General features: G+C 45.5%; 1 protein-coding gene across 1 annotated transcript; it reads left to right on the forward strand.

Moving 5' to 3' along the window:
• The first annotated feature begins 62,765 nt into the window (after positions 1 to 62,765).
• Positions 62,766 to 65,586, forward strand: LOC115313675. Its single transcript, XM_042291967.1, has 3 exons — positions 62,766 to 63,318; positions 63,558 to 65,472; positions 65,556 to 65,586. Exons 1-3 carry the CDS (start codon positions 62,766 to 62,768, stop codon positions 65,584 to 65,586), a joined length of 2,499 nt encoding a protein of 832 aa, XP_042147901.1.
• Positions 65,587 to 144,179: the final 78,593 nt, after the last annotated feature.

Raw genomic sequence — 144,179 nt, forward strand, 5'->3', positions numbered from 1 at the left:
TCAAGTAAGGCCTTTTTCTTTCCCCGATTTATTTCCTATCGAAGTGGCTAGGACAGTCACTCGCGGTTTGAGTGGCATGTCCCCCTCTTCCACCCTCTTAACTCGTTATTCTCCCGCAATATAAGATTTCATTACACTCGGAAACAACTCAGACCTGTAAGTTATGTATTGTGAATTAATTATAATTATCCTAAGCAACGGTCAATTTGTATTTTGGAATGTTTGACAGTTTCCCGCATGGGTGTGAGCTATTTAAAATATCCTGAATAGCTTGTTTCATATCAGCCCTTTTTTAATCATCTTCGTTTAGTTACAAATGAATTCCATAAAATAAATATTTAGAGATCTAATAAACTTAATTTCCAAAAACGATGCAACTTAGGTTTTATTCATTAAAAATGTTGTTTTGAATTATTTATTTAAGCATTTTATTTGAATACGCAACCGGCTTTAATAATTATTGCATTGCTAATGTATAGAAATATCGGATTTCACATTTTCACAAATAGCAGGATAAAAATAATATATGACAACTCGAACGTATGTACAGTGCCCCTCAAACTTAACGCCGCCACTAGATCGTCCGGTTTATTCGCTTGTTGAGCTATTCCTGAACCTAGTGGTCGAACTACTTGGTGAACATTCGCGTCCCCGATGAGAACCCAACCAGGGGAAGGTATTCGAGCAGCTGCAGCGACCAATTTATCTTTGGGTAGCATGCAATAGATCAATATTTCCGTAACCGGGGTGTAACCGAGTGGCGGCGTTAAGTTTGAGGGGCACTGTACTTAACGAGCGTTGCCAGGTGCGGTAAGAGGAGAATATTGTTTTTTTAATAAATATTATAATTACCCAATAAACGGTAATGCGTTCAGTGGAAAAAAAAAACAATTTCTGAAGCATTAAAAAAAAAAAGAGCGCCAAACGTTTTGTGTTTAATGTCGGAGATAAACGTCGGCTTCCGCGGTCTATATACTGACCGCTTCATTGGTTGAGGACATCCATTTTCTTGGGCTCACTCACCTGGAGTGCTGTTATTTTGGAAGGTGTCAGCAGACGAAGCATCATCCTGCTTGTATGTCGGAATTCTAAAATAGGTCTTCAGATCTTACGAAAACCCTGCAAGAACAGTCAGCCTATCACCGCACCCGCGAATGGTAGTGTGCTCCCAATATTGAGGTGATTATGTTAGGCCTATTCAGACAAGCACCTCCAGGGCTCTATAAAAGTTTGCACCACTAAGTTGTCGAAATGATTCAATGCAAACAAGGAATTCGGGCCTAGAGATAAAACGCATGTATTGCATTATTGCAAAATTGCATTATTGTCGTGCATAATTCTTCCGGGAATCATAACGATGTCTCCCGTTGTTGGACTGAAGTAATGTTTTCCGCAGTTTTGCTGAGAGCAACGGAGAGTTGGCCCAACGCGCAAACGTTCTGGAATCTTGGGGATACGGCTTTATATCTTGGAATTAAACTAGGTATTCTTATTTGCTCGGTAGAATACCTTCTTATTTACACATGAAAATAACACACAAAAAAGAAATCAACTTGCAACAGCATTACACGTTTTGCTTTAACCATACCTTCTTTGTGTCGGCATCTTTCTAGCACTATGCTAGAACGTTGCGCACTGCTGTACCTATAAAAGCACCACCCACAATTTTTTTATCGAATGCATTATCTGCTTTCGCAGTGAAATCGGATTTGGTCGAAACCAGCTGAACATACAAATATTAACAATTCATAGAAATGAAAGAAGAAATCAAATGCGCATTCAATCGCTGGAGAACTTTTCCTCTCATTTGTGTGGATGGTTGATGTTTGTATGCTCAGTCGGTTTCGCCCAAATATGTATCACACACAAGCTCAATGTTTTTTCCTGTCTGATGAAATCGGACACAAGAATGTATAAAACAAAGTGAGCGATCTGCATTTATCACCATGTAGGGCATGACACCCATCGCGTATTTTTCGTATTAACACCATCTTCTGATGCGAGCAGAGAAAGCCAACGCCTAATTTCACTTTTTTTTTTTACTTTTTACGCATAAAAAAAGAAGGGGCATACTGTTTGGTATTTCGGGGTCAATATTTTATATTTTGTAAGACGTTGTTAAGTAGCGTAGGTTCCGTAATTTTCCACTAAATTTAGAGCAGAAACTGAATTGGTGGATACGCCTTAGGAAGTCAGGTCATGTAGCGGGGAAAATTAATTTTGCAGGGGTTCCTGTAAAAAGCATTCCATGCTTTTTACGATTAAGAGAGAATTGGGTAGATTCTAACGTTTTGTCAAGAAACACCATTAGCTTCTTATTTCATTGGTTGTGTAATAAAAATGCACAAATAATGTAAAACGGATACGTGGTAGGGATGCCTTGAAACCCACAGATGAAGCAAATCGATTAGGGCCGTTGTCCCACTTGGCTACCCTGACCAGATAACAAAGATACCGTGAAGCAATATTTTGAAATCTTTCTCACCGTGGCATGGAGAAAAAGACGTCTATGCTCGTAAAACTCACCCTCTCTAACTGATAAGTTTTCAATTCGCTGAGGCGAGTTTAACACGCCGATCAAGTTGAGCAAGCTCATAAAGAGAACATCATTTCAAACACGTGTACAACGTTTTCTTTTTTTTTCTTTTTATATCACTTCTTTTCAAACCAATTATTCGATGACATTCAGAAATTATTCTGAAATTATTCTTCTGGTTACTGGGTTGTGAATGTTCTCCACGTGCCTGGCATTCAGACTTTAGACTGCCCCCCCCCCCCTCCCTTCCCCCCACCCCCGAATTGCAAAAACCTTACATATCAGAAGTTTTTCTTTTTTTCTGCTACCCCTTAGAAACTATTTTGCCGATCGAAGTTCTTATTCATTTATGTTTTAACAACGTCAAAATGACACTCCACATTCCACTCTCTGTCCTCAAAATGCTGACTGATTCAGTGATGCCACCGAATATCGGTCGGCAACGCAACACCGCATCAATTATGGAAATAAGATCTTTACGATGCAGCAGGGTCTAATACCGGGGCGATGTTGGAAACTCGCCGGCAGTTTTGGCTTTTTTGCCGGTGAAATCCGAAAGTTTGTGAAACCGGCAGGCTGTCTGGTCCTTCGGAGACAACCGTTAGTCGATCCCGGATTTCTTTGAGGCCGGGATAGATTGTCGCTACCCTGCAGAAATTGGTTTTTTTTATTGGGTAAAAGATGTCTTAATGTTAGTGCGAAGTCCAGGATTGTTATTATTATTGATCTGTGAAGTGCGTCCGTTTTGATTTTGCGCAGTGAGCAAACCAAAGAAGTGCGTGTCCCTGCAGCATCTGTCTGTATGTAGAAACACACCGGACCTCAAATGCCGTCTGAATGCAGCATTTGACCGAGCGCTGCCACAGTCAGAAAGACTCGACGCCCTGTCACTCCATGGAGCCTTAGGTTAAAGCCGAGGTCACACTACTTATAAATCATTCAAAACACAGTCTGCAATCATGACTCACCGCAATATCTGCGGTTCGAATGCCAAGTGCCAAGTTTGTTTTTTCGTGGAGTCATTGCCATGCGGCATTCGAAGCACGGACCACGCGATGACTCGCGTTAGAATCTGTACGATGACCGTCTTTTGTATGATGCATATTGTATAAACAATGTGACCCCGGCTTCAGGTTTTCGCTTTGAGCACAAGAGCGAACCAAATGTTTGGATCTTTGGAGGACTTTACTCGGTAGCTTGCTACGGTTAAGGGTACAGAACAGGTAGATCTCTGTGTCACTTTGAAACGAGCTTTAGTGAGGGCTTTGGAGCGTTACATGATGCTGTCTTTGTTCAGCACGTAAAGCAAAACGCAAACCGGCGTGCGCTCTTTTAGGTGGAGGAACAGCTATTGAAAAAAATAATATATATATACATATACTTAGAAAGACTTGTAGACTTCCAGGGAAAAAGGAATAGACGTTTATCTCGGTCAAATGAGGTGCACCTTCACCTGCAGAACACGAGGTAAGAAGGTCATTGTGATTTGCGGAGCGGATTCAGCGATTGTCGAGATACAAAAGGAATTTTGGTTGGGAAGCGAAATTCGCGCCGGTACAATAAGGGTCATTCCATCACAGACGTCCCAGACGTTCCACTCAACCATTTCAGTTTTCTTCTTTTTTTAAATGCAAGGCTTTTTATTTGAATGCCCCTCATCGTTTTTATTTCTAAAATGGGCGTAAAACTAGTCATCAATCAATAATTGAGTGAAAATAAGATTTTCTCCTAAACGCTTCACAATTTGTTTTATATTAATCCAACAGAATTTAGCTTGCTATGTTAGGATGATTATGCAATGTGTTTGCTTAAATATTTCTTTTCAACTAACGAAATTCACAAACAGGTAGCATTTCTATCTTTTTTTTAATTATCGCTTTTCTCCTAGAATCTATACCTGTTTTCGTTGGAAGCCCTGGGGATGTATTACAAATGAAAAATGTTCTAAATCGTAAAACCAAGTATTTCACACACACACAAAAAATTATAAAGTCGTGAAAAAGTGCGTTTTGCTGCCTAAACAGCCGTTTATTCTACCGTGTGCTGGTTCAAGTAAAAATACGAAACTGAACGACTTTAGAAGAAGAGTTTACTGCTTTTAATTTCTAAAAGATTGATGTTGAACCCTTGCGACGCAGCCAGGAATGGTTTTTTAGCCCCTTTTCACCGCGTAGCACGCCACTGTCGACATTTTAACCGGACGAAACGCATGAATGTTTGTCTTGAGCGTAGTGTCTACCGCAGGTAGACGCAGAAAAGTTGTTTAATCATATAGCTATTCATAGGAAAAGTCTTGCTTCTGCTTCTGTGGCTTTCCCATCGCTACAATTGCAACCGTCGTCTGCTGTGGAGTCCTCTTGTGATCCAGCACGGCTTGTCATATCTGCGGGTTTTTAGCGCTGCCGTTGCAGAAAATACACTACCAGGCCAGTTGTTTCACACCGCAATATGTCCGTCTGGTCAGTGTCGGGACAGACATAAGCAGCGGCATAGAAGCTCAGAAGCAGGCGATATGAAAACGACCTGAACTATTTGGCGCTGAACAGATCACAGCTGCACTATGTTCTTGGTCATGCAGCATTCAAAGGCTCTGGCGCCACTGGTGTGTTCCGTCAATGTAATTTTCACTAGTGAAATTTTTTTATTAGAAATACAGGCTTGAAATCAATATTAAAACTACAAATTCCTGAGTCTCTGAACCTGACGTCAATCCAGCACGTAGCATTGAAGGGGATGCTACCTTGAAGTGTTGAAAACTTCGTGTTCCTATGACGGGGACCATTGAGTTGAACTATCCACTTAGTCGGCTTTGTTTTTCTTTAACCATTTCTTTTAAAACCCAGAGAATTGCAATATCTCCAATGTCATTTTTAGCCCAGGTGAACAGCTGATAGGACGTCATAATTGGGTTCTTAAAGGGACTTAAAGAGAGGACTGGCCCTTGGTGCAAAACACTTCATTATTTGCTTGTGCTTCGCGTTTGGGAAACTGTCATCAAAAATGGACAGATCACACTTAGGTTGTACGATTCGTCTGGTGTTTATTGTTTTAGTTTTTTAGCCAATCCAAAGTTGTTTTTACTATTATTGGACACTAAGCATAAATACATGGCGGACAGAAGTTGGAGATGGCAGCCGGGCTATATAGCCCAGGTTGGTCCGCCTGGACCATAGAGCCCGGCTTCAAGGCTTTATAACTCGAGTTACAAACCTTGAAAAAAAAAATACTTATTCATGGAACGGACAAACTGCGTCTCGTTTGAATATTCTGTTACGTAGCTTTTGAGGCTTTTTAGTAACAGCAAACGCGATTCTGTTTTTATACTCTAAAACACGTTTGGGAGTTCACTTTTCTGTAGAACACAGGGGAAGCCAATCGCAAGAGAAAAAATATACAACAATTCCAACAAAATGCGAAGCTCGAAGTCTCTTTTTCCGTTCAGGTTGTTTTCCTTTATCCCCGTAATTTTAGCAGCAGGCTCTAATTGTTTCAGTCAGAATACGGTTATGCCTCAACAATTCAATAAGGGCAGGGACATATTGAACCTAAGGTTTCACAAACTCGTTTGTTTTTGCACAGATCGGATTTTTCATATCTAACCGTATTCAGGACTTCATCCTTTGCTAGGATCCTTCTTTTGTTTGCTGTAATTAGTTGCATATCAGGGTTATTCAGGAAAGGGAACTTGCATGTTATTTTGGCGTGATTCTTGAGCATGCCTGGGCAGTATCGAAGATACACGTATCTTCGATACTATCTTTGGATACATTTTGTGCATCGGTATTAGGCATCGCTTGCCAGAAATGAATGTGTCGGTGTCTCGGTGTCTAAAGTACATTTTCAGTGTATCGTGTATTTTCACGATACTCGATACTCAAAAAAAAAAAAAAGAATACAAAGAGTGGGCCGCAGGTCTCGAAGATGTTGTGACTTAGACTTCGGGCCAGCGGCTCTCGCTCAGGCGGTAGCATACCGATAACAAAAGAAAAGGATGGGATGGGGTTGTAGCGCTTGATGGAAGAAAGGCAAGCGTGTGCGTGTGTATGGGGGGGGGGGGGGGGGCGTAAGATTACGCAGTGAGTCCGCGTTAAGGGGGGGTCACATGAGGAGTAAAACTGGGCGCCGCGCGGCGCTCCGCATGACGCACCATCTGGCGATACGCGGCGATATTCGTAGATCCAAGACACATGCACGCACGCACGCGCGCAAATGCCCGTCGCGCGACGCATACAATTGCTGTGCCACCATTGGTACCGAACGTAGAGCGACTGGCTTCGTTTTAAAATGCACTATTTATGCTCAAAACATAAATTAAAGTATTCAGATAACAAATGAAACAAATAAAACCGGCGCATTCGTTCTTGTGCTACAATTATATTACTAATAAAGTAAAATGTGGAAGAAAAATTACCGCCAAAGGTATTTGCACAAGTCAAGCAACACCGTGTGTGCTTTTCTTTCCTACCCGATAAAACTGAAGAAACAACGGGAGGCGCACGGCGTGCCAGTCCTGAAGAAAACACATCGCAGAACGGGCCCCTGAACGCTGCTACGAAGTTCTAGACATACACGCCCAGATTGAACAGAAAAGTCTAGCGCAAATCGCTTGTATGAGAAGCGACAAGTTTTCATGGGACACTTGGGCGCTTTCGTCTGAAAGCACACGGGGATGTTTTATTGATTTTATGTAGAGGAAGTCCCAATGAATGCAATAATTATCTGGTGTTATGACCGTGATATTGAAATGAGCAGTAACAAGCATCATACAAACAGTATGCATAAATAACTATTAACACAGATCAAAATAAACCAAACGAGAAATGCGAAACACACAACACGTTTCTTCGTCTCTCGACGGCATCAAATTGCTGGCTCGACAAACCTGACGACGCCAAAAGACTCTCTGGTACAAAGCGCACCGTCTTGGCATTATCGCTATATCCCTCGCGTTAACTCCTTCATCGGCTCTGGCAGCAACATTCCGGCAATCCGGCAAACAGATTCCCCACCTTGAAATCAAACCACAAAACCATTCTCGGTCGGCGTCATACCACAGCTTTTGGGCACCGTCGGTGTTGTTCGTGTTTTCTTGTTGAGCAAGCGTCGTTGTTGCTACTTGAGAGGGTGATTTCACACCTTCCTTGCCACTCATGGGACTTGGAATAACTTCGCAGACGACCAGGGCCCATTTGCTCGAAACGCTAACCGCGGCTAAAGTTAGCCGCAGTACCTAGTAGAGGGATTTTTTAAAATCACGTGACTGGTTCGGTAAGGATGCGGGGAAACATGGCGGTGCCCCAGTGAGTGAGCGCCGCTTGCTTAGGAAATAATATGTCGTTGTAGCTGCAATATCGGGCGCGTTAGTCAGTAACGAATGGTGCAGGAGGCTTTCGCTTTGCTTTACCTCACTTAAACCGCAAAGCATGGGCTATGACATCGCCGCCTTTTTTAGGTAGTCTTTCGATTCTGGGCATTTCTAAGCCTAAATGAACGCGATAATTGTCGGCATGGCAACGTCTTTGGAAAGCGGATTGTTGATAACACACAAAAGCAGACAGCGTCCCAACAGACTTTTTTTTCTAAATTATCCAAGCACCGAGGTGCATGCTACGACTGTAGTTGCACGCGTCGCACGTGCTGGCGTCTGCAGTAGTAACCATTCTACAGCAAAAAGTATAAAACAAATTTTGCCTTGCACGCGCGTTCGTTAAAGAGTTATTATGATTTTTTACTTCGAATCTTTTATAAGAGGAAGGCCAGCGCGCGTGGACCGTAGAATTACACTTCCAGCGTTCTCCTCGCGATGCTTGGATAATTTAGAAGAAAGTCTGTTGGGACGCTGTCTGCCTTTGTGTGCTCTCAATACCCGGCCGATTGAGTCAAGGCAATCCGCTTTCCAAAGACGTTGCTATGCCGACAATTATCGCGTTCATTTAGGCTTAGGAATGCCAAGAATCGAAGCACTATCTAAAAAATGCGCCGATGTCATTGCCCATGCTTTGCGGTTTAATTGAGGTAAGGCAAAGCGAAAGCCTCCTCCACCATTCGTTGCTGACTAACGCGCTCCATATTGCAGCTACAACGACATATTATTTCCAAAGCGAGCGGCGCTCACTCGCTGGGGCGCCGCCATGTTTCCCCGCATCCCTACCGAGCAAGTCACGTGATTACAAAATCCCTCTGCTAGGTACTGCGGCTAACTTTAGCCGCGGTTAGTGCTTCGAGCAAACGGGCCCAGAACATTCTAACGAGAGCGTTCGAGCCGCACACAGCACCGAACCCAAAACCGAACAGACCAAACGAAAGGTCGCCATATTCACTTTTCCGCCGCTTGCCACTAGGCGCTCAGGGCCCACCGCGCGCCGATTTATGGATTTTGGACCGACCAGGGGCCCTAATCTGGACACTTAGCGACAAAGTCGGCGAGAAATCTAGCGCCCGTGATAGGCCAACGCCGCACTCGGCCTTGGCACCTGACAATCAAAGCCGCCGGATTTCTCGCCGACTTTTCGCCAAGTGTCCAGATTAGGGCCCCAGATCCGAGCGGCGCCGCGCCGCGAGGCGTGTACGTCACAGTGACGTAGGGACGCCAGTACCGGTTGCTATGGATACAGCCGTACGCTGCCGCGTGGCGCCCGTTTTCTTCGCTCATGCGTCCCCTGTTTTATGCCGCATGTACCGGCTAGCTCGCACTCTGCTGTGAAACACACACACTCACACACACACACAAGTAAACAATAGCAGTACGGCGATCGCAAACTCGAGGCGGAGCGGGGAAACGGAGAGGGCGGGGGCGACGATGTTTGACCCAACTCAAGATACCTTCACGACGAGACAGACAGGCATGCACGCACCTTACAGAGGGAAGTCGTTTTGTGTATAATTTTTTAGATAACATGTTTTCCTTTTTATCACAGTAGACACCCACTTTTGTTTCCTCGTTGAAGATCTGACATCATAGTGGGTCATAATGATCGTGCAATGGACATGGCCCTCATTTTAGAGGGGACAAGGCACAATCGAGCCTTGACCATATCTTATCAGGGACGTCAGAAATAAGCACAAGGAACAATTTGCAAACGACGATTTCTATAATGGTGGCATCCTGGTAATTGATTGGCAGACGCTTCGCTCATATGAATCGGTACGTCTCAAAATGTAGAGCACAACGAACGCAAACAATAGTTCCGTATCGTCCGTTTGATTTGTTGTCAACGTAATAGGTGGTATAGTACATCAGCTTGCATACGATATCAAATGCTTAATAAGAAAATTTAAAGAAAAAATCTTTAAGTATAGAAGGATATCGTATCACGTCGTCTGAATCTCCTATGACTCAATGCATGGAAGTTTTACCAAGCACCTTGTTAAAATTACATTACAGGTAGTCATTACCTTAAATTTGGGCGTAAGATTCGCGCTCGTCTTTACAGCAAACTTTTCTTGTAATCACGCTTCACACAATAAAAAAAAAATCACACAACGCATTCACCTTGGCCGGTAAACCTGACCAACGCAATTATCCAAAAACTTCAAAATTGTATGTGAATTTTTGTTTAACGTTGACAGGTAGACAGACGTTCGCGTTGCACAAATCTCACGAGAATCGACAACATTTAAAGTCTTTCTTTTGCTTTACATAAAAAAGACAGAAACAATATTCTATTTAATGTTAGGGATGTAGTAAAACAACGAGCATTTTATATTAAATTAAACACTCATGCTGGCGTGTGAGACAAAAACAAAGTACTAATACGTGAACCGGGCATTACCAAAGACAGCGTTATCAAAGAGAAAGGAAAATACCGAGCGAACTAGTTTGAGAATACGCACATGGTTGTCCTAAGAAACTAAAAAAAAAATAATCTCTAAAACTTCTTCCCAAATTGAATGTGGAACTTAAGCTAAAAAAAGATATTAATTAATTTCCCCGAGAAAATGCAGCCTTGCACGCTATTTTCGATAAACTAAAGCAAATGTGTAACATGATCTAAGAAACCTTCTTTTTACGTTTTCCTATGAAATCCGTACGTCACAATTAATTAATAGAACATGTCGACAACAATGAGAGCCTCGGTATTTAACAAAGTCTTCCATCGTAAGTCTATCTTCAAAGCAACCGTGGACCTCACTGAGATATTTCTCTTTACTTTCAGGAATGGCGTTTTATTTGTGGGCTTTGTTCTCTGTGGCCACAGGCGCCAAGAACTGGCAAACTTTAAATGGATGTGGAGTCTTATTTCTTTGCTTTGTGTATGGCTTAGCCTTTGCCGCAAACGAAGAGGAAAAGGCATTTTTCTTTATAAGCCGCTTAGCCCAACAAAATTTCATGAGTCTTTGTTTTTTTCTTTGCTTTTATACACACGTCACTGTTTCAAGCTTATATTTTTTATTGTTATAGCTGAACATTATTCCGGCAGGAGTTTGTGTTATTGATTATTTGTAGCATTAACTGCCTTGTAAGCTCGATGTTTCATTAAATATTAGTGAAGTGTTAGTTTTCTCTCTTGAAGTTAGGAACAACACTTTTATTTTTGACGTTTATATACGTTGATACCGAAGCACAATTCAAGCAACTGTAGTCTAAATTGGGCTTTGGGTAGAAAGGAGTAAATGGTGCAAAGAGGAACATTTTGTGTTTGTGCCAAGGGGAATGTTTTTTTGTTTGTCCCCTTCTTCTTCGGTTGCCTCCGTTTTTTTTTTTTTTTTTTTTTTTTTTTTTCTGAAATGTGTAACATTTTTTAGTTTGAATGTTTCTTTGCTCTTTCTTAAATAATATTTATAGTTCTTATCTTAACGTTAACTTATAAATAACCCCATTGAGCAAATACAGAAAGAAGCTTGATTCTTGCACACACGCATAAAGAGTTTTAAAAAAAACAAAAAAATACTGCCTTAAACAAAAAAAAAACGTGTTAACATGAAATTAATTTTACATAACCTATCAAATATATATAAAAGTTACCTTGAACGTTACGGTGCATTGTATTTAGTCAAAATGACTGCAATGAATATGGTGGAGACTGCAAGTATTTCTGGAGAGGAAGTCTTAAAATTGACATAACCGGCAGAGAAATAATATCTTAGTTCAATTAGAGGACGGCGAATATTCGATATTTCGAGTACCAATACAATATGCTACGAATATTATCAACTAACCAAATACTCGAAAACGCAATCGCGAGCACGGTTTTGCCTCACCGATTCGGCGAGCAGGGCTCATCAACAGGGACACCGCAGCGTAACCGTTTGGTGCCCAGATCGCCCAGTCGACTTTGAGGTAACTTGCGACTGTAGCTTGCGTTCCTTTGTGGCTAGTTATTTTTTGATTTAACTGATTTAAGTGCTACACAATTCTTCCCAGGAGCCCTCGCGCATTCCTATAATGGATGACGGAGACATGTGCGATGAGCCGCTTGCGAAGCCGAGGGTCGCGGTAGAAACGACACCGAAACCTAGTTATAAAAATAGAAAGAGAAAGAGGAAAGCCATTTGAAAATACTTCGCGAAATCGACGTGATCTTTGGCGCCAATGAACGACAGTAACCACGACCTATATTGTCAACCATCCGAAACTGTCTCCAGCATTGATGAAAGAGCATGATAGGATACTGCGGATACGGTCTGAAAAGCTTAACCAATGTTGACGGACTTAAAGCGCCTACAGCACCCCTCTCAGCAAAAAGGGCGCCAGCTCTTGGGTGCGGTATTTCAACGAAGCCGCGATATAAACTTTGCGGTATTTACATAAATCGTTCAAATCCGAATAGTCTTAAAAACTACTATGTATGGCAGCACCGGGCGCAAATTTCTGTAGCAATCTAAGCAAAATCGATAAGCAAAGATGATCAGTCTTGCGTGTTTTTTTTTTCTTCAGTGCGTTATATTTTTGGGGTTTCGAATAGAAGGGATGCCGCATAAATATTTATGACTGGTGTTGCTCTATTAACTGCAAGCTTAAGAAGAAAAAAAACACGCAAGGCGTGATTTTAACGTCTGGGCTTCTTGCATGGGAATTTGTTAAGGGCGTCCTTCTTCCCGGATTGGTGTCGACATCTCACACCCCCCTGAGTGCTAATAACATGCTCGCCCCCCCTTTCCCCCTCTTCCAGCTCTTCTTCAAGGTTGCCAGTGACTTCAGTTATGCCAAACAATTTGAGATCTATGTTAACAAGCCGTCCCTCGTCCTCCCCATTTAGCCTAGTTTGTCCAATCTCTCTATTTCCCCGACTCTCAGTGAGTAGAGCGCATATATTGCCGCGTCACACATTTCCCTTCCCTGTTCCTCTCCCCTTCCCCCTTCCCGCCCCTCTTCCCTTCCCCCTTCAGGCCTGGATGCACAAGTAAAATTTATGTTAGAATACGAACCCTTTATCACATCAAAAAGGGGTGCCACAATCGTGTTTGGCTTGGGATATATATATATATATATATATATCAGGGTGTCGAACCGGAACCGAACCGAACCGAAAACCGGAACCGAACCGGTATTTTTTCCGGAACTGAACCCAAACCCGAACCGTTATATTGTTATCGCGATGAACCCGAACCGGAACTGAACCGGAAAAAAAATAACGGTTACCGGCTCATGTCAAAACGGTTCGGCCACGCGCTGTTGACAATGAATGTGCTATCAATGTCATTGGTCTTTTAAGTGCCGTCAACTGACACACCTCGCTTACATATTTTTCTTCTCCACTCAGTTTTAGGAATATAAACGCGGCATCCATGAATCTTGACAAACGCTGCATCCATGAATCTTGACATAGGAACCAGTATTGCGCTGGTCGCGGCTTGCACGGAAAAGAAATAATTGGAAAACTGTGCAAAAAAAAAAAAAAATCGCGTCACGGCATTTCATTTTTCTACAATCTCGTAAATCCTAAATGCTGCTGTGTGCTCATTTCGTAACACGTTTCTAGAACGCGCGAGTTCCTGAACCTTGCTTCCATCGGATTTTTGAAAAGAAAAGGCTGTGGAGTTTGATAATAATGCATCCGGTTTCGTATAGGCACTTAGAAGCTAACATATTTGTGAGACAGCAAACTCTTCTATTTTAATATTTATCCTATTACGTCCTTCTGGCGTTGCGTTCGGTGAAGTGTTTTTCATATTCCCTATCTTGTTTAATGAAAACTTCTTTAAGGGTCTAATTTGAGTTACCGAAGGCTAGTTCAAATAAAGAAAGCTGTATTTTCTCCCCACTGTTCCTTCAATTGCTTACACGCCGAGGTGGCGGGATAGTTAGCGAGTTCTACTTGTAAGTGGGTTTGTAAGGAGGTCGCGGATTTTACAGCTACTGCGTCGGACCCAATTAGATGAAGTCCGAATGCGTAAACGTCGGTGAGGTAACCTTTGAGTGCACATAAAGAAACCATTCCTGGTAGAAATCCCTGAGCCTTACACTACGATGTATCGCGTTTCGTATGTGCTGATTTCAGATGTTTTATTTGTAATTTATTTTGATGTTGCAATTTGTCATTTATAATTTCCGAAGCGGTTCACGAACCGGTTCAGCGCCCCGAACCGGTTCGCGAACCGGTTCGCGGATTGAATTAATCGAATCGGAACTGAACCGGAACAAAATAAATTTACCTGAACCTGAACCGTAACCGAACCCGCATTTTTTTCGGTTCGACACACTGATATATATATATATATATATATATATATATATATATATATATATATATATATATATATATATATATATATATATTATTGTATTCAGTATTACCGTTCATGCAAGAAAATAGACAGTTGCGTCAGGCTAAATACTACGCTAATAGACAACCGTGCAGGTTGGGAGGCAAGCCTTGAAAAGTAAACCGTGTGGACACGGCAGGAAACATGTGTGCAGCATTATTATGCATTACGTGCGTCAAGAAAGGGCCGGAAAAGTAATGTATTACAGCGCACTTTATGGTTCTATGTATCGGTAGATTAAGTGCGCTGCATTCTTTCCGAGGCCATTAATCTCGTGTAATAAAACGTAACTTCCAAATAACTTTCTTTTTTCTGTCCCAAGGGAGATATTTACTTCTGCAAAAGCGTGGTGGCAAAAAGAAAAAGAAAAAATATATGTGAAACAAAAAGGCGGCTGTTTAGTAAACTTAAGTTTATGTGTGCCTACGCAGCAAACATGCTTTTTTTTTTAGTTTTCTTTTAAAGAAAATTGCCTAAATTGTTAGTTTAGCTCCTCTGATCTAGCATTACGTCTAGCGTGCTATAGCGTGGTAAATATTCCTCGAAACATTTAACACGTCCGTGCCTCCCTTCGGTTATTACTCCAGCCGTGTTTTCAGGCATTTACAACGAAAAATAAGAGAATAAATCCATGATATTTGTAGGGGCATTTGCTGTTCCCGGAAGCATAATGCAAACGTGTTTGTGCCTTTCGTTCTATTTTCGCTACGAACTACTTACCGCAAACTACAAAAATAACGTAGGGCGCGCGCTCTGGGCGCGTAGTGCACTTACATATTCGTAGAATACATTACGGCGTTTATTGCTGCACTCGGATGTTTACAGCTTAGGGAGAGTCGCTGCGGCTGCATGTTGCCTTAATTTAAACACATGCTCCAGTAAAATACGCTCGTTTTTATCGGATATCTGGTTTATTGCTTTTTGGACCACCCTGTGTATAGTCTTTTTATTGCCAAAATTTTTATCTGGCCTATTCTTGCTGCCCGGAGTACACTTTTGGAGATAACGGCAGTTTCCAAGTTCTTTCGCTGAGCCGAAAATTGTTTATCTTACTGAATGTACGAGTCTCCAGAGTGAAATTATTGCTTCTCGTGATCACCAAGAAAATATGAGGTTCTTAATACAAAGGTAGTTTATGCCACTGCTATTTTTAAACATTCATGCAACGAATACTTCTCATTTATCGAACGTACTAATACGTTCCTAATACTAACCTAATAGCCAAACCAAGTAGTCGCTTCTAGACAACTGCCGTGTGACGCACTTTTTCGATTGTGTTCTAGCCCTAGACACTTTGGACTGAGTGAGCGAAAGGCACGTGGAGGACTCTCAATAGCACTGCTTGAACTCATCCCTATAAATAGGCAGTCGGGTAACATTGGTGTTTGGTCTTACAACCACTGGCGGCTTAAAAACCGCAGCACGAGGTGACTGCTGAGCAGAAACCTATCACGAAGCAACAGTTACAGTATCAAAAATCCGAGGCATTTCTGACACTGTAACTGTTGCTTTCCTTACAGTGTCAGAAATGCCTCGCATTTTTGATACTGTAACTGTGCTCAGCTTGCGGCATAAAGCCGCGTAAACACTGCGCTAGACACATAAGCTTGCTTTCGCCACTCTTTTTGTTTTGTTTTTGTTTTTGTTTTTTCACTTTTGACTGAAACGACGAGGAAATAGCAGAGTCATAAATTACCTCTTTGTAAGAAAAGTTTCCGTCAAAAGAAACGGTAAAATTGTAAAAATGCTCCGCAAGTTTTTACGATTTTTTTTTTAAATTGTTTTATCGAGTTTGCACGATTAAATATGGTTTGTCTCTCTCGCGTGTTTCTAACGTGTCTAAGGATGTTGGAATTTCAATATAGCATTATAGTGCTTTTAAGCTCGACACCGTTATCTTTTGCTGTTTATGTCGTTGCCATTAAGTAATTTCTTCGTGGTTTCGCCGGTCACGAGAAAGTGGTTGAGTTGCGCGTCGAGTCTTTTAAGAAGTAACGGATGTTTAATGCTCAGATAAACGAACCTTCGCACACCCTAAGCTTTATCCGTAACTGCATTGTCAAATTAAAATAACATTTCCTTTGTTTTACAATCTTTCTTTTTACTTTTGTTTTAATTTAGAAAATGAATGGCCCACTTCCCCCTTTTTGAAAAGCACTATTGCGTTTCGTGGAGTGGAATGTATCCAGATGTTTCACAATGCCATAGATTTCATTGATATTATGCAACATTTGTGACTCATAAGCAAATGGAGGTAAGCCGAATATTACAATGATTAGGATCGTTAATTTTGGAGTAAAACTCCATCGTTTTCCGTATTTAGTCTTATATGTGTATATAAACACAACAGACATCATATCTTCGATGAAAATGCTTGTTACTCCGACATAAACTCCAATTATTTGACACCCCGTGAAAATAAAGCTAAGGATACCAATTATTTTCTATAAGGCACTAAGCAGTCGGTTCGAGGGGGGACCTTTTGATATTCAATCTCTATAGCATATTCACGTCAAAACACATTACCCTGTGACGTCACGTGACGTGACAATACGTTACAGGACTTGATTTCGTCAAGTGACGTCCCGTATCAAGCTGTGATTTCACGCAGTTCCATGACGTGACGTCACAGTGTCGAGGGCGTTACGTCACAGAGTGGCATGGGACCTGACGTCACACAATGCCAGACAATGCGGCCGCGTGCGTCACGTGCCACTAGGACTACGTCACACTGTGTCACGTGACCTGACGTCACGTCATGACAATTAGTGTATAGACGCCAATCCAGTTTTCCCTCTACATTCAGCGGCAAAACGCACAGACAAAACTGTTGTGGGAGTGCGCAGTACCGTTAAAAAGAATTCCATGCTTTAAAATTGATCGAGTTGGCAGTTCCCATGGCCAACCACGGCTTCGCGCCTTCTCATCATTTATTTTACTCAATACCACTATTTTACTTTTTGTTTCTAAAGCAAAGTCTGTTTATGCGCTGGATTTTATGCGAAAAGTGCAACGCTTGAGTGTGATGAAAAAGCGTTACACGGAGACCAACGCAACATAAAGAACGCACAGCTCATAGCAGGCAATGCCAAGCATTCAAAGAATATAGAATGCATGCTAAGTTATCATTAGCACCAGGCCGAATTTATTGCAACCAGCGGGGTTCACAAAGGGGCTCAGCGGGAATCGAACCCCGGACCATGCGATGCGCAGTCGGCCGTCTTTACTCGGCGTTCCAGAGGTGGTGAAAGAGAGCGCAAGCACTTGGATTCAGTATGATGTGATGCCAACGGTCGCCTGCGGTAGCACGCGACTGTCCTCGGCGAATGATACTTAGTTCAGCACACTTATTTGAGCATACTTAGTACGCGGGTGACCATCGGCGGCGAGTCATACTTGGTCAGAAAACTTTGTCCGCAGGCGACCGTTAGCAGCAAGTTATACTTTGTCCAGTGTACTTAGTTTACAGACGACAGTCGGCGGTTAGTGAACGTACCTTAGAACATTCGGACCTCACGTGACAGTGGAGGGCGAATTACATTTAGACCAGCGTACTTAGTCCGTAGGCGGTTCTCAGTGGTGAGTCGTACTTAGTCTAGCATACTTAGTTCGCAGGTGGTTGTCGGCGGCGAGCAAATCTGAGTCAAGCATACTTGGTTCGCAGGTGACCTTCGGGTGCGAATCATACTTAGTTTAGCATATTTAATCCGCAGGCGATCGTTGGTGGCGAGTCACTCTTAGTTCAGCATAGTTAGCCCTCAGATTAAAATCGGCGCGAAATCGTACTTAGTCCAGCATACTTAGACCGCAGGTGACCGGCGGGGCGCAACTAGTTGCGTAGAGAATGCGATAAACGCCCTCTCCTTGCAATGACTTCAGTTATCACAAGAGGGTCCAGGCAATCCAAGAGCACTAAGAATTCAAGGCCCTGTACGCAATCACGCAGAATCAGAACCCGCAAAATCTTCCGATTGAAGCAAGCTCGTGACACATTCCACTCCTGAATGCATTTAAACTTGTCTTCGTTATTCTAATAAACCAAGAATTTATCAGAATAAACTCTTGATTCGTGTGCGCAGCGCATCTGGGATCAACCAGAGCTTCCCGAATCAAAGATAGCCAATCATAATGCACGCATAATGCACGCACGACATATTATGTGCTCTCCCTGTTAATAGGAATGATCATGACAGTTTTACAAAAAATATTTTACCTTTCGTGTGTCACGCAGTTCTTGGCACTTTCGAGAGTATAATACTCCGGTGCTCTTAAGACGGCGCAGTGTTCGCGGAACAGATTTCACCCGCCGCTACTTTATTCTGGCGTGCTAATATGTGAAAGTATCTATGGGTATTATGTTAAATGCTTCTGAAAATTTCACGAGAAATAAACATCGTGCGTGCCAATATTGTTAATTCAACGAAGGAAGAACCGCTATAAGATTGCTACGCGTATCCCCAACGGACAATTCAGATTTAATTAATAATGATAAAATATTTAATCTGATTTGTATTTTTGGCAATCATGTTTGGCATTCAGACGGCGAACGCAACGGTTTCGCCAAATATGTTTAATAGAAAACCGAGTCGTTAATATCTGCCAGATTCTGTTAAAAAAAAGAAAACCATCTTATTTTTTTAGCGCCAAAGGTATAAAAAAAATAATCGTAGACCTTGTGGATAGTAAAATGGGGTTAACGTTCAATAAATTCACAGAACTACTGCAATGACATGCCTGTGAGTCATTTCTCTTCAATCAACCTCTGCGATATTTATCTCTATTTTAGCAGGGATGTAGGATGTTCTAGAGCGTAGCTTTTAAGGCACGACCACAATGGCGTCGCGGAAGCTTGCGGCGCGACGCTCGGTGCCACGGGCGGCCGACCAAAAACCAGTTTTCGCCTTCTGCGGCGCGCCGTACAGCGCCGCCAAGCCAACCGGTCCCTGCGCGGTTCAGAACTCGCCGCTCCTCGCCGCAGAAGAGAGGAGCCAATGGAAGGTGGCGTAGATAGTGACGTTGCGATACCCTGGAAACGAGCAAGCCGGTTCTCCGCGGGTTTTCACGTTCCAAAGGAACGTGGCGTCGTTTCGTTTCTTCTGGTATCCCTATTTCCCCCAATGCCTTTCCCAACGGAGCGGTTCCTCGAAACTGTGAGTCTGTTTCGCTTTTTATATGACAAGACGCAGTCAGACTACCTAAATAAGGCCGCTAAGAACAGCCGCTGGGAAGTTATGGGAGAGAAACTTGGAATTACAAGTGAGTTTCTCCGCGGCACCTATTGCATTTCGTCTGTGTTGTGACGGATCTTGCGTTGATTTGGTGACACTCTCGAAAGTAGCCCTCATCTCTGGCGCGCCGCCGGTGCAGCAAACCACTGACCTGTCCTTCGGTGTTTCGGTAGGCCCAACTCGACCGGACCCAAAACCTGCGCCTCCTTCCCAACTCAGAGCGCGATGACGTTGCAAGATCGACGAGCAGGCTAGCATAATCGCATTCTCGCTGATCACCAGGTCATCGTGGACACCTACCATGTAGACAGCGAGTCTGGTTTCGATGCTAATATATGCGAAATATGAGAGCCGAAACGGAGGAATTTAGCAAAGAGCAGACGACGAAAGAGCAAGAAATCCGACGGGAAGCGCGCGCGCGATCGCGAGAGCCAGTGCTGTCACGTCACGTGACGCCCGAAAAACTGAGGCCAATATGGACTTCTCGCTTTGGGGCGCTCGGCGGAACCGCGCCGACCGGCGGCGCCGTTCACGCTAATGTGGTCAGGCCTTGAGGTGACCGTTTGCGGCTTGAGCGGCGACGCCGTCGCCGTCGGCGTAACCGCGCGTTGCATTATAGGTTGTTTCCCATAGTAGCGTCACACGTGACGTCCCGTGTGACGTCATGAGAGTCTCGAGTGACGTCACGAGGGTCACGAGGGTAACGACTGACGTCACGAAGGTCACGACCTTCTCGAGGCTTTCACAAGTGACGTCACGATCGGGTACCTAGACTCACGATTGACGTAGGGAGTGATGTCATGAGGGAGGAGGAAGGGAAGGTACGGGAGGGAGGAGGAAGGGGGGAGGATGGAAGAGGGGGAAAGGAAGGAGGAAAGAGGAGGAGGAAAGAAGCAGAGGGAACGGAGGAGGAGAGGCATACCCTTCTCTCCTCCTCCTCAAGGGCTGGGCTCTAATTCGGAATTGCAGGGAATTGTAAACGTTTTTCACTTTTGTACATTGAAAGATTGCTGTCACAAGACAAATATATCCACTGGTAAGAGTGAACTTCCCTCAAATATGCACGTTACTGTTCACACGGCTACGATCAAAGCATGTAGAGCGTTCTTCGAAACTTCTCAACACCGTGTTTTTAAGCGACAGCTGCAGCCAATAAAACAGAAGTGTTTGTTCAAGATTACACCATGGACAAGGCTGCGCTTTCATGCTTTATAAGGAAAAAAAATAAATCACCCTCGAGGCAATTTAAGAATTTCGACATCTACCCCGCCGTTCGATTTACCTTTTTCCTGCGTGAGGGAAAAAAAAAACAACTTAAATATAACATTGTATACAATATATAATAACAATAAACCATCAGAGATGATTTTGAGGCTGCTCAAACGATGAACATAATAATATGTCCTGCACATTATTTTTTCCCATATCTGCAGAACACAAATAAAAACCTAGCGACGTTTTATGATAATTGTGGGAAAACATTTCTAGGTGATAAAGTTACACATCAAATCTGGTGCGCATATATACACGGTGTTTCATTCTAATTAGAACGAAACTTTTTATAAGGAGGTGAGATTTTGACAGGTGAGATTTTCACCCGGCATATATCAGGCTTGGCGGACTTTAGATGATGGAACATTCGTCATAGTAAGTCAGCTAGTTAACTAAAATCGTTTAATTGACTTACTAGTTATTTGTTTTAGGAGAATTAAATTGCAGTATTGACGGTAATTATTATTAAAAACCAGGCAATTTCTTTTTTTTTCTTTTTCTGCGAAACATAGATTATTTTTGAGATTTTAATTGATCATTTTTTTATTTTAACTCGATTTAGATTTTGCACTCAAAACAACGCCGCAAGCCCAGCTTACATTCACGTTTGGAAGAACGACGTTGTTCTTACTATCGGCAGCGTGTCCTTAATCTTTGCGCCGATGGTGACCACGCGACTAAAACAGCAACGTCAATCTTCGATACCCGTTTTCACCCTAAAAACCGCAATAAAAAAATAGAAACAGTTCCGGCGCTTTGAGGAGCATTACAAATTTCCATCTTTATGTGGATAGTTAATATATGTGTAGCTGCATTTTAGATTAGATATACCTGTTGCCTCATCAAGACGTACACATTTCAAACACCGAAAGCATCGCTTCTCCCTCCGTCAACCGAGTATTGTAAGAAGTACTTTGGGCGGCGTACGAATAATGCGGAAACCTTTTTTTTTTTCTTGAGGTGAAGACAAGTATACGTGAATGTCGACAGAGCTTGCGGCGCCCTTTGTGCGGGCAATTTTAAAATCGGTCGAAAGAAAGCGAGAGTGGATCCGGTGATATCTAAAAAGTCACGACCCTTTTTTGCAATATTTTTTCTTCAAAAATACCTCTGGTTTTTATTAGTTATTGACGTCAATACTGCATTAGAATAACACCTTTAAAACCAATCATCTAACTGGGGAGAAACAAATCTCAATTAATTACTCAACTTACTCCGACGACTACTTTTTCATCTAACTCCCGCCGAGCCTAAGAAATAGATATTGAAAAATGGCACACATCTATAGCTCTCAACACCTCTGAAATATAAAAAAAAGTCATTGAGAAATAAAATTAAACATTATATATATTTCAGCAATACAAAGCAACAATGAAACTTGGGATTGCATAAAACACCCCACTGAGAATGAAACAACTCAATGTTCGAGCGTATGCATGCTTATGGACCACCGAGCACAGTGTCCATACACGTCTTTTGATTCTCTTAAAAAGTTAAAAATGTTTATTTACCTTTAAAACATCATGAACCAAATAGCTGAAACCAAAGACTCAATCCCTTTGATTCGTATGCGGAAGTGTCGTGCGCCGGAGGCTCTTGCTCGAACAATAATTTTTGACCGACTCAACAGAAAGAAGAATACGCATCAATAAACTCGGATCGAGAAACCTTTTCCGCTAGCACAAACTTGCTGGGTGCGGCTCGAAATGAATATATTTTGCGTCTCCGCCTCTTCCTTTTGGAAGGGAGGGAAAGGAGAGGAGGGGGGAGGGGGAGCGGGCGGTGCGGCAAGCTTTCGCAAACAAAATGCGCGGGCCAAAAGTGAGGAACACTGGGAGCTCGAGTTGACTTTGTGCGCAGACTGGCAGGACGGACGCCGCCGTTTGTTTGAAGTCGGAACAAAATCGATGCAGCGGTCTTTGGGCTCCGTCTGCTTCGAGGCGTCCAATCGCTACGCACACACAAAGCACACGGCTTTCAGACGGACCGGGAAAAAGGTACGACCGAGAGAGCGTTGCCAAAGTCGCGTGCAGGGGGCGTTATACGGTGGGGAATTCCGTGCTTGTTCGGCGCAGGCGGCCCGGAAAGAGCTGCGCGATCGGTTTTGGTTCTTTTTTTCGGCATGCGTGTCTTCGAACGGGGAATGAAAAGAGGCAAATAAAAGTTCCGTGCGGTGCAAGAATGCGAGCGTTGCATTTAAAAGTCGTTCAAGATGTAACGTCTCCTCGCTCATTTTTCTTCGTGAGCAAAACGACCGACGTTTATTTTTTGTCGAATGTCCATCAGCCTGTTCATCCGTGTGGTGGTGACTTTCATCTATAGTTGTTTACTCTGTGTGTGTGTGTGTGTGTGTGCGTGTGCGTGTGCGTATGTGTGTGCGTGTGCGTGCGTGCGTGAGTATGTGTGTGTGTGTGTGTGTGTGCATGCGCGCGTGTGCGTGCGTGCGCTCGTGTGTGTGCGTGCGTGTGGGTGGGTGTGTGCGTGCGTGCGTGCGTGCGTGCGTGCGTGTGCGTGCGTGTGTCTGTGTCTGTGTTTTTTTTTTCTATAATTTACCGTACGGAGGGCAGCGAGCTGCGTACAGCAACCTCGCTGCCCTCGCTGGGATCTCGTGTACCAAAACCTGGCACACTGCTAGAGATCACCTTTGCCCAAAAAAGTTGCGGTAGCTGACCACACGCGTAAGCCGACTTAGCGAGCGAACTCTCCGTCGATTAGAAATGCCTTTTATAGACATCGAAGTAATGAAAGTGTGAAAGATTAATACCCCGCTTTTCCTCTCTGCATTAAGCAAATTGAACTGAGATTCCTGTTATCAATCTCCAGGTTTTTTTTTTTTTTTCGTTTTCTGTTCTAGAAATACACGCCCAAGATGATCGTTTTACAAACCCACAAAAGCCCCTTTTTCGTACAATATTTACTCGCTTATGTCACACGCATGTCGGGCGCATAATACGAACTTGAAAACATCGCCTTTTTTTTTTTTCGCCTTTTCACATATAATGAGTCCGTCCAAATGTGGGAACGCCCTACCATGCTCAAAGCCACGCATTAAACGCAAAAGCTGGATGTTTCAGGCATATAACTAAGTGTCCCATTGCCAATTAAGATAATGCACGCGCGTTGATCCACGCGATATACGTATGCATTAATGAAGACATTATTCAGAGAATGCACCTTTCGGGGTCGCATCAAAGCTAACAAACATCTTCTTCCTGCATCAGTATAGCTGGAACTACCGAGTGGAGCGTTTCTGTCCGAGACCGTGGCGCCGTGTATTCCGTGCGCGCTTATCCGTCTTCGTAGCATGTATATTCCATCACCGTCCGGCAGGACCACTCTTCCTTTCAATCGATGGCCTCTGCCGCGTGGGAAACCACAGGTGGGTGGCTATGCACAGACCTGGACGCGGTAGATTAAACGCGCACATTTTTCGTTGCATGCCACGAAAAAGGATTGTCAATCAGAAGGCGACCTCTGAATGATTAAGCGGTGCGTTGCGGACTTGTTTACCGAGTGTCGCCATTATAGTCGTCCCTACATACGTGTATTTACACCGCGTGCTACCTGCGGGTTGTTCGCGAGCCCTATTTAGTAAGACAACACAAAAGCGTATAAATAAGTCAACAAACAGAGTCCAAAGAAAGTTTTGCCAAGGGTGTTTTTAGGGTGGTGTATTTATCGCATTCTAATTTATTGTGTATAAAGAAAAAAGTTTTAGAAAAAATACGTGTGTTATTTCTATTCACAAGGAGAAAACAAAATAAGGAAACACCTGGTGGACACTACCATACACAGATGACATCGCGTGGAACAAAAACTTGAAAGATTCTTTAAAAGCCGACGTACCAAATAGTCAACTGCCGGGAAGAGGACAGGTTCCCAGTTTCCCCCTTCCTATTCTCTCGCGCACTCTTCTCTGGCCCTCTTTCCACAGGAGTGGGTCTCCGAGCTACTCCCCTCAGGAAGCAGTAGGATCTCCTTCTTTTTCGTACGAAAAGGAGAAATTCAAGGAGATTTTCTTTTTTGTGGCTGTTCGTCAGCCTTTTAGAATCGACACCAAAAACCAGATCCAGCAGATCCGTACGTCTCGGTCAGCCATTTGCTAAACGACCGATCCTATGAATAGGTGGTTTATTATACGTAAAAGAAATTGGAGAATCAAGTGTCTTTTAATCGTTTTTATTTTATATTGATTGTGTTTATTTAATTTTGTGCTCCCCAAGCCCCTGAATCTGTACATTTCCTGGAAGATCATATATTCGTAGCCGTTTGTTGTGATCGGCGAAGAAGGTCTGGTAGACGAAGGAAAGGACCATCTACAATTCCCCATATTTTTTCTATCTTTTTTACTGACTCGCGTGAAAAAGTGGGCGATGGGGAACAAAGTGGCTGGTTTTTCCGCGTATTTAATACATTTAAAATGTTCCGTGCGTGCTCTTGTGTTTCTCAGGAATACAGACAACGGATCTCGTTGCTAAGAAGTCATGGCCCAAGACATATTTAATTCTGCTTCTTTGTATCTTACCGAACAGTTCCCCGGTGAAGGAAACCGTTCGAAACGGCGCACTACGGCTTTCTCAGCGGCACCGAGAAAGCCGCCATTTCGCTGCGTGTCCATCGAAGCATCCGGGCGGTTCGTGGCTGGACTGATTGATCCATTCATTGGTTATTTCCACTACACTAAACTCTAGAGGATACAACTTTATTTCTGAGTGCGTTTCTTGTTTGTTAGTTTGTTTCTAGACACAGCCGGCACATCTTCGGCAGTTCATTACACACAGTGATTGTATCGCCTTCTACGACGGGTCCCGAAAAAAATAGCACACATGTTCTTGCATCAACCCCCAATGCTTTGTTTAGAAGAGGGAAACTAAGCGGAGAAGGGGCAGGAAACAGAATGGGTCACGCTTGAGGTTTTCATCTTGGATCCGTGCGTCTCTTTTTCGTCTCCGGCTTATTGCTGTTTAGCCATCACTGGGTCTAAGTATTATTGCATCACCAGTGAAGCGGATAAAGGAGGCATCGGGGATTCAGAAGATGTACTTTTACTGTAATACATTGAAACTTCGATATCGCACAGTGGGTGATTTATGAAGTCTTTAGCTTGGTTTTAAAATTCTAGATACAGACCGGATTATTAGTGATGACCTCTTACGTGACACTAGTATATCCTCTTAGAACTAAAGCTTTTCTCACCTTACGTGATAAACATAATCGATAAGAAATACGGATAGTGTTAAAAAGGTGTCATATAGACTCACGCTTGTCGTAAGGCCTAGACATAAATAAACCTGAATTATTCCCTTTCAGGAAGCAAACAGACGGGATAAGCTGCCTTGGGACTTGCCCCTTTTTGCATACAAGGAGGGCTTGTCAAAGTAAGCAACTGCCACTTGTTAACCGCACAATCGGATGTCGTTTGAGAGTGTCGTGGTTCATGTCAACCGTCTGAGTAAAATAGGAGTGTGCGCGGTCAACGGTATAAATCAATTTATATAAAACAGCGACATACGTAAATAGGAAAGATGACTAATGCCTAGGTACTTACACATGTACAGTTAGAAATGTTTTGAATTTTCACGCCCCTCTTCAGGTTGATGACATCAAGCGCTGGGGTCACCAGTGTCCATTGAAACTTGATTATGTTTTCTCGATGGAATCAGATGCTTTGTACCAGGGGTCGCCGCCGAGGTATCTTCGGGCTCTGTTGTAGGTGGTCCAGGTTCTGCGGAGAAATTATCCGCTGGGTACCAGGGTTCGTCGCCTTGATACTTTAGATACCTGCAGATAGCCGCGGGTCCGAGTTACGGTGGGGTCGGCTTGCATCTGCGGTTCACGGCTGAGGACTGCAGCTTTCGCGAGCCACCGTCGAATCCGTCCCCTCCTCGAGCCCCTCCTTTTCTCCCTCTTCCCTTTTTTCCGCATAACCTGGCACCCCTTCTCTTCCTCCTCTTGTCTTTTTCACCACGTAACGTGACAGAGAGCCACGTCTACGGGAATTCCTAGTCACTCCCACTGAAAATGGGTTTTTCAGGACCATAATATCAGTTTGTATTCTTGTAAAAACGCATGCTCATTGCGCAGTGCCATTCAGCAGTTAAAAAATTAGCACTTTCGCCATCGATTCCACCTCGGTGGAATCGATGGCGAAAGTGCTATCTTTCGCCATCGATTTTTTTTTCTTTTCTATTTCTTTTTTTCTTATTTTTCTTCTTTTTGGAGAATAAAATGTTATTACTGAAAATTTGGGACAGGCGTGGCTCAATTGAATTCTACTTATCTTATTTAAATGCATTATTAGATCCCCCCAAAATTAGGCGAAGACACTTAAGACTGCTTACGTGTACGAATGCGAAAGCATAAAGGCTTGTTCACAAATGCAACGGAGTGCTAGAAGCATAGCGCTGACAGTGCGCTAAGCGCGTGCTGACCGGAGCTTTCACCAGCTTTGCATCGCACCGTCAAAGCCAGAAGTGGCGCGCACGTCTTCCTTTTCCACGCGCCACTCGGGCGGTGACATCACGCTCCCCCAGTGCGCAGGCGCGGCGTCCCCGCCGGCTTCCGGGACGAAGCATCTGCGCAGCTGTGCTTTTTTTTGTGTTTTATTTCTGAGGCGAGTTCGCTTTGACCTTGAGCGGCACATGACGTGTCGCTGCCAATGGGAACTGATGGTTCGTTTCTCTGCCGCAGACAACGCCGGCTTAGCTCCATGTGACAGTTAATGTTTTTGCACTAATAGTTCAGGTTGGGGTTGGGGGGGGGGGGGGGGGGAGGGGGATTGCGGGGGTGGAAAGGAATGTAGTGTTAAATGAATGGGTGCGTAACACTATAAGAGGTCCTTCTTTATTTTATCCCTCTCTTCAAAAAAAATGTCCCCCAAATTCGCATGCAAATATTATTAAACGATTCAGCGTCGCCAAATATAGATATTTTTGGTAAATTGTCCCCATTCAAGCAACAACGAGACCAGTGTTGTATACTTTGTGTTGTACACTGTTTAAGAAAGCCTGGTTACGACACACAGTCTTTATTTTCAATGTACGTATGTGCTGTCACATCAAAACCGCAAGGTTGTTCTGGGGCTTAGAGCAAAAAAAGGATTATTATCTCTTATTTATTATTATTATTATAAAATTATTATTGTTATTATTTATTATTTTTTATTATTGAAGAATAAAAAGAATTGACTTCGGTCATTTCTGCAAACTGGAGGACAAGCAAACATCACATATGTATATATTTGCATATTTAGGAAAAGTATGTTAAAGGGTCAGTGTAGTACCGGTTATTGCAAAGATGCCCATTTAGGGAGGTGCGTAAAGGTTGGAACTTTTAGGTGCTCGTTACTTTTGAAATATTAATTTTAATATTCATAAATAGAAGGGATTGGGGGTTAATTAAAAACTTGCTGGGCATCATCGGAAATCACTGAGTAAATTATTGACGGAAATATTTATGTTCCAAGCAGCGCATTAACATTTAGCAAAGACAAAACAAAATTTAACACGCGGTCATGTTTTCGGTGCAGTGCATCGACTGTTGGCGGATATATGCAGCCACTCAAATATGCTCCGGATGTTTTGGTTTCGATTGACTGTTGGCCCCAAGATGCAGAGTGCTAATAGGAAAATAATTGAAACCTTGAAGGCGTGATTAACATCATAGTTTTTAGGGGTGCGGGGACACAAAAAGTCACATCGCGCATGAAAAAAGCAACGTTTTTTATACTTACTTAAATATTGCAGTTTTATAATTTAAAACAAATTTCTATTACTTCAGACTGCAGCGTGAGTAAAAGGGATCGTTGAGTGTTCGAAGGGACCAAATAAATTTGTTTATGAACATATCGAGCTAAGATTAAGTACAGAGGTGGCCGAAGAACGTGCATTAAGTGCATCACAATCTTACTTGACAAAGTTATTTGAGTAAAGGGCTAGAAATAAAAAAGAAATCGTTAAATCGTTACGTACGGCGTCTGACCGCTAACGAAAGGCGTCTGATTGATGCAACAGCCGACAGATGACGCCACGTATGGTTACAGCCAGCAACAGGCGGCCATAACGGGCACTTCCCTCGGTCTCGCCAATAGCAGACAACATTTCTAGCTAAACAAAAAGCGATGCGATTTTTTTTTTTACCAATGAGGCAAAAAATAAAAAACAATAAAAAACAGATGTGTTGTCTCGCTCCTTGGACGATTATCTTCGACTGAATGACATTGTCTGCTTCGCACTCCCTGGTTCTTGCCGCATTTTTTTTCTTGCCCGCACCTTTTCTCCGTGCTGTTTTGGGTTGTAATGCTTCGTCATGGTACCCTTAACTCCCGATGAGCGACTGAAGGTTGTTCGCTGAACAGGGAGTGCCAGAGGAGAAAAGAGACCCTCCGAATTTTCCGGCCGGATTTCGAGAGGTAACGTTCGAGCTCCCCGACAATTTTACGCTACGGAAGACATTCAATGAGGACGAAAACCTGCAAAAGATGCCACCGACAGCAACAGTGTCATTACCGTAGCTGACAATGAAATATGCGGTGCTCAGTGCTTTTGCTCCCGACTCCCTCCTGTCGACGCAGAGAGCACTACCGACACCTGTCGGCTCTCACGCCACTCAGACGCCTTTCGTTAGCGGAGGAACGCCGCAGATAGGAATATCAAATTTTTGGTCTCCAACTCTTCCTTCAGATAAGTTTGCTCGGTAAAAATTCGAAACATAAAGTTTACGTTTTTCGACCCCTTCTGTAGATAATCGCAGCTCGATACTTTATGAAACCTATATTTGCCACCCGTTCAAACAGCCAACAATCCTTTTGGCTCACCCTGTACATATTCATCTCGACTAAGTATAAAGCGTTTTTTTTTTAAATCAGTGAACACTTCATTAGAACAAATACTGCGCACCTCAGTAAATAGGTATTCTGGCAATAAACTATACGTCATTAACCTTTTTTTTGTTGTGGTTGTTTTTTGTACGAAAAGAATTGTTTACAAGACAATTTTCGCCAGCGTTCTGAGAAATGCCCTCCCGACATAGATGTCGAGAGGGCGTTCCCTCCTACACTTAAAGGAAGCATTTCCCTTTATTGTTTATTAATCGCGTCTTTCATTTCCCTGTTCAACTTTATTTGTAATCTCTCTGTACAGGTATGTCACTTTTTTTGTTTTTTGGTTTTTTTGACATATTACACAGCTAAGCCGGTCGCCCTGATATATTTTAAATATGTTTGTAGATGCAGCGCGGGCTCTTTCAGGTTCGATACGTTTATTATAGGATATGAAAACATGCCCAGAAAAATCTTTGAGCGCAATTTTTATTTTTCGGCGGTGAACTTATTATGGAGAAGCTTTTACGTATCAAATTGATGGGAGGAAGGTTCTACAAAGCCAGGTGTTCATATCAAAAGGCGAGAGGTGTAAGTTAAGGTTACCTGCCCGACAAGCCGCCAATCGCAGCACAGCTTCGGAAAACCATTTTACAAATGAGCTGTCGCTAGATACTTTATCACAGCTCGGACGTTTCGGTGATGCTGAAACAATGTAAAACTATATACCATAGCCTCAGTCCCCATGCTTAAAAAAATGCCAAAGGAACGAAGAAAAGACGTGAGTGTTGGCTTCATTTCTCCAGAGAACCAGTGAGCGGGTACAGGTTAAGAGCACGGCGAACCTTCTTAACAACATTTGAATACAGCAAGCTGAGCGTAATTAAAAAGGTCGAACTTCTGATCCCCCGTGAAAGGCTTGTAAAAGGGGCAGAAGGGTTGCTATCCGGACTGGTCGGTACCATTTCAACTTAATTAGCGCTCAAAATGTGTTTGAATATGTTAGTAGGAGGGCTTCACTTTTCTCCCCCAAGTATCAGAAGACGTCCTACTTCCCGTCTTCATGAGTCTGTCTGACATGTATTTGTTAAACCATGCCTGCCTTTTACAGTGCGATATATGAAATAATTATTCTGTTATATTTTCTAACTGTGTTTATATGAAATTTGGGTAGTGACTGCGAAGTGGAAAGAAGAGGTTAGAGGTCTTTAAAATGGAGGAAGACAAAGCCTGGGAAAAGGGGCACAAGGGGGGCGCAGAATGGTATGGCACCGGAGGATCGGCCTGCTGGGGCACGATTCCGGACCGGCGTAAAGGCCTGTGGGGACGACGCACAGGCACATCCGGAGATGTACACGTCACCGCAAAAAAAAAAGTAACTAAATGCCCTTACTCGTTACTCGCTCAAAAAGTAACTGCATACGTTACTTGTTACCAATTCTCAAAAGGACCGCTTTAATTTACTTTAAAAAAAAGCGAGTGACATTTCTCGTTACTCTGACGACCGAATACGCAACTTCTTTTGTTTCATTTTTTTTTTTTTCAGTAGTCGTTGCAGTTAAACGGTAGCTGCCTCTCGAAGTTTTCATTAGTTATGTTTCTCCGCTTCATTGATAATACATTTCCGGCGACGCTGAAAAGTCGTTCTACTCACGCGCTCGAAGGAACGGCAGTGTTGTGTTTCAGGAAGAGCTGATGAATCTAAGATTCTCCTTTCTTTTTGTTTTCTTTTTGCTTCTGAAGTTTAAAGTTGGCAATGTGTTTTGTAATTCCCGCGTTAGCAATTATCCTGTTTACATTCTATATGTACACGATTCTAGAGAGTTCAACCAACAAGCCTTATTCTGTTCTCTGAATGAATGACATTCCCAGCTGCAGAGTTCGACTGACGTGTTCAGCTGTAAAGGTTGCTATACTGCCATATTGTTTAGTTGTTTTTTCGGGTTGCCCATCTTCCTTTGTCGCAATAGACACATACTCAGGTTAGAATTAAAACGTGGCTGTTTAAATTTTGTTGGACTCTTTACTTCTGATAAGTAACGAAATACTGTTTCTCGTTGCTTGTCCTTAAAAGTAACTATGTTATAGTTCTTTTTCTAAAAAAAGTAGCCATATACGTTGCTCGTTACCCCCCAAAAAAAGTAACTAGGTAGAGGTAACTCATTACTGGTAACGCGTTAGGTACAGTGCCCCTCAAACTTAACGCCGCCACTCGGTTACACTTGATTACGCAAATATTGATCTATTGCATGCTACCCAAAGATAAATTGGTCGCTGCAGCTCCTCGAATACCTTCCCCTGGTTGGGTTCTCATCAGGGACGCGAATGTTCACCAAGTAGTTCGACCACTAGGTTCGGGAATAGCTCAACAAGTGAATAAACCGGACGATCTAGTGGCGGCGTTAAGTTTGAGGGTCACTGTACATGTCTGGGGAGATCCATATCGCTTTCGCTGTCTCCTGAGCACGACCAAACAGATGGGCATGATGTCTGCGCCAACGTAAATGAGGGTGCATTTTTTCTTATCTTTTTCACAAAACAAATGATTCCCTATAGCTGACCAGCTTGCTAAATTATTATTATTCAGTATACAATACTAAATTTTATAGTACATTTAGAGTAGGTTGCATTCATTTAGCCCAGAATAAGTATACTTTATTATCTGTTTAAATATAATACTACACAAAAGATAAACATATAGACATATACATCAATAAGGATGTTGCGAAAACAAATATAGTTCAGCATACAACCTGTCCCAATAGGTGAGCGCGCGTCTCTCTCATGTACTGTCGTGAGCAAAACTCTGGATAACACGGGAGCGCCGACCGAATTGCATCGCCGCGCTCCCTGACGGCGCGGCGCCTGGTGCCGAGACCCACGCAATGCGCACGCGCGTCCTTTCTTATCTGCTCGCCCACTCGTTCGCTCGCTTCAACGCGATGCGCTCCTGAGCGACTATATGGGCGCTAGGTGCCACCCCGGGAATCAAGATTCCGAGAGCCTCGCTCACCGCTCTGGACGAGCTCGCGTGCTCCGCGGCACGCGCCGTTCGCGCATATCTTTCCCGCGACTCGGCGACGCGTTAAAAACGGTCGCTCCCCTTCTTTCGTTATTCTAAGCTTCCCCCTAAATTAGCCCCGGCTACAATGCAAACTGCTGCTGCTCAATTTATTATGCACGCGTTGTAAAGGGTCAAGAAGTCAAGAAAACAACAAGAAAAAAAAAAAAAACATGGTACTGGCCACAAATTCTCAGCATGGTTGTTCGCGAAGTGACCTTAAAATGTTCAGTTTGACATCAGCTGTGATGACTTGTACCGGAAGCCATAAAATAAAGCTTCTATGCAACGATTTCCGGACAATGGCCAAATAATATAGGAGTTGTTCTCCGACACTTCTAAAGTTAAGAACAGAAAAGCGATTTAGTCTGTGTGCCCTAACTATAATTTTAAACAATAGCAAAGATTCAAGTTTCCGGCACTCCTCAACTCTCTAAATGACGTGCTCAGTGACGTCGACGTGAGGATGCACCGGTTTCGGTGCGCTCTCCCCAAGGATGTTTACTCTTTCTCTCTCTACTGCTCTTCGTGAGGCGCTGAGCTGCAGCGATCCCCGCGTCACCGTCACGGCGCGTTTCCCATGGCCGCCGCGCACGGCTGCAGAGGGGGACATATTTCCATTTCTGCTTTGCGATTACACAACAGAATTGCAACTTTTTGCAGGAAAGTGATGCTATCAACAATATAAAATTACAAGCCACCCAAACTGAACCAGCGCCTCCTTTTCTTTCCGTTTTGTTTCTTGTGTTTTCTTGGGAGGGGGGTTGAATAAATATTTCTTTCTTATTTGGCGTTTTCTTTTTGCTCGTCATTCACCACTTTACCGCGCGTGCATAATCACTCGGAAGGAAGTCCAAGGCTGCTTCGAGTACGCGAATACAAGTTCTGCAATTCATTGCGGCTGCATCAACATAAGCGACAGTTTTTAACGCGTCGCCGAGTCGCGAGAAAAATATGCGCGAACGGCGCGTGGCGCGGAGCACGCGAGCTCGTCCCGAGCGGTGAGCGAGGCTCTCGGAATCTCGGTTCCCGGGGCGGCACCTAGCGCCCATTTAATCGCTCAGGAGCGCATCGCGGTGAAGCGAGCGAACGACTGGGCCAGCAGATAAGAAAGGACGCGCGTGCGCATTGCGCGGGTCTCGGCACCAGGCGCCGCGCCGTCAGGGAGCGCGGCGATGTAGTTCGGTCTAGAGTGCCTTCATACACACACGCGCTTTTGCTTGAGTGGTGACATCTCAGCCATTTTGCCGCCCAATCATTTTTTTATGCATTTTGAAGTGCGCGCAATCCGGTGTCACTCAGCTCGAGCGCGTAGCTTTGGCTAAGGCATAGACGCCATTTTACCGCCCAAGTCACGCACCAAGTGCGCGAGAGTGTTACGCGCTGGCACATTCAGGGCAACAATGGATGTCTTCACCCTGAGACAGACAGACATGTAGGCACCCTAGTTCGGTCGGCGCTCCCGTGTTATCCAGACTTTTGCTCACGACAGTACTTTGCGTGCCTCGCTGTTTAGCATAATACAAATACATTCAGAAAGATTACTTTTTAGCTACCTACTTTTCATGCCATATAGCTTGCTCCTGCAAAGCACAAAATAATGACACTTCAATGACCATCAAGCTGTCTGTATAGAATGACGTGACGAAATCGCCGACGGTAATTCTTCTAACACATCCAAATTGCTATCGCCACAACAAATTATCTCCTTCCCGGCGCACGGCGCCCCTATAATCGTGAAAATTTGGGATGCAAATCTCTGGACGCCCTCCGCTCTGGCGGACCCCCTGGTGCTAATAAAGAGGTGACGCGGATGTAGCCTCAACGTTACTGAAATCTGAAACAAGAATTGCCATCTTGTTGCCCGTTAGGCGCGACAGCTAATAACAGGCCACGGCTAAGGTTGCGCCGTGCTTTACACCAGTTAAATTACCCTGCGCCCCATATCGCATCTTCTGCTCGCCTCATAACACGTGACGAAGATAACAATCATTACTCAGCATCGTGGCAAAGTAGGATCGTCGTAGCCTTTCCCCGTCTCGTGCTCAAGGGCACTGTCGTCACCCTGTTGCCATCAGAGCGCAGGGGACGGGACTGGGGAGCCGCGATAACGCCCGGCCCAAAGTCTTAAGTAATGACAGCAGGGAGTGTCCGCCACAGCGATCCCGTCAATTTGTAATGTGTTTATTGTCTGTGTGAAGACTCTATGAAGTCCTTCTCGAGCTGGAAGCAGGAATGGCTTTTGTCTGTGCTTGCTCTCCAAGCACTTTTCTTTATTTATCTCTCCCCGGGGATTTTGACGGCATTCCTCTTGATTATCGGAGGAGAGGTGCGATTTGTCTTCGGTGTAGAAACGAATGTTGGGGGACGATTCTTTCTTTGCTGAACCTGGTTCTCACGTGAGTTTCAACCCAAAAAGGAACAAAGGCTTCTAATCGCAAGTTTTGTATTTATACGATTTTTATTGTTAATGCTGCCTTGTTACTTACCCACCTGCATGGGACTGGAAGCTCGAAAATTGCTGTTACAGGTTTCAGTTATTGGCAGTATTTGTTTTTAAATCCTACGACTCCATTCAAGTATTCACCACTTTTTTGCACGAAATATTGTTAACTTCTTTTTCTAAACTAATCTGCACCTTACACATTTCTAGTAGCGTATAGAATGACTCAGGAAAATACGCCAGCACAGAAAGCTGTTTTACCGCAAAGAAATCAGGAGATGGCTTCCCTATAGTTCCAACTAGATTCAGTGTGATGGTTTTGGTAATGATTAAAAAAAACCAAGGTTTCCTAAGAGGTCATGAAAATGAAGGCTCTCGTTTCCCTGGTCATGTATAAAATCAGGATATTTCTTGGTGTTATTCCTCGCACACAACAAATACATTGTTGGTTTTCCGATATTAATGGCACATTCCATGTTTCCTTTGTGCTAACCTAAATGTTAACAAAAAATATTTTGTATAATCTTGAATTCTGTTAACGCTTACAAAAACACTCATCTTTTAAACTTTTACTAGAAACTACAACTTGCAAACTGTGCTGAACTCTAATATGTCCCCAAAGACTCTATACACACTTGATAAATTTGAAATCAAGAACACGATGTGCACTCCAACTCGGCCCAATTTGGAGCACTCTTACCCCTTCGTAATTTTGTATTCATTAAAATTCCAAATTTAAACCTCAAAACAAAAATGCCAGATTCATCGCTGCTGTCCCCAAAATGAGGTAAGATGTAAGACGGAAATTTTGACCGTCCCGCTAATGGGGCTTCTGCTTACCTTCCACTGGATTGCGCACTTCGTAATGACCGCCAGCGGAAGGAGGGGAATGAATTGGATTGCAAATAATCTGCCCTAATGACAGGGTTACTCCTAGAGAAACATTTGCCTGAGATATGTTAGCCTTCTTTCCTAATGAAACCTTTGCAGTATTCCGTAGGGCTAACATCCTCTTGCAAACACCGCCTTGCTAGAGTAGAAATAACGGCTAATTGAGAAAATGTGTTTTTTTTTTCTGTACTATGGTATGTTTAGATTGTCGTAGTTTTATATGCATTTATAGCAAAATATGGTAAGTCATAGGCAAAACGAGAGTCCCGAAATGGCAATATCATACTTCTATAAACCGGACTCCAAATGTTCCGGCTCTTTGTTTAACGAGAGTGCCATGATTATGTGGGAATGTTCTGCTCTGTTTCTGGATGTGTGATATTATAAGCAAGCTACCTGTAGCAGCCTCAGCAGTTAGGGCTATAAATCGGTAAGTTCAGGTCATCAAACATTATTGAGAAATATGTCCGAGATTAATTGGACCATCTTCGCATATTTCAAAATTACCGGGAAGTGTTTTCCCAAACTTGCTCTCCAAGTCCGACTTTGCACAAACAATCAATATATAGGGTGACCCAAGACATCATGCTTGATCTAAAATTGATCGTAAACATCGACGCCTGCACGAACAATCTAAACTTCTCGTCAAAGGTGTATTTCACAGGTCGGTTTTTCTTGTATAATTATAAAGCGTACCCGTCTCTCTGTAAAAAATAGGGCTAAGAAGCTTGCCAGGGTCCACGGCGGGCGGCGACGCAGACGACAAAGTCCTTGGTAGCGGGGTGTGTTTGGCGTTCGTAATAATAGATGGCGCTACCTTCTTATCGCGACAGCTCGCGACAGCTCATTATTAAAATGAACATAATATTTTTGACATGTAACTTTGGTTAAAAAATAAATGCGGACAATAAAAGCAAAACTTAAAGTAAAAAAAAAACAAAAAAACGCGTCTGCATAACGACGGCGCTTCTGCTGCCAATGGATTTCGCCTGCGTGTCGTCTGCTTTTTTTCGCGGGTCGACTGCACCTTCAGACGCTGCTCCCGGCGCCGTCTATCGATAGGAGCGCCAAACACACCATGCTACTGGACTTCGTCGTCTGCGTCGCCGCCCACCGTAGACCCTACCAAGTTTCTTGGCCCAACTTTTTACAGAGAGAGAGAGCTACGCTTTGTAATTTTACAAGAAAAACCGACTCGTGAAATACACCTTTGACGAAAAGTTTAGATTTCCATATGCAGGCGTCGATTTTTAAGGTGCATTTTAGATCGAGCCTGGTAACTCATCTAGAGTGGCCAAAAGAGCGCTATAGCGAAGCGGGTGTGGTTTGGGTTTTGAAAGTTCTTCCATTTTTCGTGCGCTTTAGCTTGCACCGGAAACAAGAGGATGACTAAATCAACATTTGCAATAAATAGTGACACAATGGGAAACAAAAGAGTTATAACGTGAAGATTGCATCGCTTCTCGGCGCCATCCTGCAACGGTAGTCTGGCCAGACATTGGAATCAATCAATGTCTGAATTTGGCCAGTTTTGCAGACACGGCGTGAAACGGACCGTGAAATTAAACTTCCTTTGGGCTTGCTGGACTGTATATATACTGCATCTTCAATTCATGAATGTTCATGGATTCTGAATGTACTGGTACTGGCCGATTTTTGGTCCGTTCAAGTAGCATATACTTTTTTACTGGATTGAAGCAACAAATGTATGCTACACCCCTCTCGATCCGCTATCTCGCGACATGCTCCCTTCACGAAACAAGCTCATCCGATTATAATTATGCACATCCACGGCACCCAAGACAATCGTATTTTTGTAACGACCTAACATATCTAGATTTTATTCTTAAAAATAAATCGTACAAATCAATTATGGAATAGTTTAGTAAAAATATCAGACAGCTCTTTCTGGAAGTAACACTGTAGGGGTTCGTGACAGGACTACTTACTTTATTTCATGATCATTACTTAAGAAAGTATTCATTGATCTAACTTACCGAAGGCAATTACGACTGTTCATATGATATATTTATTATTCTATGCCGACAGTACTTCTTACACAAATAAGCCTTATTTCAAAAAGGGTAAATTACTGTTTCAGCTAATAAAAGTGCGAAGAAAGTACGTTCTGACAGATCTAGAAATTTGAGTTTTTGACTTAAAATACGGGACTACAAAAGGAAAAAAAAAAGGAGCTAAGTACCGTGCTGAGATAAGTGTTTAGATGAAATAAAAATAACATTGAATTTGACTGCTCTATATAAAACAGCGTAACGATATTGTCACGGGTGGTGACCAAAAAACAATGAATAAACAGAAAGAAATAAACGTTTAATGTGGCGAACTTGTGCCAAAATAAAAGGGGTACAAAGGATAATAACAGAGCGTCGCGGGCGTCGAAGTCGGCGAAACCGCGGGATCGAGCGCTGGGGCGAGACTGACTGCAGGTCGCCACGCGGAGCCCCTTATGTACACGTGTAGGCTTCTGGAATAATCGGCGTAGAAGGTTCGGCGTGTAGAACATTCTGACCCAGAACAAGCGCCCCCAACATGGTTCTCGAATTTACCAGAACATTACACAGAGTCAACAAAAATGCGCCTCCGCGGCCAGGAATCGAACCCTGCCTTCCTGCGTGGAAAGCACGCGCGATAACCGTTAGGCCACGAGTGCGCTGCCTTCTTGGTCAGCTGCGCTCGCGGCATTATCCCCCCTTTAAAAAAGTGCATCGTCCCGATGCAGCACAAAACGAAAACACAGATCCACAGCAAAAGGATAGCAGACTCGCGAGTCACACTTAACAGTTCAATCTTTGACGAAAGTCTAGAGTTCTATCGTTCGTAATACGCCTTGAGCCGGACGACGTGCACCACCTCGGGTCGTGGCTGGCGTCTTGCAGATGGGCGCGTTCCGTCGGGTAGAACTTCGTAGTTCAGATGGCCGAGGCGTCGGATGATTTTGTAGGGTCCGAAGTAGCGTTTGAGCAGCTTTTCGCTGAGACCACGGCGACGAATGGGAGTCCAGACCCAAACACTGTCTCCGGGCTGGAAGTGGACGTCCCGACGACGAAGGTTGTAGCGGCCGGTGTCGACGCGTTTTTGGGCTTTAATCCGGAGTCTGGCGAGTTGACGGACTTCTTCTGCCCTTTGGGCAACCACCTGGGCATCGTCGCTTACGTCGACAGCCGGTTCGTGGGGCAACATAGCGTCCAGCATTGTCATTACCTTGCGCCCATGCACCAGTTGAAAGGGTGTCACTCCGGTGGACTCTTGTACGGCCGTGTTGTAGGCAAATGTGACGTACGGCAACACCTCGTCCCATGTCTTGTGCTCCACGTCGACGTACATGGAGATCATGTCGGCGATGGTTTTGTTGAGTCTCTTCGTTAGCCTGTTGGTCTGCGGGTGGTACGCCGTGGTGCGACGGTGGCTGGTGCGGCTGAGACGAAGGACTTCTTGCGTCGGTTGGGCCATGAATGATGATCCACGGTCTGAGATCAGGACTTCGGGAGCGCCGTGCCGGAGGACGATGGACTCGATGAAAAACTTGGCGACTTCCACAGCCGTTCCTGATGGAAGGGCTTTTGTCTCGGCGTACCGCGTGAGATAATCGGTTGCGACGATTATCCATCGGTTTCCTTGCGTCAACGGTGGGAAAGGTCCGAGTAAATCCATACCGATTTGCTGGAATGGGGCAGATGGCGGCGCAATAGGCTGAAGAAGTCCTGCCGGTCTCATCGGTGGCTTCTTCCGTCGTTGACACTCGTGGCAAGATCGGGTGTAGTGGTGTACTGTCTTCGCAAGCTTGGGCCAGTAGTACCTTTCGCGTATCCTGGCAAGAGTCGTGCTGTAACCCAGGTGTCCCGCCGTGGGGTTATCGTGGCAGGCTTGAAAAATTTCTTCTCGAAGACTGGAAGGGATCACCAACAGCCACGCCGTGTTGTTGTCGCTGAATTTCTGCTTGTACAGCACACCTTGTCGGATGGAGAAGGTTGGCAGTGTTCGTACAAAACCGCGGGGAACGGCGCTTCCTTGTCCCTCTAGGTGCCCGATGAGTGCCCGCAGCTCAGGGTCGTCTCGTTGGAGTGCTGCCATGTCGCTGACATTCAGAGCGCCGAGGAAACACTCATCGTCGTCCTCTTTGGTGCAGGCAGGACCGGCCTCGACTGGGGCCCTTGACAGGCAGTCGGCGTCACTGTGCTTCCGGCCGGACTTGTACACCACGGTCATGTCGAACTCCTGCAGTCGTAAGCTCCACCGGGCGAGGCGTCCGGAGGGGTCCTTCAGATTCGCCAGCCAGCAGAGCGAGTGGTGGTCTGTGACCACGCGAAAAGAACTTCCATACAAATATCGGCGAAACTTTGTTATTGCCCAGACGACAGCGAGGCACTCCTTTTCAGTCCTTGAATAGTTCCTCTCCGCGTTGGACAGCGTCCGACTTGCGTATGCGATAACTCGCTCTGCTCCGTCCTGCACTTGGACTAGTACCGCACCCAGTCCGGTGTTACTGGCGTCGGTGTGGATCTCGGTTTCAGCAAACTGGTCGAAATGGCCAATTGGGGGCGTCTGGAGTCTTTGTTTGAGCTCGTCGAATGACCTCTGGTGTTCTTCTGTCCACTCGAACTTTACGGCGTTCTTCGTGAGGTGTGTCAGCGGTGCGGATAGCTTGGCGAAGTCTCGAACAAAGCGCCTGTAGTAGGCACAGAGTCCGAGAAATCTTCTCACGGCCTTCTTGTTAGACGGCGGCGTAAATGCAGCTACGGCGCTGGTCTTCTCGGGGTCAGGTAGAACACCCTTGTTGTTCACGACGTGGCCAAGGAACTTTAGTTCCCCATAGGCGAACCGACACTTTGTTGGCTTGAGTGACAGGCCAGCGGTCTTGATGGCTTGAAGCACGGCTCGAAGTGGTCTGAGGTGTTCGTCGAAGTTTTGTGAGAATACCATGACGTCGTTCAGGTAGACGAGGCAGCTCTGCCATTTCAGACCTGCCAGTACGGTGTCCATGACGCGCTGGAAGGTGCCTGGTGCTGTACAAAGTCCGAACGGCATCACTTTGAATTCGTACAGTCCGTCGGGAGTGACGAAGACAGTTTTCTCCCGGTCACGTTCGTCGACTTCAATCTGCCAGTAACCACTCTTCAGGTCCATTGACGAAAAATATCGGGAGTGGCGCAGTCGGTCTAACGTATCGTCGATGCGGGGGAGTGGATAGACGACCTTCTTCGTCACAGCGTTCAGTCGACGATAGTCCACGCAAAACCGCAGGGTTCCGTCCTTCTTCTTTACAAGGACGACTGGGGATGCCCATGGACTTCTTGAGGGTTGAATGATGTCGTCGTCGAGCATCTCCTGAACTTGATCTTGAATCACTTTCCTTTCCTTTAAGGAGACTCGATACGGCGACTGGTGGACAGGGAGTGCGTCGTCGTCGGTAATAATGCGATGTTTCGCCATTGATGTTTGGCGAACTTTCGATGGCGTGGCAAAACAGTCACTGTATTCGGCGAGGAGATCAACAAGTTGCCGGCGCTTCGAAGCTGAAAGCTCGGGGACGATGTCAAGCGGCGGCGGCGTTGTGCTCTTCTGCTGTGGCGATGAGGTTTCCTCGGAGACTGCGGTGACCACGGCTGGCGCCTGAAGCTCCTCGACGTAGCCCATGGTGGTACCCCTCGTTAGGTGCTGCGGTTCCTCTCGAAAGTTTGTCACGAGAACAGTTGTTCGTCCTTCTTGGACATCCGTTACGCCTCTTGCGACACCAATTCCTTTTTCGAGGAGCAGTTGGACGCTGCCTTCCAGAAGAGCTTCACCGTGCATGGCTGCGTCGGTTATAACGGTGACGAAAACACTCGACCGCGGCGGTAAGTTCACATGGTCGGCGATAACTCGGATCGCGGTTGACGTCGTGTTGGTCTCCACCGGCGGTAAAACAGGTTTTCGCAGCGTCACATTTGGCGCGGGTGGTGACCAAAAAACAATGAATAAACAGAAAGAAATAAACGTTTAATGTGGCGAACTTGTGCCAAAAATAAAAGGGGTACAAAGGATAATAAAAGAGCGCCGCGGGCGTCGAAGTCGGCAAAACCGCAGGATCGAGCGCTGGGGCGAGACTGACTGCAGGTCGCTACGCGGAGCCCCTTATGTACACGTGTAGGCTTCTGGAATAATCGGCGTAGAAGGTTCGGCGTGTAAAACATTCTGACCTAAAACAATCAACATGTTTCTCGAATTTATCAGAACATTACTTTACAGAGTCAACGAAAATTCGCCTCCGCGGCCAGGAATCGAACCCTGGCTTTCTGCGTGGAAAGCACGCGCGATAACTGTTAGGCCACGAGCGCGCTGCCTTCTTGGTCAGCTGCGCTCGCGGCATTATCATAGACTGGCAACAAACAATACGAACTGCGATTCACATTTTTTTTCCTATGATACATTATTGTATTAACATAGTTTTATTGACATCACAGTTGGAATTGTTGACTGAGTTGATTTTTAAGCATTCGTGTGGCATTGGTATACCATTATCTGAAACACACGGGCTGGTAAGGACGTATAAACATTATTCTATAAATCATAAAACAAGAAAATAGATTTTAGTAACCAAAAAGCGTTATTTAAAAATACTTTTAAGTTTGTTTAATTTGTTTTGCCTGTGAATATTTCGAAGTTTCATAATGTAATTGCGTCAACAAGACTTGTTAACTCGCCCCACTACTTCATGAGAGTTATTTTCAGCACATATCATAAGTTAGCAATGGTCTTCCTTCTTGCTTTAGTTAGGTGGTTTTTAAAATATAGTTTTTTTTTACAAAATTTTAATACAACACTGCTTCCCTGTTTCAGATATTTTTCAGGTAACTTTTATTATTCCGTATAATTATTAGGCAACCAGGTGACATATTTATAACGTTATTTCCAAACTATCAGCGTGTTTACTCATATAGATTGTGATGAGAGCAAACAGATTGCTGTTCAATGCACTCACAATAGCTGGTACAGTTGGGCACTAATCAACTATGTTTTAGATAACAGTAAATTTGTATTGAGAGCTGTCCTGACTAATAGGCTTTCGATCTTTAGAAAGGCACGTTGAATTATATATTCTTTTATTGTCAGAAAATCACATAAAACTGGTCAGTTAATTGTGATTGCCCAGACTGCATTCAACATCGAAAAAAGAGGACAGATTAAAAGCTGCAAATACGCTACAGTCGATGACATATTCGTAAAGAAAGACCTTGCTCTTCCCTCTGTCTGCTTAGTAGTAAGACCTGTATGGGAAGTTCACTGGATTATACAGCTAACAAAATCAAATGAAAGCGGCAAGGGCGTCTTTTGCTTTCTATGTTGTCACCATTAAATCATCTAAAACCGACGTGCAACTGGCTTATTTTATCTGATGAAGATACACCAAAAAAAGTAATAAATATTGTCACGGGTGGTGACCAAAAAAAAAAAACAGGAAATAAACAGGAAGAAATAAACGTTTAATGTGGCGAACTTGTGCCAAAAATAAAAGGGTACAAAAGAAAATAACAGAGCGTCGCGGGCGTCGAAGTCGGCGTAGCAGCAGAGTCCGGATCGCCACGCGGCGTCCCTTATGTACAGTGGTAATCACACTTGTCTATAACGCGCGAGCGTGCGGCTTTCTCCGGGGAGCGCTAGATTGGTGGCATTCTTGGAAATTAAGCTAGTCACGTGGCACAACACGGAACGGCCCGCTCGAGGGGTGTCCTGGCCACTCTATCAGCTGGCGGCGAACGCGGAAGGCTGCTCGCACGCTTTTTACAAACATCATTGCTCGTACAATAAACAAACTAAAGCATGAAGGCGTATCAACGATGTCGTCATAAAAAAACAAAAATATATCATAAAGCACTTCAGTTTTATCGCTTATCAAGCTGATAGAGTGGGCAGGACACCCCTCGAGCAGGCCATTCCATGTTGCGCTACGTGACTAGCTTAGTTTCCGCGAATGCCACCAGTCTAGCGCTCCCCCGAAAAAGCCGCTCGCTCGCGCGTTATAGACAAGTGTGATTACCACTGTACATGCGAATAATTGGCGTAGAATGTTCGACGCGTAGAACATTCGGACCCCGAATACGCCCAACATTATTCTCGAATCTACCAGAAAACTAAATTGCAGGAATAACAGAAGATGCGGGGCTCCCAGGAATCGAACCCTGGCATTCAGCGTGGAAAGCACGCGCGATGACCGTTAGACCACGAGCGCGCTGCCTTCTTGGTCAGCTGCGCTCGCGGCATTATCCCCCCCCCCCCCCCCCCCCCTTTAAAAAAGTGCATCGTCCCGATGCAGCACTAAACGAAAACACAGATCCACAGCAAAAGGATAGCAGACTCGCGAGTCGCACTTAACAGTTCACTCTTTGATGAAAGTCCAGAGTTCTATCGTTCGTAATACAGCTTGAGCCGGACGACGTGCACCACCTCGGGTCGTGGCTGGCGTCTTGCAGATGGGCGCGTTCCGTCGGGTAGAACTTCGTAGTTCAGATCGCCGAGGCGTCGGATGATTTTGTAGGGTCCGAAGTATCGTTTGAGAAGCTTCTCGCTGAGACCACGGCGACGAATGGGAGTCCAGACCCAAACCCTGTCTCCGGGCTGGAAGTGGACGTCCCGACGACGAAGGCTGTAGCGGCCAGTGTCGACGCGTTGTTGGGCTTTAATCCGGAGTCTGGCGAGCTGACGGACTTCTTCTTCCCTTTGGGCAACCGGATAATGCCGCGAGCGCAGTTTCTTTCCCTTGGTGGCCTGAGGGTCGGCGCGGGAGCTCAGGCGGAGCACGTCTTCCACAAAGCTCGTGACGCTTTCATTGGGGCCTTGGGTCCTGGTTCGCAGTAGGTCCTCGGCTCTCTCTCGGCGGTGGTGGTTGACAACCGTAGCCTTCAGATCGGTCCTGAAAATGTCCCACGACGTCAAAGAGGACTCATGGTTCTCGTACCAGTGCTTGGCGGTCCCCTCAAGCGAAAAGTAGACATTGTACAGGCGCTGCTCGTCGGTCCAGCCATTGTGGCGGGCAACGCGTTCATACTGGTCAATCCAAGCTTCGACGTCTTTGTAGAGTTCACCGTGGAAGGGGGCAGCCGTCCGCGGTGCGACGGGCATGTAGATGAGGGGAGAAACGGCGGGGGCTTGCGACTGGTTGGCCATCGTCGTCTTCTTCGGCTTGGGCTTGTCCAGCAGCAAACCGTATTCAGGGTCCTCTCCCTTGGTGCGGCGGCTGGTCCGAGTTTCAGGTTCTGCGGTGAGTGGTCTTCTCACCGAGCCGGTAATCGGACTTACACTGCGGGCCTTTAAAGGGGAACGCTGCACGGGCATGCGGTACCCAGCACCTCCACCAAAATTTCACGGGTGGTGACCAAAAAAAAAAAAAAAACAGGAAATAAACAGGAAGAAATAAACGTTTAATGTGGCGAACTTGTGCCAAAATTAAAAGGGTACAAAAGAAAATAACAGAGCGTCGCGGGCGTCTAAGTCGGCGTAGCAGCAGAGTCGAACGCTGGGGCGAAACTGAGTCCGGATCGCCACGCGGCGTCCGTTCTGTACATGTGAATAATTGTCATAGAATGTTCGACGCGTAGAACATTCGGACCTCGAATACGCAACATTATTCTCGAATCTACCAGAAAACTAAATTGCAGGAATAGCAAAAGATGCGGCGCTCCCAGGAATCGAATCAAAGCACGCGCGATAACCGTTAGACCACGAGCGCGCTGCCTTCTTGGTCAGCTGCGCTCGCGGCAATATGACAAACATCCCAGACATCAGCAAAGGGTCTTTGGCTAAATCTAACGCCAGAACGATATCCGGCATTGTAATTTTGGACTTTCCACCTGCTACCTCAGTGTGAAACGCTGGTTTTCAGCGTCCTGCGTGTTTTCGTGTAATTTTATGTTATATGGGTAGAGAAACATGGAAGCCTGTCTTCCTTTATAAGCGTTCCTAATTGTTATGTAGCCTATCGTACGTTGAAATATTTTATATTCTAGAAAGTGCAGTTTAAACTGCTAAGCCTTTTCAAGAGTAGTGAAGCGAGATAAACGAGCAGCGCAAACAAGTACAGGAATGTTTTTCCCGGGCAGACATGTACACGTCACCCCCAAAAAGTAACTAAATACTGTTACTCCTTACTCGCTCAAAAAGGAACTAAATACGTTACTCGTTACTACCAATTCTCTAAAGGAACGCGTGAGTTACCTCAAAAGTAACGAGTTACTTTCACGTTACTTTGACGACCGAATACACAACTGTATTTGTTTCATGGTTTCTTGTTTTCTTTTTAGTCGTCGTTGCCGTTAAGCAGTAGCTGCCTCTCAAAGTTTTCATGAGTTATGTTTCCCCGCTTCCTTGAGAATACATCTCCGGCGGCGCTGAAGAGTCGTTCTACCGACACGCTCGAAGGAACGGCTGTGTTATGCTGCAGGAAGAGCTGGTGAATCTTCGAGAACTGCGCCTTCATTGAAGACAGCGGGTAATGGGTTATGTGCCTTCCGGTGTTCGCAACCTTCGGGTTTACATTCGGTCCGTACCCGGTTCTAGAAGGCTCAACCAAGGAACCTTATGGTGTTCACTGGGTGAAAGACATTTCCAGCTGTAGAGTTCAGTACAGCAATGTTTATCGCTGGACACGTAACTCGAACTGCTCGACTGACGTGTCCAGCGATATACGTTGTTGTAGTGTCATACTGTTTAGATGTTTTTCGGGTTGCCCACCTACGGTTCTTGCAAGAGACGCATACTCAGGTTATAATAAAATAAACAAGGCCGTTTAAGCGTTTAGGCGGTGTTGTACACTTCACTCCTCAAAAGTAGCGAGATACCGTTACCCGTTACTTGGCCTTAAAAGGAAGTAGGCTATTCGTTCCTTTTTTTCTTCTTCTTAAAGTAACTAAATACGTTACTCGTAACCGAATATAGTAGGTAGGTAGAAGTAACTCGTTACTTTTAACGCGTTGCGTATATGTCTGGTAAGCGGGACACCGTGTAATACCAGATTTGAACCGAGATTATACACTTCGGAACATGTGAATTGTCGTTTTTCTTTGCAGTTCGTTTCATTCACTTGATGCGTACACGTACTATTTTGGAGAAAACCATTGCAAGTCATTGAAAATTCCGTTTAGCTGATTATGTTATTTAAAGCTCCTACTATTATCTAGAGGCGCTCAACAACTTTTTTTTTTGTTTGCTTTCAGAAATATTAGAATTAGCAGTCTCGACCGCGAGAAGAAAAGAATAAAAACATCATCTGCATAGGCGCAATTTCGCCTCCAAAATATGTGACAAAGTGTCATATTTTCAAAAACGGTGAGTACCCAGCCCTATCAGTACCTCCGCTTAAAAAAAAAAAGAACAAGGAGCTCGAATATATATTGCAGAGGTGTTCCTTACGACCCCGAATTGCGCTCGAAAGGAACCGAAAAAGACCTTCAACAATAACATTCATGACTCACTCCGCCTTTTGAAAATACCAAAGGGGGCTATCAGAAAACTTCGAATTTGGTGTGGTGAATCGTCGGGTCAGGGGCGGATCCAGAACTCCGTTTTCGGGGGGGGGGGGGGGGGGGGGCAGGAAAAATTGTAAGAATACTACTCTCCCATTTTTTCTTCTGCACCGGCGGGTCCACCCATGTCAAATCGCGCTCCGAGAAGGGGGCGGGGGGGGGGGGGGGGGAGGGGGAGGCAGACGCCCCCTTCGCCCCCCCCCCCCCCTGTATCCGCCACTGCGTCGGGTACGCCGAAATCACCCGGACGCGGTCGTCGCGGAATGGACGGCAGAAGTAGAGAATCAATCACTGCACAGGAGTGCAGATTATGCGGAAGCAAATAGAATTGAGGGAACACGTGAAGACACACCGGATTATTCTTAGTCATTCTTGGATCAGGCAAGCTTGCTTAGACTTTTGCCATACTTTTCTATAAAAAGGACCAAAGAAGAGGACAATTATACATACTTGATTATGCTGACAAGGACTGGCAAGTACCGAATCTGTGATAGGCCTCCCAGGGATAAAGACCGGGACATCTGAACGGCAGCGCCTAACGAAGATTCGCCCTCATTTCCGACACACGCTGTGAGATGGCGCATCATCATCATCATCATCATCATTTATTAAACCTTGAAGGCCATTGCGGGCATCACACAAGGTGGGAGTAACTGCTGAAGAAACATTATATAAAAAAACAAAGAAAAAGTGGGTTGCATGCTGGAAAACATTGTTATATAAAGCAGCAAAAACAGAAAAAAACACTTAAAACATTTTTAGGGAAAAACAGCTGATGAAACAGGAAAATACCCAAATAAAACATTTCTATAAACACTAGTTGACTTTGCAATTAGTGCAAATGCAGATGGATGGTCAATTGGGATATGAAAATTCCAGTCCGTTATTGTGAATGGCAAGGTGGAGGTAAGAAACGAAACTGACGAGGCGAAAATTGGACGAACTTTACAGACGTTATCAATGCGAGGAAATATGCGAGTGGCTGGGGATAATAGTGAAGTTCTGATGTCAGGGTTATGATAGTAAATCTTGTGAGAAAGAGACAGGAGTGATAATTTCCTTCTGGATGAGAGCAGATCAAGGTTAGCTTTCATTCGTAAAAAAGTGATGCTGGTGTCTCGTGAGTAACCTGAAAAAATTAATCTGATTGGCGCGATTTTGAAGTGCCTTTATGTTTGTTATCAATGAATGTTTCCAAGGGGACCAGATGGATGACGCGTATTCAAGTTGCTATCTTACGAGTGTTGTGTTGGCTAGTTGTTTAACCGATGATGGTGCTAGTTTCAGATTCCGTCGAAGATAGCCAAGAGAGCGGTTAGCATTACACAGGACGTGTGTTATATGCGTGTTCCATGAGAGATCGTAAAATAAGTGAACACCCAGATATTTGTAAGATGGACACTTGGTAATTACCTGGCTGCACATGGTGTAAGAGAAAGAGAGAGGACTATGCGCACGCGTGAAGGAAACAAGATTTGTTTTAGAAAAGTAAATTGTCATTTTCCACTGTTTACTCCAGTCGGCTCTTAGGTTAGGTCAGCTTGTAGGGTTATGTTATTGTTCAGGTTAGATACAGACCGGTAAATTACGCAGTCATCAGCAAAAAGTCGAATACAGGATGTTATGCGATCTGGTAGGTCATTTACAAATGTTAAAGAAAACAGAGGTCCGAGAACACTGCCCTGGGGGACTCCGGATGATACAGGAGAATAAGCTGACGACTGGTTGTTAATCACAGTATGCTGAGTACGATTGGTTAAAAATTGTCCTATCCATGATGTCAAGAGTGGATGAATGCGAAGTTGATTTATCTTGAGCATGAGTAAACTGTGGGATACCTTATCGAATGCTTTAGAAAAATCAATGAATATGGCGTCTGTGTGTATGTTATTATTAACGTTACTGTGTATTTCATGAACAAGTTGTACAAGTTGCGTTCCGCCAGAATATGATTGTCTGAACCCGTGCTGGTTTGGAAAGAGGATGAGGTTATTTTCGAAATGCTTCATGACATTTGAATATATTATGTGCTCACGTAGCTTGCACGGCACACTGGTTAGAGATATAGGACGATAATTTGATGGTGAAGTTCGATCCCCCGATTTGTGTATGGGGACCTCTCTGCCAATTTTTCAATCTGTAGGAAGCTCGCCAGAAGACAAAGATTGTTGGAAGATAATGAACAGAAAACGAGCTGAGTGTAATTTAGTGTTTTTCAGTAACTTGGAATTAATTTTGTCGTCCCCAGAACTCGACGACAACTGTAACCTTTCTATAGAGCTTATGATACCTGCATACTTTATTTCAATGGAAGCCATGGGAGTGTGATACGCGTTGTTAAGATGAGGCATGCTACTGTGGTCATCTGTGGTGAAGACTGAGGTGAAATAGTCGTTAAGACAGTTGGCGCTTTCTTCATCCGATAATGCCAACCGATCATCGCTCATTACTTGTACAGGTCTAGACGTTTCTGGATTAATTACCTCCCAGAACGTTTTAGGTTTATTGCGAAGAATGTTTACTAAGCCATTGTTAAAGAATTTTGCCTTCACCTCTGTAATAGATTTCTTATAAATTTTAGCAATATCATTGTACTGTTTCCGAGCGAGATCGGTAGTCAGTTGTTTGGCACGGCTAAAGTCTTATTTTTTCCGTTAAGTTGTTTAAGCGTTTTTGTGAACCAGGGATTTGATTCCTCACAAGTTATGTTTATTGATGGGATGTAAGTGTCGGCAAGGTGTGCAAGTTTATTTCTGAAGAGAATCCAGTTTTCATCGACTTTCCTGCTCATACAGCCATGCTGAAAACTATCGAAAATATTTCAAGCTCATTGTTAATTTCGGAGTAATTAGCTTCATTATAGTCTTTAATGGTTTTAAAATATGGTGATTTCCGCTGAGTTTTAAATTCAATGTTGAAATGAATTACGTCATGGTCACTAATGGGTGGGTGGTATGACTGGAAACACTCAAGGTGGTGAGTTCAAATCCTACTGGGGGACCGGAGTCTTTTTACATGAATCCCTCTGGGCGTAACGCTTTTCGTTGTCGCTACATCCCGTTGTTAAAGATGGCCGCTACAGCCAAACATCACTGAATTTCATAGAAATCAGCTAATAAAAGACATTCTTGCTAAAAAAGAAATAATGACTAATGTGCAAAAAGGAAAAAACGAAGACGTTAGAGAGCGAAGCTCAGTATTGTCCTCTGTCGTTATTGGGGAGGAGATAAACCGTCGCGCCCCGGGCGGCTAACGCAAGAACTAACCCCGTGGGGACAAGAGTATTAATGGACCGCCAAGCGGCGGAAGTCGGCAAGAGAAAACGAGGAAATTCGGAAAGAGGCTGTTGATCAGCGAGTAGAACACGTAATTGCAGCATATAAGTGTGTTACAGAAAAAAGGAAAGTAGACGGAAAGAAGAACATGACGTTGGAATGGACGCAACGGATGCACCGCTTTAAAGTCGCGTTGGTCGCTCGGCCAGTCAACAACTCCGTAGAGAAAAAGTACCTATGATGGCGGCCGCACCTCTAATCGCCGTAGTCGTTAGCTGTGCAGCCTGTGCTTCACCGGAATCACCAGTTCTTCACGCCTTCACCGCCTCTTCCTATGGAGTACGGTCAATCCTCCCTCCAGCGACCGTACCCATGGTCGCCCAACTTTTGAGAATCCGTATGATTGAGCGAAAGTTTCCTATTTTGTGATTGGCTGTCCCTCAATGGGGCGGGGCGCCGCCGTCCCCCATCTCCTGTCGGTCCCGGGGACGTAGAAAACCGTAGTTCGGCTAATTTCGGCTCCGGCGACCCGATTTCCGTCCAAAACCGGTCCGAAAACCCTCTCCCCTGGCGGGAACGCCGCCCGCCTCTATCGCCGGGACGAGGTAAAAAACGGATCCGTGAATAAGGCCGTATGCTTCTGATTGCCTCCTGCCACACCCGTCTGCCGCCGTCGCCATCGTTGCTCGCTAGGTTACCTTGTTTTTCGCAAGTTTTCCCTGGTTCCCCCAACGAAGCTGATCATGAGATATGAAAGTTTCTAGGTGCGGACTTTGGAACTGCTCGCGTGGTTCGCGTACCGTCGCGCACGCGCCGCAGCTTAGAGCGCGAAGAAACTGGTAGCGTAGCTCCCATCATCGATTGGTAGCCCAGGTCACTTCCTCAATTTTTAGTTCGTGCAGCCACCGCCTAGTGCCGTAGGTGTGTGGAAAAGGTCCATTGTATTTATGCATCTCTGACACTACACACGGCTGACAGAGCCGAACGCCGCGTCAGCGTTTGACTGCGGTTCGTGTTCAATCAGTGAACTCGAGCACCAGCCAAACGATGACGCAGCACTCGTTTCTAATCCGTGCTCGATCCACGGAAATGGCGTAAAGAATCCAGCCCACGGGCCATGTGTGTTGGAAAATACGTATGAATGCTCCGAGACAACGAGACATTAATTGCTTTGCTGGAGTCCCGGCCTCCAGAAAAATTGGAGGACAAATCTGCCAGGCCAGAGACGAAATAAAAATCACGAAAAGTGTCTTAGAATATCGCCACGTGTTTTCGAATTAGTACAGCTGCCAAATCACGTTCACACTAACACTGAGTAGGGGAACACAACTTAATAAGTTCCTGGTTTTCATTTTTAATTATTCAATATTCCTTGTAATACTAGGTATCTAACAAATATAATAACAACAACTATTATTAATAATCGCTCCAAATGGGGGGTTCGCCAACAAAACCAACGCTTCCTTTAACTTTTAGTTATTCAAGGAGTTTCGCCATCAGATAAAATTCTTTCTATTTAAGCCGCAAACAAAACAAAAAAAAAAAAGTGTTTTTGTTGATCGAACAAGTTACGCCATTTGTCTCTGGACATTTTTTGACGGAACCTTTCATATAGTTATTGTGCTTCAACAGACTGTAACTGACATTAGAGAGAGCACGTTCTTAGATGTACCTGCGCCATTCAGCCTCCGTCTGGGTCTGCTCAATCAAAGGTGGCAGGGCGGCTTAAAACCGGTTAGAGCGTCTTTCCGGAAAGGTGGATGCTGCAGGCGAGTTTCCTGCCTCCTGGGCATCTTTTGTTCTTGATTAAAAAATTCTGTATTTTCCTTTCCAAATTCAGTTTCGATTACCAACACAGTACCGAACGAACCATATATTGCTGCAGCGTATCCTTGCATTGATTTTGGAACTCCTAAGGTCAAGTCGATTTTGTTTTTCCAAATAGAACAAAACGTTCCCGTAAGTTTGAAAGCTTAGATGATTTCTTTTGCTTTTTTGCGGTGTTTATGTTCCGGCAAAAATATATCTGAAACTTGCGTGTTTGTGGTTGATATTTATCTTTCTACATGTCACTATTCCTCAGATTCACTTTCCGCCATAAACAAGTCTCCCTGGAACTAGGATTAAGCCAGAAAATTTATTTGTTAATATATAAAAATAATATAACAGACTTCCGGGGTAAGAAAAGCATCACGAAGGCACTCCGAGCGCAAGCACCGGAACCTCAGCCTTTTCTTAATAAATAAAGCATGAGCCCCTTCTTATCATACGGATATACTCGTATCGCCGGGATCCCCCTGAATGACCGAGCGTCATCCGAGAACCGATCGCTCAGCAGTCTCTTTGTGTGCCGATTTTAAAGCAGCATTCTGAAGCACGACATGTTGCGTCGTCGAAGCCGGTAGCAGATCAGCCTCTCCTCTTTCAATAATCAATCATCTCTGCGCCGTGATCCAATATGCGAGCTTCCTCTACCCTTCAAGTTTTGTCGGAGAGGTAGTTGAGAACACAGCGCCAATTCACTTAGCATAGACAAACGCGATTTCATTTATCGTACACAGAATGACTCCGCGGGAAAAATAAATATTTTATTTTTTTGTAAATTCAGAAGCGCACACGCTTTCTTGCATACGCGCTTTTAAAATACTAAACTCAAGTTTTAATAATAATGCTAGACTCAGATATCTCAAACTTGACAAGCTGAGAAGAGAGAAGCTCCCAAAAAATCTTGGTTTAGCAAAAAAATCCATCACTGCACTATTTTTGCCACAGCTCCAGAAATATGCATTTATATTCTTTTTTACGCGCTGTCGCAAGTAATATAAATATAAATAAAACCGCAGCGCCGTCGCCTTTCTTGAGAAGGGGGACACAGGAAAACAAGGCAGCTTCCTCCCAAAATGCTCAACAAACTTTGAGAAAAGGAATACTCCAAGTTGTGCAAGTCCCAAGACTTTGACCCTATCAATTTGAGACGGGCACCGAAAATCCATGAAGCGTGTCGAAAGCCTGAAGTTTCTTTGCTTGCTGTGTGAAGTATCGGAGCAGGTGGTGTTGCTTACACCCCTGACTTTAGTTAGTGAAAATATCAATGAAACAGTAGAGCCGAACAATACCCCAAAATAATAAAAACTTTTTTATTTACTCTTTTTATTTTCGGTGATTTAGGTTTAGCTGAAAACTTAATATGTATTTGGTTTAAGGATATAGCCCATAATATTATATTTCTTTATTTCAACCTCTTTCTAGATAACACTTGATTATAGCTGTTTTTTTAGCTTTTAAACTGCCAGTCTAGTTTTGACATGTGAAGGTATGACATCTGTGATATAGCGCACACATTTCAAGAAATAAATAATTGTCTGAAATACATATGGCAATTAATCAGAAGGAATACACAACACAACTATGTATAAACTTTGAGAAACCACTCGAATTTGGAATGAAAGTCCTAATCACGTACAATCAGAACAACTTCTAACCCACTCAGCTTCGAATCAGCGCAAGTATTGGTAAACAGTATTGCGACATTCCGCGCTAATAAATTAATTGTGAAAACCTGATTATCGTCAAACGATTAAAATAACTCGAAGATATCGTGCGTTTAAAAGTATACCTTTTACTTCGATCACGACGCCAATCGTGCCCATTGTGTAACTTATCTTGGTGTGTTTAAATATTTTCTTAAGCTTGCTGGATGACGGGAAGGAAGAGGGGAAGGGTGGAGAAGAATTGTAGGCTTGTTAGGCATGTCATCGTCTTTTGTGACGACCCTACTGTACATTTTTTTTTGTTCTCCAAATAAAAGGCTTTGAATGCATTGCACCTTTTACTTGGGGAATATGCGCAAAGTCTACTGCAACGTTTTGTTAGGAAACAATAAAGTACATTTCACTGAAGCTAGGACTTCTAACATTTTCAGCTAGGAATACAATTGCATTGCTTCCGAAGAAGCCGTTGTCAGAACTTACGGCGAATTCCACAGGTCGTTTTGGAGCGCGCCGGGATCGACTTTCCTGGATCGAGATTATTTCACTTCGCGATCGGGATCGAGACGGACGTGTTTCACTGGTCGTTTTGGATTAGCCCCCGCTCCAAATCTCGATCTGGATCCGAGAAAAGTCGCTCCGACGATTTCGGCAGATTCAACCGGAAGCCAGCCGGGCCAGCCGTCGGCGCAGACACGTGACTTCCTTTCTCGCGGGCAAGGGCATCTCGCCTGATCTCGCCTCAGAAGAATTCGTAATGGCCGCTTGCTTACCCCTTGGCTCGACAGCCGGTTTCTTTTCCAGGAAGGAGAAGAGAAGGTTTTGCCGCGCTATGGGCATTCCGGCAATCTTTGCTAGAAGCTCCTGAGGCATTCCAGCCGCTCGTGCATCGAACACGTTAGCGCCGCGATTGCGAAAACGTCTTCGAAACGACCGCGGCGGCCGCGAGAAGGGGATTCCCGGGCAGGTGAATGACGGGAAGGAATCCGCCGATCCCGGAGCAGTCAGTGGTCATGTTCAAATGGGGATCCGTAGGCGGCGCGACCCCGTTCGGATCGTGTGCTCCATTCCGGATCTGGTCAACTGATCCCGGCGCGCTCCAAAACGCCCAGTGGAATTCGCCATAACATTTTACTGCGCGTCATATTATACTTCCCCCCCCCCCCCCCCAAAAAAAAAAAAAAAAAAAAAAAAACGGCAACAAACAAACAAAGAAAAAAAAACAAAAAACAGAGAAAGGAAAAAGAGCGCTTTTCGTTCTAAGAACAAATTACTGCGTTGTAGTAAGCAAATAGCAGGAAAAACAAAGATGTCCGTTCTTCCTACACGGAACCTAGCTTGTACACATTCACGTATTCCGTAAGCGTCACTACAAACAAACAATATAGTTTGACAGCCGGGCGGAAGCTTAGAGCCCAGGATTATTTGCTCGCTATACGTAACTCCGACGGCGCGCATTTAATCCTCTTTACCCTGTTTCACATTGAGGCCGCCCGGCTGTGCCCACTTTCGTTGCCCACTTGGAATGGCGGTAACTCCCCACTTTCCTCCTTCGCGTTTTTTCCGCTGGGTGGCGTCGCCTGCTCTCGAGTTACGAATACTTTTATCACCCACTCAGCCCGCTCTACTTCAAAAACATCTCAGACAGAAATCGAGTCCCATTGCCCGCTCGTCACAACCCTGGAAAACAATGCTGATAATTTGGAAACCCACTCCCGCCTCATTAGCTCGAAGAGCACGCAAAAGTCCTTGCTGTCGAGTGAGTTGCGAAGTCCCACCGCAACGCATTATCCTTCACCTATGTCTATACACTCTGTATTTTCATATTGTATTTTTCCAGAGAGAAAGGAACGGAGAGGAGGAAAGGGGGAGAACCTTTGCCGAGTGCAAACAGCGGTTATCGACGATCGATTCCGATTTTGCACAACACTAAGTGCAGCCCCGCATTGCAGGCTGTTGCGAAGACGACGGCTTCGTCGTCGTCGCAGCGTTTGCGCTTGGCGCCCGCGCGGAGAACGACTTCCGTTGCCAGCAGGCTGCCACCCCCCCTCCGCCCATCCCCCCGCGATGCCCTGCGCTTTCTCTCGCCCTCTCTTAATCTACTGGGACTCGTAACACTCATTTCCCCGCGGAGGCCTCCCCCGGCGTCGTGCCCTCCTCTCCCGCTACGTGACTCTCTTCCCGATAAGGAAATCGCGGGATGAGCCTCCCTAGACATGCATATTTATGCCCCCGGTGCGGGCCAGACAACGCGGTTCGGCGCAATGCAGTCTCCGAGTTCGGACTCCGAGCGAGACAGTGCCCGCTTCGTTCCCGGTTTGATATCGACGGCTTTCTATTGCGGAGGACGATTTAAATGTGTCGTGGTACTTCAATCAAAAGCGAGCGCCGTTTCGCGCGCCGGCCAGTTTCTGACGCAGATAGGAGGGAGGAAGGAGTGCTTGCCGGTGGTCGACAACTGTACGAGTGGGCCGCGAGGGCGGCATCTCAAGCGACCGGTGCTCGTTTTTTGACAGTGTCCGGTTCCATGAGGTGTCTCGCTTGGATTATTTTTTTTTTCCTTAGTCGAGATGCTGTAAGCAAGGCAAAATATAAAACCTGAGACGAGAAAAAAAAAAAAAACTCATATTACAATACACATTTGTTTTTATTTTTATCTTTTTTATTTTAGGTCGTATTGTGCGTTTATTTATTATTTCTGTACCGGGGTTAGATGTCTATTTTACCGGTGGAAGAATTCGTTTTAGTTAAGTTGTGAGTCCAGCTTATAGTAATTACATTTATTACTTCGCACATTGTTCAACGTGAAATTAGAGAGAGGAAAAAAGATAAGAAAAAGAGAACACTCGGTGGTGGTAAGGGAGCCCACGGACAACTCCGCAATGGGCTTTTATTATACAACAATGCCAGAGATTTCGTTCCTCAAGCATGGATTGGAGCATCAACTTTCATGAACCTTGAACAGAACGACCCGTGTCAAAAGGCTGCTCTTACCTTAAATGTGAACGTGAACGCCTTTTTAGATGTGATATTTCTCTAGTTCTCATTATCATAGGAAACCCGATATTTCTACCGAGTGGTGAGGGTAGGAGCCCCTGCTTCAGTTCAAGCCCCTGTATATATAAACGTAACGCGAGACGTTATTCGAAATCGCCCTCCTCGTAGGCGCCTTCGCTTAAAAATGGCATCGTGCGTTCAGGGAGAGAAATACTAAGAGAAGGAGAGCGTGGTGCATCGGCCAATCGCAGCGTAGGTGACGTCGTGATTGACCGGTGCCTTCGCTCACAAAAGTCGTCGTGCAGCGAAAGAGAGAGAGAGGCTAGAAGAGGGGGAATCGAGTGACTTTTTTGTTTAGTGGGGCTTTAGCCTCAGCAAGTTTAGTTGTTGAAAACGGCCAGCAAAAAGGAGGCTCCTATACATTTCCGTGTTGTCGCGCAAAAGAGAAACGGAGGTCGAAGTTCTGAGCAGACTTGTACACGGTACTAAAATAGAGTAAGGAATTGCATCTACAATTACACAAGAGAAAATTGTGACTCATTACAGTTACAATTATTCTTCCATATAAGTACGTGACCGCAACCACAAAAAAGTAATCCGTTACTTTCGCGGTGTTACTTTCTACCTTACTGTCGTTGGGTAAGACACAAAACACAAGAGTGTATGAAAGTGTTTATTGTTGGCACCAGTAACAGTTTTGTGACCTTGAAGAACAGCTGGCTCTCGAAAGCCTCGTCGGATGTCTTGCTTCGTTTCTAAGTGAAGATGTCGTCCGCAGCGCTGAACACCCTTTCATTTGAGGCGCTCACTAATAGTCGACGCACTGCATTGCGTGCTTCTTGAGAAAAATTTAAAATCTGTCTGCACTGTTGAAAGCGCAAAACTTCGTTGTTGCAGCCGAAGTTTAGTAATGTTAAAATCACAAAGCTCTAAAAATTATAATACATGTAATGAAACCTCGAAAATTCAATATGTGTGAACATATTATTTAAACATATTTTAACCAGCAAATGTCACCAAGCGGTGGTACAGGAAAATAGCAAGGCACGGTAATTACACATAATAGTTAAATTAAAGATTATGTTTTATATCAATCTTCTATTAGCCCTGAACACTTGTCGTGCCTTAGTTGTGACGTCGGTAAACAAGAGGATAAACCTTTTTGGATATGTAGCCAGCAAAAAAACATCAGGGGATCCCTTAAAAAACAAAACTATATAACGTCGATTAAAACAGAGATGCAGACGCACGTATTCACTGGCCTAGTGTTTCTTGATGCCGTCCAAAATACATGTAGTACGGGTCGGCCGTACCTGTTCTTGAGCAAAATGCCGGGGGGGGGGGGGGGGGGGGGGGGGGCGCAGCGTCTCTAAAGAGCGGAAGCAGTAATTCTAATTTTGTGAAATACCTCCTACTTTCACTTCTGGAAGGTGTAAGCAAGCACCTTGATTCTGGTGCCGGTGACCCAAAACCTAAACAACGCAAAAAAAAGAAAAGAAACACAGGACGCACGAAAAGGACGTGACATGGATGTAGTCACGCCGATGCTTTTAGAAGATTAGGTAAAAAGCAGCACAAAATCAAATAAAAATTCATATCTTCCAAAGATGACAAGTGTTCTAATAACTTTTGAGCAGCATGCAAGTTAATGCGGCATCCTTTCAGTCGATTTCTACGTAAAACTTTTTACGGCGGAAAACAAAGCGTCCCCATATGTTGTGACATATGCAAACTCTCGCTATAGCGATTGCTATAACCGAGAAGGGAATTTTTAATTGCCTAGACTCTAGAGCTTTAAGAAGGTCGCAGTCGACGATCCTTTTGTGTCCTCTCCACGTCATCGAAAGCAAAGGAGTGAAGGGACAAAAGAAAAAGCGCGCACAGATCTGCTACACCCACTCGCGTGCCCTTTGATAGTTCTTTTTTCTTTCTTTTTTTTCGCTGGAAGGAAGCATTGTGATTTTGGAAGGTTGCCTAATATTGTTAGCACCGAGAGTTGGGTTCTATGTATCAGTGTGCTTCCCCCTTCGCCGCGGGGGAGCAAGCTGACCAGTTACCATCTGGAGACAACCAGATTGTAACTGTGAGAAAAAAAGAGAGAAACAAATAAAGATTTGAATTTAGATTTTAGGTGACGCGAAGAAAGGTTTTCAGCGTCTGAAGTATGTCAGGCTTTGCGTTTCGTATGTGCTAGTGAAAGTAATTCCGGCTAAACTTACCCCCCCCCCCCCAAAAAAAAAAAAAAAGAGGAAAAAAAAAAGTTGTTTTTATTGTTTCTGCTTTATATTCCCGCTTCTTTTTCCCGTGACTGAAAATAAAAATGTAACGGATTACAATCACTCCCTTACGCAAATAAGTAAAAAAATTACGTTACAAATACTTCGTAAAGTATGTAATCATTCCCTAAAAAAACATACTGATAAACGTAAGGGATTACAAACAATCGCGTCACTTGTTACGGATTACGTACATGTCTGGTTCTGAGAGCTCTGAGCAGTGCGAGAAATTCCCGCCTTTTCTTTTTTTTTTTGCTCCGCGCTCGTAACGGTGACCGGACACAACTGATTGCCGGATACACTTGTGTCCGGGAAAAACACGATGAGCTCACACAAATCGGCTTTGTACACGGCTCATTTTGACGTCATCAAAGTGAGGTCAAGCGCAAAGAGGTTCCGAGTACTGCGCCAGCGTTCGGGTGGGCCACGTGTCCAGTCAATACGTCGAAGAACGCTCGGCATATTGTCACGAATGACAATCGATGAGGCGATGATAACTGAATAAACTAAACGTTTAATTGGGCGAACTTGTGTCCAAAACAAAAAGGAAACAGAAGATAACTGTAAAGCGTCGTGGGCGTCGATGGTGGCGTAACCGCAGGATCGTAACGCTGGGGTGAGACTGACTCCGGCTTGGCACGCGGAGCCTTTCTTCTACACGCGTGGGCTTCTGAAACATACGGCGTAGAAGGTTCGGTCGGTAGAACATTCTAACCTTAAATCGGCAAGACGGTTCTCGAATTTCCCCCAGACGGTTCTCGAATTTACCAGAACATCACATTACAGGGTCAAGGAAAATGTGTAGCCGCGGCCAGAAATCAAACCCTGGCCTTCTGCGTGGAAGGCAAGCGCGATAACCGTTGGGCCACAGGCGCGCTGCCTACTTGGTCAGCTGCGCACGCGGCGTTACTCCCCTCTTTAAGACGTGCATCGCCCCGATGCAATGCAAAACAAAACAAAGCAAATAAAAAGACCGGCACACTAAAGAGTCATTTAGAACTAATAATGTCCACAGTTCTATCGAGCGTAGTACGGCTTCAAGCGCACGACGTGGATGACCTCCGGTCGTGGAGGGCGGCGTGATGAAGTCCGTGTTTCGTCGGGCATCCCCTCGTTGTTCAGATCCCCGAGTCGATGAAGCACTTTGTAGGCTCCGATGTAGCGCTTAGGAGTTTCTCGCTTAGACCGCGTCGTCGTATGGGGGTCCAAACCCACACGCTGTCTCCGGGCTTGAAGCGAACGTCGATCCGGCGAAGGTTTGTGGGCAACCTGGCGATTCCAAGCGGTTGGCCCAGGCTGTCCCTCCGACAATCATAAGTGGTCATCTTGACCACGAGGGGGCCAAGGGCAACTGGCCACGCGAGCGACGCTCCGCCGCTGATAACAGGCCGTCGCAGCGGATGCGCGGGGCTGTTGGGATCGCGGCGCAGGCGATAGCGGCCATTAAATGTTTACGTGTTGTTGAACCGGTGTGCAGTGTCATTCTCCGAGACGGGTAGCAGCAAGGGAAATCCCACAGGTTGTACATGGTAGCGTCGACACGTTGTTACTGAATTCGGAGTCGGGCGAGCTGGCGAACTTCCTCGGCTCGTTGAGCAACCACCTGGGCGTCGGGGATCCCATAGAGAGCTGGTTCGTGGGGCAGCATCGCGTCGAGCACGGTCGTTACTTTTCTGCCATGGACCAGCTGAAACGGTGTTACTCCTGTGGTCTCTTGCACCGCCGTTGTAAGGAAGCTGTGGCGGCCCCCTTTTTTCTTTGCGGGCAGGCGCTTGCGGTCACGCCACCGCCGTGGCCGCCGGGGGAGGGCGTCGGGGTCTTTCTTTGCCCTAAAACCGTTTTGTTTACGGGGTTTTGGTTAGGGTCGCAGGCCCGCCCGTGTTAGCGTCTTGGGGGACAGTAGGTTGTTCCCCCTGCGGGGGTCTGTTGCTTTCGGTGCCGGGGGGTGTCTGTGTTTTTGTGTCGTAGGCGTCCGCCGCATGTCGGCCTCGCCGGGCCGGGTCGGGTTCCACCCCGAGGGACCCGCTGACGGCGCCGTCCTGGCGGCAACCCAAAGCACTGGGGAAACTGCGAGACGTTCGGAACCGGCGCCGGTCTGTCTGCGACCGCTTGCGTGGGCGACTCTACGGAGCTGTCAGCCAAGGGCCGTTGCGAACTTGACGAATGCCTGTGACGACCCCGGCTGATCATTGGGCAATGGACCCCACGTGCCTTTCACGGGTTTTAAAACTATTGGTTGACCGATGCCCGAGAGAGAGGAGGTGAGGGTCCTCAAAGGCCGTTGCCCGAGCGAGAGGAGCTGATTTTGACGGAACTTCGGGAGTTGTTTGAGGCATCCTGCCCCAAAATGTCAATCCCCTACTTTGTACATAGCCACTGTACATAGTTTGTAACTGTAAATAAACAGTTGAAACTCTAACTCGCCGAGCTTTCATCGCCTGCGGAGTACCTCATCGACCGCCGGGCCATGCTCAACCATCGCAGGCCCAACTCCAAACTATCAGCGAACAGTTTCTGGCGCAGTCGACAGGGCGGTCTTTAGAGAACTTCGTCGGCGATTGAAGATCAAGGAAAGGGCTCAAAGTGAGTCAAGACAACGCAGCCAAGTGCTGAACTTCTGGCAACCCTGGGAGCCAGAGCAACCACGACCAGCAGCCGGGACCAGCGGAGCCCCGACTCTGTCCCGAGGGAAGCCACGGCAGGGGAACCTCCAGGCGGCAGCCTGAGTGTCTGCCGAGAACCAACGACGGCGTACGATCAACGGAGCGGCAAGCCGGGTAACCGAGCCAGAAGCCGGTGGCCAGGACCAGAGGAGTCCTGCCCGCGACCCAAGGCAAGCCGTTCGTCGGGTGAACAGCTGGACCAGCGCAGTCAAGTTCGTTCCCGACCGGGCGATCAAAGCCAGCGACAAGGACGACTGGTGGAAGAGCTGCAGCAGCACGGACCCCACGCGGACCTGCAGAAGTTGTGAGCTCTTTCTTGTTTCCCTTTTGGGGAGGGAGCGGTCGAGTCGCAGGCCAGGCCAGTCGTATGATAACGAGGTTTCGGCACCTTAACCCGAACAAACGCACCGGAGGGGCGATGAGCGTCGACGGGGCGGCGGGGGGAAGTGGAACGAGCGCGTCGTCGCGGACGCCGACGAGCGAGCGCGAAAGCGAGCTCAGGTTGGAAGAGGCAAAAGAGCGCACAAGGGCTCTCGAGATAGAGCTAGAGCTCGCTAGATTGGGCGTTCACCGCGCAGCAGAGGGCAGACCAGCGATGACGGGCGAACGAGAAACACAAAACGATCTGAAACATTTCAGCAAAATTTTGTCCGGAGTCATACGGAGATTCCCATCTGAGGCCGAGGTACCTGTGTGGTTCGAGGCTGTGGAGACTACCTTCGAGACGTATGGCGTGCCAAGGGCTATATGGGGCCAGCTAGTGTTCCCGCATGTGGTGGAGCGAGTAAGGTACCTAGCTACCCGGCTCTCCGCGGCCGAGCTCAACGATTATGATCGGGTAAAAGATACCGTTCTCGAGGAGTTGCAGCTCGCGCCCGGGGAGTATCTAAAGCGTTTTCTTAGCGCCGCCAAAGGAAAAGAGGAGGCGTGGATGCCGTTTGCTACACGGCTGCGAAGCTATCTCCACTTCTATGTGGAAGCGAGGGAAATTAAGACCAAGGACGACCTGATCGACCTTTTAGTAGCCGACCAGGTAAAGGCCAGAATGACGCCTGAAGCGCTGAGCTACGTCACTCTAAAAGAGGACACGAACTGGCACAGGGCGCATGAGCTGGCCAAATTGATGAGGGTATTTGAGCAGGCCGAAGGTAGGGGAGCCGCCTCGAAAAGGTCGACGCAAAGGTCCAACAATCGAGCCCTCGAGACGAGGGCAAAACGAAGTCCGGGAGCACATTCGGGTCGACGAAATTCACGCGAGGGCCGGCCGGGGGGCCAAACTCAGATCGGCGAAGGGGTTGCTTCGGCTGCGGCTCTTTGGGCCACCAGAGGGCGAATTGTCCGCACGCTGGGAGCGGGCGCGCAAACGGCAAGGGCGATGTTCCATCAGAAGGCGACAGACTCACCGCCCGGGTCGTCAGGGAGCCGCACTCGTTGCCGCCCAGCGGTCTCGTGAACACCAGACTAGCTTGTGGAGGACGCATGCTCAACGCTATTGTCGACACAGGGGCAGATATAACCGTGGTAAGGGAGTCTCTGGTCCCTGAGGAGTTGAGGAGCCCTTCCGGGAAGATTCAGCTCAAATCTGCTTTCGGAGAGTCGGTGGAGGCGCGTCTGGTAGTGTTGCCGTTGACTATGCACAGCTTGAATTCGGTCCTCGCCGACGTAAACGAGGCGGTGCCGACTCTTTGTGCGCTGACCGACCGACTTATTTCGCGGACCGATTGCCTACTTTCCGGAGAAGCGTGGGAGCTGCTGCAAAAATCGGAAAGCTCGAACGCACCGATCGGAGCAATCGCGGCCGTCGCGGCGGGGGAAACAGAACAGCTCGCGACGTCCACTCCTCCGCCGGAGTCCGTAGAGGGGTTGGAGACCAGTGTCCAGACTTGCGAGGAAGAGGGCGCCAGCAACGCCCGTAGGGAATCGAGTCCTTCGGACGCAGCGGAGATCGAAACAGATGACGGGCTCTCGGAGCGATCAAAGTTCCGAGAGCAGCAGCTAAAAGACCCTACTCTGAAAGAGGCCTGGGAAAACGGGCGCAGGAAACGGAGCGGCATGCTGATTAAAGACGGGTTGCTCTTTCATCGGGACAGGTTGTTGGGGCAAAACGTCCACCAGTTGGTACTGCCGGCTCAGCGGAGACCCGAGGTGATGGGATTGGCACATGAGTCATGCTGGGGCGGACATCTGGGTTTCAGAAAGACGAAAGCGCGGGTCAAGTACGCTTTCTACTGGCCGGGGATAGAGAGGGACATTAGGGAGCACTGCTCGAGCTGCCATGGTTGCCAGGTTAGATCCGACCTGAGGCAGACAGACCGCGTTCCTATCACCCCACTGACGAGACCCGAGTTTCCTTTCCAAACGGTAAACATCGACGTAATCGGACCACTTGACACGCCGTCAGCTAGAGGCCACAGGTACGCGCTTTGCGTTATTGACTTGTGCACACGCTGGCCAGAAGTGGTGTGCTTGCGGTCGCTGTCGGCGAAGGCAACCTGCGAGGCGCTGTTGACCATCTTCAGCAGGACAGGAATACCAAGCGTCATATGTTCCGACTGTGGCACTAACTTTACGGCCCAGCTCACGAGAGAGTTTCTCGCTCGCCTCGGCTGCAGCCCTCGGTTTTCGACACCTGACCACCCCGAGAGCAACGGCGCCGTCGAGCGCTGGAACAGGGTGTTTAAAAACATGCTGTTCCATGTCATCGAAAAGGAGGGCCGTGGCTGGGACAGGTTCGTACCTTTCCTGCTGTGGGCATACCGTGAGGTGCCGCACGACACAACTGGTGTGTCGCCCTTCCAGATGCTGTACGGCCGAAGCCCCACTGGCCCGTTGACAGTGTTGCAGCAGTCTTGGACGGGCGACATTCCGATCCCGGTAACACTAAGGGAGTCACCTGCAGAGTACCTGCGGAACCTAAAGGGTCAAATCGAGCGCGCCGCAGAGGAGGCCGAGCTGACGGCGCCGGCCCGGCAGAACGCGTATGCGACGCAGCATAACAAACGGGCCTCCCCGAAGGCGTTTGGGGTGGGCGAAAAGGTGTTAGTGTTCGACTTGGACCGACCGGGTAAGATGTATCCGAAATGGATAGGGCCGTGCGACGTCCGAGCGAAATTTCGAGACCAGTCGTACTACGTGGACATGCCGGACGGTAAGCACAGACTGGTGCATGCCAACAAGCTGCGGCCCTACACCTGTCGCGTTCAGAGCATTGGTGTTGTATTCCAGGAAGATGGCGACTTCGGAGATATAGAGTGCACCCCGCGAAGCATGAGCATCTGTCCTGCGATGCGACTGCCGGAGTCGTACGTGGCTCATCTGGGGGATGACAGGCGGCTCGTTCGGGCGGTGTTCGACAGGCATCACGCGCTCTTCTCGCCCAACACAGGGATCGCAGAAGTGGGAGAACACCACATTAGGCTGGACCCGGGGTACGTGCCGAAGCGGGCCCACCCTTACCGCATTCCCGAAATGTTACGGGGGGAGGTCGGGCGCCAAATTGACGAGCTGCTCCAGACGGGCCTGATCTACGAATGCGAGAGCCCCTTCGCTCATCCCGTCGTGTGCGTGGCGAAAAAGGATGGCTCGGTGCGTCTCTGTGTAGACTATCGGCAGCTTAACTCGGCGACGGAGACAGACGCTTTTCCGATGCAGTTCCCGCACGATCTCATCATGCGCGTCGGTAGAGCAAACTTTGTCACACTTATCGACCTTCGGAGGGGCTACTGGCAGGTGCCGTTGGCGGAGGAGTCTCAGCTCGCCACGGCGTTTGTGTCCCATCGGGGGCAGTTCGCCTGGCGCGTCATGCCTTTCGGCCTGAAGAACGCAGCTGCGACCTTCCAGCGTATCATGAACTCGGTTCTTTGCGAGCACCAGCGCTATTCCTGCGCGTACCTTGACGATATCGCGGTGTTTAGTGGGACACTCCCCGAGCACGCGAGGCACCTGGAAGCTGTCTTCACAGCACTGGAGAAAGTAGGACTTTCGGCCAATATCGAAAAGTGCCAAGTGGCGCTGCCCGAGATCAGGTACCTTGGACACGTGGTGGGGTCTGGAAAACACGCGCCAGACCCGACGAAGCTGGCAGCGATCGAGGGTTTGCGGGTTCCTACCACTAAGCGGGAGCTGCGTAGCGCGCTGGGCCTATGCGGATATTATAGGGACTACATCGCAAACTATGCCGAGACTGCGAGACCACTCACCGAACTAACTAGTAAAAAGGTGCCGTCCAAGCTGCCGTGGAACGATGATGCCGACAGGGCATTTGCGGCTTTGAAAAAGGCGCTGTGCGACGCGGTGGCGCTCTACACGCCCGATCCGGAAAAGCCTTACTGGCTGTACACCGATGCCTCGGCCATCGCGGTGGGGGCCTGTTTGGCCCAAATGGGAGAGGGTGGGCAGGAGAAGCCGATTGCGTTCGCCAGTCACCGCTTTACACCCACTCAGACGCGGTGGTCCACAATCGAGCGAGAAGCATTCGGGGTGATATGGGGCCTAAAGAAGTTCGACGTATGGCTATTCGGCGCTTCCGTGACGGTGGTCTCCGATCACAACCCTCTGTCGTTCCTCACCCTGAGCGTCCCTCACGGTGCCAAACTAACCAGGTGGGCTCTAGCCCTCCAGAGGTACGACGTCAAGGTCGTACACAGGAAGGGTGTTAGACACGGGAACGCGGACGCTCTGTCCAGAATATCAAACCGATGCTGGGGGCCCTGCGACGCGGCCAGCCGCCCTTCCGGACTGGGTGACGAGAGGAGCCGGGCCTCCCAATGCTAAGCGACCGCGGTAGCGTTCGCGGGTGTGTGTTTGTGCTTTCATTGATGTGACCGTTTACCACGTTTCTATTCAAGCGCACTTAGAAGTAGGAAGTGAAAACTATATTCTGTGTATCCGTTTTGTTAGCTTTCCCACCACTGAGAGTGTGGTTGTTGTATGAAGGGCATTGCTCCACGTCATCCGCATTCGTAGTTTTTGTCGCGGTTGAAAATGGTAGCGATTTTTGTTTGTTTTACATGTTTATCGAACACCGTGACCGCAAGGTTAGTCCGGTGTGCTGTCTGCACGTTATGAACACACTTGTGTCGGGCTCCTTTAGGTTTCCCATGTTTTTTTTTTAAATAACTGTTAGCAGGTCCAAGAAGGACCAGGAACAGTCTTGGGGGGAAGGTGTAAGGAAGCTGTGGCGGCCCCCTTTTTTCTTTGCGGGCAGGCGCTTGCGGTCACGCCACCGCCGTGGCCGCCGGGGGAGGGCGTCGGGGTCTTTCTTTGCCCTAAAACCGTTTTGTTTACGGGGTTTTGGTTAGGGTCGCAGGCCCGCCCGTGTTAGCGTCTTGGGGGACAGTAGGTTGTTCCCCCTGCGGGGGTCTGTTGCTTTCGGTGCCGGGGGGTGTCTGTGTTTTTGTGTCGTAGGCGTCCGCCGCATGTCGGCCTCGCCGGGCCGGGTCGGGTTCCACCCCGAGGGACCCGCTGACGGCGCCGTCCTGGCGGCAACCCAAAGCACTGGGGAAACTGCGAGACGTTCGGAACCGGCGCCGGTCTGTCTGCGACCGCTTGCGTGGGCGACTCTACGGAGCTGTCAGCCAAGGGCCGTTGCGAACTTGACGAATGCCTGTGACGACCCCGGCTGATCATTGGGCAATGGACCCCACGTGCCTTTCACGGGTTTTAAAACTATTGGTTGACCGATGCCCGAGAGAGAGGAGGTGAGGGTCCTCAAAGGCCGTTGCCCGAGCGAGAGGAGCTGATTTTGACGGAACTTCGGGAGTTGTTTGAGGCATCCTGCCCCAAAATGTCAATCCCCTACTTTGTACATAGCCACTGTACATAGTTTGTAACTGTAAATAAACAGTTGAAACTCTAACTCGCCGAGCTTTCATCGCCTGCGGAGTACCTCATCGACCGCCGGGCCATGCTCAACCATCGCAGGCCCAACTCCAAACTATCAGCGAACAGTTTCTGCCGTGTTGTAAGCGAACGTGACGTAGGGTAGCACCTCGTCCCCCGTCTTGTGCTCTACGTCGTCGACATGAAAATCATGTCGACGATAGTTTTGCTTAGTCTTTCCGTTAGTCCATTTCTCTGTGGATGGTACGCGGTGGTTCGAGGCTGACTGGTGCTACTGAGACGAAGAATGTCTTGCGGCAGCTGAGCCATGAACGATGATCCACGGTCTGTAATGAGGATTTCGGGGACGCCGTGCCGGAGGACAACAGACTGGATGAAAAATTTGGCGACTTCAACAGCAGTCCCTGAATGAATGCTTTCGCTTCGGCGTATCGCGTGAGATAATCTGTGGCGACGATTATCCAGCGGTTTCCCGATGTTGAGGGTAGAAAAAGGCCAAGTAAATCCATTCCAATCTGTTGGAACGGCGTGGACGGGGGAGCAATCGGACGCAGAAGCCTTGACGGCTTCGTCGGTGGCTTCTTGCGTCGCTGACACTCGTGGCGTGATCGAGTGTAGAGGTGAACGGTCTTCGGTACCCTTGACCAGCAGTGTTTTTCCCGAATCCTGGAGAGCGTCCTGCTGTAGCCAAGGTGCCCAGCCGTTGGATCGTTGTGGCAGGCTTGGAAGATCTCCCCTCTAAGGTCATCAAGGATTACCAGCAGCCATGGCGAGCTGTTGTCTCGGAAGTTATCCTTGTAGAGTACACCTTGTCGAATGACTGAGGTCGGCAGGGCTCTCAAGAAGACACGGGGAGTAGTACCCCCTCGTGTCGAGGTGCCCGATTAGCGCGCGCAACTCAGGATCGTCTCTTTGACGTCGCGCCATGTTGTCCGTGTTCACTGGCCCTAGAAAGCACTCGTCGTCATCGTCGTCGCTGCTGCCGGGAGATGTCTCGACAGGGGCTCTGGACACGCAATCGGCGTCGCTGTGCTTGCGACCTGACTTGTAGACCACAGTCATGTTGAACTCCTGCAGTTGGAGACTCCATCGAGCGAGACGTCCTGACAGGTCCTTTAGGTTCGCAAGCCAGCAGAGCAAGTGGTGGTCCGTGACAACGCGAAAAGGGCGCCCGTACAAGTACGGGCGAAACTTCGTGATTGCCCAGACGACCGCAAAAAATTTGTTTTCAATCGGGGTGTAATTTCTCTCCACTTTGGAAAGTGTTCGACTTGCGTAGGCGATGAATCGCTCGGTGCTTTCTTGCACTAGAACTAGTACCGCGTCAAGTCGTTCTTTACTTGCGTCCGTACGAATCTCGGTTTCCGCGTCTTGCTCGAAGTTTCCAAGAACAGGAGGAGTCTGGAGTCGTTGCTTCAGCTAGTCGAATGCGTGCTGCTGCTCATCGGCAAATTCGAACTCATCGGCGTCCGTGAGTTTAGTGAGTGGTGCGGAAATCCTTGCGAAATCCCGAACGAAGCGTCGATAGTAGGCACAAAGACCAAGGAATCTTCGCACAGCCTTCTTGTCTGTTGGCGCTGGCAATGCCGCGACGGCTCGAGTCTCCTCGGGGTCTGGACGGACGCCTTCGTTACTAAACACGTGACCTAGGAATTTCAGTTCGTCATTGGCGAACCGGCACTTTGACGGCTTGAGGGTGAGTCCGACGGTCTTTATGGCTTGGATAACATTACAGAGTCAACAAAAATGTGTAGCCGCGGCCGGGAATTGAACCCTGGCCTTCTGCGCGGAACGCAAGCGCTATAACCGTTGGGCCACAGGCGCGCTGCCTCCTTGGTCAGCTGCGCGCGCGGCAATATGACGTTACATGGAGGCAGAAGAGGATGTTCACAAGCTTTAATTATATCAGGTAATGTTGTCTCAGCAGGAAAAACAAAATCAAGCTTCGTAGTAGAACTGTTTATACGAAACGTTTAACCGCAAATAGACCTCGACTCTTTTTGGTCTCTCTTTCTCGGGCAAAAGTCAACGCTTGCGCGCCCTCCGGTCGCTTGGCTAAATTCGACGCCAATTTTCTGCCTTTTACATATACTGTGCGTGTATGCGTCGTTTTACGGCTGTGACTGCGACTTCGAGCCTCGCTTCCTTGAAGCTTTATGATGTTTGGGAGCTTTGCACAGGAGGAAGCCCTTGGGCATACAATATTTTCTGACGTGCTGTTTTGTCCAAGCACGATCCAAAAGAGCCAGGAAAGAGGACCTCGATTCTTGGTAAGCCATGGAGGTGAGGCCTCGGGCAGCAATGACGCAGGCAGGTCGGAGGTGCACGTTGATTTCTCTGCATGCCTGGCAATTGTTTTGCTATCTTTATAGCCTCACTTGCTACGTGCGTCATGAAAGAGCCCGGCGGTGCTAGCTCCTTGCGTTTCTGTCCGAGGTCGAGGTAAGTAAAGTCGCTGTCATTAACCCTGCGTAAGCACTTAAAGAGCGTTATATAGATGCTAGATTTCTGAACCGCCAAGGTTATTACTTTTGTCGACCGTAAAACAGAAGTTAATTCTAACTTTAATATCTGAGTGCACACCGATGTTCGTGCCCAAGTTCTCGTTCGGGCCCTGACTGGGCAGTCCATGCTTCGACGAGCGGTCTTGCTACTACTAGGTAAGAGGAAAAAAACATTTAGCTTCAACTGACTTCTGTTCTATAGCATCCGTAGTTGTTTTCCTGTGGTTCGCTAGGTAAGTACATTACCTGTGCTGTCTGCGAAAAGTTTTACAGCGAAGCTGCATTTAACTCGTCAAATTTTTTTGTGTCGGCGTCCTAACGGGGCAAAAAGAAAAAAAAACTTTAAGCGATTGAAGCGAGAAGTGCATACATCACGCATACAACGTACAGCACAGCATTTCTTTCAATAAAGAACAATCATAAGACAAGCATCCGAACCACATAATTGATGATAAGGCGCTCCTGATGAAAATGCGAAGCACGTAGCGCTCCCCATATACGTTTCTTGGTAAAGATTACTGTTGAGCAAGCTGCCGCGGCGACGGCAGCTTGCGACGTGGGCTCTGACGTCATTAGCCTTTCATATGTATATAAGAACCCGCAACCGATGCCACTGTTGTTGCAGCACAGCTATGGGTAGGCTACGCTAGTTAGGACTCCAGGGGAGGAGCCTGAATACGCGTGGAGCGGCAAAACGGAAAAGAAACGGCAATACGACCAGCAGCGGCATTTAGTATAATGCAATGGGCAATCGTTGCATGTGATACCACAACTTCGCTGGCCAACCAACTTCACAGCGTGGATTAGAGCCTCAAATTTTTTTGTTTTATTATTGTAGTTTTAAAAGCTACCCAGTAACTACCATTTTCACCGTGGGAGATCATACTTTTCACGCGGAGGTTGTAGTAATGGTAGCTAACTTGGCAACAAAATACTGAAACCACCACAGAAACGGGGGACATGAAACGAGGAAACAGAACACAGCAAACCTAGCCATGTATCTCGTGCACCATATCACCTCTCTGCGTACCTCGTTTCTGGAGTACCGTTTCTAGGCGCTGCCACATTTTTATAACTGCCAGAAACCAACGAACCCAGCTTTCCAGCTTACTAGCCAAATTTATGGTGAAGAAAATTTAGTAATTTAGTTACGTCATTGCTATATTTCAGATCACCACTACGAATTGCATTTATTAAGCTAGGTAGTCACGGGACGACCGAGCGAGAAGGGGCATCCCTGATCACTGACAGAGCGAGTACGGCAGATCGTGTCCTTGGAAAGCCTGACCTCCAGCACGCTCTTGATGCCTTCCGCCGTGCTTAGCTGCGCGCGCGCGCTCGAGGTACACGAGGCGCCGTAGCATTGTCGAAGGTGGGCAGCTCGCGCTGGAGGCGGGACAACTGAAGCTCCTCTCTTCCGTTGAGGCCATGTAATTTTCTATAGGAAACAATTTCCCTTTTCATATAAAGTCCATATTCACTACGTTACGAGCTACAACAAAAACTGGGGGCGTAATGGAAAAAAAATCGTACCACGGAAAAGGCCGATGTTTTGTATCAGATTCAAAAGTGAGGAGCATTCGCTTTGAAGGAATGGCCGTTAAGCTAAAGCTTAATTAAGCCCTGAATCCCTTTCTGTTTCTGCACAATAAAAGCGTGTAGCGTCCCGGCACCTCGGCACTCACGGAGTGAACAAATTCTCGTTCGACTTTCTGCGAGGCTGTTCTGCAGCGAAAGGGGAAAACTTTCAGGAGTGCAAAATTATATTAGTTAATTTCATTATTTTGTTGATGGCAGAATGGTTTTACCCGATATCAAATTACGTCATTAGAACGTAACTGCATTAGCTCTTCCTTCTTCGGAAAGTGCAGCTGCTCCAACTTGCCTAGTGCTTTCGGAACACTACTCAAAGTGGGAAAAGAAAAGGTGATTGAGGCGAGTAACGTGCTTCCAAAGTCTTCAAATATTAAAAAGGGATAAGCGAATCTACCTGGAAGCGCCAGTGGGTACGTGACATTGTTTCTACTTTTCCCAGATCGATCACAAAAGAGGAGGGGGGGGGGGGAATGAAAGGGGCAAGGGCTGAAGCCATTGTTCTTAGCATCTGATGTGTACATGCTTAAGCATGTGGCGTGTCTCTGCTTGCGCTGCTCATTGTCTTTGTTTAATTCCTTCCCCCCCCCCCCCCCTCGGCTTACTCCGGCTCGTCTTTCCGTGGACCCGTAAATACGTAATACGTAAATTCCTGTAAATTAACATGCATGCATGCGCTAAAATGCAAAACATTGATTGAAATTTACTTATATGTTCAACTTGGAATACATTTTAGCGCTCAAAAAACAAGGACGAAGAGACGAGAAACCGACAGCACAGTGCGCTACTAACAACTGATTTTATTACATGAAACGACACTTTTATACCATGCGAGTTTCTGATTTCGCTCCACTAGCCAACCCGATGCCAGGCCGCGTCATTGAGGAACGCACGCTCCTTGTCCAGTAGATCAATTGAGGCCACGCTGACACATGCTGCACCACCCTTCTCAATCTCATCTGCCTCGACTATCTCCTTCACAGTTTTTCCTTGTGCCGTGCCAGAATCTTGCTCTCGGAAAACAACGGCACACACTTGCAGCTCTGACAATGATCAGACAGATGACCGTCCCTATAATTTCCTACTTTAAGTTTGTCTTCCCTCAGCCTATCATTAACGCACCTACCGGTCTGACCTATATACTTGTTTCCGCATGATAAGGGGATCTGATATACGAGGGTGGTCCGATAAGTACTTAGCCTACAAAAAAAAAAACGAAAATTTTGGAAAAGTGGCGATTTGTTTTTCAATATAGTCTCCTTTTAGTTCGACACACCTGACCCAGCGATGCCCCAACTTCTTTAACCCATCTGAAAAGTACGTCTTCTCGAGGTCTGCAAAGTAGGCTTCTGTGGCGGCGATGACCTCCTCATTCGACTAAAATTTCTGCCCAGCGAGTGACTTTTTCAAGTTTGGAAACAAGAAGTCGCACGGGGCCAAATCTGGAGAATACGGTGGATGGGGCAGCAGTTCGTAACCCAATTCGACCAATTTGACCGTGGCGAGGACGGAGGTGTGAACCGGTGCGTTGTCATGGTGGAAGAGCACTTTCTTCTTCGCCAAATGGGGCCGTTTTTTCTGCAATTCGGTGTCGAATCGGCCCAATAATTCGGCATAGTACAGCCCTGTGACCGTTTTGCCCTTCTCCAGGTAGTCGATGTAGATCACACCTTGTGAATCCCAGAAAACGGTGGCCATCACCTTTCCGGCCGATAGGACAGCCTTCGCCTTCTTCAGAGCACGTTCGCCGGGTGAAGTCCACTGTTTCGACTGTTCCTTGGTCTCTGGTGTGTAGCAGTGGATCCATGTTTCGTCGACGGTCACGAAACGATGCAGAAACTCCTTCGAATTGCGCTTAAACAGCGTCAAACACTGCTCTGAAGTGGTCTCACGGTTGCGCTTGTTGTCCGGAGTGAGCAAACGCGGCACCCATCGCGCCGACAGCTTTCTCATGCCCAAAATTTCATTCAGGATATGACCTGCGCGGTCTTTTGAGATACTGTCTCAGCTATCTCGTGCACGTTCAATCGGCCGTCTGCCAATACGAGATCGTGGATTTTTGTAATATTATCCTCCGTGGTAGCCGTTTTCGGGGCACCTGGGCGTGGCACATCAAAAACCGACGTGCGACCACGTTGAAACTTGTTAAACCAATTCTTGACGGTCGCCTTTGAAAGAGAAGAGTCACCGTACACAGCATCCAAGCGCTCTTTGATTTCACTACGCGATTTCCCTTCCAGAAACAAGAATCGAATCACCGACCGATATTGCTCTTTTTTCGTTTTCCTAAAATTTGCGGACACGCCCGCTTCCACATGCGGTCAAAACAAAACTACGAGTCCGATTCGATTGAAATTTCGATAGTAGCCGTCTACGAGACTGTACTACAAGATAGTAAATTTCCTTTGGGATAGTGGTGCCATCGGTCGGTGAGTCTAAGTACTTATCGGACCGGCCTCGTACTACTCTCTCCGCACATTCAACGAAGATATCCCTGTGTTTCACCGCGCAGCCAGAAGGGGCCTTACGAAAAGGATCTGTCATCCTACATAATCTACTAAGTTTGTTTGGTGCGGAAAACACTACTTTCACGTTTGATCTCTTGGCCACCTTTTTCAAGCCATGCGCCCTTTTGTGAATGTACGGTATCACTGCGACCTTTTGTTTATCTGTGAAAACCATTGGGCGAGGGCAATCTTCACTACGCAATCTTTTTGATACGATCTCTGCAACTGACACCACTACATTCTTCGGGAAGCCAGCTGCCGACAACCGCCTATACTGTGTGCCCAGGCCTTCTGACACCACATGGTGGCATGATTTTTTGAGGGCGTTGAATACGCACATATTGGCAATACTCCTTTTTTTACCAGTTTCGAATGAGCTGGGTTGTACGGCAACAGGGGTTTCTGGGCTCTAGGGTGGTACATCCAACACACATGTCTTTCAGAAAAGATTAGTCTGATATCAAGGGACTGCAACACACCATCTACCGGTAGTTCCTGGGTTAGTATGAGGGGGTGTAAGACGTTTTTAAAAACAGTAAAGAGGTCATCCACTCTCGACTGGAATTCTGCAGGCCCATGGTTGAACAGAACTAAAAAATCATCCACAAATCTAAAAACTTTGATTTCATTAAAATCGTTGCCTTCATTAAAGTGCTCAAAAAGAACTTTGTCCTGATGGGCTAAAAATATGTTACTGAGGATGGGTGCCAAACATGAGCCAATGCATACCCTTGTTTATGTATATAGACCCCGTCATTCCATTCCACAAACGTCGATATAAAAGAAAACGACAGCGCTTCAATGAAACTCTCTTCCGTCATGCCGATTTGATTCTGGAAGGTGACTGTACCAAAGCGATGGATAAAATGTTCCACGGATGTTATTAACTTGTCGTGCGGCAAAGAGTAGTATAAATCTTTAATGTCAAATGAACAGGCTGAAAATCCTTTGTCGAAATTATCTTTTAAACAATCAAAAATATCGTCAGAATTTCTTACCAAAAATGGATTGTTAAAGCCTAAAACTTCCAATTCGTCGTGGAGAAAAAGCGCGGCCTGCTTCTGCCATGTGCCCCTCGCTGATACTATGACCCTCAGGGGACATTGTTCTTTGTGGGTCTTGGCGCTAAACATGGTTTGCAAGCTTCCATCTTTGTTCTTATTGATGCCTTGAGCTAGCTGATGAATGGTTCTCAGAGATAAACAAAAGGTCGCGGTGATACCGTACATTCACAAAACGGCGCATGGCTTGAAAAAAGGTGGCCAATAGATCAAACGTGAAAGTAGTGTTTTCCGCACCAAACAAACTTGGTAGATTATGTAGGATGACAGATCCTTTTCTTAAGGCCCCTTCTGGCTGCGCGGTGAAACACAGGGATCCCTTCGTTGAATGTGCGGAGGGAGTAGTATATCAGATCCCCTTATCATGCGGAAACAAGTATATAGGTCTGACCGGTAGGTGTGTTAATGATAGGCTGAGGGAACACAAACTTAAAGTAGGAAACTATCGGGACGGTCATCTGTCTGATCATTGTCAGAGCTGCGAGTGTGTGCCGTTCTTTTCCGAGAGCAAGATTCTGCCACGGCACAAGGAAAAACCTGTGAGGGAGATAGTCGAGGCAGATGAGACTAAGAAGGGTGGTGCAGCATGTGTCAGCGTGGCCTCAATTGATCGACTGGACAAGAAGCGTGCGTTCCTCAATGAAGCGGCCTGGCATCGGGTTGGCTAGTGGTGGAGCGAAATCAGAGACTCGGATGGTGTAAAAGTGTCGTTTCATGTAATAAAATCAGTTGTTAATAGTACACTGTGCTGTCTGTTTCTCGTCTCTTTGTCCTTGTTTTTTAAGCGCTAAAATGTATTCCAAGTTCCAAAACCAACTAGCCCAAGAATATACTCTCCTGAAATTTATATGTTCAAGTGCCATAATTGTTTTTTGTTTAATAAAGAAGAATATTTTTTTTAGAAACTCGTTGCCGGTTAAAATACACAAGAAAATTACACCATACAATGATAGAAATGAAAATATCCTCTTCTGCAGTTCCTTTGTTATCTACATTTTGTTTTCTATAGTTCCATAATCTCTCGTATTTAGTATACCAGCTCGCCAGCCTCTTGTTCACCGCTTCCTTTTTTCGAATTTAAGTCGGGCCACACCCGAATGCCCACTTTTTTGCATTACCAGTGAGCCGCAGCTATATCCTGGGCTGTCCTGAAGGCAGAACTACGACTTATCTTCGATGCCGACATATACAGATTTTGTACTCATATGCACAATATACAGAAAACAATGCTCGCTATCAGAGCTCCTAGAGGATTTATAGATATATCGAGCGGTTCCCGTTCGCAACATCAAATAATTGTATAGGGCGTCAGACAGCGCACATCTCTGCGCTAATGACACGTCATGGACCGTTGTTTTTGCTTTACTTCAGTTGAATCAAATATAAAAAAATAAAACATAAAAGAACGCGTAAAAAAAATTTGAGCAATGCAGAGTGACCGACGGACAGTGAAAGAGAGAGTTCAAATTTGTTGAGCTACAAATGCGGCGTACAATCTAAAAATGCTACCGCGCGTGTAATTTCGTGCGGACCACTCATTGGAACAATGAGTGGTGCACTGCTGGGTTCAAGGGAGCTCGCTGAATAATTAGCCCGAAACAAGGTTTCGACATAGAGTTCGATAATTGCATTTTAAGTGGTGCAAAAGCACAGGCTATAATTATTCGGTTACAGAAGCGTTTGCAGATGTTTTGAGCTACATATGAAATATGCGTAATGACACTGCAGAAGCCGCGAACATTTGAACCATCATACTCGGTGACGCATCGCAGACTTAATTTTTTTCTGGCAACGGTCTTTCCGGCATCGACGTTGGATGGTCTCCGTCTGTAGATCCGTCTTTCAGTCTTGAAAAAGGCACGTCGGTATGTTCTCAATGTAAAGAGGAATGATCGGGATGATCACATCACGCGTGCCATCTTTAGTAATAATGTTCCCGAGTGGGGGTTGCAGTATAAAAATTGAATAAAGCAGTGAAAGAAGAGGCAAAGACGTAGTATGTTACTAACACGGCTTATAAAACGGCCACCTTTGCATGAGCCCGACAAAAGATGGTCTCTCTGATTATTCTAAACAATAGAAACTTTTAGTACACCGTATTCTAGAGCTACGCGCTTTGCTAGCAGAAGTTTGTGCTGTCACTTCGAAGCAAGGATTCAGCACGCGCCCAGTGGGCCCGCTTTCTGCAGCATACAGCTTCCTAAAACCCATTATGACAATCAGTGAGTCTGAACACAACTTTTTTTTCTTTTTTTCATAACGTTTCTTAGCTTTGAAGAAAGTAGCGTTCCGGTAAGTGGTCTGTTTACGTGTACGCGACTTAAAATATCCAGTTTGGAGAACCTATATTTGATAGCATCTTCAAGATAAGCAAAATGTTGAAAACATTCCACCGGAAGCCTAACTATTTGCTGAGAATAAGTATGAACCAATGTACTTTTAGGTCGTGTGAAGCAACCTCACAGAAACATATTTCTCTATTCCTCAGCACATCATTCATTTATTCGTATTCAGACCAGAAACTACTTAAATACTTAGGAAGAAATGTTTTACTTCCAAATTTTTCAAGTCACTATAAAAGCATACTAAAATATTTATTGAGGGTTACATCTGCCCGCCTTGTCAGGGCTATAATTTGTCGCAGCAAGGACAATAAAGCACTCGCCCTTCGCATATGTGTTGGGGGTTTTCTGATAAGTTTTTAAGTTTTTGATACTCAAATATTTTAGGTGCCGCTTATTAAAAACATAATCTCCTTTGCTACAGAGCCGGTAATGTGTTCACGACGAACCAAAACCGATGCCCTACAAAAGATCTGATTGGATCGGCTTTTCACCAATTTTCAGACGCCGAAATTGTACGACATCTACAAAGCTCGAGCACGCTATTTAGAAAGTTGTGCACATATAGGTGCCACCCAGGCAACCAAAAAACCAAATACTGCAATTAACGGCATGAAACTAGTGAGTAATCAACCCGACAATTATAAAAATAAAAAAAAAATCAATCTGTACTGGACCTTTTTTTCTGTCTCAACGATCGTCACCTAATATGTTTTGCGCGGAAGTAAATATAGGTCCTTTGAAAACGTTTAGACGTGGTGCGAAATAAAAACCGGATACATTTATTAGATAATAAATCGAGTTACTTTTTATTATTACCTATCACACCTAAAGCATTTTTCGTTTCTGCTGCTTCATCTGAGTATTGTCCAATTTTGTTGCCTTGGGCGTCCTTGAACGAAAACGTTTAACCATATCCCCTTAAAAGCAATTACACAGACAATTCAGCAAAAGTCGGAAGTGAGAGGAACATACTACACCAACGTAAAACGCTGTGTCTGATTTTCTTCTTTTGGGTTACTATATCTCAGAGCAAGAAATGCAAGCAACAAGAATACGCAGACTCTGTGCCCGAACACCTTTTCATGAAAAAAACGGTTAAAGTGCAGGCGAGCTGGAGTAAGTTATACATGATGATTTAAAACCTGAGACTGTGGTTTGAAAAACGGAAACTCGTGAAGTAGAAAGAAAAAGGGACAGACAACGTCTCATATAAGCGACAATCCACGTACTTTTCCGGAATACAATACTATAGCTTTATATAAAAATAATTATGCTGGCTAATGCACGTCATATTCTGTATTGGCACTATACTTTTAAGGCGTGGCAGTATTTTCTATTTCATTTGAGCCTTGAGGAAATTACAAAGCGAGACCAAGATTTTACTCCCAGCACGATTCTGCAGAGCATTGTCGCCTTCATACCAGTTCCGTTTTTTCCCGGAAGAGACTATTCCAAAGAGTGAGTTCAGTATTATTGAGTACAGTAGCGCTTGGGGCCAACACATCCATTGTGCCATTAAACCCGCTGAGCAAACACATCAAATTTCGAGCTATCACATTCATCACGCCAACACATTTATAATGACACCACGTGCAACGAGAAACTATATTTATTATCGGAAACCTAAAATTATTGAGCAACTGTGTTCAAACGCATATCAACACATCCCCCGAGCTATAGAATCCACCGAGCCGTGACATCCATGGATGAATGTCTGGATTTTCAAAACAATGGGGTCTTGCGTGCGGTTACGATATGGAGATTGTCGTTTTGCCCCTTAATACCATGTAATGCATGGTGTCGCTGCGCTGGCATAAAGGCCGTTCTACGGGGAAGCCGAGAAAGTACGCTGAGTTAGCATTTAGCCTGATCTCGAAGCCGGACTTGGAGCGTTCTGACTAATCAGGAGTTGTAAACATTGTTGCAACTGCTTGCCATAGTGGGGTGCCCAGATCGTTTTTGCTTCTCTCCAATTGGCCTGCGCGGCGCGTTGCTTCATTTGTGCGTCGACTAAGCGAACGTGGTGGTTCGTACTTTTACGTAGTTTACAATGACGCTCACTATGGACATAATGGCACGATGAACTTGATAGCACGTTGAACGTGATAGCACAAGGAACGAGCAGCTACATCCACCGAGCAACTGTTCGTCATGTTTCCGTGTTTCTTCTGCTCCGACCATGTTTTTGGCGCTGTTTCAACAGCATTATCAACAAACACCAACTAGCCCAACTCTCGACGTTACTTAGAGCAAATACGTTCACTGAGCAAATACATCCGTGGAGCAATTGCAATGTTAACACATTAAACAAGTCCGTATATCCACCGACTCATCACATCCATCGATGAATGCGCTGGCTTGGTGGATGTACAGGCCGGCTTTAGGGTTGTGGTGCGCTGAATCGTATAGTACTGGTGGTTTCTTGTTTTCTTTCGCGTTACAGGCAAGGTCAAAGGGTGGGGTACTGTTGGCGCGTAAAAATGGACTCAAAACTAAAAGCGTGAGAGATAAGACGGGAAAAAGAAGAGGAAAAGAAACAAGCGACGTTTCGGGCGCACGCCCTTCGTCCGACGAAGGCCGCGAAACATCGCTTGTTCCCTTTCCCCTTCTTTTTGCACGTCTTATCTTTCACGCTTTTATGTAGGTTACGTACATCGAGCGTCAGACGCGAGGTATACTTCTCAGTGTTTTCAGTTCTGTCCGGAAGGAACTTTTCTTGAATTCAAAAGAATCCTGGCTTGAGTGTGGTAAGCTCACATAGCACGCTAGGCATTGTTTTGCGTCTATTTATTTATTTAATTATTTATTTATTACATTACACTCAGGGCCTAGAAGGCATTAAAGAGGGGATGGGTAACTAATCTAATTAGAACGGACAAACTATTAGTAAAACAACAGTTTTAGACACGCAAAAATAATTATTAACAGCAGTTTTAGACCCGCAAAAATAATTATTAACAGCAGTTTTCGGCACTTGCACAAAAATAATTCTTTACGGGAGTTTCAAACAATCTTATTCAGGGTATTGACTAATGATGCGGGCCGGTGGTTCCGCTCTGGCGATGTTCTATAGCAGGGGCGGTCAAGCTGCGGCTCGCGAGCCGCATGCGGCTCTTCGCGTGTGAAAGTGCGGCTCGCGGCTTCTTCCCCCCCCCCCCCCCCCCCCCCTTATTCCACCGCTTCCCTCCCTGTCACACGAGCACTTCCCCAAAAACAGAAATGAAACAAGTTTTAAATCGAAAGATAGGTGGCGGTTCGGTAGTTTTGTGCTACTGCTAGCTTACGTGCAGTTGAACAGCTTTTGACTCGGATAGATTGAAGGTAGTGCGAGACTCGTTTATTGCTCTGGACAAACATTTGCCCCTCGCGGCTCTTGGAAGTTTCGTGGTTTCGTTTGCGGCTTTCAGGCCGGGTCAGCCTGGCAACGCCTATTCTACAGCATGTTAACTAACGCTTCTAAGGCATTTTAGTCACCCCGGAAAAATCGGTTTTTCAACATTTCCGGCTCCAATTTACTACGGAGGTGCAAGCATGTGATAAAAGTTTAAAATAAACATTCTCTTAAAAAAAGAAAAAGAAAAAAAGAAACTTGTTCTGGGGAGTCCACGCCGCCACTTTGGAGACTATGCACGCGTAAAGAAAAGTGCTGCCGACGTCGTTTCGATTGAGCACCTGCCATTTCGGGTTATTAGCAGACGGTTAGAGCCCTGCATACTCGCGGATTACCCAAAGATCATCCGCGTGTATCCGCAGTAAACTGGCGGATGCGAATAAAAATTAATAAGATTTTGCGGATTGTGGATCGGAGGCGAATGCCAGGGGCTGTGGACGCGGATGCGGATATACTCAAGTCCGGATCTAAAGTTTTGCCGAGGCGGCCCATAAACGTGTGCCACATGAGTGACACATGAAGTAGATAATCGAATGTGTTGCGGGGGAAAACTACATTCTTAGATAAAAGGGGCCAATCGGGGAGAAAAGTTTTCTTTACGTCAAGAAAGATTTGGTTCTCTCTCACCAAAGACCGTCTTAGAACGTTCTATCTCGCCAAAAATGCTGTTACAAGTTTACAAGTCTCCGTATTGCGGCATTAGAGCGCAGCTCTAGAGGAGGAGGAGGGGAAGGTATGCCCCTCCTCCTCTTCCGTATCATATCCTCATTCCCTCTCTTCCTTTTCTCCTCCTTCCTCCTCCTCATTCTCCTCCTCTCCCCTCCTCCTCCGATCCCTTCTCCTGCATACCCTCTCCACCTCCCAGAGTTTCCCCGCTAAATTTAGCTGAAAATCTAATGAAAACCAGCGCGAAACACAAGGACACAGAGTAGAGAATTACACACAAGAGAAGGCACTGACTATCAACTTTCTTATTTTGAAAGCACGCGGGTATAAAGTATTCTTTTTCTTTATTGGGGGGGCACTTCTTTTTCGTTTTCTTCTAAGGTGAACTTATCCAATCTCCAAAACAGCCATCTCACCATTCCTGAGCTTCACTGATGATTATAATGCAATTAAAAATGGTTGGCTCACGCACGTCGATTTTTTATTTTTTTTTTTATTTTGTGGGCCTCAACTATCTCCCTAGACAACTGTGTTTGGTGTTTGTCCAATATATTTGCGTCTCTGAACCGTGTTTCACAGCCGCAGCCACTGTCATGCATTTCTAAATGGGAGTAGGCTCCATATTTCAACGATCTGTGAAGCTCGCGATGTCTGATGTTGAAGCATCTCACCGTCTGACCGATGTATGAGTGTCCTCAGGAGTATGGGATTTGATAGGGTGTCCCCTTTTTGCAAGGCACGAATTTCATGCTGTGCTTAATGTAGAATTCGTTGTAGCCTGTTTGACTGCTTATGTTTTAACCTTTTTTTTTTTTTTCACCGGTTAGAGTTTTGTTTAGTTTGTTGCGGGCTGACAATACGCCATTGACCCCGTATCTCGAGGCGACTCCCTTTATCCCATGAGAGAGGCGGTGTATCTATGTTATGACCGCTACGTTCTTTTTGTCACTTTTAGCATTTTCTTTGTGTTCTGTATTTGGGATCCTCCTGTTATGCTATGCTGTGAGATAGCTGTATTTGGAAAGCTCAAGTCCCTGAGCCTGGCGGTTTGGGCGGAGATGCTTACTTTCATCTTGTGGATGAAGGATTTAGTTAGCGCTGACCGGAAGCATAAAAAAGCGATACCGTTCTTAACTAGTTTTAAACGTGCCTACATGTAGCCAAGTAAGCTTTAGGTGGGTCTAGGGTGGTGCATCCAGCATACATGTTCTTCTTTGAGGTCCACTAGGAGATCCGAAAATTGAATTTCCTACTCCTTGGCGGTCTCAAAGGTGAAAATAAGGCCTAAACCTTCTTCCGCGAACGACCTTAGCACGTCGTGTATTGTTCTACTGAATTCTGCCTTCGCTATGAACACCAAGTACTCGTCTACATACTGGCATATTTTTTTTGTATTACCTAGCAATCTACATATGTTCATGTGCCCTGTCGACTTTTCCCAGAAAAACATTGCCAACCATAAGTGCCACACTTGAACCTGTGCAAAAGCCTGACTTCTGTACATAAACATTGTCCTGACAGCCTATAAATGTGGATTTTAGTTAAAAGGACAAAAGTTCAAGAAAACCTTCTGTTGGGATTCTGCTATTTGTCCTGAACCTTGTTTCATTATTGTGGTCTAAAATACATCCCTTTACATTCTTCACGAGTTCATCATGGGGCATAGAATAATATACCTCTTCAACGTCCATACTAAACGCTTTGCATCTTACTGGAGTATAATTTTAGAGCGCAGCCCTTAGGCGTCCGTTTCCAGGTTGAGCGGCGTTGGCGTCGGCGGCAGCAGTGGCGGCGTAATCGCGCGCGTTGCATTATGGAACGTCACCATTTCTCCGCTAAATTTAGCAGGAAAACTGAATTGGTTTTGATTTCACGCCACGTCATTTCCCCGCTAAATTCAGCGGGGAAACGTAACCCGATAAATGGAGGGGGAAAGGTTCTGCTAAGTTTCCCGCTAAATAGGAGTGAGGAGGAGAGGAGGGGGGGAGCGTACCAAGGGTGAGGAGAGGCCATACCCTGCCCTCTGTACCCTCCCCTCCTTCACCTCAAGAGCTGCTCTCTAATTTCGCATTACAGAGGATTGAAAATGTCTTTCATTTTTCAGGTTTTCAAATACCAACGTTGAGTTAGGAATGCGAAATTGGTCATCTATCTGTAGTGAATAAAGGTGTTTTTGTAGATATGCCGAAACCGCCTGAGGACAGGTTTTGATGTCACGCCACGTCAATTTCGCCGCTAGGCCAGGTTTTGATGTCACGCCACGTCAATTTCACCGCTAGGCCAGGTTTTGATGTCACGCCACGTCCATTTTCCCGCTAAATTGAGCGGGGAAACGTAACCCGGCCTTTGATACTTTTGTGCGAAAACGTATTCCTGGTTTGTGTGTTTTTGCTGCGAAAATTACCTCTAGTGTAAGGTTCATTCCCTTATCAGTCTCTGTTGCGACCTTGCTCAAGTTTAACCTGCTGAGTAGCTCTTAGGCTTATTTTTATCTTCGCTGTTTGCTTTGTGACATGCTAAAAATTCTTCTGAACATGTGCATTAGCTTTCTCAGCCAATTTACCCTCCGGCAATACGACAAAAAAATCCTTTCTTGTCGGACCAACAAAATACGCAACCCCTTTCATATCAGAAAGTCAATAACTGGTTTTAGACTCCTATTTCGTGAGGGCTTACCACCGTTTTTTGACAAAATGTCCACACGCTCAGCGGCGCATCTTGGTTTTTCTTCCACCGGTGTTGATCGAGCCACAAATTTGTCATTACCAGTTATTGACTTTGAGACATCAAATGGGTTGCGTATTCTGTTGTCCGAGAAGAGAGAATTTTTCTTTGTCTTGCCGGAGGGTACATTTGCTGAGAAAGCTAACACAGCCGTGCAGAAGAACTGTAGGCAAGTCCCAGAGAAATTAGAAAAAATAAAAGATCGTGGCTTAGAGCTACTCAGCAGGCTAATGTTGAGAAAGGTCGCAACAGAGACAAAACAGGGGAAGAACTTTTCTCTTGAGGTACTTTCCGCAGCAAAAACAGATGAGCCAGGAATACCTTTTCGCTCAATAGTATCAGAGCAAGACATCTGGCTTCCGGCGCTTCGACATATCTACAAAAACACCTTAACTCACTATAGATAGACCATAAAAATAATTGGGATTGTGTGTACATTTATACAACGTGTAGTTGGTCAACCATTTCAAAGTTGCGACAAGTCACTCGCTGTAGATGAGCACTTTAGCCAGTGCAGTACTACCGCCAGTCTGGGGTCTTTAACGTGCACCACGCAGTAGTGATACACCATCGCACGCCGGTACGATGCTCATCCAGATAGAAACGGGAAGGGGTGGGGATTGAACGCAGGATCCCTGGGTTCTGCATCGCGAGCTTTCGCTCTGCGTGCTTCGACCTGGTGTGAGCTAGTTCACTCGGCCACCGATTGCCCGACAGATAGATGACCCATTTTGTATTGCTAACTAAAGGTCAGTAATTGACTAGCTAAAAAATTAGATGTTTACAGTTCTCCGCAATGCCGAATTAGAGCGCAGCTCTTGAGTAGGAGGAGGGGAGGGTACTGAGTGGAGGGTATGCTCCTCCTCAGCTCCCCTCCTCCTCTGCTCCCCTCCCATTAAGTGGAAAATGTTCTCCGAATTTCCCGCTAAATTTAGCGGGGAAATTTCCCGTTAAATTTAGTGAGGAATTTTCTCCGCTAAATTTAGCGGGGAAATATCCCCGCGAAATTAACGCGCCGTCTGACATCACGAGGGTGACGTCACACAGGAAGTCATGTGTGGAGCGCGAGTCACATGCGCGTCAAAGCTGTCCGATCCGAGGTGCGAACTGTCGCAGCGACGTTCGGGGTCTAGGGTTTTCGTCGCAGCGGAACGTCGGACCGGGGGGGGGGGGGGGGGGGGGGTGGAGGAGGAGGAGGACGAGAGGGTATCGTCCGGCACTGGCGTGCGACCAACTTGCCAGATATTCGCCGCATCGCTGTCCAATTTTCAGAGGCCGCACGGATGGCGCGAACGTCATGTTATCACGTGACTAGGACCGATCAAAAGTGGAGATGCTACGTGGGCCGGGGAAGCGAACGTGGCGGTGCGCGGTGCGTCAAGCGCAGTAGTTGTGAAGGAAAAGGACGCCAGCGAGTTTTCCCGCGCGCAGGAAACGAGCTGCTGATTTCTCGCGCCATAACAAGCCGGTCTTCTGGGACCGATCGGGACCGTCGAAGCCGGAATTTACTCCGTTTCACCTTACGATGGACAGCAGCAGACGCTACGAGCTGCAGTACTTCGTGAGTGTCACATAAACTTCGGAAGTCACATGATTTGTACGCAGTGCTCGCTTCGCTGGGATGGCTCCTAGGGTTCGCTGTGGTCCATCGTAATTAAGTGATGTTGGGCAAAAAAGTAACCTCACGTAAAATCTTCAGACATGCACACGTTAATGGAATATAATAAAAGCGAAAGCCGTTTACAACTCCCTGTAACGCCGAATTAGAGCTCAGCTCTTGAGGAGGAGGAGGGAAGTGTACTGAGGGTGGGGGGTCACGTGACCTCGGGAGGGGGAGGGGGCACGTGATCTTGGGATGGAGGCCACGTGCCCTCGGGGGTGGGTCACGTGACCTCGGGAGGGGGAGGGGGCACGTGACCTCGGAGGGGTTTCACGTGACCCCCCCTCCGCGGGGTCACCGAAGGTACCCGAGGTCCTCCCGAGGTACTCCCGAAGGAACCCGAGATCCTTCGGGAGGACCTCGGGTTCCTTCGGGAAATTTTACCCATAATGCACCGCGCGGTGACGCCGACGACGACGGCGACAGCGACGTCGACGCCGCTCAAGCCGGAAACGTGCGCCTAAGAGCTGCGCTCTAAATAAAAGAAATGAAAGCCGCTTACAACTCCCTGTAATGCCGAATTAGAGCGCAGCTCTTGAGGAGGAGGAGAGAAGGGTACTGAGGGTCACGTGTTCTCGGGGAGAGGGGGAGGGGTCACGTGACCACGGGGGGAGTCATGTGACCTTGGGGGTCACGTGACCTCGGGGGGGATAGTGACTGGGGGGGGTTCCAGTGACCTGGGAGAGGTGTCACGTGACCTTAGGTGTCACGTGACGTCGGGGGTCACGTGACCTTGGGGGGTCGCGTGACCTCGGGGGGTCACGTGCCCTGGGGGTCACATGACCTCGGGAGGCACGTGACGTGGGGGAGGGGTCGCGTGACCTCGGAGGTCACGTGACCCCCCCTCCCCGAGGTCACGAAGGCACCCGAGGTCCTCCCGAGGTCCTCCCGAAGGAACCCGAGGTTCTTCCCAGGTCCTCCCGAAGGAACCCGAGGTTTTTCGGGAGGACCTCGGGTTCCTTCGGGAAATTTTACTCATAATGCACTGCGCGGTTATGCCGACGGCGACGGCGACGGCGACGCCGACGGCCGCTCAAGGTGTAAACGGACGCCTAAGAGCTGCGCTCTAAGAATATTTTGTTTGCTTTAAAGTAAAAAAGAACCTCGAAAGGCGAGGGGAGAAATAGTTCTTTTGGTGTCTAGGCTAGGTGGCGCAAGCTACCGCCCGTTATAAATACAGCTGTCAGCATGCATCCATCCATCCGGTAGAGGGATACCCGGAACTGGGCGGAGTTGAACGGAACGACGCAACGGAAGCATGTGTCTCGAACTGTCGTGTGCGGCGAGTCGGAGCAGCCATCTTTCCGATAGTTCGCACGACAAATCGGACAGTTTTGAAGCACATGTGTTTCGCGCTTTACGTTATTATGGGAACGTCCCATAATGGAGTGCGCGGTTACGCCGACGGCGACGGCGACGGGGACCTTGCTGAAGCCGGAAACGAGCGCCTAAAAGCTGCGCTCTAAGATGATAACCCAGTAGGATGCAGCGCGTTCAGTATACGAACTCAACTGTGCTACGTCACGCCATTGTGGTGGCGCGTTTGGAGCACTTCCGGTCTGGGGCTGTAAGCGGAAGTCACCCTACGAGACATGTAATCCTGTGTTTTTGTGGCAGAAACCAGACAAAGAACTGCCTTCTCGTCAAAACGCTGTGACGGGGGCGCTACCAAGAGAGTCTGGAAAGGTTTGGAGATCCGTTTTCTTTTGTTTTTTGCTTCCTCCGTTCGTCCGAGGACGTGGATAGTAGCCGTGAAGAGGGCAAACCAGACGCTGTCGAACTACGATTGCTTGTGCGGAAAACATTTTAGGTAATTCGCAGATACTCGTGGTCGCCATATTTATTTGGTTCTTTCCAACATGAACGAGGGAAAACCGCCAAGTTGTCCGGACCATCCGCGAGTTCAGTGCGTCTTCAAATTCAAACGGCCGCCTGATCGCTCGAAATGTCGTCTGCTCTTTCAAACCAGTCTGCTTTTTGTCGTCTGCTCGTTCACACAAAAGCGGCCCGTAGATCAAACGTTGACCCGGTGATTGCGATAAGAAGTAATTGCCGGCCTCAAAATACTTTTAAGTAGGTTCTCTGCAAACAGTAGATACAAGATGTTGATCACAAAAGCGGATCCAAAGGAAGGGGGGGGGGGGCGACGGGGGCGGCCGCCCCCCCCCCCCCCCTCCCAAACAAAGTCCACCCCCCTCCTTCCCCCTTCTCAGTGGGCAATTTGACATGGGTGGACCCTCCGGTGCACACGAAAGAATTGCTCACATTAATATAATTTTCTATAATTTTGGAGGTGACCGGTTTTGAGTGGGATGTTGTTGTGGGCTGTTGTCCTGTTTATTGTGAGGACACAAAAGAGTTGCTTGAAGTCTTTGTGAGGCATATCTTCTGCTAGAACCTTTTCACTTGGAAACGTTGGGAGTGTCCGCTTCTTTTGTGATAGAGTGAAACCTGAAAAGTCACGGTGCAGAGGACAAGTCGTATGTGATTGGTTGATGACGACGAGAACGAACTATATAAGAGGAGGTAGTTGAAATAAACTTGTAGCTGAGTTTGAGACCTGACTGTTTTTTCTGTTACTTCTGCTCTTCAGAAAAAAAAACAGTCTCAGGGTAAACGACGAAATGGAGGCTTTAAGTTTGAAGAAGAAGTGTTTTTTTTTTTTTTTTATCTTGAAATTACTTTCCCGCAGGCTTGGCACTTCGCCTTAAAGGTAGGGGTTCCGGACGAAGAGGAGTCTTCAATGGGTTCAAAAAACGTTCCATCAAGGATTGACCGCAGTCCCTTTCCTATACTCCGTTTCAAACATAGCGTGCAACGCTGGGAAAGGTACTGAAGTAATGCGCATGAAAAAACGCAAAAAAAATGTGTCACTCCGCGCGTTTCGTGGACGAGCGGTACAAGGCGCTGCTCTGGCGATACCGACGTCTCGGTGGCGGTGGTTCAAATCCACTTCGGGCGCAAAAGCTTTTTTTTTTTTTTTTCGACGTATTTTTTTGTTTAAAACTGTGCGCATTGCGATAGCGTATATTTCAATTCCTATTTTCTTGTTGCTTTTTATTTATAAGGGGGTAGACTAGGGGCTGGTGTTCCGTTTGAACCCCGCGCCGGCCTCGTCAAAACGGAAGAACGGTCGAGATCCAGGGCGTCTCTATTTAAAGCCGTTTATTTACATGGCAGCGTGAAAATCGGAGAGTACCTTGAGAGTGCGGTGGACGGTCCTTTATACAACAAATACTGAGATTAGGGGACCGCACTGCCATTGGTCAGACGGCTTGGCATTCCCTCGCGTAATGTGACTTCATGGAAGTTTCCTTCAGAGTCCAAATACTCGCCGGTGTATGGAAGTCACCCAGACGGCATTATCTCGCTGCTCTGGTGCCGGCGCCCCCATGAACCGGGAGTGATTCACAATAGACGCGTACACAACACACGGCACTCGAGATCAGGATCGAGTGTTGTTTCCTTTTCCGAGGAAAGCAGGGGCCTCGGAATACAGGCACGGGCATGTGCGTCGTCCACTTAGCCGACCAAGGTTAAGGTGCCTCAGGCAGACGGAGCCGACCGAGGTTATGGTCCCGCAGGCCAACGAACCCAGACGCTTCGGAATGCAACCACAGGCATCGTCCGCTTAGCCGATCAAGACGAAGCCGTAGGCACGATTCATCACCGACACGGTTCCTTCTTGAGGCTTGTTTCACTTTGAAGCCACAAGGCCGATTTTAACACCAGAAATAACAGAAGGCAGTTCACAACACGGTCCGCGTGCTCGAAACTTTCACGTTGCGAGGTCCTCGCTTCGGGGACGCCGCCTTGCCAGACACTCCGGTGTCGTTACAGACCGTCTCCAGGACTTCACGAACCGACGTCTCCGGGAAACGCGTTCTCGAACTCGCGTACACGTTGGCGATCACCTGCTTGCACTTTTTCGAGATCTTCACACAACGAATCTCCGAAAATATCCGAGCAGGAGAGGGAAGGTTCCCTGCGTAAGACGCCATCTTCTCAAAACCGGCGCAGTGGCCGGACACTGCCATAGACCCAATGGAGTCGATTTCTAGGAAAACTGGGCGCGTAGCAGCGCTTCCGTGGTCGGAGGCGCTCATTACTGCAACGAATCGAAGCCTCATTGCTCTATTAATAGATTGCGAAACTAAAATAAGCCGCGATAATTATGTCCATAAAATGAAGCGCTAACGTATTAATAATTACGTTTGACGCCGTCGAGCTAGCTGGAGCGGCTTCCTAGCCGTTTGCGAAGACAAAGCCGCTCAAAATCCAACATGGCGCAGCCCTTCCGCCGTGCCCTGCCGCTGCTCCCTACCGTGGTACCGCCGGTACCGCGGTAGGTTTTGTTTGGAAATTTACGGTCCGCGCGTGCCGTACCACGTGTTATGGCAAAGAATTGTAAGTTCTGCTTGCCTACCTTGTGTCCAGCAGTTGACAGTCCGTTACTTGTCGGCGTCTTCCAGGGAATCGAAAACAGATGCAGCATTTTTCGCACTCGTTGACGCATTTATTCAGTCATTTGCATGACAAGGAAAAACAATTTACACTGTTACTTTATACAAGCGTTGCTATGCGGAAAAAAATTAATAATGAGCGCAGTATCTACGTTAGCAAGAGGTGCTACAGTGAAGATACAATGTGCGACACTGTTAGCTCGAACATGACATAGCTTTTTCACTTTGAAAGGCTATCGGCGCAAGTTCGCCAAGTGACTACTTATAGTTTCGTAAACCTCAGACGCAACCATGGCGCGAGAATATCGGTCTTCGCGATTGAAAAACACAATAGTCATGTCTCGCTAACATGGTCGATCGTTTCGGTCACGCCGCTATAAATGTCATTTTCGGGGACTGATATGTGTCCTCATACAATTCTAACTCGTCACGTTAAATAAAGAAACCCGAAGTACGTACTATGGACAGCTAGCTTGGGAGCGAAATGGATAAATACATGTTTTTTTATCATTTTATTGTGGTCTCTGTAAAGACAAACGCAAAAAATGGGGGGGGGGGGGGGGGAATAGTGAGGCAAAAAAGAACGACGAGGGTAGAAAGTTGGGCGAGTTGGTGATTCATAATGATTAAAAAGCCCGACAGGACAACGGACACAGAAGGAGACACAGCACTGTGTCTGTGTCTCCTTCTGTGTCCGTTGTCCTGTCGCGCTTTTTTAATCATCATAATCATTTTCAAAAAAGAATAGTAAAGCTCTTCAGCTACGGAATTTACCCAGAGCTGCACAATTGTCAGATATGACAATAAGACTCAATGGTTACAATTTTCAGGGGTTTCCAGCCTGAATCACTTGCAGTTCTTTCCCTTTCCAAATTGCAGATGACAAAAATAAACAACATACCACCTTCATTGTTTATTCTTTGTGATCTTGGCAGGGATCCAAGATTATGGATGACCAACATTATGGAGAATGGTTTTGGAAACTGGAGATGTCCATATTAAAGAGAAAATACTGTAACAGCAAACAGAAATGTCTGTTTCCGTGACATGAAAACACAATAGTCATAATTTATGATATGTGTTACATAGAAGCAAACCCAGTGTGAAGTAAATATGCAGCCTTGCCGGAGAATTGTATGCAAACAGCCCTATTGGTGAGGCAGGCACAAAGCCAGGGGGGAGGCCCGTAGGGCCTGGCCCCCCCCCCCCCTCCCCCGAAATCTTCCATTTTGCTAGGACCTCCTCTCCCCCTCCCCCCCCCCCCCCCCCCCCATACAGCATTTTGTCATGAGCGGGCCCCCTCCCCCCCGAAACAAAATCCTGGCTACGTGCCTGCAGTGAGGTATGTCTAAGAAGATATTTAAATGGTTATAGGTTGTGGATTCTCAAATACCAACTTGAACGTATATTATGATAACACATCAATTCTTCAACCTGTGTAATAAGACAATAATGCAAAATTTTAGTGGGTCAGATATTGTCCACCAAAACTTGAGATCTTAAAGAGTGAAACTCTCCAAATACGTTGTTTGAATTCTAGCTGCCAAAGGTCCTGGAGTCACTGGTTTGAAGCAACAGATATTTCCCATGAATAAACTGTGAGTGCGCAGGCGAGCTGGTGGATGTCGATCATAATGTAGAAAACCCGAGACTGTGGTAAAAGCAAGGAAACGGAGTCGAAGAAGAAAGACAGGGGAAAAGAACGTCTCAATGTTCTTTTCCCCTGTCTTTCTTCTTCGACTCCGTTTCCTTGCTTTTACCACAGTCTCGGGTTTTCTACATTAAGATATTTCCCCCCTTGCCCTCCCACCCTAAAAAGAAAACTGCCTAGAGGATGTTGGCCACCAGCAGGCTAACAACGTGTCTAAATAAAGTGGATGCTCAGAGGCTTCTGTTAGTCTATGATCTTGCTCCATAAAAATCGTGCGAGGAGCAACCTGCTGACGCAGTGGACAACATTGTCTCTCGAGGGTGTCAAGAAGCACAGCCAAAAGATTTCATGCCTAGTTGAAAGATCGTGTCATTCTGACTGGTCCATGCAAATAAACAGTTAACACAATGAATTGTAACTCGGGCAAACTTATTCGTTGCTTACTTACAGACTTGAATCAAAATGTTTAGAGACCTAATAATGTGTAGATCTAGCTCTCTGTAGACCACTTTGGTATTTCTCATTTCTCTTGGCCTCTTGATGAGCTTCCGATACCTGTCGCTTGCACCGTCAAGTTGAACCACGAGTTGAACCAGGTTTTCTTGGTGTGGCCACCAAGATCCTGTGATGCCCATGGGATGGACCAGCCACTTCATTGCTCTTTCTCATTTTTGCTGTATGTGTGTTCTCTATCCCCTCAGGATCTGCACAGGACAATGTAAGAACACATTAGTTTGTCTCGTCACAACACATGAACTTGCAGAAGAGAAACAGGGCTATGAAATATTGCGGAGGGCTTCTCCTACTATCCTTTTGTTTTTGTTGTAATTCTGTTTGCCCCAGCCACTCTCGTTTTACATCACAGTTGATCGTAGATTAGACTGCATAAATCACTACGACAGAACCTAGCATGCTGATGGTTACATATTCAGGAAGCTTGATAGGTTGGCCAACAATCAAGTGCACTTTACAAAAGAGTTACCACGGACCTACCTTTTGTTTATTGGGGTTCCCTGTCCCTGAGGCTTGTTGGAGTGATTTTCATGCCTTGAGAATCTGTATGAATACACACAAAAAAAAATGCAAATGATGCTCTTTTATGTGCAACAAACTAAAAAAAAAAAAAGCCTAACGCGAGTTTTAATTGTTTTGAGGGGAGTGCGTTGGGAGGTGTACAAAATTTCGAAAGAATTATACATGAAAGGACGGATAGCACATCTCGCGATCAAGCTCTGCTGTCTGCATTCCACCTTTCTATGTTTTACTATCCAGCTTTCTATTTATTTCTGAAAGAAATAAAACGTGGCAAAACTAGTCGCAGGGCTGTAAAAGAATCTACCCGAGATACATTAATAAAAACGAACAGATATTATAAGATGTGAACTCCGAAATATTATAACTGAGAGAAGAATATTTATATAGAGACTACAATTTATTCGACGGGGATCGACACTGCTGTGAGCGAGATCGACGAGAGGTAGAGGAGGTGATATTTCGCCAACAGTCTACAGATCATAGAATATTTGCAGGACGGTCTTCATCCACAAAACCGTGCTAAGAACGCTCGCCGAAATGGGTACATCGTAATGAAATCACGGTGACATTTTGTAAATTTCAAAAATGAAACGATATATTCAATTACCTAAAAGAGTACAAAACCCTCAAATGGTGCAATTTGTGGCTGGAAGATCAGCTTAGGAAAAGTTTCAATTGGGGTGAAAACTTTCGAACTCACCGTCGTCAGTTGGGATCCGAACGAACGGGTGCTTCTTGTCCCCGACGCTGCTTGACCACGACTTTGCGTAACCGCAGAAATGAGGTGGTTCAAAGACACGAAAAGCTTTCCACTTGCCCGAAAGTGCGAGGCTCGCGCAATGCGATGATCGGGGCGCCGAAGCTTGGCGCTCCGAAGGCGAGCGAAAGAGCAAGCACCGAGCCAACCGAGCCAACCGAGCAGACCCACGGACGCCTCCACAACGGTCCACCGGTTTCAGAACGCGAAGAGCGCAAGCGCGCATGCGCAGAGGCAGCGGTTTCGTTTTAGAAACGCAAAAACCAGAAAAAAGCAAAATTTCGAGAGTGTGATGTTGAATTGAACTTTTAAAAAAAATATATTATATTTTTAGGAATACGTAATTTGTATTTAGTAAATTAATATGCAGCAATAACTAAAGTTGAATGCGGTTTAATTCATTATTGTTTTGTTGCGTTTTTAGTAATGAGCGCCTCCGACCACGCAAGCGCTGCTGTACACCTCTATGGTGGCGCCATCCGTGTTCGAGCCGCGCAACTCGCTCTGTGTCCGGAGCAGACATGTACAAATTACTCAAAAAAGGTAGTTAAGTTAAGTTACTGAGTATCGACGCCAAAAGTAGTTGAAGAAGAGTAGAAATTACGCATTTGTAATAGTAATTGAGTAAACTACAAACTACTGTAAAAAAGTAGCGAATTACTTTGAAGTTACTTTCGAAGTTACTTTTTATGTTTTTGTGGCAGCAAAATGAACAGAAGTTTTGATCAGTGAAAAGCCTTGCGAGCCGGAAATAAATGCAGTCATTTTATGACTTCCAAAATAGTTTATTTGCTCGCCGAAGCAATTGTCTTTCAAAGTTGTTATCGGAGAGTTTTCCTCTTTTCCTTCTAATGACGTCCTCGGTCAAGCTAAAAAGACGTTCCACCGTGGCGCTGGATGCAAAGACAGCGTTCAATTTAAGAAGCAGGCTGTGCAGGGTCGGGTAAGCGAGTGTCAGCATCTTTGGTGTCCATAACGAAACATGTGAGGCTTGCCTCGGCTAGAGGGTCTCTTATAACGAACTCTTGTTTGTTTTTCTTTTTTTCTTCGGAAAGTTGAGATTGTTATGGCTGGCCCCTCTTTATTCTCACGACGTTCGGAGATTTCAACGAGCGAGTGCACCTGACCGTCAAGGGATCAAGTCTCGCGCCACGACGATGAGATCATCCGGACGACTGCGCGTCTCGTTGCAATGTTATAGCTACGCCACCTAAAAAAAAAAAAAATTAAAAAATTGTTTTTTTGCCGTTGACGTTGGGTCCAACAAAAGGATCTCCCAAGGGTGACTCGAAATCCTCGCCGGCGACTACGGTATCCTGACGCGCCTGACAAGTAAAATGTTTTCAACAAAGAGGAGGTCTCCCTGGCGTGGAAGGTCGGAAGGACGCGAAGGATTACGTGAGCAAGCATCGGCGCTCGTACAGTTGCAGCTGGAAGTGTAAACGTGCTCCCATGAACGGATTATCCGTGTCTGCGTTTGTGCGCGGGGGAGTCCGGCTTTGCAAGGGATTATGCGCTGACAACGAGGCGACCATGAGAACAGGCGCCCAGCTGCGAGGTCATCCCAGTGGCACCAACCGTGGAACCTACCACTTGCGTCAGAACTCACTAAAGGCACACCATGAAAGCAACAACCCTCGGAGTGTCCCTGTCTTTCACGTTTGCAGCTGGAAACGCGGCGCTTGCGTGCATTACCGGATTAGGTGAACACCCGACCAAGGCTTGTCAAGCATCTCTTACTGCGTTCGTGCGCGCCGGTGTTATGTTTTGGCTGCTCGTCGTCGCCACCTTGGCCCAAGGACGCCTGGGATGCAGTTTCTAAGGCTGCCGAGTGTAAGTGCGTGGGAACGGAATGTGAGGGGGCCCTTTGTTCGTGAATACCACTTAATCTGCCAGCATCTTATTTATTTCTGCACTCAAACTTTTGTGATGAAAAAAAATAGGATTACATTTCGAAAGTAGTTAGTAATTTGAGTAGAAGTTACCTGAAAAACGTAGTTAAATTAAACTACTAATTACCTAAATAGAGTTGGAATTGAAAGTTACCAAGTTACTCAGAAAAGTAGTTAAACTACAGTAGTTTGAGTAGAGTAGTTGAACTACGTCCAAGTCTGGTCCGGAGGTTGACCGGCGAGGCAGGGCGGCAGGGGAAGCCGCTCAACCCGAAAACCCGAAGCGAATGCCGCACGGACGAAAACGGAAAACAATTTAAACTATAGAGTAGTTTACATTATCTTTTCCTTTTTATTGAAAAATATCGGTGTTGCGTCGAAATCCTAACGCCACTATCAGTTACTAGCTCCAAAAGTGCACATTTTACGACTTTTTTTTTTTTTTGCTGGGGCAGCACTATTTTATGGGGCGAACGTAGGCGGTCGGCAGTGCAAACCGGTGCGCTAGCTTTGACTGCGTTGCACGCTATGTATCAAACGGAGTATAGCATTGTGTCTGTCTGACCAGTGATGCGAAAAGACTTCGACCTCTATATAAATTCCATCAAAACATCATCACTTCCCTGTCCAATAAGGGCGCCCCTGCCAACACTGATCAGATGACGTCACGGCGGAGTGAACTAGTACTCTTGTATCTGTAGGTGTGGCCTTGAGCATGAAACTTTACCCATGCTGCTGTATGAAAGGACGATGCGTACTTTCGTTGTAGGTTACCTCGTTGAAGACCAGGCAGGCAGTTGCAATTGGAATTTTTGAGAATAGGGTGGACCAGCTGAAGCATCCTGGAGCATATGTCTTATCTGCTGTTATGGTTGAAAAAACGATACGGTGGCATCCCTGTTGTGACGGCCTTACCTGCCAAACCTTCCGCCTCCAGTGCATGAATGGCAGTCCTCAACTTTCGGTTTGCATCATCCAAATAGAGACCTCGTGGATTGCGACCTGAGATGGCCGGCACAGGTGTGAGCTCTCCGAAAAACAGCGCGCTCGAGACGAGTCGCAGGAGTACGAAGTCTGGGTCGGCACAGCGAGGCCACGTCTGGCCTCCTTCCTGGGTATCGGATTACCAGAACAGCGGGTCACATTCGCGCCGACTGATGACGTACCCTTGAGCCGTGCAACAGGCGCAGACGCATTCGGGTTTGTGTTGAACTTCACTGGTGAAAGGCGCCACCGCCGCCCCCTTCCCTCTTCCCTTTGTTCTTTGCTTTGACGTTTGTTTTTTGTGTTGCAATTTTTTTTTTTTGCGTATAAGTCTGTTAGGGCTCCACGCGGGTTTGCAGTTTCCCGCTCATTTTATTTCTGAACAACTGACTCGCTGACTAACTGAGTATAGCTAAACGTTAAAAAAAAAGAAATGAATAAGAAATATAAAGAACCGGGCCCATTCAATTCCCATTCTATTCCGGGCAAAAGGCATCTAATTCCATTCCCATTCCATTCCGTCAGCGTTGCCGCCATTCCATTCCCATTCCATTCCGGGGTCGCGAAAATGTGGAACAAATCCGGAATCATTCCAACTCCGGAGTGGCAATTCCGCAACACTGCTTCCTTGTCCCCATGGAGCTGGTCACGTAAGAGAAAAATCCCTCTTGGCCTCAGCCGCAGCCGCGGCCTCAAGATCAGCAAACCGGCCCTGGAGTTGGGGAACTAGAGCCAGCACCCAGTTTCCGCGCCCCGTTCTTGTTGCGCAGTTCGTGCACGCTACCCCAGCATCAAGTGCATCAACGGAGAGAGACTTCTCATTATCGGGTGTTCATTCAAGAGAGACGAACTAGTCTGAATCCGTCCATGTTGCCGATATTATTCTTCTACACAGCAACCTCGATAAGTGAAACTTTGGATGTGTGCGCGTTTTCTTTTTCTCGACAGTTGGCCTTGTTCTTAATTATATGATTCCGAAGGTGCAGTTGAAGGTTAGGGGTTAAGGCTGAAACCGATAAGAGGTGATGTAAATGTGATTAGTGCAAACGTGCGGGCGAACTGCACAGAATATACGATAATAATCCCTGGAAAAGGCTAAGAAGGGGGACAAAGAGAAAAAAAAACTGCAACCAGAGCTAGGTGAGTAACGCGCGCTGAAAAAATCCACCTGGGTCCTGGTATTGATTTTTTCAGCGCACACCAGTTACCTAGTTGTGTTTGGAGTTTTTTCTTTTTGTCCCCCTCGTTCCTCTTCTCCAGGGATTGGTATCGTTTATTCTGTAGAGCTCGCCTGCATTTTGCATTTATTGGATTTACATAATAACCTTAAAGTACACGCAGTTCACCCTTGTTGGTGTTAGACTGGTGGCAGCTGACAAAGCTCGTTTGCTCTACTGACGTCTATCTCCTGGTTGGATCAACTGGTAGAGCGCTCCACTGGAATATGATAGGTCCCTGGCTTGGTACCAGAACCACGCGGATTTTTTTAGCGCGCACTTGTCACCTGGCTGAGTTTGGAGATTTGTGTTTTTCCTTCGTACTTCCTGTTCCCCTTCTGTAGGGATTATTGCCGTCGATAGAAGGTGCTTCCATTATTAAATATTGTGATATTTTATCAATGGTCTTCTCGCGTTTTACCATATATACACGAATACTTTGCTGCGGTGAGTGAGCGCCTTTTCTCGCCCACTTTTCACTGTTTGGACTAAATAAAATGGCACAATGTTAGCAGTCTGTCCTTTGTTAAGTTTCATGGTTTGAAAATGTGCGTCTGCTTGAAGTGGGTTTTACAGAGCAAAAAAAAAAAGAAATATTAAAATTTTCTTTTCGTTCGAGCGCATCTTCTGGAGAAAATGTCAGTGTCACGGACTCCCAAGACGATCTCATAACTGCGATCATATTTCCCGCGATGCGAAGGGTATCTGGAAGGATGATCGCTTAATTTATAAATACGATAGAACAGAATAAGATAAAATGACTTCCGTCGTATTTTGACACAAAGAGTTCTTTGTACAAACATATGATGTAAATGAATGCGCGGATTGGGGATCGGATGCGGTTCCGAATTTCGAGGATGCGTTTCGGGCGGGTGCGCGAAGTTTGTGGATGCGAATCGGATACGGATGATCAGGCGATCATCCGTATCCGATTCGCATCATTATCCACGCAGGGCTCTACAGACGATCTCGCAAAAGAACGCAGAGCAGGCTCGTTTTACAGCGAAGCTGTATAAGACTCGTTGTTCGGGATCTTTCGTGTACGTCGACAGAAGAGTAGTCGACAGAAAAACATTGCGCCCGCCTTATCATCTATCATATCGTTCTGACACTTTTTTCAATAAGAAAACAACAAAACAGGTATCAAAACCGCCTGGTAGATAATAAGGCTCGCGGGAACAATGCGAAGCACGTAGCCTTCCCCTCATGCGTTTCACGGTAAAGATTGCGGTTGCTTAAGCTGCCCCGGCAACGGCAACGTACGAAGTCTTTCATGTATAAGCAATGTTTTGGTACAGTGATTTTATTTTTTTTTCGTCAATCATTTGGTATAGACCCTTTTTTGCTGTTTATAAACATGAACTGCCGCTTGCGTCCCAAGCCACTTCAGGTCGCACTGTCTTTGCAAGCATGTTGAGCTTGCTTATGTTACTAGTGCTAGAAAGCATAAATGCTACGCGGACAACAAAGTTGGAGATTTAAGGAGAACCTTCGGCTGTACATTATTACATCTTGGAAAAAACAAGTTTGTTTACAAGAATCTTCGAAACATTTTAACAGCTCTCGCAAACATCCGTTTTTTTGGGCGTTCACCTGGATAATTTGTGGTTAAACGTTTCATATACATTCAAGCCGCGATGTAAAGCTGGTTTTTGTTTATTCATTTTATACACCGGTAATTCTCTGGCATCTCAAAGACGGGAGCACAACCTGGTGGTGTTTACCATAAAAGGTTTTTAAGTACGTACAGTGGGCAATCGTTGCATGTGATACCATAGCTTCGCTGTCCTTCACAACGTAATTTGGATCCCCAACTTTTTTTTCTTCTTTCTTTAAACGAGTAAGTGTATTCTATGACTCTTTTTCGTTGTAAACTTCCACCACCCGCTTCCAGCTCTCTAGTACATTGCAGCCTTATACGTTAAAAAAAAAAAAAAAAAAAAACAAGTTTTGCGGGAAGTCTAAAGTGCCCTAGAAGCGTTAGTTTACATGGTCTAGGTATATATCAATCGTTATAGAGTGAAGTTTGACAATGAAGGATGCCACTTTTACCTTATAATCGATCCGTGAATAACTGTAACATGGGTTGAGGAGGAGTTTTTCTTTTAGTATAATATTAGTATGGTATGTTATGCAGAAAAGACAATGAAGGGAGCCCTTAAAGCCAGGGTCACACTGCCCATACATCATACAGAAGACAGCCTGCAAACACAGGTCACCGCAATATTCGTGGTTCAAATGCCGCGTGCCAAGTTTTCTCCTTGAACTCATTGTCATGCGTCATTCGGAGCACAGATCTCGCGGTGACTCGCGATAGAATTTGTATGCCAGCTTTCTATTTATGATGTGTAGATCTCTCTCAAAAATGACTCCTGAGCGGTTACATGTTCAGTGTTCGTGTGTATGGCGCGTGATTTGTTGGCTTTTTTCCGAGGCGACGAACATGCGCGTGCTGGGCTGGGGAGATCGCTCGTTGGGCTGATTGAGGAGTTGTAAATATTGGGATAGTGTAAAGCAATGTCACACCGGCTTAAAGGGAAACTCCGATCCGGTGATTTTTTATAGTCTTCGAGAAATGGGCACACAGCATCAATAATCTCTTTCACAACTGATAAGCAAATGTTTCACGAAACTACAAGTTTTCCCTAAAGTTATTGAATTTTCAAGTTACGCCGGCCCGCGAGGGTTCTGAGAGGCGACTCTTTACGTGCAAAAGTGAAAATTCCCTACTTTTCCCTACCTGTTTGCGTCACCCACAGGCAGACGGACGAGGGACCCGAGCAGCGGCAAAGCGGCTTTCCCGGTGCCGGTGATCGAAATTATTTTTTTAGAGATTAACAGTGTTTTACAATGGGTAGCAATCTGTGCTCCGCGGTAGATTGTATAAACAATGCCGGGAATAGCTTGTTTTTAGCTTGTTTTTTATTTTGTCTGTGTTTTTGGAGAAAGGGACGGGGGGGGGGGGGGGGGGGGGGGGGGGGGGGGAGGAGCGCTCTCAGGCAGCAATGCAGGCCATCCACGTCAAAGCTGTTTGTTTGTTTTTTGGGCAAGCTGTGTGCCGAGAGAGTTTGGTGCCGCATGAAACATTATCGCCTATGCTTGAATAGTTTATAAAGTTACGGGCTTGAGTACGGGGCAACATATGTTATAATCGTAATCGTAAGCGTAATCTTTATTGGCTCAGGAGAGCCGTGGCACCGCGGAAAGGCGACAGCCTGTACCATGGAGGCCCGCGGTGCCACGTCTAGTGATGATGATTAGGAGATGATATATACAAGGGGGGGACGACGCGGTCTTCTCAACATCGCAAACACCGTTGCTTGAAGGTTCGGGGTTTGCCAAGAAACTTCTGCCAGCTGTAAGAAGTGCCTGGGCAAAGGGTGCTGTCCGGAGGCTTCACCGTGCGGCTGGGAAAGCCTTGGCGGTTTGGTGGTGTTCAGGACGACGTGCTTTTCTGATCCGCCGCACGAGTCTTGGAGGTACGGCGGCGGTTCAGGCCAGCAGGCAAGCGAGCCAAGGTGACTTATGGTAGGCTGTTCAACGGACGCTTTGGATGGTAAAGCCCTGGCGGTTGATGGTGCGCTCGCTCGCTTCGTTGAAGGCAGCGGCTCCAGGTGGTGGCGTAGTCAAAGTAGACGGCTGCCACCCCCGATGCATCGACGTCCAGGGCTAAAACGTAGCGCCCCGGTCACCCGGTGTAGCTTCCTGGCATCGTCGTCGTCGTCGTCTATCCGCGTGCCGCGTGCTGCGAGTTAAGTATCTTTCTGAAGATGGAACAGATTCAACAGCGGCAAGCGCTGACTCAAGAGGGATGTGACCACTACAACATCCGTTAAAAGAGGAGCCCTAATCATATCGAGAAAAATAGTGCACATACTAGAACTATAGTCGACATTTGACGCAATCAAATTTGTTGTTTACAATCGCTTCAGTGATTTCCTTTTTTTTTTGTTTTGATATACACTATATTTGTTTCGGACCTCGAATCTAGCTCGGGCTACACTCGGAGATTGATTCACGCGGCCGATCTGTTGAAGACAAGTGAAACGCCTAAACAAAGTTCAAGTCTGAGTTTCGCCATGACTTTCGACACACTCTCTGGTGTTACAGAGGTTTAGGAAGCAGGTGTTGAGCTCGATTAATATAAGATAGAGCCATTCCTTGGTTTGTCAAATGGTTGGAACGCCATTTTCTCTCGCCGAAGAGGTCTGGAGATGGTTTTATTTCATTCTATTGCGGGAGAAGTGTTATATAAGGCTAACATTTTTTTTTAAGCTATGAAGATATTACTGTCCTTGAGGAGACGCATGTAAATTTACAGCTGATGGAGACTGTACAAAATCAAAATTTACTTTCAAATAAAACATCTTATATAGGATTACACATTTTCCCATACGCACTCGCGGTTGAGTGTTTGAGAGTGTTGCATTCTGCTCTAGCAGTCAACAAAAGTATGGGTACGTTTACAACGTTCATGGGGGTTAACCTTTGTTAACTTATTTTGAACTAAATATTTTATGATGGATTTTTGTACTTTGAGCACCATTTCAGGGAAGTATTTTTTATTTGAAGATGAGTAATATGTTTGTGTATTTTCTACGCCTTTATTTGCACCTTGATGTTTGGCTTGATGGTTGCGGAGCTCTTTTAATTTACATATTTGCCCGATCTTCATGAACAGAAACTTGCCGTCTACCCATGTAGCACAGAAACCGGTGCTACATGAATGCAGGTCATTCCTTTCTATACGTTTCAATGTTTACGAGAATCGCGGCCTACATATGTTAAGTCACAGCCCAGCACGCGCATATTCATCGCTTTGGAAGGCGGGCAAAGTGCGTACCCAGGGCCTCCTCTATACTAACAAAGCCTCGCAGATCGCCACGAGACGCGGCCACCGAAAGTGAAAAGGTAGAGCGGCAAATAACAGATGAGAGGACAGCCATGTAACAGGCGCCCCGCTGCGGCGAGACGCCGAAACACACTTCTCACGAGCGATGAAATGTCCGCTCGTGCTCCTCGCGTTCCTCGGGCTACCGTTCCTTTTCTCGTCGGGGTTGAAAACCATGTTACGGGTCCTCGCCGCTGCAAAAGCTGTGCGGTAAATTCCAGGTTACCCCAGAAACGCTCTCTGCTACCAGATCCTTGCGCTCCAAACTACCAGGCTTTGTGAGTATAGAGCAGGCTATGACGCACCACACGCACGAACGCGGAAAATGACATTAAGCATCAAGGAACATATGCATGCTACGAGGGTAGTTACACGTGCTGGCGTCTGCAACAGTAACATTTTTAAAGAAATTATAAATCAAATGGCACGTCCTTTCACATAAGACGAGAGTGTGGGGCAGCTGTATCCACCTTTCGAGCATTCTCCGAGGTGCTTGGGTAGTTTGTCAAAACATCTATTTCTTGTCTAGTCGGCATGACTTCCTCAGCGTAACTTCCAGCTTCTGATAGAAGAAAAACGGATTTTCTATCGATTTCACGGAGCAAGCGTGCCGCGGTTTCAGCGTACCGAGTCGAAAAAACGGAGTTTTAAAAATCCCAATTGCTTGCGTTTTTTTTTTTGCCGTCTTATAGTTTAGTATTAGGCCAAGTCATACTTTGTGCGAATGGGGATTAGTATCAACTTCAGATAGTACGAACGCCCATGTTTTCTCGCTGGTAGAGGAGAGGAATGTTGGCGCGAGCGTACCCGATTGCCGGCGCGCAACCCGCTACCCGCCGGTGACCTCACGTTCGGGTGGCAGGGAAAACTGGGGAAAAACTAGGGAGAACAATGTGTCAGTTTCGGCAGCGAACAAAATATAACCTTTAAATTGACTAGAGCAAATCTGGGGGAACGCGATTGCATTTGCAAATCAGGAAGCCATCAGCATTCAGATGATGCTTTCTGAACAGCTAAAAAAATCGGCGGAAATCCACTTTAAGGCGCCACGAAAGAAGGGGAAAGGAGGTTTTATATGAGCACATTTTTTATCAGGACGTACTTAAGGTTTTCTGGTTCTGTATGCAACTTACATTTGGAGTATGTGATAGTCGTAGCAATATTCCATACCTAAACAATCACACTTTTGCTTAAAGACTGTAGGCGTGTCATTTATATAAAAACAATGCTCCTGGCCAAGAAAAATACTAGCATGATGATTGATATCTATTAGGAACATTTTTAAATAAATTCAAATATCCCCCAAACATAACTTGTCACACCAATTTTACTATGAACTTGCGTTTTTTCGGCCAATGGCAGACCTTGTACAGTTGAGCCTTAAATAACTATCTTCAGCATCCTTGCGGCATCCTTCAGAAGCTCACAGGTCCCTATTAAAGCATGCAGGAGCCAAACTGCATAGCTCCCGATAAGGTCCGCCGAACGCTGCGCGTAAACCATCAATTTGCTTTCACCAAGTTTATAAAACGATCATCCCGAGCGCCACCAACGTTCCCTTACATATTTTGTTTTTTTTTTATAACACGAATTAAAGTTTTTGGTCAGCTTGCTCTGTTACTAAAAAAATAGATAAGCATGGCTCCGTTCGTCCCTTCTAACACCGTTTTTTTTTTGTGTTTTTTTTTTCGTCGTCTTTCATTCGGCCGACACCGATGTAAAAGGACCGAACAACAGGGCAGCGCCTTTCTTCGCTGTCAAAACTGCCACGGCCGGCTCGTCTTTCTGGAGGGACGGCCGTGCATCAAGTGTGCTGGCAACCGCGGAAACGACCGGCCGGCCACCGCGGACGAGTGATGAACGATGCGTCCTGACCGAGAGGCCGCCAAAGGAGGCTGGTGGCAACAGCTAGCGAAGCCGACGGCAGCCAGGCTTTCGGCCACGGCGACCCCGTTGGGTGACGCCTGGAGCCCGGCCAGGGCCCGGGGCGCACGGACCCGCATCGAGCGATCAGGGCCTGACGTCCGCGATACATCACGCGGTGTGCGCGTGCGCGATCGAGCGTCGAGGTTTCCCGGTCATTTCTCAAAGCCGTGTTAACCGTTTGTGTGCCGTAATCGGAGACACCCGCCTTCCTTTTGCCATTGTTCTCGGCATTTGGTGGCTTTGGCCGCGCGCGTAATTTGTCGGAGGAAGGCGGCTTCTGTTGAACTTCGGGAGCTTTGCTCTCCGTTTCGCAGTCTCAAGATACGTTTACGCCACCTCGTGACAGAACTCGACTGCAGAGTTTGGACAATCGAATAAATGGCGCTATTTATGTAGAATGTTTTGTGTGAATAGAAATTTAAATTGCAATTTTAATCTGAAGTTTCGTTTCAAATCGAATATATTTTTCGAGTCATTTGGTATTCAGGTATGTCTTGGGTTGTTTTATATTCAATGCACGATCAATATAATAAATATCAAACAATTTTGTATATATAAAAAAGGCTGCACGCTGCTTAGGAGGTTGTTTAGATTTTAACGTTGTCAATAAAACCCCTTTAGGGCTGAATAAAAAGGAACAACCTCCGGGATAACTCTTATTGGATCGCAGTTTCAGTTTATGTAATTCTTACGTCCCACACATTCTAAATAACTGATAGGTATAAACTGAAGTATGCAGTCAGGAGTTAAGAACTGCTCAAAATTTTGCTGAGGATTGTGCGAAAGAAAAATCGCAATTCACAAAATTTTTTTTCCGAGTTACTTTTTTTTTTGTCCCCAATAATTCAACACCTATTGAGTCAAATGTATTATAAGAAAATCACACCATTCGAAAAATCCGCATGGAACGCAATATAAATGAAATATAGCAATACAAAAGCTACAGCACGTAAGAAAGACTGCGTTAGAGAGTTTTTGTTATGAAAGAAACATTATACGTCCTTCGTTTGTTACATTGATTGCAATGTTCTCATAACATTCGATATCAATGGTTCATTAGAACACTTTTCTGGGCCTCTCCATTACCCTGTAAAGTCAGCGTCATCAGATGTAATCTTTAAACTACTGATTAAAGAAACCACAGACTTGTAAAATGTTTCCTTTGTCTGTAAGCAGGAAACAAAAAAAAAAAGTGTAATATTTTGTAAGTTTGTCAATCATAAACACTTTAGAAGCCGAGGTATGAAGGGAGAAATTGGAAACACTATAGACGTCGCTTCTCGATTTATGCATTCCCGAATTCGGCTTTTGCATACTTGGATGTTGAAAACCCCAGATATTCAAAGCTTTCTATTCATATTGAGATTGCGCCGCTCTAAAATCTTTACGTATAATCGACAATGGAGGTCCACCTCGAATTTGATATTTGCTAAACAAAAATCGCTTTAAGCATAACAAACGCTACTCTTCATTTGATTTCCCTCTAAGGAAATCAAAGATCAACGGTTTAGAAGGGCATTCCAAACAAATGTAAGAGAGAGTTTTCTTTTTTGTAGAATATTGATTTTCAGTGCGCTTCTTCTTTAGGGTTGGACATCTGACAGGTTTTTGTTTTCTTACATTCTCTTTGATATTGGGTGCTGGCTACGATTCATGTAAAATCAAACAGATTTTCAAGTATCTGTGCTATGTAGTTCAGTGATTAAAAATCTGAGTGGCACTTAGACTTCAAACCTCGAGAAGGGAAAGAATAAAACAGAAATGCAGTGGTAAACCAGAATTTCAAATTTGAAATTTTACATGTTGCTTCAAGTGCGCGGGTTTAGGTATTCGGTTACGTCGTAACCATCTTTGCGTGCACGATTTAGTCCTTGTGGTGTATTTCCTTCCCAAAAAGGCGTGTTCGGCTGTACAACGATGAGGTGAAGCGCCTGCCCTGGCAAGACCCCGAGTTCCGGGGTTGGGGCTGTTAGAAGTTGAGTAATTCAACATACAAAACTTTCGTCCGCTGTGCTTCATTTCCCTATTTTAGTCACGGCATATAGACCACTAGAAAGTAGAAAATTAATTTTTGAAAGCTTCTCAATGGCCGTTATCTGTCCAGGCAACCTTACGTAACCGGCCGTTGACCAATCTCGCGCCGCACATCCCCCTCCCCCCCCCCCCCCCCACACACACACACTAATGATCTAATAATGACCGTCTGTCATCTGGTTATGACTTCAACGCTTGTATTTCCTATTTCGCAAGCCTTCTCTATATCGCTCTCTCTCTATCCCTCTCTTTCAATCTCTCTATCTCCCTTTCTCTGTCTCTCTTTCTTGCTACGCTCCCTCCATCATTGAGTTCTAGGCCAGGCCTTCATTGATCAGGTGTCGGTTCCTAGCAAGCAAGGAAGTGCCGAAGGCGAGGAAACGAGGTGCCCTGTGTTGTCTCAAATATCTGTAAAAAATGGCCATCTCGCTCAGTGGTGAGAGCTACGAGGTACGCGAATAAATCTCGTCTATTCGTGAGGCTAGGGATTTGTTCAGAAGAAAAAAAAAAAAAAACTAGAAATTGTATAGTCGCCAAAATATCTTTCAGTAACGTATACGTTGCAGTTTCTTTCTTTTTTGTTTTTTGTTTACTGTCTTTAAGCGTTACTCTGCGTTCATTTCTAAATTGACTGGGGTCTTGGAGATCATGGCTGCTCAGCTGCTCCGACGAGACAGGCCCGACCTGCTTTCACCTGAGGTCCCGGGCCTCATTCAGCCTCCTAGAGACCACGCCACCGCCACCAATGCCGTCAAATGACCCGCAGCCATCGCCCCGCAGGCCCCGTCGACGTACGCCTGCCCTACTCCAGTCGCTGCTCCAGGGGCCGTCGAGAACACGCCCGTGCCCGAGCCCGGCGACTTCCTCTTTGACGGCCCACATGAATCCCTGTCCTCAAGTCCCCCGCAGTCTCATCTTTGAAGGGGGCCGGGGAGGGAGGGGAGAGGTTGAGGATCGTGGCCACCAGGGTGCTGGGCGTGGGCCCGCAGCGGCTCGGGGATTTATTTTTATTCAAGATATCCCTAAAGGCCCTCAGTATGAGAGTATTCCATAGGGGAGGGGGGGGGGGGGAGGGGGGAGCAAATATATAGTACATAGATAAAGCACAAAAATTGTACAAATACAAAATGAGAACAAGGAATATAAAAGAACTTTAAGTATTAGTATAACTACGCACGAGCTCTTGAAAGTTAAACATATGTAGTTCAGTTGCAATGTGAGCCGGTAGATTGTTCCAGTCGATTATGGTCCATGGTATGAATGATCGTGCGTAACTAGATGAGTGGCATGTGATGCGCGCTACTTTGAATGAATGACCGCGACGTAAAAAAATAACGGGTGGTGTTTAAAAAAAAATACTTGTTGTGAAGCGATGCATTGTGATAGAGCTTGTGAAATAATGACAGACGGGCTAGATAGGATACGGCGGCGAGATAGGTCGTGCAACTCAGTTTGATTTTATGATGCGGTGACACTGGAAAATGAAAAATAGGAAAACGAGGATGGCACGAAGCAGAGCTCGTGGGGCGAGCTCGCGGATGGTCAGCGACGGTACGGTGAAGGTCAAGGCAAAGCCTCCAGATCATCTAACTGTGAGACAGTAGATCATTCGCACCTTGCGCTGTGTGATCTCCTTCGAGGTGGTCAAGGTGGGGCCTGATCAGGCAGTGCCGCGGTAGCTAAAGTGGTGCACCCACATCAAAGCTGCAATGTGCTAAACATAAACGTGAAAAACCGGTGGGCCGCTTGGGCATGTGTTCCAGTTGAAGGAGACCATCACAGCTGTCCATGGAAATGTAAAGCCTATTTGCAAAAAACTCTCATGTGAGTGCCTTGAAATACGAGCTAAATAAATTAAATTAACGCCTCTCGCATTTTCACCGCAAACCACGGCAATTTTCATGTGCATATAGGCTAAGGAATGAATCTGGCCAGGGTAGGCTAGAAAACTAGCCCTTCAAGTCGCGAATAACCCATCACATCATAAAACGGATTACGATGAACGTCCATGACCTATCCAAGAAAATTCAGTTATCTGTAGCGCACCACTCCACCGCGAGCTCCGCGCATCACTGCCTCTCAGCGTAGCGTCCAGTAGAACGCTCGGCGCGCACTATTTACCCGGTCGCTGACTTGTATTCAAGAAAAGCCGCGTTTCCCTGAACCCAAGGTAGGTTTTATCACATTTTTACGTGGCGTCATCCCCGTTAAATAAACGAACGAGGCAATCAAAGTAAACGCTAATATCTTTGGTGCCATATTTTTTTAATCATGAGGTCGTAAATTATTCAAAACTTAACGGCATTCCTGCAAATGATTCGTTTGTTTTGACGTCTTTAGATTAACAGCGATAAACAAGAGTCAGAAAGATTTTCATTTATTTTATGGGCGGGTAGAGAAAACATTGCTAGGCGCTTTTCATAAGAAACATACATCTAGTGGCAGCCATGAGAACGTCAGAGCTACTTCGCGCATCGCGCATCGTCAGCTCTTATAGCCACTGAGAGGATCGGAATGGCAGAGAGGATTTAAAGCGATTAGGTTTTTTAGGATTTTCAGGCCACTTTGAGCTGCTTCTGGAAGTTCATTTTTCTCTTAATATTTAGCAGAGAAAGTGACGTCCCATGAATTGATGTTATGTGAACTATACACCTTTTTCCCAAGGGCGCCGCCATCTTTAAATATCGTCACTTCCAGTATGGGCGCAAACATTGTTTTGCCGTCGCCACGCCAATAGAATACACTGTAGTAAAGTGGTTAGTTGGGCGCGTTGGTAATGATTGAACATGGTTATTGCGAGTTGGTAATGATTGCACATGGAACATGCGCAATTTTAACCATGTTCAATAGTATACAGCTGGGATATATGCGTAACCGTCACCCATTCCCGTTTTGTTTCCCCTCTATTTTTTTACTATTCGCAGGTGAAATGTTTTATTTTTTTTCGTCGCCCATACCGGATATGCCTTTCAGGTGGTTGGGGTCGAGAGTAAGCGAAAATGGTCTATACACAAATTCTGTTTTCCTGCTATTTAGCGGGATAATTGACGTAAAGAGACCTCGTGAACACTTTCGTTTGCCCGCTAAACTTAGCAGGGATAATGACGTTCCATATCACTAAGAGGCACTCTTGGAAGTTTCAGATAGCTAACTATCTTTGTAAGTATTTGAGCAGTCTAGAGCTGTGTGACCCGTTCGTTACACAAAACTCTGACTGCGGTGCAGATTTTCTAACAGAAGGTAATCACGGCATGCGAAGTGCATTCTTGGTAGACGTAGAGGACCCTTTTTATTCAATTGAGCATAAATCCCTCTTCAATTCCGTCAGAGGGTGCATCAAATATAACGGCGTTGTACCGTTCCAGAGCCGTGCGGTGTTAGCGTAAACCACTTCCTGGAGCTTTGGGCCTTGTACTTAAAGAATACTTTCGTGCCTTTTCAAGGGGATCTGTTTTTGCAAAGGAAGGAAATCTGCATTGGCTCGCACGTGGCGCCCATACTGTGCAATATATTTCTAAGTAGGTGTGTAAGCAACATCTTTGAGCAACTGCGAGATCAGGGAACTTTCAAAGTCTTCAGATTTGTGGACGACTTTCTTGTTCCTGGCAAGACGACTACAGCGGCTAGCGGTCAAATAAAAATAATGCTACATGTGTTTAATTCTTGTAATGAAAGCTTCAAATTTACGCATGAAGAGCCAACAAAAGGGGCAATTGCAGTTTTAATATCTCAGGCTGAACCTTACGGGGGATCATATATGCTGGACGTAGGAAACACACTCCAAGAAGGGCATTCTTCCATTCAGCACCACCCAGTCGAAGGTTGTGAAACGAGAGGTTGCCTCTATGTGTCTTGAGGCGCTTCTGAAGAAGACTTGTGAGCGCAGTGCACAAGAGAGCTTCGAGAAATAAGCAGCGCGTTCGCAGAGGGTTGGTTTCCCACCAAATATTCTGGTGAAGGTGGCGGAAAGCCTAGTTAAGATGAATAAAGGGACGCATAAGCAACTTCTTCTTAGAAGAAATGTAAGGTCAGTCGTAATTTCGTGTATGCACTCCATAACTCACAACTTCAAAAAAGTGGCTGACCGGTACGACGTACCAGTGGTTTGTTCGGCACCCAATAAGCTGTAGAGACTGTGCCGTAAAATAAACAGTTCCGCAGATGCTGCAGACAAATGCGAAACAAAACACCCCGAAAAATTTACGGACGCCACGCCGGGAGTTGTGTACGAAATCCCAATGTCATGCGGTTGTGTATACATGGGTCAGACATGTCAATGTTTTAAACATTGTGCTCACGTAGCAACGCTCAAAAAATACACACAAAAAAGAGTGTGCAGAACCAGCTCCGATAATTTATACTTAGTCCATACACGACTCCACCTGGAGGAAAACTGCTTTCGAGTATTTTGATCTTGAAACAATGCCTGCCTTCGGGAGGAGGTAGAAGAAACGCTTTTGAACTAGCTTCGGAGTAAAAGTTAGGCAATAATAGGAGCACAAGGACATTTGGGAAGCCCAGCCTAGGCAACTGCAGCTCAATAAATCCCGTAAGACCTAGCTTCTTTGGCCAAGGGAGTGCCTGTGCTCGTATTAAAACGTGTTCGGGGATTTTCATACTAGAACCCCCTGAACCGGTGATTTCCGAAAATGGTTAATTGAGATCGTACCGAGCGATGGTACCACAATCCCCTCCTGACTGAACCACTCTAGTTCCCGACAAAAGGTGGGGTTTGAGTGTAAAATCCCGATGACGTCACCAGCATTTCGCTAGCTCCAAGGGTGATGTGTCATTCAAAGACAGCTTGAAAAAAAAAACAACTGGAAAGAGGGCAAGAGAACACATTGAGGTGGGCGTACTTAGGGCTGTTCATTTGCTCTTTTGTTCGAATTTAGACACTGCGTGTTGCTCGTGCCTCGTTTTCTGTTCTGTGTTCGGTCGCTTGGCTCCAAGTTGGCAATCGGTTCGAGTTTTGCCCTGGAGTCTGACGATCCCCAGTGCCGTAGATCGTTCAGGCGAATGTTTTTCCAAGGTTCCAAAATGTATTTGAGATACTGAGTACAAGATAGTGAGAAATGTAATTAAGATAAAGTAACAAACCTTCTAGACTAAACGTATTTGCAAGATTGCCAAATACTACCGAATTTATTTGAAATAAAGTATCTAGAGTATTAAGTATCCAAAATGTATTAGAGATAAGCAAAAGTCCCGGTGAGACTCACTCAGGCTCGCCATGTGGAGCCACTTTTGGTTCGGCACGTAGAATATTTGGACCTCAATTTAGCAACACAGTTTTCGAATTCACCAGAACGCGACATTTACAGAAATAAAAAAGGTGAGTCAGCTTTCAGGCATCTAACTTCGGTCCTTCGCGTGGGAGCCAAGCACGATAACCATTCGGCCACGGGCGTGCTCGCTCAGAGACGCATGTGGCTATATCGTCTCTTCCAAAGTTCGACTACGAAGTCGCAGCTCTTTCGCAGTTGAAAGCGGCCATATTCTGCGACATCGTATGCTCCCCACCGGTAAACCAGCCTACGAAACTGTGCGTACCAATCTCATAAGGCGAACAACAGATACTGAACTTCGACGTCTCCATCAGCTGTTAATTGACAGCCGAGTATTTGGATGACGGGAAACCCATAAAGCTGCTCAGACGAATGTAGCAGCCCCTCGAAGACAAGGCACACACCGTGCCTACATCTATGTCGATCACAGCACTGGCTCGCGTCACAGACGAGATGATAGATGCACACTTGCCTGGTGCTTCATCCATTCACCACGGGATGGCGAGCCCGGCATCCTATCCTATACACCCTGACTGACGCAAACTTCAGAGCACATATTTTCTGGCAGCTTACACACGCATGAAAAAGAAACGCGACAACCTCAGTCGCGAATTTAGGAACATCCAGCAACGCACTACTAATTCAACACACAAAACAACAGTCCCTAAAACCAAGCGTCGAGTCAATGTCGACCACCAATACAACCCCACGGCCCGCACTTACAATGACAGGGAGGAGTGCTAGTACCATCTCTGTTATAAAGACGCCACTCGACAGTGCAGACACCCATGTTCCTACTCGGGAAACGATATGAACAGTCACTGAAGGCGGCAAACTTCAAAAGCCCGACATCATCCGACCGCTTATTCTACGTTACCGATTACACAACCAACATTTGATACCTCTTTTAATAATGGAACGGAGGTTAGCGTAATTCTGCCTGCGCCAAAAGATCGCCGGTATCGCCAAGAAGCTCCACCCCTGTAAGCGGTCAGTGGATACACAATAAAGATACGAAGAAACTCGTTTACAGTGGACCTCGAATTACTGCGAAAATTTCATTGAATATTTATCATTGATGGTGTTTTGCAGGCCATAGTTGGAGCGCACTTGTGACGACGATTTGAACTCGACATTGATTTGCGACAATACCGGCTAATTGATACCGAAACGCAACTTCACGGTGACGCCTCCAGAGAGTCCTTTTTTTTCTCAGGAGCATGCAGAGACGGACTATTAGTGCAAGCGCGTCGAGGAGGTTTCCTACGTGCTTGGGCCAAGCAACGTTGAACAGGCGATTCAGCACACCATGACCTACCATATTAAAACACAGGCCCTTCTGTTTTCACACGACCATGACACCTACCACCCCAACGACTTCAAATCACCAAACACGAGTTTGAGCATATGATAGAGCTTGGACATGTTCGCCCCTCTTCGAGTTCATGGTCCTCAGCACTTCACATGGAGCCGAAGAATGCTGGAGACTGCGTTCATGTGGTGATTATCGGGCTATCGATCAACCTACGGTACCCAATTGTTATAGCTTGTCTCCAAGACTTCGGTAGATTACTACAGGGTGCGACGATATTCAGCAAAAGCGACCTTGTTAAAGCGTACCATCAGATTCTGGTAAAACCCAAAGACGACCCTAAGACGGCAGTCATAACCCCCTTCGGATTGCATTAATTCTTGCGGATGACTTTCGGCCTCCGTAATGCAGTCCAAACATTTCAGAGGTTTGTAGACCTAGTATATCATTGGCTGTCTTTCTGCTTTTCATACCTGGGTGACATCCTGGTACTTAGATCCACACCGGGAGAATACGTCAGTCATCTTCGACAGCTGTTCACGCGACTGACGGCATATATGGCTTCGTTTTAATGCAACAATGTAAGAGCTCGGGGTTAGAAAATCGGATCTTCTTGAGCATCGCGTTGATGCTCACGGAATCTAACTACTACCCGACAAAGTGGCCGCTATTCATACTTTTCTGCGGCATCTAACTGCTACGAAACTTGGAAAATCCTTGGGCCTAGTCAACTTTTATCTTCGTTTTATTCCCCACTGGGCCCATATTTCCCAACCGTTGTACAACGTGCTCCAACATTCAAAACCGAATAGAACACTAGTGAAATGAACGCTGGAAAAATTTCTCGCGCTTCCTGCTGTCAAGGAAACAAGTGCAAGCGTCACCATGCTGATGCATCCTAGTAATGACGCTTCTACCTCTTTCATCGTAGGCACCTCAGATTCAGCTGTTGAAATCGTCCTACAACTTGTTGACAACACTCGCCATCCTATCGCCTTACTTTCGAAGAGCCTAAGCCCCACAGAAGCTCCGTACAGCACTTTGGGCTGTGAACTTCTCGCGATTTACCGCACAATACAAATCTTTCTACACCTCATTAAAAGTCGCCAGTTTCATGTGCTTGCCGATCATAAACCGCTTACATACGCCCTTATGTGAAACAGTATACAGCACATTCGCCTCGAGAAGTCCGGCAACTGCTCAAAATATCCGAATTCGGTTCTGCGATGCGCTTCGTCAAAGGCTCTGAAAACGCTGTAGCAGATGCACCCACCCGCTTAGGCGTCAACTCCTGCGTCTCCGACTATTCGGCGTTATTGTATACGCACCTGGCAGCAGATCACAGAGAAAATACAGAAATTGAACACCTCCGAGCATCATCTAAAACCAACTTTAAGGAAGAAGCAAATAGACGACTCTCCTGCTACTCCGGTCTTCAATCTATCTACATGCCAGTGTCGCCCTTTCGTTCTTCTTCCTTTCCGTCGAGGGGGTAGTGACAGCGTCTATTTAATGGCTCATCGGGGAGTAAGAGCAACCCAGCGACTTGAATGCTTTCGGTTAATCCGGCCACACATGAACACCTATGTGCGGGAGTGGACGCAACGATGCATCCGCTGTCAGAGGAACAAAATTCACCGTCACATCTTAAAACCACTAGCCACCTTCAATCCACACGACGCACGTTTTGCACACATTAATGTCAACATTGTACATTGTCGTCCCGCTACCTCTATTACACAAGTTCCGATACCTCCCCACTTGTGTAGACAGCTTTACAAGTTGCCCCGGGTAGCCCCATGAAGGACATAACTGCACAAATGGTTGCTCGCACGTTGCTCGAGATGAGGGTAAGTCGCTCTGGAGTGCCTCACACTATCACTACAAACCGGGGGCGACAAGTATAGAATTGGTATTACTTCGTCATCTGCCTCAATTTCTAGGCACAACCACATAGATACAACAGCGTACCATCCGATGCCCAATGGAATGGTGAAGCGTTTTCATCGGCAGTTAAAAACGGCCATCAGAACACAGGGTAAAACAGCCCCATGGACGGATAGGGTGTTTTTGGTTAATGCTCGGCATAAAAGCAGCCTTCAAGAGGCCCTGTTAAGATAAGATCCTGCACGCAAGTTCCAAACTATTTTTTGTATTTCTTTATATGTTACTTTTTTATCATGTCTAGAGAACGCAATCAAAAAAGGTTTTGCAAAAAAACCTAATATGTCAAGGGGAAACATATTTTGGTGCGCCAAAACGGCATATTTTTTTTAAGGTTTCGTTTATATCATGTTTGGTGTGTCACCGTGCTACGCAAACTAGAAATGTCAAAAATCTCAATAATATATCGTGGTAGTTATTAATACAAATATGTAGAGCATTGTGAAGATTATATATTTCCCGTCAAAAATGCACAAACATGGCCCCTTTGACGTTTGGTCGCTAGATATCTGCGCAGTTATCTAAACAGCTTCAATAACTACAACATTAAACTTTATTAAAATATTTTTATTAAAACGTACTTTCAAATTATATTTCAAATATTGTTCTATCTCACAAATTGACATTTGTATGTCACTCCAAACTTGTTCTAAAGTAGGACAATGTAAACACATTTCAAGAAGCAATTAAAAAAAAAAGATCTTCGATTTTCCTGAAAATTTAATGTTATAGTTACCCACCAGACTCTTGTGTTCATTCATTTAAAAACGTTGCGTTATTTTCTTTTTTAATGTTACAGCACTGCAAAGTGTACCTTCCACGCCGAAACGTTTGTTCAACACGGCAGACCAGACAATCTTTTGATTCTGTGTATTTTATGACTAGACATATTTGTTGTGCTGTATTCGGGTATTGGGCTCAAGTTCTTTCCTTATGATCTTATCTGAACAGAGCCATGAACGACATAAACTGCTGCACAGCTAAACTGGTATATTAAATATCCCTTCTGATATCAGGACAATTTTTCAAGAAGGCATAAACCCTCTAATCACCAGCGCTGAAGATCACGTCCACCGATTGGGACTTCTGATGCAGGGTCTCCAACCCGTAGCCACAAGAGTGCCTTCCGCGAGAAGTACTTTCGTCAGTCTCGATCTGACAACGCGCACACACGTCTTTCTGCGACGAGATGGTGCCAAAACACCGCTATAACCCCATAAGATGACCCATTTTCTGTTTTACGTCGGACCACCAAGACCCTCACCTGACTTGTTGAAAACCATGAACAGGTCGTATCCATCGATTGCGGCAAACACGGTCACTTAAAGATTGCCCCTTGTACTACTTCCGCCTCCAGCGTTACCTTCCTTCTTTCGATAGCACTTTGGCATCTCGTGAGCTCCGAGCGTGTACGACGGAAGGCGACAAGACAACCCAACTTAAGAAGGCAACGACGGAAGGCAAACACAACGGAAGGCAAATACAACGGCAGGCGACGAGTACGTTTCCAAGCCTTAGCATCCGAACGAGAGGCTCTGCGTTTTTTGTCCCTGTCAGTGATTATATATACACCTTTTACCATAAATACGAACTGACCAGCTATGTACTGTACTCACAACGCCTTAAACGGCCGTGCTATTTACTCTACACGCGCATTCGTGGAGTGAAGGCTTCGTTCATGATAGCATGCTCGTGTTTTAACATCACGTTTGATTGCACTTATGGTGAAGCAAAGTCTACAATTTGAGGTCATCTCAATTAGTTCCGTGGAAAAGCCCTATTATATTGTCCTAAAAGTGCCGGGTTAGATTTGAAAAAAAGTAGGGTAATTGTTGGCATAGTTCACCATGGTCCGCCTTAGAGCCACTATGCGTGTACAAGCCACGGTTTAGAGTAACTACACTTCAGCCCTGCTGGTGCTTAGATTCAATGTTGCCATTTTTCACCAGTTTTTCTCGAGGTGACTGACGGAAGATACAAAAAGCGTTTTGCTTGCTGAAGCACATAACAAAAGCAGCCGAGCGATACCGTGGTGTTCGTCTAACAACGCCTCTACTGCCCGAAAGGTCGCATTTCAGAATCCTGGCCCTCGCAAACGTCGCTCGTGGATTTCCAATCACCAAGATGGCAGCGCCCACGACTCGCGGGAACGTAAATAAATGCCATACAACGCGAACGCACGAATGGCTGTCTCGACGGCATCCGACAATGGGAAAAAAGGCGCCGATACTCTAGAGCAGTTTTAAGCCACTGCAGTTCTTGTTAGAGTGTTCAGATAGGCAGAGTCATGGAAGTGTCATATATATATATATTTCTTTTTAAGGAAATGTTTATATCAGGTAGCAATACACCTCCACACAACAAGACATATCATGTTTTGGGAAGAGTTTTTTGCGCGACACATAACTGCGTTTGATAGTATGTGTAAACAACAACTTCCCCAATTGCGTGTTGCAGCAACTTCGAGGGCCCTAGAAGAACAAATACAATTATCTGCGCTGTTAATATTTGTATGTATAATGCACGCAAACTGGTCTACCTGTGTTAATTCAGATAATTTAGTTACTACCAATATTTAAAGAACAAAATATACTAATATTCCTTCTTGAGCAACTATTTCATCTATAGGCATTTTTTGGTGTATTCTTAAGGTACCTTAAAACTACGTTTTCGGTCTGCAAGTTTTTGACCCAAGTATATTATGCCCTGTGAACTGAAAAAAAAAGTAAAAAAAGCAAAAACAAAAAGCATGTGTGTGTGCGCGTGCGTGTGTGTGTGTGTCTGTGTGCGTGTTTGTGTGTGTGTCTGTGTGTGTGTTTACATTGCGCTCGGAATTCGCTTGGAAAACGGAAAAGTCAGACATACGCGAGCTTTCAGCGGAAGCGACGTATATTAATCCTCGTCGATTTTCTTGAAACTTAATTTGATTGGGCCTCTACAACCGTTAATTTTGTATCTACAAATATATGTTGCCATATTTTTTATTTAAAAGTGAAATGTTTAGCCAAGTCTATTTTTGCAGTCGATTACCGGTGGAGGGTTTACTGGCTTATGATTAATTCTTGGCGTTCCTAACTTACACACTACACCCCAACCACATGCAGACAGAACAAGCGGCCATGTAATTTGGTACCGCTTACAAATAAGCTGATCAACTTTTATCATCGATTTCACTGGAATCGGCGAAGTTCAAGGCATGTGCTGAGTTTCAGTAATTGCTATGATTGTCGTCGCGTCGTCTCCCGTCAATGCTGAGATTCGACATCAGCCAACACTCGAATTTTCGCCAAGCCATTGACGGTCCCGAGTCCTAGATGAGTGCCCTCTCAGTACCAACACCACCTAGAATAATCAAAGCTGGTGCACTAGCAATGTGACGTCATCAGAGTGAGATCGAGCGAAGACAAAGATTGGATCCGAGTGCTTCGTTCGTACCCGACTGGGCCTCGTGTCCGATCAACGTGCCGAAGGACGCTCGCCATCTGGCTCGAATCCAATTGCTGAGTCGGCGGCATCCGAATGTGATGACGTCCTATGGAGGAAGAGTGGGGCGCTGGGAGGCCTTCACTATTCTGGGTGGTGTTGGCAGCACTCGCCTCAAATCTACGGGCGGCATTGGGCTGTCGTCCTCAAAACTGAATCCCCCAACTGCATCAACATTTGTATGCCCACAACTATTACATTATGTTTTACGAAAGAGAGATTTTAAGAAATATTTTTTTTTATTCTTGGATTTACACCGCGGCAGAGAAACTACTTGGTCAGTGGCGTTGCATGCGAGTGTACTTGGGTTGTACAAGTGCCAGTAAGCTTGTAAAAAGCTCAAAATACTTCGATCCAATTTTTTTTTCGCGGGCATTTTATACGTAGTTTTGGAGATGCAAACAACACAAAGATTGCCTATACCTCAAATTTACTGTTGAGGCAATGTAGAAAGCGAGGCGTAGTCGACGACGGATAACTAAGTATCCCTTTTTGCAATGCTATACTTGGCAAGCTTAGAGACAACATTTGGCTAAAATGCCGGCTTTCGGCTGACTTTTGTGCTTGACTTCACCTTTTCAGGAGTCAGTCACAAAATAATCTTTTTTTGTGTGGCTGTTTTATATCAAAAGTTGACTTCAGCTGCAGTATGCTATGCATAATACAAGCCCCACTTCCAGTGCGTTAAAAACGCCCGATTACGCAAATTTCACCTATTAATTTTTTTTTTCAAACCCCGAATCGCGGTTTTTTTATCTCGGAATTTTTGGGCTCGTGCAATCACGAGATAGATGCCCTCAAAGCACAATAGTGGAGTGCCTCTGAATCATTCAAATCCATCAGCTGATCTCGTCATAACTTCGTCATCAGTAGTACTATCACATTTGTTATTTACGGCACACACTTCTAACATGCAATATGTGCTATTTAAAGGGCATGAGGCATTTAAGCATCAAAAGTAGATAGGCAAACGTTTTGGTTTCTTAGAATCTATAAATAAAATTAATGTTTCCAGAACAACGCCTCAAATCATTTATTTCTCAGGCTCGACCTTCAAGGGATGCGTACGCTTCTATTTGGCTTACCTAACGCTGAGAAGAAAGCGCTCTTAGGACCCTTCGGTACAAAATTTTAGGCATGAGATACCCCCGATTACAAAGTTAATCAGCATGCAAATTACACCCCCGGCAGTGCAACATCTTATCAACATTAAACCTGTTACAGAATGTCACGTACCGGTGCCACGACATGATAAAAGGACAAATGGTCGACAGGGTTTCTTCCAGCTGAGTCTCACAGTCTTGCCCTCGGGAGTATCTCAGCGGTGCCCCAGGTCCAACAAAAGAAAAGCAAGGACTCCCGACTCTGGTGCGTACCGCCGTTACTCCGCACACGTGCCGAGGACCTATCGAAGCTCCACAATCAGCCTAAGTGGTAAGTGACGACGCCAAAGAGAGCCAATGCCGGGACTCCCGCTGCTTTGCTGCGGCATCTTTGCCTTGCTTCCAAAGCTCTCCTTTTTTCGTTTGCTTACAACCCCTCCACAAAACCATTTCGCCTAACATTCCGGAACTACGTTTCAGGCTGGCACGTTCGCCACTACAAAAATGAAACAAAAAATTGGACAGTCTGGTTCGTGGAATGAATACATCTCTGTAGGTGAGAGTGACAACAAAAAGAAAAGAAGCTCCTAGAACGTTGTTGACATCAGAAGCAAAAATATGAACAGCCGAACGAGCGAATGACGCTGTAGATTGCCGTACTATTGACCACTCAAGAAATACTTGAACAGCGTCGTACCATAATACTCAAGTATTAAAAGAGATTTTGAAGAAGGACGGAGGATTTTTAAAGTAAATGTTATTTTGGCAAGTTGTTCGGTATTTCGGGAAGCCCAAAAGTGAAGCATGGATAAAAGCGTGGCCGTGAGTTTCGACACCGATTGGTTTGAAATTGGGGGAAGAGGGCGTCACAGACAAAATTCGTTTGCACCAGGTGGGAATTGAACTCAGACTAGATTATTGAGCAAGTAATTTTCCAGCATGTAACGATACTTTTTTATTCCTTATTAAGGTCAATGATTCAAGGCATTTAAACACGCAAGTGAAACACTAAGAAACGCGAACCTACTTGGCTGATGCTGAACAAACTAAAGGTCTTCGATGGTTGTGGGCCCTTTAAGCTTTAGCTTAAAGGGCCCACAGCCTCCACTTGGGTGAAGTTTGTGGGCCCTGTATATTTCTCCCAGCAACCTCCACTTGGGTGAAGGTTGCTGGGCCCTGTACATTTCTCCCAGATAGCACGAATGTTTCTTCAAAATACTTGTGTACTGGAGGCACATCAATATCCGCATGGCGTACGGCCAAATGGCACCGCCATAAACTGTGCAGGCCTAGGAACATTTTTGTATCATAAGAATATTGTCCTCACATTTTACGGACAGTGGAAGTTCCTTCCTAAGGATCCTCTGAAGGAGGTCCCAAGAAAAGACCACATCGGAACAGCTCAGGAATATCTGTTTTGCGGTTTATTGCTTTTTGCACAAGATGCAGTTGTCGGTCCATGGCGATGGGTAAGCCCCTTTCAACTAGCCACGCCTTGACAGCCAGCTTTTGGCTGTGCAGTTAAAGGAAAACAAATGAACGACATTTAGAAATCCCTGCAAAGCAAAATTATACCGCAGCTCTTGAGGTGTTTTCATTTTCCCCTATGTCGTGCTCAACAATCTGAGAAACAAATATATGTATTGTAGTATTCTGACTCACCGCTTGTCCGGAGAAAGGAAATGTAGTTCTCATATCTGGAAGCTCCACTCTAAGTCTTACCGATGCCAGGAAACAGGACAGCATGAGCAAGGCGGGAGAACGTTACAGCGTTAGAGTCAACATCTTGACGAAGCTCATGATTCTCTCGATGTCATTCTACATGCTCTCGGCTTTGTCGAAGACTGCTCGGCGTTTTTTATGTCCTCGGCATTAGTCTTGAGCGTAAAATGGCACAGCAGAGCAGCGAGTAAACGTCCCTCGGGGCCACTATTTTCGCGAACAGGGCAACCCGCAGCCCTAGGTTCTTTGCGTAGCCAGCCGCGGACAGCTCGAGCATCTCGGCCGCTTTCCCCGTCCGGTCCACAATTTCGTGCGACATGCTGCACATTTCCAGCTGCTCGTAGCATCCCAGGAACCCCGCATAGGCCTTCTCAAGCAGGGGCCTTTAGGACTTGCCTTTGGCCCGGGAGTGGCATCCGTGAAGGCGTCCGCTGCGGTTGATGTGCTGCGGTCGATGTGTCTAACAGCCTCTGCATGTTCATCGTTATTCTGCTCTACCCGGCCCTAGAGTATAGACATGCGGTCAGCCCCACGTAGCGACGCCAAATGTGGAATTCTTGCTTGTCCAAAGAAAGGGGCCGAGTCGTGATGAATAAATGTTTATTCTTCAAGCCCGGTGTTCGGCGGCTCACGCTGCCATAGCTGAACTGCCCTGTCCCCCATACCACGCGCTCGTGCCCCGTTCCTTAACCTCGCGCTTGCTTTTTGCGCGCCCTCTACATCGCCGCCAAAGTTCGGCGTTCAAAATCCTAACAATATGTACAAATAAAGACCACATTCCTACTCTACTGGTTCTTTAAATATCAGTCCTCTCCCAGTCCTTGATTGTTATAAAGGATGCCTTGTCGTCTGGGAAGTGACAGGATATGCGTCCGAGGTCCTTGACGAAGGGCTGATTTTGGAAGACGAGGTCTGTGCACCCGTTTAGAGAAGTCGTCACGGCGGTGGGAGGAGTTACGAGGCAGAGAAATGGGATGTTTTCCCGCATGAGTGGCATCAAGCTCTTCTTTGTCATAAGTCTGAATTAAAGGCTCTTGCTACTAACATTGGTGTGGATCCATGTATGCTTAACGCAAGTCGCCAAAGGTGCACGACATCTTTGGTGAGTGCTGTAGGCGAGAGATACAGAGCCACCACTAGCAAGCCATTGTCAAACTTGGTGGCACACACTTCACCAACTTCGTCTGACGTGCCAAAGAGGTCGATGGGTACAGCAGATACACTCGTACGCATCTAGACGGCCACTTGTCGTACGAGTACACCGCGTTCCTTCTTCCCCTCTCCACCTCACCTTCTCCTCTCCTCCTCAAAATACCTAAGAATACCTCTTCGCCGTCACACGATTTAAACACCAATTCAGTTTCCCGCTAATTTAACGGGGAAACAAAATTAGTGTTGCGGTGATGTGACGTCAGTTTTACCGCTAAATTTAGCGGGGTTACGGAGATGGCGACGCCGCTATACGCAGAACTGGGCGCCTAAGACCTGCGCTCTAAAACGTTTCCGTGTTTCCGGGGACTACCATTTTTTCGACCCGTTTCGGCACATCCTGCTCTAAGCATGCACTAAATAAAGTACGATACAAAGGGGCGAGAAAAAACTCATCCCCCGAGTCCCTCGTCAACTGTTTACTTGACAAACCACCAAGTACTCCTGAGGGATGCATGTCACGACACATCGCCGTGAGTTCAGGCGCTATTTGGCGTGAATGCCCCGCCGGGCATCTGTTCTGCGTCCGCCAGATAGCAACTTGGCACACTTTCACACGTTTTAGAGCGCAGCTCCTACTCGCCCGTTTTCGGCTTCAGCGGCGTCGTCGTCGCCGTCGGCGTAAAGGCGCAGTGCATTATGGGTGAATTTCCCCGCTAAACATAGTGGAAAATTTTCCCCTCTAAATATAGGAGAAAACTTTTTTCCGCTAAATTTAGCGGTAAAAATTCCCCGCTAAATTGTGCGAAAAAAATTCCCTACAAAATTTAGCGGAAAAAGTTTCCCGCCAAATTTAACCGAAAAGTTTCCCCGCTAAGTTCAGCGGAAAACTTTCCCCGTCAAATTTAGCGGAAAAATTTCCCCGCTAAATTTAGCGGGGAAATAGCGAGATCATGGCAAACCTTCACACCACGGTACCGAATTTCGCGCCTTATCAAGAGAATCTCTAATCGCCGGGGAGGCATGAAAGAGGCAGACACATGCAAGCTCATTTCGGCCTTTGTCCTATCCAGAGTTACTTACTACCTCCCTTACCTTCTCCTCGAGAAAACGGACATAAACAAAGCAGATTCCCTCGTTTGTCTGGTGTACAAGACGCTCTGCGCTCCCAACGATAGAGTTCTTAAATTGGGGATACACAACACAGTTGACGAACTCACTGAGGCTCACAAATCTGCCCAAATACTTAGTCTGTCTGGTTCGAGGACTGGCAGAATAGTTCTAAGTAGACTTTCTATTAATCCATTACCCACGGTATGGGAAGATGCAGAGATACCCCCATGTATCAGTGATCGCGTCGTCTGCAAACCATTTCCTAGAAACATGCATTCTTCCTTTCACCTGGATAGAAGGATCGTTTAGGGCCAAGGCGCTAGGCAGGATTCTGGGCGGGAGTGATGAAGTCATATACGTAGACGCTGCCTTGTGCGGCAAGAATAAGCTTGCGCTTGCAGTTGTTAACGGGCCTTTTAAGCCGGTAAAGAGTGCGATTGTCACCTCTGGATCTACAGGGGAGCTCTTTGCACCGGCTCTCACAGAAAGAGTATTGTAAGAGACAACAAAAAAGCTATCATGGCCTACTCTAAGGAATACAATTCGACCGCCACAGCCATCCGCATTCTCACACAGGTAGACCGTTTAGATAGCGGAGCGGAGCTTGTATGGACTCCGGCCCACACTAGGCTGGAAGGTAACCAGGTGGTTCACGAGGCGGCGTGAGGTCTTATTAACCGTCCTACTTCTAATGACGTCTCGGACGCCCTCTTCGAGCCCTTGTTGAGATCACTCACCACTATAGGGTGTCCAGAGGCTGCAGCCCCCTTCCGCATGCATCCCTCGATCGAGGGATGCAGGTGGTGTGGAGACAGCTTCAGACTAACACATTTCCCACACCGTCCCGATTTAGTCACGTATATCCAGACCTGTTTAGCCCGCAATATAAAAGGTGTCCCCCACCCCATCTCGATCATCCGTGCTCCTCCCGCAAGGCAGGCTTGGCACATATTTTATGGTTCTGCACTGCCAATCCGCCTCCAGAGGCTCTAAAAGCAAAGGTCGAATCAGGCCAGTGGGATACCTTACTGCTCAACTCGGATAAAGAGTCCCAACGCCTCATTATTAACTGGGCGCTTTCGGTTGCTTTCAGATTGCCTCTGGGCCACCGAATGATCGCGGCCTAGTCTAAGTCCTTCTTGGTCAATAAAGTTATCCCTCTGCCTGACTCTGTTACGTTCTCTTCCACAGCAAAAAAATAGTTCCTCCTTCTGCACCAGTGTCGTGTTATAAAAATCATGGCAAGGAATGGAAGACGCCACGCTGGATCGTTTACAAGCCACCTCACTGGATCACCTATGCGCCGAGAGCAAGAACTAGACGAAATCCTACAATACGTGGAGCCAGCGGAGATTTGGGACTGCTTTTAATTTACATTTTCCTAATAGACCGCTGCTCTCTCCGTGCACAGATGGAAACTACTAAGTTCGTATTCCGTCATCAACTGAAGTCGTTTTCATAACAATAAAAGCAATCTAAAGAAAAACAATTGAAATGTTCTCGCTCAAAAGGTTTTAAATTACTATTTTCCTACCGGATTCTTCTACTATTTAAAGCGCCTGTATAGATTGTTTTTTGCAACAAAAAATATTAGATTTTTTTTTTAAGAGTTGATGTTTACATTAGGCTTTGTTGGGGTTATTAGTATAGCGCAACGCCAGCATTTATATCTGCAACTGTCGGGATTGTGTTTGAAATTCGGATGTATATTTTTTATATCTAAAATCAATAAATATTTTTTTGTAATTACCGCAGTATAAACGGAAAGTACTGAAAAATGGAGAAAAAAGGAACCTGGAGACACTTATGGACACTATACTCCGACACTTGCATGCCGATGGCTACATTTCAGGAGTGAGCTGGACACCGCCCCCCCTCGTTTCCATTTATGGCTTCGAGTAAACTAACGCATGCGTAATGATCTCAAGCAAAGTAGAATGAGTTCTAAAGTTTGGCAGCGCATAACTTAATTGCCGCGACCAGTATTATTTTTTGCTGCCTGTCTCGGAGACAAGAGTACACGAAGTAGTTTATCGAGGGCGACCGGCCTCACCGCCAGTCGAGGAAAACGCCTCTAAATGGCGCAAGTACACAAGCGTAGCTCCTTGCGAGGGTAAACAGGCGGCATGTGCACGCGCGCGAGCGTCAGAGGCAACGCATGAGCGCAATCATACTAAAGGGCGTTTGCATAAATGGATAAGCGATCGGGTGCTTACGGTAAAAACTTAATATTCATTTTTGTTTTGTTTTTGTTTTTTGAACACGCACCTTGTGCACACATAAATAAAAGAGTGCGCCTCCGTGATGGCAATGCCAGGGGTATACAAGGTTGGAGTATCGTCGACTTTGTCGTTGGAAGAGGGTCTGCGGCGGGGATGAAAGCGATGCATTAATTAGTGAATGGCAAAACAAGCGTGCACGGTTGACATAAGCGTTTCCCTAAGGGTACTATGAATGTTGATAAACCGTGCATGGGCGATGAGGTAATCACAATCATAGATATCGCAATAATTATTAAAATCCCCCCAACGTTCGCGTCCAATCAACAAAAAAGTTTTCGTCGCTTATCGCTGGCGAAGTGTTTGTTTGGAAATGCATGTCGTGTTCCGTTATAGCTAATGCAAAAGTAGCCTTAGACAGTTGATATTCAAATAAATCTAGAATGGCCGGTTTATTGATTTTTTTTTTTATTCTCGTACAAGGTATCGATTGACACGTTTCTATAGGGTGTTGTGAATATTCAGACCTAAGCGATTTTTTTTTTGCGTGTGTCTACCGTTTCTTTCTGTTCCACAAACGTTGCGTGTGTGTCGTGTCTCGTTTTAACTTATGCCGAACTAACTTAAACAGCTGATTTTCAAAAAAAATCTGGAATGCCCAATTTATTCTCTTTTTCTATTCTTATTCAATGTTTTGATTGAGATATTTCTATAGGGGGTTATTAATATTCAGACCTAAACGATATTTTTAATTTTTTTTCGTGTTTGTGCCGTTTTGTTTTTGTTTCACAAACTTTTTGTATGTGTCTCGTATACCAAACTAACTCAAACAGCTGAGTTTCAAAAAAGTCTTGAATGGCCAGTTTTTGTTTTTCTATTCTTACTCAAAGTTTTGGTTGAGATGTTTTTATAGGGTGTTACTAATATTCAGATTTTAGCGTTTTTTTGCGTATGTGTATTGTTTTATCCCACAAACGTATTAATAATATTATTAGCAAACCTCAGCTCCGTACTTTTTTATTTAAGTCGAAGTGTGTGCTGAAAGGCAAAAAGGAATTTAAATTACATCGCCACTTTTATGTTTAACTATTTTTTTCCTACAGTACGTCGGGACCACGAGTTACAAGTAAAGAAGGTTTGAAGTTACCAAAGTCTCAATTCCTCAACTCCTTGATTGAAAACATAAACTAAGCCGTGCCGCAACCCTCGTGTTTAGTCCGGGCCCCGCGCTGTTCGACTATTGCGGGTGAAGCAAAAAATCTGGCACCGCGGCCTTCTGGTTAGGTTTTGGTTGGTGAGATACGCCCGGTGGTATTTGCAATTTTGCACCAGAGCATCAGGTACTCCCAGTGAACCTCCAGTTTAGTCTCTAAAAGCCACGGAAATGGATTTCAAAACAACTTCTTACAATTTTTTCGTATAGTACTGGGGAGGAGATCGAACTATACGGGGCGCTGCGTTTACCAAAACAAATACCGCTTGGGTGGAAAACAACTCTGGCGTTGCATTAGTCTGTCGTTGGCTGCCGTGTCGTTTCCGCGTTCCCTGCAGGTCTGTTAAAATATGGTACGCTCTCGTTGCGTACGATATTTCTATCGCTTTCCTGCCAAAAAAAAAAAACGCAAATGACAGTGGATAAGTAATTGAAGAGTTGGGAAGAAGTTGACTGCGCACGACGTGGAGTGTGGTAGTCACTGCTCAAGCTACGCTTTTCAAGTAAACTACGCTAATTGACGAGGTATGTAAGTGCTTAAATCACGCTTGCACCGACATTCGTTTAAACTGTACATCGTGTTTCATAGGTAGTGGATATTCTGCCGGCAACCGGCGCAACAAACCGAGGAAAAAAAATTGCCGGCAGTTGGTCCCTATTGTGTCTCGTATAAAAGGAATAGTCAAAACGGGTATTGCAAGTTGTGTGAGCAGCTCAACGTGAAGGTGTCCGCTTCACGTGTATTGGAACAAGGTTCAATTCAGAGTAGAATTTTTTTTTTTTTTTACATTTTACGATATTTATTTATTTATTTTTTACAATAATGATTGCCGGCCGAAATTTCCGGCATTTTTTTCCCCGAGTGGTTGTGCAAGTTGCCGGCAAGATATCCTCACCCTATTCCATAACGGGGCACAAGAGAAGGTTCTTGAAACGCAACGCCGTTCCGTCGAAGAATCTTCCGTAGGGATCACACGACCAGGTCGTCGGACTTCGGAAGCCACCGAGAAGTACTGCTATCATTTGACCACTATTTTATTCTAGGCTAGTTTTTACTCTGAAACATATTAGGTTGCAGTGTCGGTACGATATTCTGATATATACTCAACTGCTTGAATAATTTTGCGATTTCTATTATTTCCACTGAGCAATGCTAATGTGCGTATGACTAAGGCCTCGTCATGCAGAACTCATGGATATTTCATCGTGAACCGTGCACCTTTTAAAAACCGATACATTTAACTGAAAAAGACAAGTTGTAAAGTTTAATGCCAATATGCAGTCTAATTAGCCGCATTCTATATTATAATGTTCCCCAGTGTGTTCTGCATTTGGAATTTCAAGGAAAACGTAATGTAATGACTATTTTGGTTGATGTTTTGGTGAAACTTCCTTCGGGGCAACGCTGCACTCGATTACTTATCACATTTCAGTACGTCCTAGCCTTCGACGAGGCACCTTTTGCTCTCGCCGATGTGGCTGATGATTCTTGCAAGGGACAGAGATACTAAAAAACAATACGTGTGTTTCGTGAATACGGTTTTTCCGACCTAGGAAGAGCACAAAGATTGCCACATTGCGTCAGTCAAACACGACCTGGCGCGCGCAGCTGGAGCGACACGGCCGATCGCGAGCGGCTACACGTGGATTGGCGACATTGAATAGAAGGTAAGAGACGCAGGGACTATGCTACCCCTACTAAGATGATTTTCGAGCAAATAAATATTATCCACATACGTTTCACAAGCCTCAAGTCCGCGTCCTTTATGGGGGAACGAATACTTGCGGCGGGATTGTTATCCCCGCAGAATAGTTCCGACGGCGGCCGCTAGCCAGCGCCACCGTTCGATATACTCCCCAATAGGAGGGAATTTGATATTCTTTACTAACATAATTGCCCTACGCCCAAACGATCACGACCCGGTCGACTTTTTTGCATCGGATAGCAGCCAGGCGCAAGTTTTTAACTCTTCTTTGGTTCAGCACGATACGTCACTTGCAAGTTCACACGTCATTTTACTAACTTATTTTCAAGCATTTATTTACACACTGTCATGCACTTTCAAACGTCACTGCGGGCACACGCACGTGGGTGGGCAACATTTTTTTTTTCGTTTTGTGCTTGCAAACAACGTAGTTGCAGCTTTCTACAAGATACAAAAATGGGTATTCCATTTTCTGTTCATTTCTAGTATTGTGTGTGTGCCTTCGATGACCCACAAGTTTGATTACCCTGGTGTTTGTGTCTAAACCATAGAAAACGCCACGCAACCACGGAGAAGAGAGTGAGACAAAAACCGGCCAGTTCTCGATCGGCGGTTTTCGGGCGGAAAGAAGACGAATTTCGAGGCGCAAATTGTGTTCTGGGAAGTTGGGGTCCCGTATGTCATGTACAAATAAAACCTTGGTGAGGATAAATGTTAAATACCCTGTCGGTGTCCCTTTATGGTGTCAGCGACATTAAAAATCACATCGAATGAATAACAAAAAAAAAAAACATTGTTCGGCAATGAGCACTTCGCAGGGTATACCTTAACGAGTTAACTTTATCCTGCTCTAATAATCGGCATTTTTTATGTCGTTCTTGTATTCACTCAAATCGCTATTTAAGTCAAGCAGGCAGAGATTAGAACGTCGGGTTACAACACGTTAAGACCATCTAAAATGTTTAGATTAAACTGCAACGAAATGCCCCTGCGACAGAGGTGTTTTTTTGTTTTTTTTAGGCGAGAAATTAAAACAAACGGAAAATGTCCAGTGAAGCGCTGCCTTCTGACATCGCTGAGTCGCTAGAAGTAATGATTGCAGACCGAAGCCGGGAGAAATGCGACTGCTTCCTCACTTCACGTCGCAATGAGCGAAAGGTTTCTGAGAATAACGCTTAGTTTGTGTTGGTACTTGCAAGGTAATTTCGCGGATATGAGCATAGCCCTCGAACATGTCGATTTGGTTCTAATGCAGCGCAAACAGCAACACGAGAGAAATTTCTAACCACCAGTTGAAAGAGTTTCTTTGTTTTGTTTTGTTTTTTCCTCGAGAGAAGAAGTAGCGATAAGATTCGGCGTTCAACCAGACGCTCTACAGAAACGTCGGATCTCAAACGTACGAAGAAATTCACTACTTTTCTTCAGCGAAAAAAAGAAAATACTACAGACAGGCTTGCTTCATGGTGCGTTTGGATGACATGCGATCAGCTCTGTCCTTGCGCTTCACTGCTCACACATGGAGCAGTGAAGCGTTCCTTGGGATTTTTCTGGCACTTCCGGTCACCACAGCGTCAGCTGAAAGTAGTTTTTTGACGCTGAAGCGCCTAATGACGTATCTTCGTAAGAGCACTGCTGAGGAACGATATAACGGGTAGTCTCTGATGTCGCTTCACAGAGAGTCCGTTCACGTGAAAAACGTAACTGCATCTTTTACGAAGAAGTTGCGACAACTCGTGTCCTAGTTAACCAGAAGATGTTTCAGGAGCTTTCACAGCTGTCATTGGACTTTTGAGAGATGCTTAGCTTTGCCGAAGGCAAAACTTGAGATACACCTCCATGTTCTTGTGCAAATACAATGTTATTTACTTGCTGCGCTCGAATGCGAAACTTGGGGGGAAAATTGCATACGGCCGCAGCTCGTATGCGTCTTAATAAAAACTGTTTTCTTTCATGTATGCGACTATTCCCTTAAAAAGTTGGTATGTTTTGTTTTTATTTTTAAAGAGAAGCAAAGAAAGGTAATTTAGACTTACTTTCTTTTGTAATCAAGATAATAACTCTCAGTAAGCGCTTCTGTGCATTGTTTTGAATTTGTTGACCTGGTAAACAATCCGGCTGTGCTAATGTTCCCTGGTAAGGGTATGCGCAGACGCCCGGTCAAACAGACATTTGAATAAATCTCCGAAGGTAGAACGCTCCGTTATATAGCATTTCATGTTCTAAAAATGCCTCCTTTCAGCCGTTGGCCAAAGGACCCGCTCCAGATGTTTAAAAAACAAATAAAAAATCGCAAAAAAAAATTGAAGGACAAGTAGACGAAATTTACCAACAGAACGCTTTCAGCGCTCTCCTTGCACACTTCTTATTTTTGTCCTCTGTTTATTTTATTTTCTCGGCGCTGTTTTACTTTTTGTTAGACGTGTACCACCAACTTGTCCAACTTTCTACCACATTAGAAATCCTGTCAGACAGTTTTACTGAGTTAGTTGCCTACCAGCCGCTTGCATATTTATGCTTACATAGCGAAGGTAACAACTTCTACCTTTTTGCTTTCGAATTCGCATCGGCGGCATAAGATCTCGTGCCATAAAAGTGCGTTTTAGTAACTCAATGTGACGCTTGAAGCCGTTGCTGCCAATTCAGTTCCTATTTTAAATGGATTTGAATTATAGACTCGGAATAACCTCACGTACTGAATCGGAGGTTTTGCACAAGCGATACACTGCCTTTCGCGATTGCGGGAGAAAGGTGCTAAGTGATATCTCGTATATATGAACTTCTGAATACCCCTAAGATGATATTCACGATGTGAGTCATTTATATTAATAACGTGAAAATGCATGTACTTGCCCAGTCTCTCCCCGTATATTTTGTTTATATACCGCGGTACCTATTTTAACGCGGTTCATATTAACAAGATATCGCTGTAGTAGGACAACAGAGAGCAGGAAACCTTCAAATTAGTTTGTTTAATAAGCATAAGCTGCTTTGCTAAATTGTCTTGAACTTTGATGCAATCGTAAATAATGTTCGGGCAGTAATTTTAAATTTGTAATATCCCGTGACAAACAATTTTTACACAATTCTCGTTCTGTACACATTCTAACATCCCTTGACTTAAGCAGAGATGTATAAAAAATGTAAAAATAACACTACGATCTGATCTGAGTAAGGCGAAGGATGCTGTTCACCCGCACGCCAGTATTAGTTTGATAATATACGAAAACGAAATATAGAGAAACTATGAGTTACCTTGAAAGAGTGAAATTCAGCGGGTCATTGAAATTAGAGATATATAGTGGCTGAAAAAAACCTAAATAACTGATGAAGTGTACTTTTTGTATCAGTCCAATAGGGTAAGCTTGCTTTTGTTCTATTACTCCGTGGCGTTGTACAATGAAAGACTTCTCGAACTTGTCTAAATAAAAGTAATATGTAGTATAATATATTACCATATATATCGCGTATCGTTTGTGTCGTTCATGTTAATTTTAGCGATTAAATAGCCTAGATTAATTAGGTTTATGGCAGTACAATTTCTGTCCAGAAATGCAATAAAGTTTTGCAGCTGGAAACAATAGAATTGACTAATTATTGTAGTAACTAATAAATTCACGGAATGAATTGCTATCTACATAATTATTTTACTAACCAGTATCATCTACATTATACAACTCACTTGTTCAAACAAAAAAGTTGTTACCCTAGTTTAGCTAAAACGTTTTATAGAGGTTGGCAGCACTGCTTGGAGGTCTGGCAGCACTGTGCGCGTGGCCATCTTTGTAGCGTCAAATTTCTTAAGTTTCGGGTTCTCAACATTTTCAGGGCAGGGACGCTCTATCACTGATTGTGACTCAACAACATTATTGAGCTTTTTTTTTGCTTTTTTTTTATCACCCGACGTGGGAAAAGAACTGCGCCGTAACACCTTTAATCTCTAAAACTTTTTTCTTTTTTTTTTTTTGTTTTTACGCGAGGACTCGTGAAGTCGTACTTTTTAGCGGTACACCACTCCACGCCAGTACATGCGACTCACGGTTACCTTTTTTTTTCAGCTGTCACTGGCGAAAGTTTAAATTGATGGAAAGCTCTGAGTTCTTGTAAAGAGAACTGTGCGTTGGAAATATTTTTCAGGCGTTTCGATTTGTTTGTTCGGAGTTTCGTGTCTGTCCGCGTTTATTTTTGTCCCCTAGCTCCAGGGTTAGTATGTCTATCCTTAACCAGCTCGCCTGCCTACTTGCTTTAACTTCGGATTGCTTAGTTTTGTGTAAGATAGCATCGACTTCAAGCACAGTTGACAGATTGTGCGCTGCTTAATGAAGATTTGTTCAACCTTGACGGAGTAACTGCATTGACTACCCCCAACCTACCCTCCCTCCAACCGGGTTCCTTTACCTTAACCAAAACTTTGACCTGGGCTGCAACAACAAAATAAAAAAAAGCCGTGAAATGAAGTTGGCAGCGTCTGTGGAGCTGCACTTGACGTCCGCAGCATAAATATTTGCCGCCACCGACATCTGTTTCAGCCACTGTGATGAACTTGAGCAACTAATGTGTTCGAACATGGCCAGTGGCGTACCAACTTGTCTTTGAGTGGGGGGGGGGGGCAAACCAGATTCTTAACCCCCCCCACCCCTCCCCCCCGGGTTGGGGGGCGGTGCCCGTGGTATCTCATGTGCGCCGACGGACAGTATTTGCCTGCCCAGTGGCGGCTGTTTTAAGGGGGGCAAAGCACCCCTTGCCCCCCCCACCCCCCCCCCCCCTCCCCCGGTTGGTACGCCCATGAACATGACGTTCTACAGGAAAAAATAACAGTCAAATTTCGTATCTGTGAGATCTCAGCAAGGAGACACATCGACCGTGTTGGTAGTGTTTTTCATTCTACATTGCCGCGCTTTAAATATTCAAGAATATTTGATGAACGAACTCTCCTCTTTAGTTTTAGAGGTGTTTCATATACCTCGTTTTCCGACTCCAGACGAAGTGCACAGAAATCGCTGCTAAGCAATGACATTGTTTTCTGGCTGTTCAGAGTATTTTTTTTTTAAATATGACATTCAAATTTAGAACTTTGTGGGTTTTTTTCAACTTTTTTTGTTTACTGTTAACCAAACGCATCTCCAATCATAGTTGGTAGCGTAGGTTATTAAAATTGTAATATTTTTGCCTCACTTCGCAGTCTTGGTCTTGCCCCCATTCATTGAACTGCTTTCGCATAAAAACAAAATTAAAAAAAAAGACGCAGGCCACCATTACAGCGCGCACCAGCCAAAAAAAAAATCACACTAATTCAGGTAAAATCTTTTTTAGAAGATTAGCGCCCACTTCAACGTTTCGATATCAATTCACGCCATGCGATAACCTCAGCATGTTTCTTCGCATTGTCACCGATTATTTTTCTCAAAAGCTGCGTGTAAAGTAACAAATAAAAACAACAACGAAAAAATGGTGAACCCTGTTAAAGTTCACGTTCCAGAAAGGCACGAATGAAAGTTTTATCGCTGCATCCGTAAAGAAACGCAGCAACCCTTTGGCATCGCATCTCGGGCACGACGCTCTGTCCTTTCTTTACATGGGTTTTTTGCCGGCCGAGTCACTGACTTTCTTTTTTTGCCGCTACCAAGATGTCGGGTGTAGTTCTCAACGCGCTACTAGATGGCAGTCGACATTTCGCATATCGTCTATTACCTAAGTAAACGTCGCTTCTTAAATGCGACTACGTCGCAGCAACACCTAGGCATCCGTTTTATAATAAAAGTCAAACAAAGTTACTGATTATTGTCTTAATATTTAATGATAGGTGAATGTCAGTCCCTTGCCTTTTTACTCATTCAACTACCAATAAAAATTGTCAAAATCCACGAGATTAACACAAACATCGAACAAAAGGTAATTACGAGCCCAACTCGAGGCGGGAGCAAATAAGAATCATGAGAGGCGCTTCAAAGAGAAGGACCTATAGTGTCAACACATCACTCTCGGTCTCAGTCGATTTCAGGCCACCTGATCTTTTGGTTGGAACATTCGATGCCACTCTTTGCCGACAAAGAGGGACAATATTGACTTTCTCGCTACTTTCGATACCCGGGATTCTCTTTTCAACTCGGGAGTAAGCAACTCGAGACGCGCCAAGCGCACTGTTCTACAGCTGAATTGGTTTCGGTTCTTTCTGTTCACATTCTCTACGAGAGGAAGGTGGAAAAAAAAGTAATTCCTATTAAAACGATGCAAAGGTTCACAAATGACAAAGGAAAATATTTCTAAATGGTCTTCGGCAATCTGGGAATATATAAAGGCAAACGCTTTTAAGTCTAAGACGCGATCATTGCACAGTAAATGGAGACTTCCGCAATTTTTGTCCATCAGTTATGTAAAAAAAAAAATATTTGTTCTTTCTAGGTTGAATTGGGAGATGAAAACTTTGCTGACTTTCAATAAGGTTGCTTGCATGGCAGTGTTAATAAAAATGCAATTCTTCTCAATGTCCATGAAAACGACGAACGTTTTGTCTTTAACCCTAAGACTTTTTTTGCGCAGTTTTGAAGTTGACATGTACAGTGTATATCTGCGTTCACTGCGGCTACCTGGTCTGATCTTTCTGGCAAGCAAACTTAAAATGCAGGAAACGAATTCCTTCCAATATGTGCTTTGTATAAGGAATCAGTTTACATGAAAACATTTTTAATACGCTCTTTTTACGCGTTTAACAAATTTGTATTTTCCTTTCGTCTACGAAATAGCACTTTCAACCCTACAGACTAATTCGGTAGCAAGTTTCATGCAAACAAAATTTCCAGCTTTATTTTCACGCTCTCTACTTATATTTTGAAAAATATTGCATTCTTCACTCCTAAATTTGTAGAGCCCAGCCATTACCGAATATAAGTCCTTATTCAATAGTGTCGCTTCATTTTGTTTGAACACATTGCTCTATATTTCTATTTCGCACGGGCAATCGGAACGCTTTTTGTTTCATGAGCACCTACTCTTTTTTCTTTAAAGATAGTTTTTTATGCATGTCTCCAGGATTTCATTTCACGAAATGGTGTAACTTCATTGACGTATTTATTTTTCTTTAGTCGTCCCCAATATTCAAAAACCTATGCAGCATTTCACTTCGGGTTGGATTCAGTTTGATAACAAACATAAATGTAAACAAACATGAAAGCTATAAATATGTAGATAAAAATAATAGACGCTTTACTGCACACCGCATTGAGTTAAAAAAAAAACAGAACTATGTCAATCTTGAAAATAGACAAGTGGCAACCGATGGTTGGTTGAGTTGGCACAGTAACTACCTATAAATTCATTAACGTACCGCTTCCTTTCGATGAAACCGTGCCACGTGACTCATAATTACAAAAAGGAAGTACACAGGTCGAAGCCGTTTATTCCACGCAATCCGGTGCCATGTGGTGTCTCGGTGTGCCGATGCGACAAAACATCACGGGAAAAGGTGCCAGAAAGAGAAGTCAAGGACTAAACTCGCACGGTACTGGATAAGCGCCGGTCTCAAGAGTAGTTACAATAAAACCGAGAGTACCTGTGAAAGTGTAATTGAAATACCGGATGAAATAACTACGGCAAGCTTCTGCCTTTCGATACGACTCTTGCCCGAATCATGTCCCTGGATGCTCGAAACTGCCTACGTTCGCAGGAAAAATGAGAGTTCAATTTTGACAATATGTTATGTTCCTCAATCCTTCGGTGAACAAAAAAGCTATCGTGAGCGAAGAGGAGTCACGGATGTGTCTGAGGTTGGAAGGTCCGCGCCTAACACATCCGCAAGCCACGGGTTATGCATCTGCTTTGTCGAGACATTGCTCTAGAAGTACGATTGTTTTTATTAGTAGTTGTAGTATTGCGGTTTGCTAGTGCAAAAGAATTTAGGGTTATAGTGGGACAACTGGAAGGACGTAGAAGACCTCTTCCCATACTCTCTTCCTAACATACCTTACTGGGTCGACTTCAGCCATTTCATTGACAAGGCGGTGGAAAAGGGCCAGCAAATCTTCAGTTTGAGATCTGAATGTCACTCTCATGGATTCTAGCTGGGTCGCAAACCTGTGCTCTGTGATTGCATTTCTGTCCGAGGGCTCGCCGCAGGTATCCATCGGGTGAGTTTAAGATTTCTTCCAGGGGTTCGATTTTGGTCACCTCGAGATCAATGGCGAGATCTAATGTGCCTTCCACAGAGCGCCTAAGGTAGCGTTCGGAGACGGTTCGTCTGTTAACACGAATGAAGAACGCTGCTCGTCTACTACAAAACATTGTTGCAGAGGCAAATAAACCAAGAAAACACCGTACGTCGTCTGCTAACAAACCAGAAAAAGTAGTCGTGCCTGCTGCGAATCGAGCGCTACGGTGAAGTGAGATCGAACGCAGGCTGAAATTGTGAATATTTGGTATTTCACGTTTGAACACATTGCCAACTCGTGCTTCGTTTGTGCATCCCAAGTTGTTGTGTTGCGATATACAATTAAAATTTGATTTATACGGTGCCTTATTTGCAACCCCACTCAGGCTAATTGCGACATCTCGGTATGGCGACAAACCTGCCAAATAGATTTTTTTTTACAGAATACTGAAGGGACATCCTACTGAAGATCTAACATCTCGATTTCAAGACTCTGCGAGTACGCGGAATTGTGTCGAGTAGTGCACGAGTGGGTGGAATACTTCGGTCTGCTTCGATTTTCTGTGCTAATGTTCTGGCCTCCGGCGCAAAATTATATATGAGGACTTCACGTTTTACGTCCGCAATGTATTTTCCGGCATTTAAGCTATCACTGGCAAAGGGAACTGAGGAGCGTGTGAGTCTAACGATAACTGATGCTGAAAGAATAAAACACACAGTTGTGACAGATGACCGCTATTACACAAGCACTTTTCTTCGATCCTTTTCCTGTCTATCATATTTCCATCCGCAAAAAACTTTGGGGCAAATTCCTCAATACACAAACCGATAATTTTGAAAGTGTAATTTGTTTCCGTGTATAATTGTAGTCTGTTGCCCTTTAAAAATGCAAGCCAAAATTTCCAATTATCTCCTATGAAGAACAAACTAGAAACGACAGTGATTAAATAAAACCACCGCTCAATTTAATAGCCCCACAAAAACGCACCACCACCTTGAAATCGCTGTGTTCGACCGGCACTGCCGATCTTTCTCCCGCTAGATTGTAGGATGCGTTAGGTGTATGAAATTAAGTGAAACTCATAAATATTGCATCGAGATTAAAGCAAAAAAAATATCAATAGGAATACAGAACTAGTAACTGAAAATCTATTAAAAACAAAAACGGCGAAACAACTGATCAACCCAACAAGGCCTAGTATCTACAAACCGTGCGCCGGCGCGTCGCCGTAGAAACAAGGAAGGCAAACACCCCTTCCCGTTGCTGTGGGCGCACCCAAGCGGCAAAATCAACACACGAGGGTGCTGTTGGGGAAGTGAGGACGAGCAAGCATTTAGGCCGAGTCCCAGCTTGTCGCCTGTAGTCCCTCCCGAGCGGCTCTTCGTGAGCGAAAATCTGAACGCAAAACAAAAAAAAAAACACAGTCCTCGCTGTGTGACGTAATGAGATAACGAGGATTCCGGAACCGAAATCTATTCAACTGAAAGCTCGAAACACAACATAGAAAACTCTCACAGCTGGAGCAGAAGTAACAATAGCGTGTGCTTCCAGTGGATCGGCGCGAAGCACAAGAATGCCGCTTCTACGGGGGCCTAACATAGAAAACGAAAGCCAGCGAGCGTACGATAGAGCGAGCAAAGCATGTTCGTATGCGCGTGTTTTATCTAGTCATTAGGCATCCTATAAGGGCGCTAACGAAGTTGTTATTGTTGGACGGCTCGGCGGCATTGAGAGCTTTCAGCTGTTTCATTCAACAGAAAATCTCGCTATAGCAAGCAAGTACCGCGTAATTGCTTCAGGTATTCGTATAACTAGAATAAAAAGTTTTGAGCATATAATATTATATTTAAAAAGTTGCAAAATATTTGCCTACTTTTACGGTATTAATAAACAATATGTCACGTAAGCCGTACCCTTGAAACCTCACGGAATTCCAGTTTATGCAACATTCTAACGTGTTAATTAGACAAAGCCAGGGTTGCCATTCCCTCAGTGAAACTTTATATTCTTCTGTGAAGTCGCAGAATGTTCTTTAGAAAGTAGCGGATGCTGACGAGTGATTGTTGATGGCGCAAACTGCGCGCCAAGATACGAATTCTCAATTTTCACTAGTCGTGCTAACTTGCAGTGTCAGCGGCTACAAGACAAAGCACCTTGTAGACGATTCTCCATCTTTGGAAGCATAGACCACAAGTCAACTATATTCGCCGCCTTTAAGATAAATGCGCTCTTTTTACTTCACCTTCTCGATAGCTTTTCAACTACTGATTGGCAAATGCCAACACGGCCGTTTTCTCTGAATTAGCATCACGCTCCAAAAAGCAGGTGGAGTTCAGCCACCAATCTGGTCGAACGGTACCAGATAAGAAGATAAACATAGGTGGTCGATTTTGTCAGCACACCGCAGCTTCAAGCACAGTACTTAGGTATGCAGGGTTTAGTATCTACTTCTGCCTGTTTCGGTCTGTTTGAGCAGTGCAAAGATGTGCTGTGGCGTATCACTACTTGTGATGTGCGTTAAACACTCGCAGCTTGCAGTCGTCTTTCTTCGCCTAGTTTTTTTATCTGCAGCGTGAACCAGTGTAGCCAGCCTATCTTATATTAACATCATGCTCCCAAGTTATCTAACGTCCAATTTGCTTTATTTTAGTCCCTTGTTTTACACGCAGCGAAGCGATGTCTATGGGATCGACCCGAATTACCCGGATGTGCCGGATTCAGGATTTACTGAAACGTGTCACATTGCACCTAAAGTTCAGTGGGACGCCTTCGCTGAGCCATTAGTGATTTCATAAATGTTCGCGTAGATCAGCGGTTCTCAACCAGTGATGTTTCGCGGACCCTTTTGGATTGCTGGAGATGATGGAGGACCGCGTTCGTAATAAGGTGTATAGGTTAGTTATGATAATGATTTAATAAGTGGATGTAATTAAGGGCTAGTGTGAAGTAGACTCCACTCATTGGCATGCAGATGAGAAAACTCAACCGAAAAGTAAAACATTTCTTCTCAATCTGAAAAAAAAAAAAAAAAAACTTTTATTGCTGTGCTTGATTATTTAGGCAAGGCTTCGCGGACCCCTAGAATGCCTTCGGGGACCCCAAAGGGTCCGCAGACCGCCATGTCAGAACCACTGGTTCAGATAATGATTAACAGAAACCCGCAAATTTTGAAATCGGCATCTCTTAGACATGACTTTGTCATCAAATAGATAACTAATTTCAATTCATCGGGTAACCTTGTGATCCACGACCACTACTTTCAATGATGCCACCAACAGTTAGAATCTCGTATACTTTGCCATTGAATCCACCAGCTGTCTTTCTTTTGGGAGTATCATGTGGCATATCAATAATAATTTTACAAAAAAACGTAATTAATTTTATGTCATTTGTTAAAAATATCGGAGTCGACAAGCGAAGCAATTTACCTCATTGTAGTCGGTCCAAGGCGAATGCGCGCCTGTTTCTACAATGTGACCACTATGACAATGAAGGGCGTCAGTTGTTAAAAACTCTCCAACATATTTTCCCCAACTCTGTTACAATACACCAGATAGTTTAACGTCCAGGCACAAAGGACAAGCTTCAACCCGTTATAAGGCAGTATAGGGACATTGACTGAAATAAATGCAAAGAACCCTCTAAGCAGGAAATAAAAATGAATAAATGCCTAATATGCGAAATATTATTATAATTATAACTTTTATTTACCATATAGATATGCTGGGAGCTGAGGAAAAAAGCTGTCAAAGCAGCTTAACTGGTCCTCAGCCCCCTAACAGGTACGCAGTGGTTGCAAAAGCATACACAAGAACTTATATAAAGCAAAAGACAATAAAGGAAAAGAGCAAACAAAAACACCTAGAAGGGAATCAGTGTAATTAGATAATTACTTCGACAGCCAAATATCTCCTAATATCACAGTAAAGAGCAAGCAAAAAAAACACGTACAAGAGAATCAGTGTAATCGCATAATTGATTTTATAGAAAATATCTCCTAATATCAAGCATACTACAGGATTTTATATCGAAATTAGACCGGATCATTTTGTTCAGAAACGTCGGCAGTGTTTTTTTAATCATTTGTAAACCATAGTAGGTACGAGATGCATCTACTTCCCAGAAATCGGAATGGCGAGTGCAATATGTTATAGGTTTGTTCCTGAGGGGTGCTAAGCGTATCAAAAATATTTTTATATCTCTATATTGTCACGGGTGGTGACCAAAAAAAATAGGAAATAAACAGGAAGAAATAAACGTTTAATGTGGCGAACTTGTGCCAAAAAATAAAAGGGGTACAACGATAATAACAGAGCGTCGCGGGCGTCGAAGTCGGCGGAGCAGCACAGTCGAACGCTGGGGCCAAAACTGACTCGACAAGGTAGCGGGCGGCCTCTTATCTAGAGTGTGTCACTATCTCGAAGATTCGGCGAAAGCGGCTCGAGCGTCGCGTGATCGGGGCGAGAATGAACACGCAATTTCTAGAAAACAAAAGCAGGAATAAATGATAGAAGTTACGTGCGGTACATGAATAGACGAGAACTTTCTGGGGGTCCGTGACCGAGCGTTGCTTTCTCAGCCCTGCGCGCGGCAATATTACTGTTTATATTTACCCACACTCTAAAATCATAGTATTGAAATATATTCAGAACACCCAACCCAACAAACGATTTGCCAGTATGAAGATTATATGGCACGTTGCATATGATCCTTAGCACTCTTTTCTGCAATAAAAATCGTTTTTGCAAATTAGTTCTTGTGGTGGTACCCCAGACTAGATGACAGTAGTTCAGGTGAGATAAAAATATTGAATTATAAGAAATCTAGTTAACTTTATAGGAATAATAGGATGATGTCTATGTAACATACCAGCTATTCTGGCAAGTTTAGAGATTACATAGTCCACATGTTTGGTCCAAGACACTTCCGCTTGCAAATTTTGGTTTTAACAGCAACAAAAGAGTTCATTTTGCAAGTACTACGGGTTTAAGTTATTTTGTTTATAGAAGATTCATGGTCTTCGTTTGGTGTCGTCGCTTCTTCTAGTGTCGCGATAGATTAAAGATGATAATCATTTGATAGGAGGTTTCATTTAAATTTTACGAAACATATCGAGAGAAAAGGGGGGGGGGGGTTGATATATATTTGAAATATATGCGAGGAGATCAATAGAACAATACTGCCCTTAAAACACAAATAGAACCGGAAAGCTTTATAGAACAAGCTAGCATGAAGTGCCATGTACTGGACGTATACCGAACCAAACACTCAAGTTAATTTTTTTTCGTAATCTTTGCCATTGTTTACGAACAGTCAACTGCATTTGCACTGCTAACATTTCTTTACGTAGCGGCGACAATACCAGCCATCAATAGCAACAAAAAAAAAATCGCCTATTTAAAAAAAAAAGTTTGCTGCCCACGGCAATTTGGCCTCAAAATCAAATTATCGTAGGAAATGAGCGCCTAAGAACTGGGACCTGAAACGATTGTCTGTTCAACGGTATGAAAATAAGCAATTTAAATATTTATTGTTTGTGTTGTTTAAATTTATGAAAAGATTATATCTATAGTAGCCCTGAGACAATGGAATAATAAGAAAGGGACAAAACAACGAAGCATATTTGCCTATGGGTTATCGTTATAAATTACTTTCGTTGAAAAGTAACAGATTAATTTACTCGTTAGGTTAAATATACTTTCCTGTTACTTTTCCCGTACACTTTTCAAGAAAACTATAAAAACAATTTTGATGTTTTCAAACGCGTTCTGCAACACGATCTATTTCTCATAAAATGTGTGACAAGCAATAGCCTTTTTTTTTAAATTCAAGTTTGCAGCTGCTACATTTGAAGCACATATGGATTGATGAAGGCCACAACGAAAATATCCGAGAGTTGCCATTTATCAGAGCTGCGCTAATATTAAAATTTTATTTTAACAGGTTTGTATAATACAGTGTTCAATATTGGTTTTGAGATTAAGTGTACTACTGTAAACGACTTAATTTTTGCGAAGTCTTATTTTTTGCGAGTTTATCAAAATTGCTTAAAATTGGTCATGCAAAAAAGTAACCCCATGGGTGCGAATGCATTGAGCATTACTCCTGATTGCACAATTTTGTGCCTGAAAAGTACTCCCAAAACTGACACTTCATATAATGTATCAAATATTGAGCTCGCGAAAATAAAGTCGTTTACGCCATTCGAACCTTACAAAGCTCTCGAAGTCACCGCTGCAATGAATTTGCTTTGTTCAGTGCGCTTCTCCGCATGTGCCAGTGCACTGCAGAGAAGCGACACCCATAGAGCAGACTTCGCAATCGCATTAATTGCGCTGACAGCCCGGTCGAAAGAATCTCACTTTGTCACAGTGCAGACTCATACTTTGGTAGAAAAAGCACACCTCCAGAGCGGAGAGGTTGACCTGTACACAGGAAGAATTAAGAAAAAAATTGAAACATGGTAGGGTGAAT

The sequence above is a fragment of the Ixodes scapularis genome, unplaced genomic scaffold, assembly GCF_016920785.2.
Source record: "Ixodes scapularis isolate PalLabHiFi unplaced genomic scaffold, ASM1692078v2 PGA_scaffold0__279_contigs__length_252992795, whole genome shotgun sequence".
Classification (NCBI taxonomy): domain Eukaryota; kingdom Metazoa; phylum Arthropoda; class Arachnida; order Ixodida; family Ixodidae; genus Ixodes; species Ixodes scapularis.

Excerpts from the sequence above, each read along its gene's own strand:
- LOC115313675 (XM_042291967.1), top strand. The coding sequence starts at position 62,766 with ATGACGGGCGAACGAGAAACACAAAACGATCTGAAACATTTCAGCAAA. Across the intron at positions 63,319-63,557 it reads GGTATTTGAGCAGGCCGAAG|AAGGCGACAGACTCACCGCC; the intron begins GTAGGGGAGCCG and ends ATGTTCCATCAG. Across the intron at positions 65,473-65,555 it reads GCGATGCGACTGCCGGAGTC|GGATCGCAGAAGTGGGAGAA; the intron begins GTACGTGGCTCA and ends CGCCCAACACAG.